The sequence below is a fragment of the Gouania willdenowi genome, chromosome 7 (genome assembly GCF_900634775.1).
Source record: "Gouania willdenowi chromosome 7, fGouWil2.1, whole genome shotgun sequence".
In the NCBI taxonomy this organism is placed as follows: domain Eukaryota; kingdom Metazoa; phylum Chordata; class Actinopteri; order Blenniiformes; family Gobiesocidae; genus Gouania; species Gouania willdenowi.
Window position 1 is genome coordinate 13,143,313 of NC_041050.1, and position 102,892 is coordinate 13,246,204.

The 102,892-nt window shown below is 39.6% G+C and overlaps 1 protein-coding gene across 3 annotated transcripts; it reads right to left on the reverse strand.

Moving 5' to 3' along the window:
* Positions 1–405: 405 nt before the first annotated feature.
* Positions 406–79,597, reverse strand: zbtb46 (zinc finger and BTB domain containing 46). 3 transcript variants are annotated; one of them, XM_028453507.1, is made up of 9 exons: positions 79,350–79,597; positions 47,235–47,455; positions 46,159–47,080; positions 14,539–14,820; positions 8,303–8,649; positions 6,099–6,141; positions 5,907–6,017; positions 2,698–2,873; positions 406–1,300 (listed from the first exon to the last, which is right to left on the reverse strand). In XM_028453507.1, exons 2-9 carry the CDS (start codon positions 47,418–47,420, stop codon positions 857–859), a joined length of 2,511 nt encoding a protein of 836 aa, XP_028309308.1. In that variant the 5' UTR covers positions 47,421–47,455; positions 79,350–79,597; the 3' UTR covers positions 406–856. The 3 variants fall into 3 exon arrangements, with proteins under 3 accessions (XP_028309308.1, XP_028309307.1, XP_028309306.1); XM_028453505.1 differs by lacking the exons at positions 406–1,300; positions 2,698–2,873 and having other exon boundaries at positions 3,608–6,017; XM_028453506.1 differs by lacking the exons at positions 5,907–6,017; positions 6,099–6,141; positions 8,303–8,649.
* Positions 79,598–102,892: the final 23,295 nt, after the last annotated feature.

Consider the following 102,892-nt stretch of genomic DNA (forward strand, 5'->3'; position numbering starts at 1 on the left):
AAGGAGAGAGACCAGGTGGACAACTTTAAGCCCTCCTGCCAAAAAAACTGAAAAAATAAAAAGTAAGGCTATAGAAACAGCAATCTGCACAAAAAGAATCAGTGATTTTACATTAACAGTCAAAGAGGACATGGAGCTCATCCTTAAAGGTAGGTGCGGTCACCGAGTTGTTTAGGTCAGTAAAGATCGGATCACAAATGTAAACCAGGCGCTCGGGGGCTTTGATAGGAGTTGGTTGTGATTAAAGTGCAAGTCTGTGGCAGTGGGGACTCAAACTCATCACCAGTGTGCACCAGTCGCTCCTCTGACACCTCAAGCTTTGCAATAGATTTTTGGCTCTCCTTTTCACTCACTAAGAGACCCCCCCCCACCCCTCATTCCCTTCCCCACCCCTGGCTTTTCCCCTACACTGTCAGAAATCCTTGGTTTCCATGGTGATTGTGATGGCAAACATACAAAGTTTCAGTCTAGCGTTAGCCGCGTCCTTGATAGCGTCCCCGTTGTTCTCTGTTGTGTGAGAGAGAAGTAGAAAAACGACTGGACTGAACCTTGAAGAATAAAGGATCACAGAAACACTGCATCAGAAGTAAAGGAGGTAAAGCAGAAAAAGCCTCATCAGTACTTTTTCCTCAATATGGCAGTCAAAGTTGGGACTAGCATGAGAGTGTGTGTGTGTGTGTGTGTGTGTGTGTGTAGGATCATTGTCGTGCATCGCCTCGCAGCATCTTCATCCAAAGGAAGGCCTGCCCTCAGGAGGACCAATGGTAGAAAAGAGCAGAGCAGAGGGATCTGCCTGAGAGATCACAGCAGATCTTCAGATTGCATGTGGGGCCACAAACGGGGGTCGTTGGAGGTTCTAGGAGATCCAAGCAAAGTCCTTCTCGCTCCCGTTCTGCTGCTCTCCCTCCTGTGCCGATGAGTCTCCGCTCTCCTCCTTCTCATTGTCCAGCGCTCTGTGGCCCTCGGCCGTCATCCCCGAGTCCTTCCACTTCCCCGCCTCCTCCTCCCCCTCCCCCAGCATCTCTCCGTCTGCTTCCACCATCATCTCCTCTTCTCCTTCGCCGTCGCCGTCACACTCCACCTGGTCATCGTGAAAACGGTCCCCGGGATACAGCTCCTCCTCTGGAGAGATGTCTCCCCCCGTCTCCCCGTTGTGGTCCAGCAGGGCAGCCATGCCTCGGCCCGAGCAGTCAGCGCAGACGCCGTGACGACGGGAGCCATGTTTGATCCCCACGCTGGCTGCTGACATGAAGACTCGGCTGCATACTTTACAAACATACTTCTTGTCTTTGCTGTGAACCTGAGGGATGGAGAGGGAGATCAGAGCAGGAACAAAGAGTGGTTTGATATCGGGCGCGTTTGCATGTTCTACAATAAACAGCAACTTTTTTGCAACAAATCACGTTTAAAACATTCATGTGAATTTTTTTATGTTACTTTTGACCAGATAAACAGCAATATTTGTGAAATTTCACTTTTCTTTTCTCATAAAAATATAGTGTCAATGTTAAATCTAAATGCTAAATGTAAATGTTTAATTGAAATCTAAACGTTAAATCAACATATAATGTTACGTCTAAATGTTAAATCAAAATTGAAATGTTAAATCTAAATGTTTAATCTAAATCTAAATGTTAAATATAATTATTAGTATGATATCTGGTGCTATATACATAACGCCAGTTATCTGAATCATACCAACCCATTGTTCCATGAGTTAAAATTACTCATATTTGCAGATGTAGTTGTTTTTCAAACTATTCAAGTTGTATTTAAGGCCAAAAATGAATTATTACCTGAAAACATTAAAAATCTCTTTATTGAGAGTGAAGGGACTCACAAACTGAGAAGTAAAATTAATTTTAGGTCTGAGTGTGCGGACAACAAGGAAAAGCTTTTGTGTTTCAGTATGTTGAATAAAGTTCTGGACCAGTTTGCCAATAGAAATTAAAGAGTGTACAAATATCAAGCAATTTAAAATAAAATATGTTGAAAATACATTTACGTTGTATGACAATTTTGAATTTTGTGTGTATTAAATCAAAATCATATTAAGATATGATAAAATTATTTATTAACAGCAGCAATAGCTGTTACTGTAATGTAGGAAAAGGAATGGGACATAAGTTTATACTTCCACACAATCCCTTTCCAACACAAAAAGTATATGTGTATGCAATGGTATATGTAGTTATTGTTTTGCTTTTAGTTTTTTCTGGAGGGAAACCATCTGCACCGAATCTGTGGTTTTTTGACATATTGTTTTTCGTTTTATTGCATTGGTCGAAATAAAACCGTGTATCAAAATATAGTTAAATCTAAATGTTAAATCTAAATGTTAAATCTTCAATCTAAATGTCACGGGTGAAACTAAATATTTAGCTAATGTGCAAATTGCCCGGAAGAACCAAAATAGAGGCTCATTGATGCAAACGAGTGCAAAGATTTACAAATACAACATTTATAATTAACATTTACATTTAGTATTCAAGATATAGATTTAGATTGAATATTTAGATTTAACATTAGCACAATATTTTTACGAGAAAAGTAAATATTCATAAATACTGCTGTTAATCTGGTCAAAATTAACATAAAAAATTCACATTCCTTTTTTAAGCTGGGTTTGTTGCTAAATGATTTTAGCATCGGCTCCCCATAGTTTGATGGCATGTGTGAGGGTAAACGTGCACTCACCAGCGTGTGCCTCTTCATGTGCTCCCTCCTGGTGAACTTCTTGCCACAGATCTCACAGGGGTAAGGCCTCTCCCCGGTGTGGGAGCGCATGTGCCTCTTTAGGATGCACTGGTGCATAGCAGAGAAGCTGCAGTAGGGGCACTTGAACTTTTTGCGAATCACTGTGAAGTCATTCACTGCAAGGACAGACAAAAGAGAGGGACAGGGGAGGACAAACATTAGCGCCGAGCAAAGACAGTTTGAATAAAGCGAGGCGTCACTTTTCAGTTATTACATTTAATTAGCAGCACGGCCGAGAGATGTACCATCAATTCCCATGGCCATCCCGATCCCTGTCAAAGCTACAGTTGCCCTGGCAACAGCTCTTCTTCTATACTAAAGCAATAAAAGCAAAGAGATACTATAAACACATGACACAACAGCCAGTCTGCCTCGACTGCTAAATCTAGAAGGTCTTTACTGCAGACGGCAAACACACAAAGACAGAGGCAAACACAAAAGGGGATAAAGTAAAACAACACAAATCTATAATATGATCACTAAAAAAGACCTAAAAATGAATGGGTACCAAACTAAAAAAGACCTTCTATGAAGTGTGTGTCAGTTTGTAGCCAATGGTATACTTCATAGGGATAGTACTGCATTTATCAGTCGATAAACGCCACTCGTGGCACACACAGGGTCACACACACAAGCAAAGTGAAGGGGTTTGAAGCTTCAAGTGTTCAAAATAATTACCTCCATCTGCACATCAACTTCCCTTCTGACTGAATGGTTGACAGCAACAAAATAGAGCAACAAAAAAAAACAAAAAACATGCAAGAACACGAGCAGTGCACAGAAAACGAATGCAAAACTGCAAAGAAGAGTATTATGAATGTGTGAATGTGCACATAACACAGACGCCTACGTTGAAAAAAAAAGGAAAGCCACAGCCAACTTTGCACATTTTTCCATCATCGTTTTTTAATTTCAGCAGGACATCTACAAGCTGAGTCTGGTTTGGTTAAACACGGACACAGGTTTGTACAGTACAAGAGATTCAAAGAACAAACGTGTGAGATAAAGTCAAACATATGCATCGTCAGGACAGAACTTTCATCACTAAATTGGCTGTTGCTGATTCCTCATTGGTTTCTGTTTCTCTGAGCCTGGCTGGGACAGAAGCTCTTCCTAAAAAAATAGATTTTACGGAAGAAAAGATTTGGCAATTGGGAGATCCCTGAAAACACACACTTATTCACTGACACACACACACGCACACATATTTCTTTGACTAATCACAGTGAAATGATTGTTCCGAGTAGAAGTGTGTGTTACAGGTAAATGCTGGGGGATGAGTTTCCTTTGTTTCTCTGATAGAGCTTATATATACAGGAAGCATCGTGTCCACATCTCACTGCAGGCCTGCTGGGAACTAAAAGGAGAACGTTTTGGCAGAAATTGGTGTGAATCTATGTTGGCGGTGATTTCCATGCCAATGAATCCAGTCAGCACTCTTCAAATGATGCCACTTGTCTCCTTGATCCCTTCATTTTCAATCCTCTGCTCACAACCACACATCATCATCCCCCCCATCACACGTGAAATCACTGAGCGCTTCTGGTTTAGAGGGCATCTGCCCTTCGGTCCGCACTTCCTCTTCAGCAGAGGGGTCAGGGGTTAAGAGGGGCTGGAGCCATGAAGGACCAATTACTGTCCGGCTCCAGCCACACTCAGCCACCACAAGACTCAGATCTGGGACAGAGGAGATGGACAAGAGAGAGGAAGGGAGAAAATGACACCACCCAACCCCCCTCTTGTTGTTTTTTGTTGGCTTTGTCTTATTCAATGTATCTCCTCCATCTGCACTGAAATAGAGCTCTGACTGAAGGTGGACATGCCAGACAGGAAAGGCTTCTGTGTGTTTAGGGTAACAATATATATATATATATATATACTTTTAAAAAAAGGCATTTCAAAAAAACTACTTCGGTAATTTTCTTCTTACTGATAAAACTATTTATCCATCTCCTCTGTCAAAGGCCCTATGATATTTGTGTGTTACCAACGTGCAATGCTGCAAACGTCCTGTAGGTGGTGTGGTTGTGTGGGCTGTAACACACACTGTATGTGTCAGTCTTTTGTCTTGGTTATCCAAGGCTGGACATGCAGATAAAAATCTCCCTGCCTAAAAAAGGAGAGACAAGTTTAGTCAGGCTGGTGAATGGCGACAGCGAGCCAGACAAGTGGTTGAGATCAGGAAGGTGGAAAGACCCTCAAGCCCCAAAACTACACCTTCTCTCCCGAACCAGGGAAAAGTAATGAACCTGCCCACCATGTTGAGAAGGGAGTCCACAAACCCTTAAAGATTTATAAATACGTTTTTACAAAATATTTTGCATAGCAGATGTTTGGTTGCGGCCTTTTAAAGATTGCAAACCACAAACGTAAAAAACTTTTAAACCAGTCCCTGACTGACTTTGATCAAATCTTCCCTAATTTACACAAACACAGACCGGCTCATTTTTTGGCATGAACACAAAACCTGAGAGCACACAGTGATGAAAGGGTTTGACTGTGCATGTGGCCTGTGGATCAGTTTTCCACGTTAATGCTGTGATTGTGATTGTCCACTTTCATCTGCTGACTGAATTGCCACAGAGAGTCTACAGGTCCGCCCTGGTAGAGCTGCATCCCTGAACCTCTGCCCAGTAAAGCCCCTGGAACCGAGCCCACTTGGCAGCACACCTTCACGTGCGTAGCTAGGTTTTTCTGGGTGCTAAAAGCTTTGGCACAGGTCGGGCAGGTGTGCTCTCTCTCCTTGGAGTGTACGGAGGACAGGTGCCTGTGTAGGTCTGTGCGGTCTCTGAAGTGTTTTAGACAGTACACACACTGCATCAACTTCTTCTTGAAGTGGATGGTCTTTTCATGTCGGTCCGCGTTGGATTTGAGGGTGAAGCTCGCCGGGCACTGAGAGCAGAGGTATCGTGCCGGTGCTGAGTCAGACCCTGTGGGGCGGTAGATGGACGGGTAGAAGTGGAGAGGCTGGGACGGCAGCTGGTGACGGGGAGCTTGTACGCTCGGCCAGTCCAGGGACAAGGCCATCAGGGACAGGGTGTGGTGGTACTCGTGATCCCTTAGATGCTCTAGGCTGCTGAACAGCCGTTTACACAGGGAGCAGGAGAACCCCTGGGGGGGACAGGCTCCGTCCTCTGATCCAGGCTCGCTCAGCACCGTAGGCCCTTTGGTCCCTCTGCCAGCCACGGACAGAGATGCTGGCTCACTCAAACTCTTCTCTCCCATCGGATCCCTCTGAGAAAAATGTTCACCTTCAGACGCTGAAAGAGAATCACGGAGAGTGAAAAGGCAGTGAATGAAAGAGACAGATGTGCTCAATTGTATTAAAGTCGTGTTCGTACCTTTTCTGCATTCATGCCTTGTTTCTTTGTTTTTATGGCTATCCTGTAAGCAGAAAACCACTTGTTACAACACACACACTCACAATATATATATACAGTATAGATTGTAAGGAATTCAGTCTTTATAAGCAAAGGACAGAAAGGTGGCAAAAGCTGTGAAATTAAGACGTTTGGTTTTTAATAGCCACAGAAAAACAAAAAGGTGACAACAGCAGAATTTGGAAAGCATTATATTTTGGTTCCAGTTTCCTCCCACAGCCCAAAAATGAACTCTCTGAGCTAGTGTATGTGTGTGCTATTATAAAGTCTGTCTGTCAATGGCCTGACAGCATGTAGAGGGTGTACCCTGTGCTGCACTTCAGGTAGACCCGCATTGGCTCCAGCTCCCCTGATCAGTATACGTGGGATGTTTCTCCTAAGCTATCTTTGTGCAAAGCAAACAGAAAACACAAAATAGGTGACAAAATCTGAATGCCTTAACCATTTCATGGGGAACAGAATTATATGGAGGGTTGATCTACTGCATTAATATAATCTGCCTGAAATCCAGAATGTAAAATATCTCCTAAGGCAGGGGTGTCAAACTCATTTTAGTTCAGGGGCCAAAATCGAGCATTTTAATCTTAAGTGGGTCGCATGATTTTAGGAAGGAGAACGAGTAAATTTGACATTATTGTGCCAGTTGGCACTTCCACGTATAAATTAGATTTATAGTTTGTAAGTGACTGATTTCAGTCCCTACAGGATCATCACTTTAAAACTCCTTGATTTTGCCCTCTGTTTTTTATTCTTCCTTTATTCTCCCTTTAATAACGTTTTTATTACCCTTCCTTAGAGAGGGCTGGTGATGGTCACAATAATGTAATAAAATAAATAATGTATTTAATTGCATTGACAAAACATGCATTGCTGTTGTGAAAAGATTGCACAACATGTAGTGTTGACCTTCAACAGCATGTGCAGACAAAAATAAATAAATACATAAAAATAAGTTTCCTTGATTTTGTGATACATTTTATTTTAAGTTGTGGCCATTTAGTGGAATAATTTGTGAAAACTTGATTAATTTTGGAAAGATTTGAGAAAAAAAAAAAAAAAAGACCTGTGATAATAAGCATGGGTAAATTGAGACCTCCAAATATTGCGGTGTATATCAGAGTCGATCAAAAATATGCAGGGGGTCTAGGACCCCAAACATGATGAGAACCACTTGTCTAAGGTTAGGGCGAGGTTACCAGAATATCTCCCTTTCTTCTTGCTGATGATCATTCCTTTACGTCCCCATTTCACTCAGCTCATTCCCTCCTGTCTCTTCATCTCTTGCTAAGAACAGAACACCATGCACTGGGCAAACAGATGGCTTGTGATAGGGAAGCTTGTTTGGAGGCAAGTCCACTGAAATCAAATGCTGCTCCTAAAACACTTGCACAGTGCGTGCACGGGCAGACTGGATCACAACTCCAATTTAAACATGCTCGTATTTCCATAGGCTCACAAACACACATAGTCTCTCTCTAACACACACACTGGGCAAGGCAAACAATATCCTAGGCTACGAGAGCAAACCTCTCATTGTCTACCGGTATTGATTCAACTCTGTCTCATCTCACTACCTTACCCGTTATCTGCCATCACTATGCACACGCTGCCACTGTGACCAGATGTGTGATCTCTAATGTAACTATCATTAACTATACACTGCATACTGTTGTTAATGCAGAGCAGACCAAGACTAGGGGTGTCGGGGTGAATTCAGTTCCAGCTATATTAAACGATTATCTGAGTGGGGAGACAGGAGAGAAGAATTGTCAATCTGAAAGCAAAAGAAGTAAACAAAACACGGTGAAAAGAAAGGCAAACATAAAACAGACAGTGTTTCTTTTTTCCGTGAGCAGGAAATATGCCAGATTCCACAAAGAGAATGAGACAAAGTGGTTGAGCAATGATGCACAGCCACATGTGAAAAGTATAAGCCCATTAACACTATCTTGTTCTAATAGAATGAAAAGCCCTTTAACCTCTGGTCACTTTCTGCAGCCCTCCACCCCCCCCTCGGTGCATACATACATACAGATGCAGGGTGAAGCTGCTCCCTGGGGGCTCGTCTCCTCCCTCTGTAACAAATATTTGTTTTTTTGGAGTGGAGGCGCCGTACCAAGAGAGCAGCCTCTGCCCTGGAGCTGAGCCAGGCTCTGTGTGCTTACCTCAGACAAGCTGGGGCTCTCTGGTTCCTCAGAGGTCTCTTCCACTTCCATCTCCAGTTCTTCTGAGTGCGGCATGGGCGCCCCAGCCCGCGGACCGGGGGCCTCCAGGGGCCGGGGCTCAGAAGGGTGCAGTGGCGTGGGTGGAGTGAGTGGGCAATATGCTGATGCTGATGTTGATGATGATGATGGCGGTATTGGTGATGGCGATGAGGATGGTGGTGGAAGATGAGGAAAGTGAGGAAGAAGAGGAGGAGGAAGAGGAGAGGAGGCAGCTCCCTGTTTGTTATGAATAGTGGCCCCCGTGGCCCCTGGCCGGAGCGTGCAGCAGTAGTTGTTGGAGCGGAGCCCTGAGGAGCACAGGAAATGAGTCTCACCCACCCACTCACGTACAACTGCAACTCTGCTAGCAGCTGGCCACCAGAACACAACGGGAGAGAGTGGGCAGGGGGGCACACAGAGGCTGCCAGTGCTACACTATCAAACACAGCAGAGAGGGGGAGGAAGAAAAAAACTCCAAAGTTTCACTTTCCACCAGCCGAGGGGAAAGGGTTAGGGCTTCTCTTCTCTCTTTTTTTTTTTTCCTTTCGCTCCTCTGCTCTCCTTCTCCTTCCACCCACATGCATGCACAGAGGATGGCAGCGTTTGTGTGTGTTTTCTGAGTGTACATGTGTTGTGTGAGCGAGTAAAATGCATATCAGGAGAGGGCTTGAGGACCCTCTTTAGTGGAGAGGGAGATAGTTTTGGAGAAAAGCCATCTCGCTGCTCAAGTAAAGACTTTTTGTACAGGCAGGGGAAAGGACGAATACATAGATCATGTAAAATGTTTATCTGCAACAAATAAAGTCACACTAGTTTACTACATTGAAAACTGTACAAGCTGGATATGAAAGGAGTGTTTAATTGACCCGTCATTCCTTCTTTAAGGTCTATTTAATTATTCTGCACGTTTGAGTTGTTTGCAAAAATAGGCAGAATTTTGGAGTTATCTCTGGAGTTACGCTCTGCGTTAGCCAATCATTGCCCTCCTCTGCAGATTCGACAGAATCACATAACCATGAGGCACGATCGTAGATGGATTTCTGGAATGTTGAAGTACCGCACCCGACGCTCCCTATTCCCACTCACTGAGAACACAAATGCTTTCACTCCTCTGGTCTTCTTCCCCACCCTAGATGTGATATAAGAACCATTAGGGGCGAGGATGAAGAAGTGGAGACAGTGAGTAAAGAGATGAGCTGCAGGTGAGAGGAGGCAGCTCGCTGACAGGCAGCTCTTTGGAAAAAAGCAGTTTTGCTGGAATAACTACGTCAGCCTGGTTCCACTGTACTGATTTGAGCACCTTTACAGAAATGCAATGTTGGAATGAACTATTACAAACTTGTCTCGCTGAATTTAATATTGCAGTCGTGTTGAGCAAGGTGTAAAGAGTGCAAAGAAAAACAGGATGACTCATTTTATTGAAACAAGAGTAGCACGGAAAAAAAAGTGCAATCATGCAGATTAATTTATTCGCGTCAAGATGAGATGACTTTAATGTATGAAAAAATAAAAAGTTTGTGTGTTTTATGCTTGCTGCTAATAGGCATATATATATATCGTTTTAGGGGAAAACATCACACTGGTTACTTGTGATTAATCCACTAAAACTTTGCAAAATAAAAGCCTTGATAAACGACTGAAACAAATGTGACTCTTGGGCATTTCCCCCACATCCCAAAACTCACACTCGCGCCCCTTGGTTGTAAACTCCCGCTGAAGGGTGCGAGGGCGTAGGGTGTCCCAATCTGCCCTAGCCCCGCCCACTATGCGCCCTTCATGCGCACCTGTGCGAAATGTGCAGGCAAACGGACTTTGAGGACAGAAATTACCCATAAGTCCTTTTGTCGTGGGAAGTTCCAATTTTTTTAAAAATTGATGGCGGACAAACTCACAATAAACCCCATTGACAGCAAAAATGGTAAAAATTTCATTTCTGTAATATGTATTATATCAAAATACATTTCCAGCACAGCTGCTATCAATGCCATTTTGCCGTCATGATGACGTTCTCACTCAGGTAACCGCAAACTTTCTCAACTCTACCCTTTCAGCACACTTGTTCCCTTACACACTCTACATCCGAAGTGCACTTAAACCAAGTGCGCCTTTTGTGGAAGTCTGTAGGGCTAAGTGTGGGTATTGGGACGCAGCCTAGCAGTCAGTTCCCCCGATTGAATACATCCATTGCCCTACATAAAGACTTTTCTTTTCTTCCTAAGTGCCAAAATTCATGAGAGTTTAAAAGATGATTTAAAAATATATTTAATGAATAAAAAAAATCGGCAACATAAAAATCCACTGCAGTTTGAATTTACGACAAAAACACAGCAACAGGTACCAAGAAGCTCAATAGTGTCAGCATGATCCTCACAACATCCACACTGTGAACTAGTGTCTTCCAACACCTAGAATGATATCATTTGGACCTTGGTAGGTGTTTAAGAAACGGGTAAAATCAACTGCCTGTTGCACTCTTCGTGTAAAAAAGGATGCAGTGTATAACTTGAAATTAGAGTGAGAGGAGTACAGCATTTGAATTGAATGTCTCATCAACAGAGTGATATTTCAGATCAGTTCAACTTAGTGGGAAATACAAGTTTTCATGGGCAGAACTGCAAAAATACTGATTTTCAGTTTGGAAGGATGTATGAATCTTTAGAAGGAGGATGTTGTATTAAACAATCACTTATACTGAAGAAAAGGAACTATAGACATGATAAAAGCAGAGGTGGGAGATAGAAGCCCAGTGTCAAGGCCTTCTGCTGATATTCAGTGGTCTCTGTTGAATTACACTGGGTGACCTTGCTTTACCTCCTCCCTGCAGGATCAATACTTTCCCAGGATTTTAAACCAACACACTTTGATGCTGCACAGCTAAAGTAAAAAGATGGGGAAAGAGACAGGAGAGAGACAAATAGGGAGGAACGGCAAGAGCTGGGCCAGAAAGGAGAGGGAGACGGTGAGGGATGAGTGTTAAGGAGGGGTGAAGGAGAAATGGATGGACGAAGGAGCAGGAGAGATGGCGTGAGGGGAGTAGAGGAGGGAAGAAAGGACAGGAAGGATGTAAAGCAGGGGTGAAGGAGAAGTAGGAAGGCAGAGAAGGGGAAAGGGGTGAATAGATGGAGGGAAGGAGGGAGGGTAGTGGGAGCAGTGATCTGTCAAACCAGGCAGTCTTATCCTCCGCCCAGTAATCTGAGGTACAGCGTTTGTTTATCTTTTGTCCTCATTTAGACACGCGGTGGGAGGGGAGGTGGTTGGCCATCTCGTCAGGCCCATTTCCCCAACCCCTATTGTGCACAGAGTAAAAAATAGGGTTTGGTTAACCAGGCAAACCTCTACAGGCTTCTCTGGTGGGGACTAAACTACACATAGAGGACTTATTCTACAAGTTTCTTAAAGCAAAAAAATTCTTAACATTCTCCAAATTGAAAAAAAAATATCCTATTCAGGAACAGGTCCAAGACTGTGTGAGTCTGTTAAGTCTCTTGTTTTCTAAGGCTCGTGGTACTGTCTATCTACACTGTGACGGCATCTGATTGTGTCTGATTGGAAAAGCCAACAGAAACATCTCAATCACATACGCACTTAACTCTGACACAAAAGACGTTATTTGATGTGACGTGTGTTGTGGGCGCGATACCCAGTGTGTATTTTGGTCTGTTCAATCTGGGCTCTTCTTTTATTTTGTAGGTAAGTGGGGCTCAACTCAAAGGACTCAGAGTTGTACCCCTACTTTGCTTTTCTTCTGCTCACAAAAAAACAGCCAGCGTTCAGCACAAAGGAACCAATTACTGGGCAGCAAAGGCAAGAGAAAAAACACACATGTTGAAATCACCAATGCACCCACACAGAAAAGGATACACACACACAAAAACTAATGAAATAAAGGGAAACTTTCTATTGAGCATAAATAAAGAAGGCATCAATTTTTACATTTATGAAAATCTTTGGAGAATCTTCTTAAAACAGTACTGCCACATAGCTATAGCTGAACCATTTCAATAGAACCACATGTCTCGAGTAAGGTTTTGTTTTGACTGAAAACTCTGCACACTCAAATGAAGGTTAAGTAGACACAAAATAACATAATTTAACTATGGGAATCTAAATGCATGCTTCATGTATTATTTGTGACTCTACTGGTATGTTTAGATACAAAAAAAGCAACTACAACTATTTTCCAAGGAGCTTTTTTTTACCAGCATGCAGATGTTTGTTTGGCAGTGAAGCACCATCATTTAATTAAATGTGAACAGTTTGTGCTGCTGTGAAACACAGTCGTGGTCCAACTGATACGCACAAAGAAACTGATGCACAAAAAACAAAAAATACTTTTTATCAAGGCTGCAAACTGTTCTCACACTGACTCATTGCTGACTAGTCTTCACTCACACAAACACACTCACACAAACACACACACTCACACACACACCAGGGTTGGGGTCAATTACATATTTGAGTTACAATTACGTCTTCAATTATCCTTCTTCAATCACAATTTAATTATGATTACAGTGACTTGCATTCTTTCCAATTACAATTGATTTACAATTATTTTTATCCTCAGAAAGTAATTTACAATTACACTCAATTACTAAAATTAAATTACAATTACTTACTGAGCCTGAAATAAATAACCTAATAAATGTTAACCTTCCTCTTGCGTTAGCTTTCTGTTAGCATCTCAATCAGCTGTAAAATGTACTATAAACAAATATCTATCATCTAATTTCTTTCCTTACTATTGATTACCTTTGTTAGGCTTCCTAATCAATGAAAATATAGGTTTTAATATATTTAATAATAGTTTTTTTTGTCAGTATACTCCTAGCGTTACATTTTTTTTTAATGGTAAAATGTGGGAAAGCTCGATGTGAAACACATTTTAATAATTGTTCACTACATACTGTATTTGTAGAACTATACATAGAACTGTAACATGGTTGTGTTAAATTGTAATTTACTTTTTTTTATAGAATTTTCATAGGAATTACAATTACAACGGAAAAAGATTCTTCAAATTACAATTACGCCATAATTGTAATTAACAGTGACATGCAGTCAGAGTAGGCAGTGCCTACCCAAAGGTGAATTGTTTTTTTTTTTATTTGTTTTAATTATAATATAGTTATAATTTATTTTTCAATTTCCAATAGCCTACAGTACCTATAAGTTTGAAAGTGTCAGCATTTTGTGCTTTTCATAGCCCAAATTACTAAATATCGCTACTTCCTGGTACGGCAGAGACACTGCACAGTCTCACTCCACTGTAAGGGAGGAGGAGGAGCCAGGAGGAGGCCACCCCCTTCCCGAAAACACATTGGTGTTCTGCCTCTGGCCTCATAGCCTGTGTTTATATGTGTTTGCATGCATACGCAGTCAGTTCACCAATATGAAAACCATTTACGAAAAAGGCAGCTCTCTATGTTGCCTTTGGACGTAGCTGTGCTATGCTAAATGCTACACGTAAGTTCACAGTGCATTAGTGAATTGATACAGCGTGGCCGCTGCTACGTTTTCTAGCTAGAAGCAGCCACACTACAGGCAGGATGACGGCGCTAGAGACGATAAAGAAACATTCTTTAAAAACGACAGCTTTTAAAAGATGGGAGACCAACACCTGAGCTACCAGACCTTCAGCAAAGGTAAGGTCAGAAAATTGTTGATATTTTCTACAGTGAATGGTACAAAAGGAGAGATTGGCTTTGAACCGGTTGCTCCGAGTTGTTGTTGTTGTTGTCATTTTCTCCGTGTTTCTGTGTTTCCAACACAAACAATGGATGTGCTTCCTGTGTCATGAGATATATCTTGTTGGGAGAGTATGGAGGCTATATTAAATAATTGTTTAAGTTTCTTTAATGGTGTTTTATGGTCTTGATTTTGTTAGATTAACACTTGCCAGCAGAAACATATAAAATTGTCATTGGTGTCGACATTGGTGGTCTCGATTTGCAACGCCCTGCCTACTCTACCCTCGTGCTCACGGCACGTCACTGGTAATTCATTATCATTTATAATTGACCCCAACCCTGACAGACACACACATTTTAATAGAAATTTTAATAAAGCAAGTGTAGAGTTAATGTAGTGTGGTGAGGCCCCTAAATGTGTCATATAGGAGCAGATATTGATACATGTGATGCTGCAGATGGTTGTATATGTGTATGCATAACAAACAGTGTCAGTAGGTGACTTACACGACAGGGAGTGTCCTCCTTTGGGAAGGTACTCGTACAGCAGGGGGTTATCGTCTCCCATCATCTCTGCCCGCAGCGAGAGGAGACTGTTCTTGCTCATCAGTGCCGCCTTCAGATTGGCTACTGAGGATATAGCTCCACCCCCTGCTCCCCCTCCGACCTCGTCCGATTCGTTGGCGCTCAAGAAGTTGGGCTCTGTGGTGAGAGGCTCTTCCTGCTTGAGGAAGAAGTCCAGGCGCTCGCCGCGGCTGTCGGAGCTGTTGAGTTCATTCACATCAGCCCCTGAACAGAAAAAAATAATTAAAAAACACAGATTAGATGAAGTGACAGGCTCGATAAATCCACATGTATGTTAAGATAGTTGCCTCAATGTTTTTAGTGGTTTGATTATTTTGAAATGAATCATTTATTATTTGAATTATTAATCTTCTTCCTGGAGGCACTCCTCTATGTATAGTTATGGGCACAACTTCCTGTATGATAGAAGAGGAACTAGTTAGTAAGTGTTGCATAGGAAATGAAGGCAATACTTGAAGTTCTATACATAAAGCTGACATTATGCTGTCATTATTATGACATGACACCTGTCATTAGCATGAATAAGGTGTCATGAAGGCTGTCATCAAGTGTTGTTTGTTATCCTAACCCTAACCCTTCGTTACCCGAACCACTAACCTTAACCCTACCTAATGCTAACCCTATTGTCTAACCCCTAACCCCACTAGACTCCTCCACCTAACCCAGAATTTTTAATGCACTCTTAGTACATAGTTTAAAAAAAAGTTAAATAAAAGAAAAGACCTTTTTCATGCTAATGACAGCGTAATGTCAGAGATCTAAGATTTAAAAGTGTGAATGTGTGTGTGTGTGTGTGTGAATTAGGGCATAAAGAGAGTATAGTTATGCGTTTATATTAAAACACCAATTTATTATCTGTCTTAACCTTTTAAGTACACAGGAAGTTGTGTCCATAACCAGGAAGTAATGGCTCCTGGAATATGGTGAATATGCTTCTTTATCACTATTTTTTTCACTTTATGGACAACAACAAAGGAATGGTTAAACATTTTTTTTAAAGAGGCGACAGGTTCAAATGTTGTCATGTTGTGATTGCAGCTTGAGGAGAAATTCAAGAGAAGCCTTGTATTAAAGCAATCCTTTCAAACCTCTCAGCCAAGTCATCGTTTACACCCTGTGTTTTCCGTAGTGGCTACCTACACATCAGTGCTCTGATTCACATCTCTCTCCTCGACTCTCTAACACACCTCATCATCAGCAGTCAACAAAAATACATAGAGATCATAAAAACCTCAGAAGAGAGGCAGGCAGACAGTGTATGTGTGCGTCTCTGTGAAAGCAGAAGCACGCGTGTGTGTGTGTGTGAGCATTTAGCCATCAGAGCTGCTGAAAGCAAAGAGTGGCTGTCAGCAGCAGACATGTCGCTGGAGGTTCCGCTGTAGATCTACAAGACTGTCAGACCACACGTCTGACGACAGAGCTCCGTGCAACGCTAACTCAGACATAGACGCAAAAAACACAGCAAACACTTTCATTGCCTAATTATTGACATTTAACAGTTGACAGGTTGATTCTACAAACAAAGACTTAGTCAAAAATACACAGTTGGCTCATCACAGGCTTAGAGACTTTAAAGTCGACACCTAAAACAAACAGTAATGCAGGCTAACATGCATTGCCTTGAGAAAGGGGATGTGTACACAATTAGTACAAGTCCACTGGAGCGAATCCTTCTTTCACTCTAATTAAGAAATGGGCAACTGGTGGCCCGGGGGCCACATGTGGCCCTCAGTCTAATTTTTAAGCAAATCCCCAAAAATTGTAATTCAAGATGTTGGAAGGAATACAAAGCTCAACATAATACACAAAATAATGTCCAAAACACACAAATCAACAGCTACAGTAAATGCACAAAGTACACAAAAAATCCAAAAACTGTTAAAAAATTTCGAAAACACACAAAATATTCTAAAAATACACAAAATGACCCATAAAACACAAAATGGCAACAAAGACAGACCACTTAAACAAACAAAATTACTACAAAACATCAACACATTACAGAAAAGCTCCAAAAACACACAAACTATCAACAAAATTACAACAAAAACATAAAAAAATAACAAAAACTACACACGAGTAAAAACTGACAAAACCACAAACAAAGTAAAAAAAGACAAAACCCAGATTATTAGTCTGAATGCTGACATGAATGTTGATAATGCAGCCCTCGGATCAGATACAATCACATTTTTGTGGCACATTTAGTTGCCCATCCCTGCCCTAATACATGGGTTTATCCTTCTGCAGAAGTTATCCAGTTAGAGCTAATTACACTTATAGAGGAAGCAAACAATTTGTATAGAAATGTTATATATAAACTACTTCATAAACAACTCTCTCACATTTAGAAACAGGGGTGATGTGAGGGAACGCACAGAAAGGCAGAACGAAATATTGGTCGAAAAATCTAAAATAAAAAACAACTAAATAGCTATAACTAAATCACCCTCTTGTCCTTTTTTAACTACAGTCATGCAGTGATAAGTCCTTCATGTGCTGCCCAGTGCTTGTCTGCTGCAGGGGAGAGTCAAGGTGACAGAGACAGTGGTTTGCGTCTGCGTCTGGAATACCGATGGGTATACAGCGTTATTCACAGCATACGAGGTCAACAGTGACCTTTCTCACTCTCTTTCACTATTTCTCCCTCTTCTACACTCGACACATGCAGGCTGTCCGTCAGTCATTTTTCATCTTGTCCACAGATGAATGATCACAGATCAAATAGATGGGTAGGATACACACTCGGCATGCAGAGTTACACATGGACCTGAAAGATGTAGCGATATGTCTAAGATATTGATAATGGGAGGCAAGAAAGATATCGACGTCTGAAGCAATCAGCAGTCATCAAACTAGTAGAAGGCATATAAGGTGAAATGAAAAAAAACTGGAAAATGTTGAAGAATAAAGAAGACGACGATGAAAAAAGGGTGAAAATGAAAAATATAACGGAGAAGAAAAAGGAATAGAAGTGTAAAAGCGGGGGTGTCGAGCTGTTGAAGAAGCATGCAGAAGAAGAAATCCTCATGCGTCCAAGCACACCCCCGTCCCATTCAGACACACACACACACACACACACACACACACACACACACACACACACACACACACACACACACACACACACACACACACACACACACACACACACACACACACACACACACACACACACACACACACACACACACACACACACACACACACACACACACACACAAAACACAGGCGCAAAAAGTTAATTAAGGAGGGGGCGTAGGGGTTGGCGCAAGGGGCATAAGGTGCAGGAATTCATTAGAGCTCTGCCCCCTCCTTCAGTGGGCAGCCCAGCAGCCACAGGAGTCAATCAATAACATAGATCTGCCTTTAACCAACAACAACACAAGCACACAAACTATTTCTCTCACACACACATACACGCACACATATGAAGAAAGGAGAAAAATGAAGGAAGAGCCAACAGAGGGTCATCGCTGACCTCCATCTCCCTCCACTCATCTATTCATTGGATGAGCAAATGACCTCTGACCACTTTTCCCAGCATCCTCTGGGCATGTGCATCTACAGTTGGAACATGTCCGCCCCCCTCACAGCCGTACAGTAACAATGTTTCAGTGACAGCTTTGATCCAGGAGCAAAGTTACAGAGAAGCGATGGATTACTTGTGGAAATAGGTCAAACTTCTCCCTCAACTCAGTATTCTAGTAATCGACTGTCCCACTCACAGCAGTGTACAGTAAAAGTGTGCTTTCTCATGATATACGCTAAGCGTGAGATATTAGTCTATAGGATTTGGCCGACCACTAACATGCTTTAGCACCAAATAATCAAAGTGTATAGGCTAATCCTCCCTCACTTATGTAAGATTTTTTTAGGCATGCATGGATAATCTAGAACTACAACCTCAACCTGTTCTGACAAATAAAATAATTTACCACACCACAAACAGTCATACCTAATCCAGTACACACGCACAGCTTATGGGTTTCATCATATAGCCTGGTTTGGGGTGAGGATTTGTCATCCCACATTTTGTGACGTCTTTCAAAGGCAATAGGATTATTGGACATTTTTGAGAATACCATTTGTTATGTCAGTTTGTGTGTGTGTGGATATGCTGAGTGTGACCAGTTGTAATCAGACAACAAATTAATTTGAAAGGTATTGGAATATGTTTTTGAACTGCACGATGAGATACCAAAAACAATGGCCTTTTTCTCATTCTTTCTTCTCCCTTAACAGCGCGGTCGTCCCCGTACAGTAAAGGATATTTTCATTTTCCCCTTCATAAAAGAGTCCGAATAATTTAGATTTGTGCTTTCTGAAGAGATCCTCCGTTTAATTTGGTTACCATGGTAGCCAGGCACCCTTGGCTTCAACATTTATGCTAAATAAAACCCCCTTTTAAAAGAAGAGACAAATATGTGGAAATGGTGGCTCTCTTTGTTCATGTGTGTTTTTCTCTACGTGTGTGTGTGTGTGTGTGTGTGTGTGTGTGTGTGTGTGTGTGTGTGTGTGTGTGTGTGTGTGTGTGTGTGTGTGTGTGTGTGTGTGTGTGTGTGTGTGTGTGTGTGTGAAAGATAGAAAGCCAGAAAGAGCGAGCGATGGTACACGTTATGTGGAGGCTTGAGTGGGAAAAAGAAAAAGGAAGGAGACTTGCCATGGAATAAAGAATGTAGGTGTTGAACTATACTTCAAATGCATTGAGAGGTATACTGCATTTATCAACCATTGAGACAGTTACGGCTAATGGATAGAAGATACAGTTTTATGTGCTGTGGTTGGAGGCTGCATTGTATATCTGAGCGATGCGAGTGTGTGTGTGAAAGGAGTCGTGTTATTAGAGAGCGCACTCCGAAGCAGTAAAGAGGAGGAGAGACAAGGCCTGAAAAGGGAGGGATAGGTCAGCTGACCCAGTTTGACCTCCAATTCTCCGTACTGAAAGGGTGATGGTGTGTGTGTTAGCTGTGTGTGTTTGTGTGCATTGTAGATCTTCTTAAAACGACTCCCTCCTCCCTGAATGAATACACTTTACACTACTTAGTAAGGGGGTTTCTATTTTCCTCAAAAAAAACAGCTTTTGATGAATAAGAAATTCAAAATAACACACACACACACAACCTATGACCTTGATTTACAAAAGCACAATCGTTTAACTCACCACACCTTCATATCAAAGACAGTGGCCAAACACAATGGAGAGAAAAGGTCCTGGGTGGTTAAACGAGTTGCTGAGGCTTGTCGACCACAAGAGAGCTGTCGGAGACGAAAGCAGGGCTTGTGTGCATGTTTGAGTACGGAAGTGTGCAAACAAAGGAGAAAGACGTTCTCGCTGTGTGTCTGTGTGTGCAGGTTTGTGTGCTTTTCTGTTAAAGGCACAGAAAGAAGCCTTGCCCCAAGTTGCACCCAGAGTTAAGGTTTCGGCTGGTCTGGGGTTAATAGTGACAAATATCTGGTGGTGACATTGGATTCTTTCACATCTTGTCTTTACGATACTTTGCAAATCGGGGCCTCTGGAAGATCACAGTCTTCCCTTTCATTGTAAAACAGCTCAACCCACTTATTAGTGCATGTTTGTCCACAAGTTAGACACAGAGGGGAGGTAAGGTGGAACTTGCTTTCTCAGCATGCCAGAGTTTGAGAGGGTAAAAAAGTCATTTCAACAGAGAAGGGGGAGTGAGGCACTAAAACAGCTCAAGAATTCAGAGGCAATTTAAAAAGCTGTGTGGGAGAGGGAATGAAAAAATGCAGGGTTTAAACAGAGGGAGGATGGAAAGTAAAAGAGGCTGGTATTCTCTCTCTTTGACTTGTTCCTGTTGTTTTTAGGGACTAGCCGGGCCACAACCTCCTGAAGAGATAGGGAAGGGTGGGTGGTGGTAGTGGTGCTGTGTGTGGACAGCGAGGGCAAGCATAAATCAAGCAGAGCCTGAAGGCTTTAGAAGAGGGAGAGACAGAGTGAAGAGAGTGGTAAAGGACAGAGAAGATAGACAAAGAGTGAGAGAGCTGTTGGTGCTGGTAGAGATGCTGGTACTGCTGGGGGCTCGGAGGGAAAGGGAGAGTGTGGGTGGAGGGGAGGAGAAAAGAGTAGAGGAGTACACCGATTGCAAGAGTAGTGGGGTGAGAGGTGGATGGTGGGGTGATGGAGTGTGGGTGGGTGGGTGAGTGAAGGGGAAGTGAGGAGAGGTGAGGGGGAGGTTACATAGGCTGTGGGAGGACGGGTTCTGTAGTGCCGTGGGGGCCAGTGAGCGAGTATGTGAGAGGAAGGCCACAGAAAAGCTCAATTAAAAAAAAAAAAAAAAACAACTTCCTTTTCTTAGCACTTTTAGTATATTCTATTTTTACACTGCAATGCTACAAATCAACAAAAGTTTGTAACAACTGGTAGAAGAAAAAGTATTGTTATCAAAGTGGAATGTTTGACATACCTCACAGTATCAGCAATTTGTAGTAGTTGTCTTCATTCAGGATGATTATATTAAAAAAAGACGTTATGCTACAGGTACAATCTGTGTCTTTTTTAGCTAGCAGTCACACCAGAAAGTGGTGTAAAAACACCCACTGGCACATTTGTAGGCATACTGTAAGTGTCACACATACTGCTAAAATGCCTGCAAGCCAAGGACATCACTCCTCATGTCCAATTACTTTCATTCCGTGTCTGTTTCTTCTGAGTCTATTACTGTTTAGTCTGAGGTACCCAATTCCTTTACTGTTTGTGCTTTGTTTGATTCTTCAATGAACTGTTAAACCCTTGTGATTAACTGTGTTGTGCTTGCAGTGGTGAACTTTATCAGGAGTTGGTTGAGTTGAAACTAGTTCGATTGAAAGTGGTTGTCGTGAATGTTAGGTGAATGGATAAAAGCGTGTGAATACACTCAAGGTCAGTCTTTATGTTGGTTTTCTAAAAAAGTCCATTTGCCATGGAAAAGTATGGATCTGTCTGTAAGACGGCATTTGCAATCTACTTGGAAGACTTAGAAATGTAATTTTAGCCTCTTACAACAGAACCTGTAAATAATTGTCGAGGAGAATATCCTAATAACTAAGCACTGGGGTGTCTACATTGAACAGTCATCATATTTGTGCAGTCATACGCTATTTAGCCTCAGAGTAAGAGGCACGGAGTTTGATTCCTGAGGTGAAGCTGGACATTGGTTAAATTTGAACAGGCGGTGATGCACTCATTTGCAGTGGCTTGGGATCATCCCTCCACTTTATCTAGGACCTTTGTTATCTTTGATTATGCATAATTTCATGCGGCGTCAATAATCTAAACCAGTAGTTCCCACACTGGGAAGCCTTTACTATCACATTGTATCCGACCTGTCGACTGGAGGTGATTTCCCTCCACTAAATAGAAAACGTAGATATCCAAGGATGTGGTTGGAAAAATATCTAGGAAATTTTGATTTAAAAAAAGAGCGCGATGAGTAACACTGACTTAAGCAGTACCATGTACATATACAATGGTCATTAAAGTGTTTGATATGAAATAAAATTAAAACTACAACATTGAACAAAGCGTAAACCTACTTTTTTCATGTAAGAAAAGGATGGAATGTAGAGAAATTTTAGGTAGGTAGAATTAGGTTTGGCCAAGCACTTCTGCATAATGTTTTATTTAGTCACATTCAAACACAGGCTGTCTCAAGGATGTTTGTTTCATTCATCTTTACAAATATGTTTTTATTATCAAACGTAGCTCTAATAAATAGTTCAGTAAAAAAGGATTCATTCACCATGAAAAGGTATCCACCTTGACTGATGTCTCAGTGCTACAAATTGTGGTCAACAAGCAGCTTTAAAGGATGATTCTCTGCTTACTTTTTCACAGATAAAGTTATTTGACAGGTGTAACAAACAAAAATATTACTGATTCCCACAGCTCAACAATTAATAACCCTTACTTGATCTATTTTGTCATGGTCTTAGTGTGACAGTAGTCAGTACAAAACTGATGCACGTTTCTGACGTGGCCTGAACAAGTAAGTGAATGAGTGAAAGAAGGAACAGGAAAAAGAGCGAGTAAGTGCGTGGGGGAGGATCGCAGGACTCAAGGTAATATTTAGAGTTAATGCAGCTTAGAGGGACTGAGAGGAGTGGGAGGGAGACAGAGAGAGAGAGGGAGAGATGGTACATAGGGAGTAAGAGAAGGAGAGCAAAAGAATATAAAAATAATAGGGTCAGCGGGGAGAAAAGGCAGAGAGGAATAAATGAAGATGTATCAGAAACAAAAAAACCAAAGCTGAGGGGTAGAAAGGGAGAGCGAGTGAGAAAGAGAGCGGGAGAGAGAGAGAGCAAGAGGGGAATGTAAAAGCTGGAGAAATGTGAGCATGGAGGGAAAGAGAATGAGAGGAGTAAGTGTCAGAGAGAAAGAGTGGGCTAATGAAAGGTAGGGTGAGGCTACATGAGTTGGCGGGTGGGAGGGAAGTCAACAGAGAGAGTGCTAAAGAAAGCGGGGGAGAGGTCTACATGGGGAAAGATTGCTGGGTGGGGAAAAAAGGCAAACATACACAGCTTTGCACAGAGAGGAAGATGGGGAGGACCTGGTGGGCAAGCCCTGCAGAACTTACTTCCAGTTCCATCCGGGGTTGGATTGGATGGGTAAGGAAGGAGGGAGAGTGGTGCAGAGGAGGGATAATGGAAAGTGGAGGAGGGAACAACACACTCTGGGTGAACATGAAGTTATGAGTGTAACACTACTGACCAAGTGAAGAAGTTGATGGCTAAAGAAAGTGGTGCTGTTAATTTTTACTGTTTCCTTGGGACAGACATTTTGATGGGTTTAACGATCAAGCGATAAAACCAGTATCAGCAGCAACATTCTGAGGATGATTATGAAATTATATAAAAGAGGTCGAATTTATGAAAATGCATTTAAAAAAAATTGCACGAGTAAAAAAACAACACATTTATTTGAATCAGTTTTGTTAACTTTAAAAAGAATTAGAATGAGAGTTAATTTGTTGTGGATAATTAAGAGAAATGGGTAAGGTACATCTCAGAATAGACGGATGGATTATGGATAGATCGATGGATGGATAGTCTTGTTTTTGATGACAGTGGCTTTTAATTAAAGCCAAATGCTTCCTTCTTTGATAACTTTACAATGTAAACAAGTACTGTGCTCACATGTAACAAAGCCATTTCCCAAACACTTGCCTGACAAAAGAACAAAAGCCTAAGAAGGTGTTCACCACAATCCTAAAGGCACAACAGGCAAACAGAAAGCATGCACCAGTACAAAAGGTCCCTCCATAAACATTACGTGTCACTTTGCTCCGTCCACCATGGACCCTTCACATAGTGGGAAGCCGAAAGAGGGGGTGTTATCTGCTTTCTGGAGAGCATTAGCGTGCTGTCAGGCTGCCCAGTGACCACAGCGGCTATAGCCCCTCTTTCCTCTCTCTGCTCATCTCTTCCATCTCATAACATTAAGACTGCGCCTCTCTGTGCTTGTATCCTTGGCAACCTGCCTCCAACAATGGAGAGAGCTCTGGCCTCAGCATGGGAGGAGTGCAGTGCCATGGAGAGGAAAAGCAAGGGCGAACAAGATAGTGGGAGTTGGAAAACTGGCAGAGAAAGAGAGAGTGAAGGAACGAGACATTGCGTTTGTCACGCACAGACGTGCAGGTCAGAACGAGGTGGCAGAGCTAAGGGTTAGCTGAGGCGAAGAAGCGAGACAGATGAGGCATAGAAGTGGATGCCAGACCTGTGCTAGCTGTTAGCTTTGCGCTCGTGGATCAGTGCAGAGCTGTGTCCCTCTTTAACTCATGTCTGCTGCTGGACAGATCTTCAAATGAAGCAGGACAGATATGGACCTTGATGATATGTCAGTGCAAAGTCACTAAAGATTCTATCAATTTAGAAGTCGGCCTTCTTTGCCGATGCTCTACTCCTTGATCAAGGGTGTGCTCCCTCAGCCAATCAGTGTCTGATTATGGGACCTCATCATATAAACAAAGGTTTTATTTTATACAGTTTTTATTTGACTTTTCCCATGTAATTTGAAACTTATTGAATCCATAAGTGAGGGAAATGTAACATAGTAATGGGACCAAAAAAAAACACACAGAAAAAAGAGATTTGCGTTGATAAAACTGTTGGTTTTCAGTGACTCTGGAAGAGTTTGTGAGGTTAAAACAGCAAAAAAGAAAAACAATGACAAAAACTAGAGAGCCTGGAATGGTTGTGTTGAAGACCACACATCCTTTCTTCCCTCACTGCAGCCGAGCCGAGCCATTGAGAGTAATTGCTTATGATCAAATCAGCAGAAGCTGTGCAAATTAAAGAGTGCCCCCCCGCTCCCCACATTAACTCACCTCTACCGTATCTCCCGCCCACCCTTCCCCAAGCCAGACAGAGTCGACTTTGCATGTGACGTGCCACAGCACATCTCCCCGTGCTCCGAAGAGGGACTTATAACCCTGATAGGCCTTGAACTGGAGCAAGGGGGTCAGTGAAACAGACCTAAGCTGAGCATGCACGCACATTCCCACACACAGAGAGAGACAGTGCCCTGAGCAGAACTGCTGATATATCCCGCTTCTCAAAAATCACTCTCTCTCTGCTTCTCTGAGTCTCTCATTAGAAAGCCATTAGTGAGAAGGGCAACGTGAGACCACACGACCCTAGCCTGACCCCTGTAACACACCCAGGAGAGTGGAGGGGGTGGGGGGAGTAAGGGGCATAATTTGTAAACAGGAAATCAGGTGGTGGTGAGTGGGGATCAATAGGAGTAGTAAAAACACAAAGGAAATCTTTAAGCCGGTATTACGACAGAAAAAATTCTATAGCGATGTATTATGATTTTATAATACCATGATTTTATCATGATTAAGCAAAGGACAGAATTTAAATATAACATGTATATATTGTTGCCTCCGCCAAACACAAAGCACAAAGTGGTGCAAAGCTGAGTTATAAGGTTATGTTTTACCCTCCGTTTATCTGTCTGCGTTCATCTGTCTGTTAGCAAAAAAACTTGAAAAGTTATTGACGGATTTGGATGAAATTTTCAGGAAAATTGATAAATGGGACAAGGAACAGGTGATAACATTTTGGTGATGTTCTGGCTACCAAAAGAAAATATATACACATCCCAGTCATTTTCCCATTCTCACTGTGAGATGAAGTTCCCAGTCGTACCCAATGATCACACTGATATATTAGAACATTAGAGCATGTTTGATGTCAACATTGTCTGTTCTAAATAAGCCTGTGGACGTTAACATGCCGAAAACCAATCGTACAAAGAGAGAACAAAAACGTCAGGCAATGCGCCGTGCACGTTATGCTGAGTCAGCTTTTGGTGATGTTCTGGATTACCAAAAATCAGAAAATCCCACTCTTTGAAATCACAGTATGGGTGGGTGTGAGCTGTGCCTGAGCTGGCTCCTTTTTGCGTGGTGGCTTATGGGTAATGTAGTACTGGTAGGGAAGAGCATTGTGTGTATGTCTCGCCCGGTACTCGTGCTGTACTCTAATTACGTGTTTGTGACAAATCTTAAAAGGAATAAATGTGGCACAATTTAAATAAAATAGTGCACTGTGGTTAAATAAATCACTTGGTGGATGTCTGCGCACTCTCCAAGTGCTTTTCTAGTTATATGATGTATTACAAGCTTTACAGCTATTTTTTGTACCATTAACCCAAAATGGTGCTTTCACACTTCACAAACAAAGCGAGCTGGGTCAAGGTGACCCAGGAGTCCTCAGAGTGGGGTCAAGGCAAGGATGGCATTCAGGCAATAATATACTAATAGCCTTCCCCTAGTCCTCTTCATCAAGTGTGTAAGTTGCAATGTCATAAATTAAGTAAATTATTCACAGAAACACAGAAAACCCAAATGAAATAACTGATTGTGACTCACTTCGCAAGTATATATTATGTGAGGTTTCTCTCTGCTGGTCAGGTTCGGAGCCATTCTTCTATTATCTTGGTGTAGGAACAAAAGTGTGCATGCAACTGTGGTATTAGAGGTGTGTATTTACTCACATCACGGACACAAGAGTTTTAAAAGCTGTTTTAACTTGGGCCGCTGTCACACTAGAGTAGAGCCCAACCAAAGTAGGATTTTTCATTTTTTTAGGATTTTTAGGACCGATGCTGATAACAAAATTGCTGGTTTTAAAAATCCAATATCTGATATACCGGGCCATATATGAAATAAAAACATTGATATACAAGGGATGTATACTGGACATGAAAACATAATCTTGTAAAATGTGGTTCAAGACAAAAAAGCAAAACAGTATATAAAAGCACACAATAAATAGCAATATAAAAAATTTGATTAATCAGTACACGCTAAAATCGCTCCGATAAATCGTTGCAGCCAGGCTCTACGCTAGAGCGAAGAGTTGTACCCACTATATTGACGTATTCTTGTTGCAGGGTTAAGTTCTTTCAACATTAACCCCCGACCAGCAGCAGGGTCAGAATACAGCAGGTAAGTAGGTTATGTGTAAAAGCAACATTAGGATTTTGCCTAAAATTTATAATATCTGCCATTTTGAAAACAGATGCTGGTGTTAAAAATGTGACAGAACATATTAGAGTTCTGAGTTCTCACTTTACCTTAGTATTTTCAGCATCAAAAGTCAACATTTTTAAATTGTGCCCAACGTAGGCTACAGGGACTATACAAACTCACAGTTCTTCAAATCCAACTCTAATACTTGACGACTTGATGAAAATGAAATCTTTGTTATTAAAATATAAGGCCAAAAATAACCAACTTTCTCTAAACATTCAACAAAAGTCTACTAATTGTGAGGGGAGATACAACCTTAATCACCTTAATCTGAAGGTACAGTATGCTCGTACTACACTAAAGAGTCAAGTCAATGTATCACATGAAAAGGTGTCAACCTATGGAATAGTTTAGATGAAAACATGAAAAGTGCTGCTAGTCTACAGAAATTTAAAATACATTATAAGAGAAGTTCTGAAGAATAATGCAAATAACATCAGACCATATTTCTTTTTTAACTGTAGGTAAACCTGTAATATTTGAAATAATATAAATGCTTTATCGTGAACACAAAATGTGTGTAGATTGTGATAATTCTGTATGATGTCAAAATATACTTAAAGACCTTTCTCTTCTTTTCTCTTGTTGATGTTGCTATTTGTATGTTTGTAATGATAACTGAATATGGGGCCTATAAGCTTTCTTGATCACTCCTATTGAGCTTTCATTACCATGTAATGATGCATCTTGTGTTTTGTAAAAATTATGAATGTAAATTGCTTGAATTAGTAAACTAAACATAATGCGACTGCCATTGTCATAATAAAGTGTTTTACAACACACTGCTATGTATATCACTGGACATGTGTGAGCAGTGTTCTTTGAGGATGAAAACAGGGAAGATAGGAGGAAGTCTGCATGAGTCAAAATGGCAGAGGGAAAGGTAGAGAGGCGTGTGATAAGCACGCAGTGACTTAAGGAGAAGGGGATAATTTGGGAGTGGAGGGGAAGACGGCTAGGCTGCTTCCTTAGTCGGACACAGGAATGTAGAGCGGGCGGATCCCAGTGTGTGTGTGCTGTTTGTGTATTTATTTCAATGTGTGTGTGTGTGTGCATTTGTGCCAGACAGGAATCCCTAACCCCCACAGAGTCCGGCTCCACTTATCAAGGCCTAAACAGAGGGGTATGGAGGGGTAGAGGGGCGGGGCAAAGGGAGTAGTGTTGATTCAAGGTTTTTTGTGCTATCAAATACACCCAACACAACTGTGCTTCCACTTTTATACAACCAAGGTACACACAGAAACACACTGCAAGTCTTGAACTTAGAAGTCTATGAGGACAGATGCTGGCATCAAAATGATATACATGCAAGCACACCATTTATATAAATATATATATCTACCTATTTCCTGTGAAAACAGGCAGGCATACACAGACACCAAATTTTTATTAACTTTTTTAAAGCCACCATTTTCTAAAAATAAAAGAACATGTACGCTGTGAATTCACATGCCATGTCTTAGGAGTGATCTATAAAAGTGCTGATACCCCTAATATAGAGGTCTCACCTGAAACAAGCCCCTGACTCACTTCAGATTCAGGGGAATGAAGGTGGGGGCTGAAATAAGATAAGGGAGAGCAGAGAGAAGATTAAATGGATAAGATTAAGCTTTTCTTTACATGCTGTTCCTCAAGCATGAGGGTAGCGGCAAGGAAAAGGTCGCAAAAAGACAGGTGGAGGAAGATTGAAACAATGAGGAAGGTGGGCAGGCAGGTGATGTGGGGCAAAGGGATTGTGTGTGTGTGTGTGAGGGGGTGAGGTAGACTGCGGGAACAAAGACAAGCTGGGCGTCCTTTTATAAAATAGTGCTTGCGTGACAAGAAGCAGAGGATATGGAAGGCTGATGTCCATTCCAGGCTTGTCCTAAGCTAATATGAGAAATATTTGTTCAAAAGTCACAGAAAACTCTCCCACATTGGACGTTTATTGAAAAACTGCCAGCACAGAAACATTCAACAAGAACACATTTTAAATATACTAGTTTTAAACTTTTTACCAAATCACAAGTGTGAATTAAGTGAATAGAAACAAGTAAAAAAAATAGTTGCATAATTAATTTTAAACCAAGCTGGTAATGTTTCAGAAAAGTACTTAGCAATAGATACAAATAAATATAATGTGTTAGGCCCAGGTCTTTCTAAGGTAAGCTTGCATGTTCTCACCAAGTTCAGACTATATGTGTATGTTCATTCTTTAATTAATATCCTAAAAGGATAGACACATGCTTAACAGAATACCAGCCTGTTGCAGGAAAACATAGACACACATTCACAGACTTAGTCACTTCTATAAACAACAAGAAGATTTCAATTGGCCTAAAATTCAAGTTTTTAGACTGTTCAAAGAAAATTAATTGGCACGAGAAAACAAAAAAGCACAGGAAGAAAACAAGAAAACTCCTTACAGAAAAGTCCCAGGTCTTTAGGGAATCGAGCACAGCCCCCGTGGCCTTCATGATGTGAAGCAAAGTAAATAACTAGTACATCACCGTCCATCTTCATAAAGTTTGTGTATAACGCATTAAAATTATAGACAGTGGAGTAGAGCAGAGAACAGTTTGGAAAAACAAGCAATGCTTGTAGAGTTTAGTGCTGTTTTGGTGTGCACTCACTCACTCAGTTATGAAGGTATGAATGAATGTGAATGACCATTGTATAGTAGTTGCTATGCTTCTGTTATAGATGCTATATATATATAGCTTACCTCCACCAGTATGCTACTGTGTATATGAATGATGATCTTTGTCCAAAGTGTAATCCCAGATCTCATAATTTTTCTTCTTATTGGCAACTGCAATTTGCAGTTTCTAGAAAAATGATGATGAGGAAGATTGTGTGACAAACTAATGTACTCTGTGTCAAATACCAAACACACATGCTGGCACACGGACAGAAAAGTGGCTGTAGCTGCAGTGGATGAGATGATTAAAAGCAGAAGTGACAGCGCATTGACAGGATGGTAAAGATGGTCCAAACAGACAGAGGAAAGGATGGCTAGAGGAGAGAGGAAGGGGACAAAGAGTTATGAAGGACAGACAGTGGCTTCCAATACTGTCTTAAAGGTCTATATGCAGGGACCAAATTTAAAAAGAAACAAGCATACAAACGCACAACCCAAGCCATAATTACCCCCTGTAGTGTTTTTGGCCTCTTCTGCCTTGTTTCTCATGCTGTTGGCCGAGCCTTCTGACTCTTTAACACTTTTGTTTGGAAGGAGGGGGCGTAGGGGGTTTTCACAAAGGAAGGAGTGAAGGATAAATGAATACGAAACGTCTAAAGGAAGAAGTTGTGGAGCCGGGTGTGACGGCGGAAAGGGGGAATGAGGGAGTAGAATGCCCTCCAGCATGAACACTCCCACGATTGTGTGTAAATATGAGCGTGTGTGTATGCATGTGTGTTTGTGAGCGCAATGTGTCACAGTCAAACTGACACACCCACAGGCTGTAGACCTCTATATCCTGTTCGGGTTGTCCGTTTGTCCAAACATCATGCAATCCCCCCCCCTTTCTTTTCCTTGTCGTTCCCTTTTTTTAACTGGTCTGACAGGAGTAGAGGCTGCTAAGGGAGTGGGTACTGTAAAACAAAGGCACCTTTCTGAAATATACAGAATAGGAAAGAGGAACTACAAGTTGACTGAAAATGAGAGTAAAGCAGACACTGATCCAACCATGAGCTCAACAAGAACAGCTTTAAATTCAAACTCTTCTCTAATGTCTCTGTTTCTACTTTGTCCTGTCACACTCTGTTTCTTCAACGCACATGAACACGTTATTGCTCTTGATATCTCGGCTGCTGTAACTCAGCTAATTCTCTGTGAATGCTAAGTTCATTGGGCAACATAAGGCATAGCAAGCACTGTTAATGGGCTTACATCAGATCACTGTATCAGTGCGAAGAAAGAATCCTCATCACACCACGTTTTATGACTTAAAAAAAAGAAACTTGTGAAAGAAGTTCGGATGAACTACGGCCGGACCCGAGGAACGTCTTCGCGCTGAATTGCACGTACCAAGTTCCCGAGAATTCAGTCAAATGACTTGGTTCCACGGAGTAAAAAAAGGTCTCCGAGAGGCTCTTGACATCCGCTCATAGAATATCCATGTGAAATTACAGCCCGATTCAACAGGCATTAACGGACTAATGGGCCCCATGTGTCAATAATTGGGTGCCACCAACTGTCACAATATTTAACTCACAAATAAGTGAGAAAACAACTTCTATGGAAGTTGCAGAAAAAGGGGAATTGTGCGAGGCATAATCGTAATCTACGTTGAATTACCTTTGAAACAATATATCACACGACTATGTTTTCATAAATTTGGAAATTATCGGAAATGGGGGTGGGCCCAGTATTCATAGCAAACTGCATTCCGATCTAACGGGAACTAACGGAGGAGTGATCATTTGAAAAATAGGGCCCCTGGGGGCCCTCTGGCGCCCCCGTGACAATGGGGCCCATTTACATATTGGTATGTACCAACAATTTGATACCACTAACCGTCATAATATTTCACCCGCAAATAAATGAGAAATCGACTTTCATTTTTCTTTTCTTTTGGGCCCCCCCCCCGGGCCCCAAATCAAAAATCGAGCTCATAACGTTGATGCGTACACATCCATAAATTCTATCTTCACGAATAACAGAGTAGTAGCAATTTTAACTAGTGTACACAACAAGAACAGAGTGAGTCCGCTAGCCTGGCCTAAAAAAATACTCCATAGCAGAAGGGTGGAGGAGGCATCATTCAAGTCCCAGACCTAACTTACAAAACAATAGAAAGACAAAAAGATATTAATCTTTTGAAATTCCCTCCTAAAATTTCCATTGTATATTTCCTCAGTTGAAGAAAAAAAATGTAATCCATTAAACCTGTTTAACAGTGAACAAATAAAAACAAATAATTTATAATTTATGTTTGTTAGAATCCCTCTTCTGAGGCCAAAACATTGCTTTTCACAAAATGTGGTCTCCTTGAAAGTTTATGGTTTTTATTCTAATATAAACACAATTACCTCAGTCTACAGAAATAGTTTAAAGCGTCAAAACAGGAGAAAGGTCCAGCTGATGTACCATTTACAAATATTTTCAAAAAATATTTTAAATTATAATTATTTTGTGTGTACATTACCAGTCATGATTCAAAGTTTTCATTGACCTGGAACTTTCAGTTGTGCTGTGTTCTTCTTAATTAGAAAAATAATTGCTTTAATCTTTAAAAGCATGCATTTAATTCAAGGTATTTACAAAAAAGGCTTAAAATGTAATCATAAATATTTGTACTTAAATATGACAAAGTAAGCACAAATGTTTTTACAAATTATTCTCATTTATTCAAGCATCATCTTCTTTTAAGCTAAACATTAGTTAATAGTTTGGAGTTAAGGGTTATTTCTCAGGTCTGTATGTTTTTGTGTTTGCATTGTTAGATGAAGCACCTCTGTAGTACAGCTAGGTATAGATATTAAAGCTACCAGCAGACTGAGAATCAAATGAGCTGATACGATGGCCAGAGCAGTGGGGGGAAACTACTGTGAAAGTTCAACCACAAAAACCTTGCGGCCAACCCGCCCCTGAGTTGTGCCAACAGGACATCCTCCCGTGATGCATTGTTGGTACTGTAATTCTTCACCATGATGCCAAGAAATGTGTTTTGTGCATGTGTATGAGCCTGGAAAATATAAGGTTTATGCTGTACATACATTTTACACTGGAAGATGTCAATAAGTATGTTTGAGTGGGTATGAGTTAGTGAGGCCAGGAGGTGTGTGGGCCGTGGTGCGCTAAAGCACACACATTGGCCCAACCCAGGTGCACTCAAGGTGGGATGGCTAATCTTTAACTCCCCACTCTAAACACACATACACACACACACACACACACACACACACTCCTCCTACTATTCCTCTTCCCCACCCAGCAATCCTTCACCGGCCTGTTCCAAGGGCAGGCGGTAGGGAGGTGGGGGTGCTGACGTTTTGGAAAAAAGCCACGGTCAGAAGTGGGAAGGGGGTTATTTCCTGTCCAAAATGGTTCTTTTAAAGCCAGAAAATTATAAATAGAGCAGGTGTCAGTACAGAGAGAGGGGAAAGGGCTGAGAGAGAAAAGAAAGACAGTAAGTGTGAAAATTTGTGGGAAAATTTGCTGTGTTTGGGATGTGAACGGTACCATGGAAGAAGTTGCTTTAAGCTGATATTACCCACAACGTCCAAGAGAATATAAGGTCATAAGACAAGGATGGCTAGTGGGTGGTGGGAACTAACTCATTACCAAATATATATATATATATATATAAAATGAACTCATCTTATTTTAGTGTAAGGAACAAACAGGATGTTCAAAATACTGAGAGAAAACACAGTGAAGAAAAGACTATGCAATTATCTACTATGAACAAAAGAAGTGGTTTATAGAAGTAGATAAATAATGGAAGAGGAAAGTAGAGGGAACACAGGGTGGTAGGACAAGTGGGCCACAAAATGTCAAATGAGTGACTGGAAAGGACAAAGAACCAGAGTAAATGGAGGGGCCGGGGGGTTGAGGGTGGTCTAGTGTGAGACAGATGTGATCCCAGAGGGACTGTGGTTAAAAAAGAAGACCACAGGTCACAAAGTGGAACACAATCTAGCTACCAGTCCCTCATATTTAAATAATGGAAGCAAACATACCTCCCAATATGTTACACCCTAATATCTAGCATTCTGTTTGTGAAATGATGTTTCAAAAACACATTTGCTGGGGTCACCCCAATTCAGTGCAGACAGAATGGGAATTGAAGGACAAGGTAGGGCCTCCAATTTGAGGGTCTACAGCAGTGTCGCTCTTGCAATGTAATCTCGCTTGATTTTAGTGAAGCATCCAGATTTAGCAAAAAAAATGAAAGCCATGTACCCCCTACTCCTGCACGCAAAATTAATTATACATACTGTATATATATATATATATATATATATATATATATATATTGTAAAAATATTAATCTGTAAGCACACAAGAAAACATCTTATTCAGAATTATCACTCGGTTTATTTAATTAATTAGTCTACCGGCATTTTCAGTGAGACACAATCTCTTTCTTGGTAAAAGAAATCTACCAAATGTTTGTTGAATGAATATATAGCAATAATACAACATACTGCATTAATCACCCTGAAACTGTGAAATACATCTCGCTACAACTCTGATGAGAAGGGTGAGGTTGAGAGAATAAACAGAACTCTGCAATGTTTGGCTGAATTTGACAGAGTCTGAGTCTTAAATTGTTCTCCATACAAAGTCTTGTTCTTTTGTTTTCCTGTTTGTCAAAGCTGAATATTCACTTTCACACAAGTACGTGGTGCAAAGGGCATCAAGCATGTTTGGCAAGCGCAATTTAGCTCTTGCCATATTTGAGCTTTTTTGACGAGATTTTCTAGTCATCACTAAACGATAGTCTTAAAGAGGCCAATGTGTAATTTGTGGCAATGCATGGAGGCTCCTGACTGCTGCTCTATTTATATTATAGTTTCCAATTTTGTCATTTTGTTTTTTAACAATTTTTTCATGTACCCCCAATGAAAACCCAAAAAGAGTTAAAATATCAATGCAATTGTATATAACTATATATTAACTGAAATTCTTCCTGAACCCAGGATGCAGGGCCTCTCCTGTGGTGAGACACTTACTGCCTCATTGACATAACAAAAGCAGCTGAGGACAGGCGTTAGCTCAAATCCTTTGGGTCGAATGACCCCTCTCTGGGTTCTATAGGTAAAAAGTTAATTTGACCCCTCTGTGGGACTTCTAGTGTCAATCTTGATAAAAATGCTATTTGGGCTTCGTACACATGCCCAAAGTTTTTTTTCATTGATTCCCTCAATCGTTAGTAAGAGGGTGATTTGCTCCCTTCTTACTGCAGGGTGAGCTTAAACACCTCGTTCCAATTTGATGACATGTTCCCACTTTGATGACGAATTTGACCCAGCACTGAGCTGGAGAAGCATGTGTCTGTTTACATGCCGGGATTGATATGTAAACAGACACGCCCACAAAGGTGAGCATTTCAGCGTCTTTCGTGCAGTGCTATGTATGTATTTTCTACAGTCTATGTATGTACCAATGAACGCCCCGCCCCCACCCTCTGTCTCGTGTTTATAAAGCAGGATGAGCTCAGCTACGGAGTGGGTGGGAGGAGGGCGGGCCGTCCTCTGGCCCTACGTCACTGTGCGGGGAGGAGGAAGTCAGTGTCTCGTCTATAGACACGCCCACTCATGAATATGCGTAAGTAGGCCACAAATCAGCCTGTTTGTGTAAAGTTGCTCAGAAAGTGACTTTTCAGAGGCTAAAACTCTGGAAAACAGGCGAGTTTGGGCAAATAAACCTAAAATACTATGTTTTTGGGGTTCTTAGAACAAATGGAGATGGTGAAAAATGGCATGACATGGGACCTTTAACCACCTTCAGCATGTTTGTTGTGATTTTGAGAAGTTTAATAGCTAGTTAAGTCATCTGAATAGGAAAAGATGATGAAACGGAAATGCGACGTAAAACTGTAAAGTGATGTGGAAATGGGTAAACCCTGAAATGGAACTTAGGACATTTTGAAACGGAAAACCCGAGGCCCTACAGAGGATGCAGGTGAGTAGCGGAGAGCTGTGGCATTCCTTCCTCTGACCCGTTATGCTACTAAAACCATCTCCTCCCTCGTTCCAGTCTCTGGTTTATTTGTCCACAGTTACTCTATAGCCGTAATAAAACCAACTGATGTTTAATCAGCTGTATCTTCTGAGTTCTCCGATTGTGCACTATGATCTTTTATGTGTTTAAAATAGTATCATGAGTGAATGTATAAATATGTGTGAGAGAACTGGTAGATAATTATAACAGGTTAGACAACACAAGGTTTTTTTCTATTTATTTATTGCAGAGACTTTATTTAAGGCCCTGTGGCTAAGGTACGTCTTATTGCTTCCCCAGAGTCACATTGGGCTTTTCTCTACAAACCAAATCTTGAAAAGCTATTCTCAGAGTTCTAAAACACTTTTATATCCACACCGACACAGGTCAGCCGGCATGGTTGATTAATTGACAATGTGTGAGAATGTTATAAAAACTGACAGTGAATTAACAAATGCTACTTGCATCAGGGTTATTTCTCCCTTCCTGCTCCTTTGCCACTGTCAAAACACCGCCGTTTGTCTTATGAAAAGCGGCTAAAAACTATGTCCACACAGGGTGAAATTTTAGTTATCAAAGTGGAAAGAATTAATAAGGAAAAATGAGAGTAGATTAAAAAACGGTGAGATGAGCAGCCGGAAGAACAGTGTTAGGATGTGCGATGGGCGAGGGGGGTATAAATCTGTTCTTAGTGTTTTAAATATTAAAGCTATTTCGAGTTTAATGAAGTTCAAATACTATGGGGAGAGTCTTAACTGGAATACAGAAAGGAAGGGGGCGATAGGGGGATCAGATTCATTATTTCAAGTGTTCACCTTTAGACTGCTGAGACTTGGGAAAAGAAACATAGGGAGCAGAGAAGAAAAAAAAATATTTTTTGAAGTGAAGACTAGATGCTGGGTTGCAAGCACCTGTATATGAGCTTGCTAGGTAGATCCAGGACATGCCAGAGAAATAGCTAATCTGAATGTATGAGAGGATTTGATTTCTTTAGAAAAGTTCCAGTGAAAGAAAAGATGAGAGTTTTGTGAGGTATGAATGTAGAGAAATACGTTGGATTATTATTAAAAAAAATAAAAAAAAGAAAGTCCAGCTGTAACCAATGTGCAGCAATGCCTGGAGAGAAAAGGAAAGAACAGTACCATAGTGATTAACTGATTGCTTACACAGAATCAGATATTGTGCAATGCGTGTTTGAGTGCTTTGTGTTTGTTTGTTTGTGTGTGGGCAGACAGTAAAGAGGTATTAGACTATTGCCCAAAACTCCATAACTGCTGCTAAAAGGTCACTCTGTGTGCATTCGAAAGTGCCTGTATTAGAAAAAAGCAATATAAAAAAGTTTTTCCTCTGCTGTCATTATGTGGAATAAACATCATGGTGTTGTGTTGGTGTTGCCCTACTTGTCAATCAGAACCACATCCGACAACAAAAATGTAATACCTGCTTTACGACAACACATTTTTGAGTTTTTGATGTTAGAAATATGATGACACAACCACAGACAAAAATAATAATAATAATAATTGAACAATGAACATTTTACTAAGGCTTTATTGGATAACAAAAGTAAATAACACCAATTATTTTGATATCATTTATGAAAATCAATTTCATTTTTTATTTTAATTAAAAAAATAATTTGTTTACTTATTTATACTTTTTTCCCTTCTTTTTTGAAAGAACACATTTTCTAGTGTTTTTTTTATATATATATAGTTGAATGAATAGAATCTATGAATAAATAAAATAAATGAATTAATGAATAGATGTAGAATAAATGACTGTCAGCTTGAAGAGATGCATACAAATATAAACAATTTGAACGTTTAATTTTTGTTGGTAAAATTATTTGTGGGATAGAATTAGGGCTGAACTATTTTGGAAAATAATCTAATTGAGATTTTTTTCCCCTCAATATTGCGAGTGCGATTTAATATGCGATTATTTTTTCAAGGGCCTCTTGTCATGTATTTTTCAATGAACACAAGCAATAAATCAATCTGTTTCATAATAAACAATTTCAGATTTATTTAAACTTTAAATAAATATAAAATATAAATCTTAAAGCACAGATTACAAGAATAAAGCAAACAAATCTATGGCTTTACTTCTTCAACATATCTAACTAACTTCACGTTTCATGAAACATGTAAACGTGTGGACTGCACTTCTTAAACACTCTCTGGACTTAACAGAACAAGACAAGAAAAATGCAGCCTTTGCGATTACAAAATCGTGTTTTATGATATCGCGATAATATCACAAATGCAATTAATTGTTCAGCCTTAGATAGAATACTGTTATTCTCCATAGTTCAGATAAGGGCTGAGCAACATGGACCAAAAATCAGATCTAAATATTTTTTCGTAAAGTTTCACTATAAATATGATTGTGGGTCAAAGTCACTGATGCAAAATGCCACACAGGCACTTTTATGAACAACTGTAGCTGCACCATAACAACATTTTCAACCACTTCTGGCTTTTTCTCTCATAAGGGACAGCACATGTGAGTGACTTCTGCAGTGTGGCCATTCCACAGCAGAAATTCCCTCCTCTCTGTTCCTCACTGACCTGCATCTAATGGTTAAAATACAAACCGTCTCCAAATAACTGAGCCATTACGATTTTTCTGTCAAAGCAGTTCCCAGGGTGGGGCGTTTGTGCACAGAGAGGCGATTCAGAGCGGAGTTTGTGTGAGAGACAGAGGTAGCAAAAGCAGCATTATTATTTAAATGTTAAAAAAAAAGCTTTAAAATAAAAATCTAAACACAATGTCTATTTTTTATTGTGTAAAATAGAAATCTAGAAATATCTTAAACTTTTATAGATCGCTCATGCCTAGGTCAGATATTGTGTGTTAGATTTTGACTAATTTGACTCTGAGACAAACAAGAACATAAATACATAAATAAATTATCAAGTTATTGAGTTATCATAAGATGAACTGGAAAAGTCTAGCATGAGTATTTTTTAAATAAAGAAATCATTTCAATGATCAAACTATTCCGGCTTTGATTTAAAAGTGCTGTTTTATCCATGTCTGGGAGACATAGCCTGGCCAGTCTAAAAATAAATTTGGTAATTATTTAAAGGGGCAGGACATAAGCAGGAGGGAAAAGTAAAGACTATTTTAAACTTCCTTTGTCAATAGCTGTCACCTCAAATATAGTGCTCCGCAGAAAATATACGCATGATCCATCCAATGAAATGCAAGTCGTTCTTGTGTCTCTTCGTTACTTCACACGTAAGATTTCAAACGCTCGTGTCAGCAGACAAGGTGAGTCTAAGTTAGAGATGAAGCGTTAGAGAAAGAGAAAAGGATATCATGTGCTTAGTGGCCTCAATACTGACTTCAAATGAATGCAGATGTTTGCACGGGAAGGGGATCTAAAGAAAAATAAATCCTAATTCCTGCAGCTGTTTATGTCAACATGGACACATGGCATTTTTAGACACATGCTTTGAACTAGGCGTGCAGAAATACACTGAGCCTTTACAAAGCTGTATATTATCCTTATATTACAGAATAATCCTGTGAAATCCTTGGTCAAGCAGCCTCTGTGTTGTATGTTGTATGAGGCTTCATTTTTTTAATACAGCAAAGCATGGATACAAATTACAGATGAATGGGAGAGAGAGAGGGAGGGAGAGTGGGCACTTCTCATCAATAAAGAATGAAGCAATTAAGCTAATCTCAGACTGAAGGTGCCCTTTCTTTTTAATACCTATCATATTATCCTTCTAACAACTGAACTTCATAAAACAACAGCCTCACAACAAACTAACGGGTGCTGAAGTTAATGCCACAAAATACGCTGGCCCGCCTAAAAACAAATGATCAGTTAATCAATTACTAAATGGTTTCACAGTAGACGTCTTCACATGGCACACTGCAGGAGAAGCAAAGATGTGATGATTAGCACCAAAAAAACATCTATTTGAATGTGTGTGTATACTATATTGAGGCCAAGTAACACTAAATTATAGGTGGCTTTTTTATTTCACAATGAAATAATATATTATTTATCCTTCTATTTGTTTAATTGTATTTTCATCTGTAAAATGTAAAATTAGGTATTATTATAATTACAGACTTTATAGCTGATAGCAGTGTTTCTGAAATTGATGGCACAACAGCAGGTCCTTGAGAGAGTGGGAAATTAACAAATGAAAGCATTAGAAATATAAGGTTTTATGTTTAATTTTAGTAAAAATAATAATAATAATTATGATGGAAATTATCTTCATTTGAACATGAACCGAAAATTCAAGAGTCAGACACCAGGTGGAAGATGACTGGAAATAATAATAAAAAAAACCTATAGAAACAAATCTATTCAGGAAACACTAGATACTGTTTCTTTCCACTAATTCACAAAATGAGTTGTTTTAAAAAAAATGTGTAATATCACTCATCATTATGCACTATAGTTGTTTTTTTCATGATATTCTGAGCAAAAAATGTTTGTATTTGGACAAAGGGGGTCGTTGGATACAGAAATAAGACAAAGGGGTACTTCAGTCAAAAAAGGTTGAGAACCACTGGCCTATAGAATAAGTTATGAAGAAATATACAGTCACATACACAGTCCAAACTTTCCAATTTAAAGGGGACATATCATGCTAAATCCACTTTTTTAGCCCTTAAATGCATTTTTTTGTATATTTAGAGTGCTTAGAAGTACAGAAAAGTTCAAATTAGTCTCTTCAGGTGCTCCGTTGATATCTTTATATTCTGTTTTGGTAATATTTTTCAATCTGTTTCGATTTTTCTATTCTCTATTAAGTTTTTTGAACAATAACGTCACAGTATTTGCAGCGGAACTGCCAAATTAGGACATCGACTCCAGGCCCAACACTTTGAGCAATCCGCCATTTTTATTTCTCGCTTTTATTTTGTAGTCCAAGCTCAAGGATGCTGAAGTTACGAGAGGATAAGTCAAAATGTTCGGTTGTTGGATGTAGTAACCCACACGCTTCATTACACCGTCTCCCAGCATTAGAACCTTTTCGAAGTGCCTGGTTGAGTTTTATTTTTTACGGAAATATACTCACATCTGTGGGCAAGGTAATTTTTGTGTGCACGAAGCACTTCGAGGATGACTGCTTCATCAACCTCCGCCAGTATAAAGAAGGATTTGTCTGATTGAGGGGTCAATTCCTGGTATCTTTGGAGACGACAAACAGAGCACTTCGGTAAGCTGTAAATAACGCTAAAAAGTGTGATGATAAGACGTCCCTGTCATTCTTTTGTTAGCATTAGCAGTTGCACCGTCTTCACATGTTAGCGCTGTGTGCTCGTTTTAGATCCTTGATGATATGGCCTACGTGATTTAATTTAAGTCTAAAGTTTTCATTAGTCATTTCTTTTTGCCGCTTTTGTCTCCGAAAAGACTGTATTAAAATGCATTTCGTGACGTTAGCTTGGTGCTAGCGTTAGCTCGGTGCTTGTGTTAGCTCACTTGTTAGGGTTCTGCAGGTTCTTCATCTTCATTTTCATCTCGCTCCGCCGGGTCCGACGCGAACATGTAAGGCTAGATGGACAAGTCTTCCGTTGTTGACATTTTGTAAATAACGTGTGAATAAACATTTTCTGCGCCGCTACATAATCGTATCTCTTCTATCAAACTACAAAAATGGCCGAACAGGGTGGAGTTGAACCGAGTGTCACCTCTGCAACCTGGAGAGGGGGCGGAGTTTGAAGTGTCTCATTTGCATTTAAAGAGACCACACCAAAACGAGTTGCTCTGAGAAGCACATCAGAAAAGTGGTAGAAAAGGGGCCTGTGGAGCTATAATAATGAGGAATTCAGACCCAAGCATTGCAGTTCTGCTTTACATAGACCACAACTGTATGATTTATATGTAAAAAGGAAGGATTTAAAAGCATGATATGTCCCCTTTAACTATAACAATAAAATAAGTCACACTTCAATATGTTTAAATGACTATGAGTATCATAAACTAAAGCATGCTTCTAGTCTACAACCCTTTCTGTGTTGTCGGTCCAGCCATACGCTTCAACATCTAATTAAACTCTTTGACTACAGGTGATAAAATCCTGGATTTAAAGAGATTTAGGACTTAGTCCACTAACCCCACAGAGCCTTTGGACATCGAGTGTATTTGGCTGCAGTAAAAGGAGGTTTGGTCACTATATGAGAGGCGTAAAAGGCCAGTCCTGTGTCAGAAATACCACTATACTCCCTGTACCAGTTCTCAGAGAAGTAATGACCTCACTAAACCTGTTCAACAATGCCCCAAACCTTCACTTTACGAACCTGATCCCTCCCCCTGCAAATGCACTCAACAAAAGGAAGTAAAACACATCTTTTGAACTGAAACTCTTCTAACTCTGTTAAGGAAAGCCAATTTCATGTTCTTTGAAATCAGGTATTAAACCCTGATAATAAAAAAAAGCTTTGATGTTTCCACTTTTTCGAGCACCAGATGAAAGTATACAACTTAAGACTTCCTTTAACTTTAAAAAACCCTACAATTAGCGAAATGCTAGCCATAGGTGTTTTTGTTAATATATGTGTAAGTTCCTGAAAATCAAGCTCAAGGGACTGCATTAATGTTTGACTGTAGGTCATTAAATCTGGGGCTCAGGACTCTTAGTTAATCAGGCAAACCCTCATAAACCCAAACGGATGTTCAGTCCAATCCGCATATGCTTCAATCTGCAACACTCTCTTCCCTTTTCCTCCTCTCGCCCTTTCCACAAGGTCCTTCCCTAAACCCCAGAGAGAGGGGGAGGAGCCTCGGATGGTGAGGACGAGCTGGTAATCCGTGCGGTGACCCAGGTCAATTCAATTATCCTGTTTTCTTTCGCTGTGCGACGCGTGTGCCCATTTCACAGCCAACTCCCTTAATGCGCCCAGGATTAGCTTCTCTTACTTTTAATGATCTACCTATCGACGCCTTGGGCCCCACAACAGACACACTGACACAAACACACACAGATACACACAGGTTGAGTTTTTTTCATATAGTTAAAGTGCAAAGTAACTCACTAAACAGTTTTGCAAGGCTGCGGATCAAGAGAGGCGTTCAAGGAATAAATATGCATGCATAAGAGTGTTTGTGAATGCATTTGATTGTTTATGTGGGAGTATGGCTTACATAAACTGCAGTAAGTAGAGGATTGTATTATCATCTGCATTTACCCAGGCTTCACCTCACACCTTCAAGATTTGAGATAATCATCTTAGTCCAACACGTTAGTATGTAAGCTCACTAATCTCAACCCCAGAGGAGGAAAAGAGGTCATTTTATACTCAATGTCTGTGTGGATAGCTGACATACACCCAACAAACCATGCAGATTCCTGAGTAATTAACATTGCTATACTGTATTGTAAGTTGTTACAGGCAGTCTTTTAAATTAGTGCACAAAAGCAAAAGAAAAACACATTAATTGCATTCATAAGAAAACAGCTTGGTGAAAGTCAGATTTTTCGTGCTTAAGTGGCGAGATGACATCCGTAAGCTCAAAAGTTCATGTTGTTTTACAAGTCACTCACAAATTACATAACTGAGTAACAAACTGTAAAAGGTTAACATTAGATCACTGTGACAACTTGGGGAAGCTGAAAACTCTTCCATCCAAAATGCCACTTTTAGGGTACAGTAGTCCCTCGCTATACCGCGGTTCACCTTTCGCGGAATCAGTGTTTTCGCAGATTGTTTTTACAGTGCAATTTTGCATGCATTTTTTTTACCGCGTATGAACGAGCATTGTGTTTTGCGTCCTGATTGCCTAATGCTGCATTCGCCCACCAGCGAGACATCCAACTCGGTGAGTTTCACTGCCTGCTGAAGCGCGGAGCTGTGCTCCTTTTTCTCCTCTCATAAACATAAACCACCAGTGAAAATAGACGGTGTGATTAGCGGCTAATGCTATCCTAGCTCAGTGCTACAGAGATAACTTTTACCTGCTACTACCACCTCCTCGCTGATTCTCCTTCACGCCGAGTTTGGTCCCGGTTATAAAGGTCGTGTCTAGAGATGTAACGATTAATCTTAAGGCAGTTAAAAATCGATTCATAGGTATCACGGTTGATATCGATTTTCTGAAAATTGAATCGCAGTACTTTTTTTAACCAGCAGAGGGCTCCACAAGTGTAGGCGGCGGGCGGAGTCTGCTAATACTTTCTTTCTGGCTGCCTTCAACTCTTAAATAGGTTAATAAATGACTCCTTACCCCTTTAGCGCCAAAAGAATATCTGTAATATTACTTGAATATCTGTAAAAGTCACGTTTTTCTATTAGCTCTGTCTGCTAGCATAGCTTCTCTTCTTCACTGCAAGATATCTGCATGCCAACCGACCACTGTGTTACCAGCTGGTCCAAACAAATATGACATAAATCAGTGCAATAACGTTTTTTTTTTTTTTTTTTTTTTTAAAGTCCAATTGTTAAGGCACAAAATACATTTTCAGTTGCACTTTTAAAAGAAAAAGAACTATTATGCGGTTTTGCATTGTTTATTATAGAACCAGAATTTAAATTAATAGGCTTCATTTTCATTTGTATTATTCCTTTATTTATTTCATTCAAGATTTATTTTTAGTTAAATTCCATTTTTTTGAATAGTTTATCAAGGAATTCTTTTGACAATGAAAAATAAAAGGAAAATAGTACAGTATTTTCTAGTTTTTTTCCCAAAAAAAAAATTTGTTTACAGTCCCATTTTGTAATCGAGAGAATCGTATCGTGAACCCAGTATCGTGAATCGAATCGTATCGGGAGTTGAGTAAATCGTTACATCCCTAGTCGTGTCATACAGCTCCAGGTGGTCACACACAGCTTCTACTACATGGTTAAATGGGTGAACAGACCAGTGTCCATGTTGACAGCCTGACGTCATCGTCAACAAAGACTGATTGTGTTCGGCATCGATGTCTGATTGCTAGCAGTGTGACTCTGACGTGCTGTATGTTTGAAAACGGGTTTATGTTTTAAAATCTACGAAGATTTGAACTTTGAGAATGTTTAAGAAATGTTAATGCCTGTCTGAGAAAAGTTTATAAAGTGTGTGGTGAGGGGTTTTACAGCCTTAAAAGATGTATAATAATAGTAAAAAATAAAGCTGACAACTTTGCAGATTTCGCCTATTGCGGGTTATTTTTAGAAAGTAATTCCCGCGATAAACGAGGGACTACTGTATTCCAATGGCAGACCGTGCATTTGGTAAACACTGCTTCATTATGATGACAGCAATAAAAATCATCAACACAATGCAGTATGAAGAGTTGCAGTGTCACAGGAAGGAAACTGATGTAGTCACAAGAAACAACAATAAGGCAGCAAATTAATCAAACATGGCTGCCAAACTCCTCTGAAAAACGTACTATATCGACTATTTACTAAACTATACTAAAGTAGTTGTTTTAGTTTAAAGTTCTAGGATTTTACATGTCACCAGAGCTAAACCTGCACCTGAGAAGTCCACAAATCAGAAATATGTCATTTTGTCATAGCATGAATGGTAACTTTATTAGGGATGTCCTGATTCAACTTTTTACTTCTAATGTGATAACAATATTGCAGCCTTGAGCATTGGCTGATAATAATATCAATCTGATCAGCAGGAATCATACATACTTTTATTGCTTATTTTGTAGTGTGGATTTTTAACAGTAGGCATGAGAAACAATGGAAGACCGTGACTCAGTGGTAGAGAGGGTCCAATAGTCGAAGGTTGGGGGTTCCAAGCCTGCTCTAAGTATTTGTCGTTGTATCCTTGGAGAAGGCACTTTACCCACATTGCCTCGTATGGATGTAGTGTGTGAGTGAGTGTTGGTGATGGTCGGAGGGACCGATGGCACACTATGGCAACCTTGATTCTGTCAGTCAGCCCCAGGGCAGCTGTGGCTACAATAGTAGCTTACCACCACTGTGTGTGGAGTGAAAAAATAATGCACATCAATGTAAAGCATTTTGACTGTCGATGAAAAGCGCTACATAAATTCCAATACTTTATCACAAATCAAAACCAATAAAAGTATATTACATTTTTAAAGACAAAAAAAACAATTCAAGTTGATTTCTGTTTCTTTTTTACTGTTGGTATTTAGTTGTGTCAGCTGCCAGATAGAGGAGCCAGTGTCTGAGTGCATAAATCGGACATTTTAGAAGTAGGCTGATATGATCTATTCAGAAGATTTTGCTGATAACGGACCGATTTCCGTTATCACTATTGCATTGGGACACCACTAGACATTAGCAGTGAAAGGTTAGCAGAGAAAAGTTTACTAGGTTTAGTGAGAGAAGACCCAATTTCAAAGAAGAAACTCCAATCAAAAGCATTTTATAAAAACATGATGACGAAGACTGATGACTTACCTGTGATTTCTTGCCCATTGTAGTTCCATCCAGCTACAGCCAGTATGGAAGGCAGTGGAGATCTACTGTCCCGGTACTTCTCTCTGTCCCGCTCTCGCTCCCAGTTTCTCTCAGACTGCTGGGTAATATGTCTGACTGTGTCCTTGTTCTTTCTATTCTTCCGCCGTCCTGTACCAGACAGAGGCTGCCATGCTCCTTCTGTGCTTCCTCCACCAGTACCCCCAGCACCCTGTTCACCCTGGCCTTGGGTTGAATCTCTGGGTGTGTCCCGTGGATGAGAGGCAGGAGAAACTTGTTCCTCTTTGACAGTCACAGGTCTGTAGTCATGTGGCCAGGCGGGCTGGGAATCATGGCAGGTTTCTTCTTGGCTCTCGTGACTCTTGGGGGGCTCTTGGTCCTCCTTCCCATAGGTGCTGCCCCCCTCGTGGCAGCTGGCGATGGCCGAGTCCCCAGAAGAGTTGGCCGGGCTAGTGCGACGTGTCAGCCAAGGGGATGTGCTGCGACCAGACATGATTGAAGCCAGGGCTTCAGAGGCTAAGCCCACTATCCCTCCTCCTGCTCCTCCTAAACCAGCTCCAACAACACCCCCTACTCCTGTTATACCCACCCCTCCTCCACCCACTCCTCCACCTACACCCAGACCTACTGCAGCAACAGCTCCCATTTCAAAGTCGGCCAGCTCGTCGGCCATCTCGGAGCGGATGCTGATGTCCAGAGCTGCTTTGATGAAGCTGTGGCAGGCCTGTACAATGTCTGTCATCTGTAGGTAACTGGCAGCTGACATGACCTCGATCACATTCTTACTGGTGAGGGCCAGGTGCGCTGAGTACATGAAGTCCAGTATGGCTTTAAAGCCGGTTGCAGTGACAATGTCCAGGTGAGTGACAGTCGTATGATGGTGAGACTCTGCTCCTTTTTTAACCTGATAGGTAAAGAGGAATAATCTTTCTTAAATAACAACATAATAACTGCTAAATTAGAATTTGTTACTTGTGTCATTGCTCTGTTAATCACACATCACAGGGAAATGAAACAAACAACAGCAACTCATGATCTGACCTTACCAGGTCCCCTACCTGGCAGTATAGAGTCTTGAAGTAGCGCGAGGAGCCCAGGAGGACATTTTTATGGGCCTTGAAGATCTTTCCGTCGACAATGACGCAGGCATCACAGAGGATGCCATGCTGTCTTTGCTCATTGAGCTCTCTCAGGAGCTGACGGTAGTGGGACGAGATCTCCATGTCCTCCTTCCTGTTGTTCATCTGTGTAGCTGAACAAAAGCCTCTCCTCCAAACATCTGCAGAGACAGAGAGAACATGCAAGCGGTCAGTATGGGATGGTTACATGGTACAGATGCCTTCTGGATGAATACATCTACAGATGATGCACCAAAAATGACGTAAAAGTGCATTTTTGGTTTTCTAACTTTTCTCACCGAAACAACTTAGCCGAACCAGGATGTTGTGATAATGCAAGTAAACACGGCGGTCAGCGCACTTGTGTTCGCGGAGCGGCCATATTTCAATACACCCGAGCGCCCAATAGTCTTCTAAGAAGAAGTTGAGACGGAGCACGGCGTGAAAACAATGAAACATCTCAAGTTTGATTTATGTTTCTGTGTCAAGTCGATGCTGCAGCTACGTGTAGCACTCTGCGCTGACATGGACTCTTACACCGCAGCCTGATGCGCGCCAAATTATGTATTAGTCTGTTAGCCTACATTTCACCGCCTCTGCACTTTATTGTGACTGTACTTGGTCCGCGTTATAAAGATCATTAGTTGGATGTGGGATGAAAGCAATATTGCGCGAACCAGGAATGATGCACGCTGCAATGAATGAGGAGAATATGCATGGAGACAAAGAAGCGTGAGGAGCGTAGGAGATAGAGAGCAGAGCTGACTGCGAGAGACTGTCAGGAACAGACTTCACTATAATAAAGCAGAGAAGCTGCTTTTCATCAAGAACTTAAATGCGCTTTGTGTTTTTATGAGAGAACATATTTAATTTGGCCATCTTTCAGAAGCCCAGTCAGTTAAAGGCCTGTACATCATTATTTAACATATACATGAGTGGGTTCATATTACACATTTTATTTAGCATTTTATTATATATTGTGCATTGTTGGAGTGTCAGTACTAAATTAATATTAATATACAGTATTTTTGATTGATTTATTATTTGAAGCATTAATATTAATTTATGCAATTGCAATGTGAGGTTAATGTGAGGTTGAGGTTAGTACACATTCATAGCCATAAATGCAACGGTACTAATAAATGGCATAATTGTTTCTTTTGGTGTTTCGGTTTTCGGCCTTGGTTTTCTCATTTTGGTACATACCTAACATCTATCTACAATAAAGAAATAAAAAGCATATTTTTTTTAATTATGTTTTGATAAACACACTTTTCAAATCCCATACACACTCAGGGGGAAACAGATGAGCAAATACATGGGTTTAAAAACAACCTTTCAGCTAAGAGACAGGGTCATGAACTGCTGTTCAATGGAATGGTCCGTTTTACATCCTGGTATGCAGAAAACCATGGATGGATAATCCACGGTTCAAGCTCAAAGGTTGCTTGCATATCTTCAGTTCAACTAGAAGTAGCAAGAGATGCTTCACTAGGATGACAAACCTTGCTCAGATATGTCCCGTCTGGGATTTCTTATTGTGCAAAAATGTCACCAAAGTGAAGTCAAGCTGTAGACATTTTATTGTTTATATTCTGTTCTTTCACTCAGAAGAAAATGTTAATGAATCAAAAACACTGTTGAAAATAGATTTTTTATTCTTTGTCTAGTAGCATTAAATCTATTATTGTTAGATATTTCTGAACACAGATGAGGCATTTACTGAGTAATTGTTTTCCAGAGATCTTTAAGTTATTTTTATCTGACATATTTTAAGACGCTGTTATTATTACAATTATTATTATATCAATATTATTGTTATTGTTAAATGTACTGTATATATCATTATATGATAAAAACAAAATTACCCTAATTCAAGCCAGAAACATGAAGGCAAAGGTAAATAAAAGAATAAAAATCTTATGAAGTAGCAGTTTCACTAAATCTTCATGGTATTTACTTGTAAACACCCAAACATGATTTACCAGCATTAAGGTTCCCTCAGTGCCCAGTGCATCCACATCAAAGTGTTTAAAAGTATAATTCCTGCCTGGGGACTAACAAAATATTACACGGAGGAGGAAGCATCTGACTTTTTACCTTACTAACAAACAGATTTGTAAACAGCCTTTAAAAACGACTTGTGTGTGTGTGTGTGTGTTTGTGTGTGAGTGTGTGTGTGTGCGTGTGTGTGCGTGTGTGTGTGTGTGTGTTGTGTCTGCAGTGCAGACATTTATTTTTTTATGTTTTTTTATTGGATATGCTGTCAAAGAAGTAAAACAAGCGAGAGCAGTATAGAATTTTTTTCTCCAAGTTTCGAGTGAGTACTCCTGTTTAAATTAGTGTATATAGAGTTAGCAGAGATAGCGTGAATTTAACTAAACCACATCTGTGAAGATGAGCCAGGGTGAGGATATGCCAGAAATGACTGCAGCATTAAAAACAATTACATCAATAGAAACCACATCTCAACTGCAGCAGTTTGATGTCTAAAAACAGCCAGGTAACAAATAGTCAGAAATCAGTGTTCAAACCTTATCTGACAGTGTGTGTGTGTGTGTGTGTGTGTGTGTGTGTGTGTGTGTGCGTGCGTGTGCGTCAATGTCAGCTAAAAACTGTACCTCTTTATAGAACGGCAAACAGAATTACACACATCATTTTCCACTAACCACTTTACAAATGAATGAATCAATAAACACACGTGCACTCCTTTGAGCTCATCTAGTTTTAAGTGTGACTATTCAGTCAGCTGTCTAGTTAAGACAAACACTCACTGCTGAACCTTCACCCCAGTGTTTTAGATCTTGCAGAGTAAGGCCTGGGTTATAAATACAAAGTTTTATTCTGAGAGTTGCAGAGAGAAGAACAATACACTGTGGAGAAGCTCAGCTGTCTGCAAAAGAAAGATTAAACTTGAAGTTTTCATTATCTTGATTGAAAAAAACAACAACTACTTTCATTTAATTACCTGCTTTATATTACTCCGTAAATATAAGGTTATGCTTCCAACTTTTGAGAGAGCAAAAACTGTTTCCAGATGTCAGTTAGTTAAGACATCATTACCCATGTGTGTGGGTGTGTATACATTAGTTGGCCTAAGCAGTGTTTCCATTGAAGATTTTTGCAAAATAAAAGCGATATTTCTAAAAGTCGACAAAGTATAATTGCGCTTTGAATGCGTTTCCATTGAAGGTTGTTTTGGGCAGGAGCCCTCGTAACTCCTGTAAAATCTCACCCCGCGAGACTTCGCTACAGGAAGATGGACGCTTTGTATTCCTTTGTTGTTTTACATCTAATGTGGCAGTAATAATCTTAAAGTATAATGTTTAGAAATGTCTGGGACTCCTCTTCTGTCTACACGTACAACGTCATGTTTTCTCAGAAAGAAGTGGTCATGTGACCAGGTACATCACATTCTGTGACGTGTATTTGCGAAAAAAGTGTTTCTATAGTGCTTTTGTGACACATTTCCATTTAGAAACGTCTGAACAACCTCCTCGTGAAAGCGTAAAAACATTTTAGTGATATTTTAGTGTTTTTTTCAAAAATCAGCGTTTCCATTACCAATTTTTATTGCACTATTGCGCATTTCGAAGGGTAATGGAAACCCAGCTATTCAAAACGATGCTAAAGACCAACAGCCAGAGAAAGACGAGAACGTTAACAGAATTTGCAAAAAAACTAAGGGGCAGATTCACTAAGATCTGAAATAAAGGGTGGTAAACCAGTAAACCTAAATCCTTTGGTGACGCAGTTTCTTCACCTGCTGCGAGGAATTCACTAACATTGCAGCAATGATTAGTGCACATGCAGAAGTGGTGCAGACCACCCTATTTAAATGAGCGTTTTGTTCGTTCAATGTGGAGAGGTGAGGCGCACAGAAGCAAACAATGACAAGTGAGGAAGTTAAATTGGAGGCAGATGGACTTCTTTGTCTGCTGTACAAACATTTAATAATGTAGAAAACTAAATGAACAAATAAAGATGTAAAAAAAAAAAACACAACTTTAAAACCTAATGGTGTTTTTCCCCCTAATTTGATGTGGCTGCTTTTTCTCTCCCTCACACACAGCTTATTCACATTTAATTTTCTCATTCAGTGGCTGTTAATATTGACAATTGTCTTATTAGAATTATTTTCTTATACTAGAAAGGTTAACTTAGGCCTTTTTCTTCATCTCCGCTGTGTTTTGTGTCAACATTTACTGCAGCTATCTCTGTGTGTGTGTGTTTGCACCTGCTTTCCCTGGAGATTGTACTCCTTATTAGTGCGTGGAGTGACATTTGCACACATTTTAATACCACTAAACCTTTAGTCAATCCGCCCCTAAGAGTAACCACATTAGCGCGAGAAAACACAAATACACACTTGCAAAGGACTTGGGAAGATGAACGCACGTACACTCGGTCAGTAGATTAGCCGCGGCATTAGCAGCCGTCGCTCTTGCTCTTGTCTTGATGAGGACTAAATCGTGCGGACGCGGAGTGTTATCAAACGCAGCAGTGATTTGTTTTGGGAACGCCACAGATGTCAGCTCTCATGGACCATTCTGAGAGATGACAGCTGGGGTTGGCCAAGGTGACAGCAGCATTTGCTTGGGGGCCGGCACACTTCAGGTCATGTTTAGCAAAGCTCTGCTCAACCTGATGGCTTGTAAGATCAGATAAATCCAGCGAGTCTTTCGCGTCCACTCGGTCAAACACACCTCCCATGAACAGCGATGGACAGGCCCATGGAGAGACAGGGACACATGTCGAAGCCTCAATTGTCAAAGAAAAAAAAGAAGAAAAAAGACTGATCGATGCATACCTTTCTTAAAAACTTTTCAAAAAGTTAAACAAAGTGGAGCACAGATATAAATGCTGAATGACTATGTCCCTCAGAGCTTCAAAAGAGAAGTTTGGACACACATGTTTTCATTCTGTAGCTCACACATTTTCGAAAAATCTATTGGCGGCTTAACCTTGAGATATTCTTTGCTCTCTGCATTGCTCTGGGAGAAGTATTGAAAGCCTTCACCTTTCACCTTTGGAGACAAACCGAGCGGCTTTTAAGACACAGAAGATTCACTCCTCCTCGCCTCTTTTTTCTTTCAGGGCCAATGGCACATTCAATTGTAAAGCTCGGCCTATATGATAAGCCTCACAAGAAACACAAAAAGACTCATTTATTCACTGAGACATTTTTCTTCCTTTCCCTTTCCTCTTTTTTAGGTATTGTAAATGATGAAAAAGGGTCACTTTACAGCACAGTGGTCTGCAGCTCCTATTGTAAAACAAGAAACTCTTGGTTACAAAGAGGAAGCAGAAAAAGTGATCACTGCTCAGGTGTCATATTTAGAGCTGTGTTTTCATCACTGACTCCAAGTTGAATGAAGAGCTTATGAAACACTAAACTAGACTAGAGAGGCCTTGATTATTATTATTTTTAACTTTTTGAACTGTATATTTTAACCTGGGATCCAGCACAGAACAAAAACTGTACAATTATGAAGTGAGGTGTATAGAAACAATACACCACGGCTTCAGTAAACATTTCTTTTAGTAATCAATATTTTAATTGAGAAAATGATTAGGTTAAATCTCACCCAGATTTTTATATTGCAAAAAAACAAATACACACATATATATATATATACAAGAATCTAATTAAAGTAATTTCACAAATAGGCATTAATTTGATTAAAAAAGGCCTAATGAGCACAATCACAGTCTAACTAAACAGTGCCTTTTGATGCCAAAGTGAGGTAAAACAACATTCACCCCATCCCAATAATAATAATAATAAACAATTACATTTTAACATTAACCTAAAAATTAAAACACAACAACTTAAATTTCTAATTTATTAGACATGGTAATGTGCAATGTTATGTTTTTATGCTAATATCTGTGTCTCGACCACAAAACAATTCAAGAACAAATACTTATTTTAAAGATTTAGTAAAATAATACTTTTTAGTGTGTTTATTGCAATCTATTTGTGCTTTATCAAAATTTGCAATTAAGTTTTGTTTTAACCTTTTATACACTTTACATAATAATGCTTTGAATATCATTAGCCACATGACAAAAGAGACAACGAGTGCCTTGCTTAAAATGGTTTTGTTCATGCATGCACGATCAAACAGGCAAATCAGGTGAGCCTTCTACATGTAAATTGACTAAAGAGGGCTACCGTGTGGGTTGAATTACTGTCTAACAGCAAGAAAGAAGTAGTTTAAAGCTCTGCAAATGTATGATTGTGTCTAGCCCCATGGGTGGGCAAAATTGTCCAGGATGGATGAATAGATGACGATCATACTAAATCACTAAAATACGGGTTAATTGAGATAAACCACTAAACCTAAAAATGACAGAAATTAGGAGATCGGTGCATAATTTTGCACTGGACAAAACATCTTGTTTTGACAAAAGCTATAGAGATGTGGTTTTGAGTACAACTTGGCTTTAGGAGACTAAAGAGTCTTAGATCACATGTGACTAAAGATAATATACAGCATTATATGATTAGGTTTCCTATTGAGCAACACAATCAGGCTTTGTGTTAATGTGGAGTAAGTAAGAAAGGATTGCCCCCAAAGACATGTTTAATGGTGCCTGAGATTTAACAAAAACAACAATCAGTGGAGGGTAAAACAACAGCAGGGAATAGGACAGAACAGAAGAATGGGGGAGCGTCTAATCAGATGTATTGCTAACAGACACGAGGACATACTGAGTTAGCAGTTAGGTACAGGAGAGGAACTTTTATGGAGTGCGCTTTGACCTCTAAGCTCTTCGCTTTGCCTAATTGGCTTGTTTAATTTCAGCATGTCCAATTCCCTCCAGTCAAAGATCTCTTTTACGGTAGACCAATCCTCTGCTTCTCCTCGTTGATACAAAAACTACCCACCAATCAGAAAAAGAACTATCTGAAGTTTGCCTTTGCCTTTCTTGTCTTTACAAGACCATCAGCAGGACCGAAAAATTCTCCCTCTGCCACGAAAGCGCAGCCTTGATTTAAAGCACTTTTTCTAGTATACACTTAAGATGGGAAAATAAGGTAAATGAACTTGTCAAACAATCAGCTTTAGAGACTTTTGTGTACTCCTCCAAAGCATTAGCAGCGCTACCAAGGCTACAGAAATTACAGTCTGCTTTCACGATGTAACACAGCAGAACAAAAAAAAAAGCTTTTCATTCCACTCTGAAATTTTACTGAGAGGAAAAAAAAGGGAGAGAAAGATATAAGGCAACAGCGGGCTGACGTTGTTTGAGCGCGTATTTGTGGTCAGAGGTGATTGTCCAAGTAGAATATGCCACCAGGGCTCCTTTAGTCCAGTGGTTTGCAAACTATTTCTGAGTCCAAGTAGACCTTTTGTCCAACTACAATATTTTGCTTAGAAAACTAATTAAAAACAACTATAGAGCATACTGATGGTATTGAAAGCCTGATAACACACATTTTAAAGAATGTATATTGTATGTGCAGTGGTTCCCAACCTTTTTTGGATCGTGACCCCAAAGATATTTTTTTCTAAAATTAGTTTTTGATCATGTTTGAGCTCAGATATTTTTATTGCATTTTAGTTGAACTAGATTTATATTTCACAAAGTCAAAAGTAAAAAAAAAATCCACTGTTGTTTAAGATTGTGTTGTTTTAAATAAAAAAATTAAAATAAATTAAAACAATCTAAAAATCTATTCTAAGAAATTTCAGGCTACCCTATTTAAACTCCAGGCATCCCCACATGGGGTCCCGACCCCAAGGTTGAAAAGCACTTAGTGGGTCCTGAATAGATTTATTTCTATAGTGTTTATCATTTCCACTCACCTCACGCCTGGGGTGGGACCAAGACTGACCCTTTATTTGTTTATTTTCCACTCTCTCTCTCTTTCTCTCAAGTATCCCCTGTAGTGCCATCGTGTACCCCCATTTGAAAAGCACCGCTATAGTCCCCGTCCACATACTGAGGACAAATTAAAAGTGACTCCTCTTTCACCCCTCCTTTCTTTACACACAATCAACAGCCTTGTTTCCCTAAAAAACACACACACATGCAACCAGCCGTCATAAATACACACAGGACTAAAAACACACCCACCACTGCTTTTTGTCACGTGCTTATCAAAGCCGTCATGCCATCACACCCGTTTTGTCCTGGTCACATCACTGCAAAGTCACTTTGGGCCAAGGCGGACAGCTAAGGAGATGAGACGTGTGATGGAGTGAGAGAGAGAATGGGGCTTTCTCCTTATTATTGTGCCCTGTCCCTCAGAGCTGCTGCTCTTCCTCCTTGACCACACATAACTGAGGAGAAAAATAGTTCTAGGTCCTAAACAAAAGTAGAGCAGATCTTAGTTTGAACAGGAGTTTAACGTGTTTTTACACATCACACTAGAACAGTGGTTCTCAATCTTTTTTGGAGGAAGTGCCCCCTTTCTCTTATTTCTGAATCCAAGTACCCCCTTAGTCTGACATCATTTTACTCAGAATACTATGAAAAAACAAGTATAGAGCATAATGATGGAATGAATAAGTGATAACGCACATTTTAAAGAACCTAAGTTTGTAAAAAAAAAAAAAAGTGGAATGAAACATTATTTATTGCCTCCTGAATAGATTCATTTCTATAGTTTTTTTTTATCATTTCCGATCATCACATTTTTAACTAAAACTCCATATTTTTAATGGTTTCATTTGTTAATTTTCTACTTTCCTTTACTCAAGTGCCCCTTTTAGTGTCATTGCGTAACATTAGGGGTACACGTACCCCCATTTGAGAAACATTGCACCAGAATATGAGTCTGAAAATTATTTGAAAACAAATTCACCACACCTGCCAGAACATTTATACACCTTTCCTTTGGTGTCCTCAGAGTCACTCTTTAATTTCTTGTCAACGGGTAGATGTTTAAACTGGCTGCAGGTTCGTGTGTGTGCGTGAGTGCGCGTCATATCAATTCTGGTTTTCAATTGTGGTTACATTTATTTTGAAATAAGAGGTTTCAACATTAAGTGGACAGTGTGCAGACTGCAAAACTACTACCCACAGCTAATCAATCCTCATTCACATTGTGGCACTCAGCTCCTCAAATATAGCAATATTTGATCAAATTAACTGGGAATGTTAAACAGAGTGAGCACACATAGTTAACACAACCACTTAACACAGTGCTCAAACAAATGAATTAGCACAAATAGGAAACAAACCCAGAAAAATAAACACATAAGTAAAACTGAGCTGAAATTTGTCAAACGTGTCCTCATCACACACCTCATCCATCCTATTATTTACCTATTTATCTTAATCAAAGGCATGAGGCACTGAAACTAATCCAGTTAACCAGGACACAAGGATGGAGAGTCCTTGGAAAGGTCACCCACCCATTGCAGACTTAGCGATCATTATCGTTTTTGGATGGTAGGTAGAAAAATGACGCGCGCACACGTACAAACACACTAGAAAGTTTGTCTCTTAGATGTCATCAAAACCCACTTTTGTCAACAAAAGGTAAGAAATTGTGCTTCCAATCATTAACTTCTGTGGTTTATTTCACTCAGACATGAAGGCATTTATATTGATGTTTGTCAGATTTTTAAGCGCTGACTGAATGGCAGCGAATGGTTCATGGCTGATGGATTTTTTTTTCCTCTAAGAAATGAAAGTAAAGTGTTTGAAGGGTTTGCTATGTTTGTGTAATGTATTTTTGGTCTGAATACAGAATGCCCAGTGTTGAGCTGTTTGATACAACGCACATGGAATGAGAGATGAATTACCGGTACCTGAGGAAAAAAGGGGGCTGGTAGCAACTGCACTTTGTGCTGTCAGACATCGAATCCTCTGATCCAGATAAGCTGCCCATTTGGTAATGGTCAGTTGGGCAGATTCACAAATGCCCTACCCACCATACACCAGCTTGTTGTGTCCATGGAAAATGCATTAAATAAATTATTTATCAAGCAAAGCTTTTAAAACAAAGTAAGATAATATTAATCTAGATAAAAGTAGCTGGATGAATGTTACCATAGATGGAATTCAAATGAATGTTCTGCAAGACAATTACCTCAAACTGTAACAGCAATCACGTCTTTTAAAAGTCCAATCTTCAGCTCACTTCTCTAAAACAAATCACAAGGTCTTTTGTGGTTGGCGAATGTGTAGTTACAATGGATTCACACCGAACAAGGTTATATCTCACACACTTTTGAAAGCAATGTAGAAGGATCAGGGTGAAAAGTTAAGGAGCCGTAAGGAGAGAGTAGACCTGAATGAGAGCGAAGGAGAACAGAGAAAAACAAAGAGGAAAGATCGAGTGCAGTCACAGACAGAGCAAGGACAGAACGATAGCGATGGAAGATTTAAAAAAAGAAAAAGAAAAAAAGAGGGGTAGACAGGAAGAGAGTGGAGAGTGACTCAGTCAGCCAATATTTTTTAAACAGCTTTGCTTCCACTCAACTGGGCATCAAGGCCATTATCCCGGGGTTAATCCCCAATCCGACGGAGCTGGCAGCCCTCCGGGACAAGCCTGCATGGCACTCCATCAACAAGGCAAATATAGACGAAAATAACACACACACACCTACACCCAAGCACACATACTCGAACCCCTACACAGGCAACACAAAGTTGCAAATAGAAAAACCAAACCAAACAGGAGTTTAATCGAAATGAGAAACCTTAGCTACATTAAACCAAAGCTCTTGTTCAGATTTGTCACTTTTTTCATCTCTGACGTTATCTCACTGTATCTTATCGCTCATGTTCAAACATCACACACTATGTGCATCTTCGTTCCCTCCACCTCTCTATTCTTGCCACATTTTCTACCTCACTTTTCCTTTCTTTGTCTGCTCTGTGTTCCCGTGGACCGCAGCCAAGGTGGAGGAAGAGATTGACTGAAAGAGGGATAGCCATGTCATGTGGAGAGAGACCAAAGAGGATCCAGGAGTCTTAACAGGTCTTAACACTATTCCCTTCATCCTTTGCTCTTCCCTCCTCTATCCCACCCTGTTTGCACCGTTGCACAAACAATAACTGGACCTACTTCATCTATACCAGAAGACTTCATTCTTGATGAACATTTGATGTTCCCACCCAAAGACCAGCTTTCCTAAACCACTTGGCCATTTGTGTCTCCTATTTGTTGACTTCTAGAGCTCAAGCCTCTTTTCCGCCACCATGTCCAATCACCTTCAGCCGCACAGGTGTTAAGCCTAGAGTGATCTTATGTAAATCCAGTCATAGTAGAGGATCATCTCAGAGTGAGATGTGCCTGAAAGACGCTGCTGTTCCTGTCATTTAGTCTTAATGCTATTGGCAGAGTATCAACTTCCCCTTAAGTTCCTCCAGTGACCTAAAAACACCAATGGACACGTTAACCCCAACCAACTCTCTGACCAACCCAGTTTAGCGTCTCTCTTGTGTGAGGATGTGAATGTCGACTTTCTGGGCTATCTTCTCTCCAGCCCCCCCCCAGCCTGCAGTGTCTCCCATGGTAACTCCCTGACTGACGACCCGGGGCTTAGCCTAAATTCTCTCTCTAATAAAAGCTGTGAAATGCAAATAATGAAACATCTCATTACCACTGTCGGAGAACCCAAAATGAAAAGAGGGGGAGAAGCGGTGGGAGGCTGCGGTGAAATGAGGGGAGGAGAGAATAGAAATGAGGAGGGAGGATGTGGAGGGGGAGTTAGGTTGGAAGCAGATAGCGGGATAAAGAGTCTTTTGTTTGGTGCATGTTTCTATTTATGTAGCCAGGACTGACCACCTATGCTAAGATCAAAATGTTAGCGTGTTATTATCATTATTATTGATTATTATTGTTTTAGATAAGAGTTATATAACTTTCTCATACCACAAAGTAAGAACTGCACTGCACAAATTGTAATGTAGTGAGTATTTTCTTTGTCATGCAGACAAATCAGTGAGTTTTCTCCATTTGTCTACGCACCAATATATTTAATTATGTTCGAACTGTTAAAAAAGATACGTGAACCACAACCTTTATATTCTGATCAGAAAATAATCTTAAGGTTGAAACAATGATGCTTGTTTTAAAACACCATCAACAAAAGTCTATCCAACGTAAACCTGAGGCACCCACTTCCTGATTATAGGCTCAATTTCCTGTGCGATAAACAGATAAAAACAGAAAGAATAAACTTTGGGGCTTTGTTGTGTTAACCAGTTGGCTAAATTATCTTCGCAAAGCAGTGTCCTACACACACAGCCCACAAACGCCCATTTTTGTCCCTGACAACAAGAGCTAATAATATTGTGAAAACTGCCTCTTCTGCTGCCATACAGGAAGTTGTATCCATATTCATATTTGCCCCAGCAACCTGAATAAAAGTGGTATTTGGGATTTGGTTCATTGAAGAAAGATGGGCGTTATATTGGAGATATATTTATACAACATGTACATCATCTTGAGTGGCTGTATTATGCAGATTCTTCTCAGTTCAACAGTTTAGAGACTTTACATCAATGACACCATGACAGGACTTACACGAGAGAGATTAATAATAGTGTAATGTTTGGTTAGTTTGTGACTTAGAGAAAATATTTCACATCATTGTTCTTTTTTGGTCACAAATGGATCAACTTTGTTATCAAACTGATGTCATTTGTGATCATGAAATGCTATTACAATTATAATTTCATTTATTAGACGCTTTTATCCAAAGCGACATACAACACGAGCAGTTAGGGTTAAGGAACTGGATCAACATCCCACAGTGATGGCTCAGGCTGGATTTGAACTGGTGACCCTCCAATTATAAGCCTGCTTCTTTAACCGTTACACCACCATCGCACCACTAAATGTTGAATAATTATTTATAGGTGTCGTGATCTGGCATTAACAGCAGGTGAAGTTTAAAGAGATAATGACAAGAGTGAGGGCGCAAACATTAAAATGCTGCAAAAACTTGGCTACCGTCTATTCTGGAAAGCCTTTGCACAGGACGATGGAAGGAGGTCAGTCACAACAACATTAAGCGAGGTTATTCACTGATGTCAGATGATGACATGACTAGAAGACAGCATTTATGTTTATCCCAAAGATGTCTGACCACACGGAATTTGGGGCTTTTTGCAGGAGGTGAGATTTATCCAAACATGTCATAACATACACTACCGGTCAAAAGTTTTAGAACACCACACCAGTTTTTTACTGAAAATTATTCAGTTTCTTGTCTCATTGCACTCTGAAACGAAAGCATAGAACAAATAAGCAATGTGAGTCGGAAAAAGAAATCATGGAATCCATGAACAATACTGTTCACCTGATGCTCATGAGGGTCCGGCACCACAGTGTGTTCCAACACTGCTTTTATGCAGACAGAGAGGGTTGGAAGTAACCAAGAAAAGTTGGAACACCTGTAGGAATTAGTAGCACCAGCTTTCAAGGTTGATTCAATCTGCATTACTGCAGAACACCTTTAAATTGTTAACCCACTTCGTGTTCCCTGAAAAAGGCCTATTCATATAATTCTAAAAATGTTTGGGTAACCAAACCTTTTTTTTTTTTTTAAATCTCTGACTGTTCAGTACTTACCTCTGTACCATTTCAAGCTATTCATTGGACTTGCATGACTTGAATTGCAATAAATAACTGGAAAAATTAGGGTGTTCTAAAACTTTTGACCGGTAGTGTATATTGTTGCATAGCTTAATAAATATTTCTTAAACAAAATAAAGGTGCTGTCACAGAACGGTTGTAATTTAACATCAAACATTTTTTGTCAACATTTATTATTTTCAGATGAAAAATAGCCATTAGACTAACTCAGGTACATTTACTGTAATGTTGATGAATGTACATTGTCCCTGTCAAAAAAACCAAAAAAAAAAAAGGTAAATATGACAAAGACAAAGAACTGGCATTGTGACGCTTATCTACTATAGAATTTACTTTATTTACTCTTACTAGTGCAGTGCCCGTAGGAAGTATGTATTGCTATAGAAAAGTGGGAGGTTAAGTAGCTTTTTCATGAATGGCCCAATGAGTTTGTGTTTGAAGGTGGGACATCAGTGACATTTAAATTTGTTGTGAAATGTGTAGAGTGATAACTATTGTGTTTGCATATATTTAAATAAATAATTCCAGAAAAAGCAACACATCAGCATGAAGTTATGCCGGGAGAAACACTATAAGATACTCACTTTTACATGGGAGCTTTATTTCAGAATAAAAGTTAAATCCTCTATAAACTGACCTTGTAAACACTTGTAATACAAATTTAATTCTAAAACACACACACACACACTCACACACACCAGAGCTTTACTACTGATGCGCGGATGATCATAAAGTTCATGTTTTCACTCAACGTCCTGTATAGTGGAGATAGAACAGCTGTTGAAATAACCGCTGGCTTTGATTGACCAAAGTACGAACTTCTATCTCCTTTCTTCACTGCTCTCTGTCTTCTGCTCCGTGGAGGCGAAGCAAAGCAAACATGTTATTGTCGAGCTTCTGCAGTTGGTGGGGCATGGGGGTGGGCTCTCCAGTGATTGGCTCTGGTGCGCGCACTTTATAGAAAGATGGCAACACAGTGACTAAAGACTTGCTTAGGACTCGCATTAAACTGAGAGTTGTTAACCATATCTTTGTCTGTGTGTGTGTGCGTGCATGCGCTAGTCGTCCAGCCACTCTTGTCCGTCTTACCACAAAAACTGTCACAGCAAAAAAACAACCTGTCACGACTCAACTAGACACGACTCTACATGACTGTACCGCTAAAAAAAAAAAAAAAAAAGTGTATTGTTTTGGAGCTGTTAGCTGTCAATGCAGCCACAAAGCTCATTGAGAAAAATAGGTACAATGAAAGGGGTGTAAACAGGGTCACTCTTAAAGCGATTATACAGTATGATAACCACCCTACATGTCCAAAATGTATGATGACTGACAGCCAGCTAATTGTTGTTTGTGAGAGTGTGTGGTGAATGACTGAATGATGGTGATTCACTGCTGGTGCTTGGACGCTATCTGGTGCCGAGGCGGGTGTCCGGAGTGTGTGTGTGTGTGTGTGTGTGTGTGTGTGTGTGCGAGGGTAACTTGGTGTAACTGTCTCTGTCAGACGGCAAACAGAGGCATCTTTTCTCAAATCCACACTGAGCCGCAGCTTACAATGAGCTCATGCAAAGAGAGGAGCCTCGGCTTAAGTGAGGACTCACAAGTTCAACAGGCACACCCAGCATCCCCCCCTGAGCAAATATCAAGAGAGACTTCACTCCCAGCTAATCTAACTCACAAACACTAAGTAGAAGACACCAAACAAGAAGTAAATGTTATTTTACAATATTAACTTAGCCTTTAACTGCAACACTGACTAACATTTCCACAACCTTGTGTACAACCACTGAGCAGCACCGTGATTTACATATAGATAGGGGAGCGTTTATAAAAACATATTTGTACATAATAGCCAGAGGCTGTGTTGTCACTCATCAGGCTGATCAAAAAGCAACTACTATACAACATTGATGAATCTTGGAGCGCTTTTGCGAATCTGTCCTTCAACGCAGGGGAAAAAAAAGGAGGTGAGATAAAGGGAGAGAAATGAAGGGTAGAGGAGCTGAGCATCTAAATATAGAGAGACTTGCATTTTGGAGTCAGAGAAGAGACAGTGAAGGGTACAAAAAAGGGACTTGGGAGATGAAGAGGGATGAAGAACAAATAAGAAAGCAGTAGTTGGATGTGTAAAGTAGCCTCACAGGAAGAAGACAATGCAAAACAAAGTGTCAGTGCAGTGCTAGATTGATGATTACACATCCTCAGTGGGCTTTTCTTTCATTTGTATCCTTGCTCGGTAGAGATCTACACATTAAGAACTCTCAATTTGAATCGGGCTTAAAAGTTCAATGCAACGAAGCAAAAATCACTGCAGGTGTGTTAATATACAACAGTTTCAACCAACAGCCAAATTTTAATGATAATCTGTAGAAATGTAAATCTTGCTTTAAGGCTTTGTCCTTCGTTTCTTATTGTTCGGTTAATCCCCAATTATTGAGATTTAAATCAACTATACGTTTGCAAAATATTCATTTATAATATATTCTAAAAAGTTGATTATATAAATAAAATTGGCAAAACTTCTGACATACAGTCTTTGTTCCTTTTTTATTTGCAATAGTTTTGTGTTCTTTAATGTTAATCTGCCCATCTTTAATATCTGCTGCTTATCCTGATGAGGATTGTGTATCTGGAGCCTGTCCAAGGTTGCTCAGGGCATAAGGTCCTGCACAGATCTGACAGATCTGTCCATCACAAATAAAACATGTTCCGTTTCAGTATGGTGACTTCAGCAGAGCAGACGGAAGATTTCATTTAATTGCTGAAATCTGGCAGTTGAAATCCCACCCTATTTGAGTCATCGCTGTTGCCTGTTCAAATTAATAATGAATGTTTTCAGTTGGTCAAAGCCTTTAGACTACCCCAGAACAGATGTAGCTTACCTCCACCAGCATGACTTATAATTTCAAATAATAATGGTTTCTGTAAAACAGTTTGGGTGTCTAGAAGTCCATGTTATTGGGCTGATAAATTATGTAGTTAAGGAGATCAAGTAGCCTCTGCCAAGAAATGCGTGGGCTGGTATTGAATCAAACCAATTAAATCAAAACTTTTTCTTTATTTTGTGGAAAAGCAGTTATTTTATTAAATGATCATTTAAATGTTTATATTCGGCATTAAACTAAAGGGTTAAAGCCACATTCCTTTAGCCAAACATGTTCGAGTTTGAAACTTTACATTTGCATCGGGAGCAATTGTAGCTTAAGGCACTAGTGTCCACTTTGATTGACAATAAACAAGGCTTGGTTGGGCAAATGTCTCGCCTAAACCTTCAGTTGTGTCCTTAAACCTCCACTTCTGTAATCCTCCTCCTCCTTATCAGTCTGCCTCTTCACTCAGAAATTGTTTACTTGGATGTGCTTTGACGTCTGACTGTCACCTGTTGACTAACATAAACGGCTTCCATAGCTCGGAGGCTTTTTGGACAGAGTTGTTGGTTTTTTTTTTTCCTTTCCCCTTGACAGCCAGGGAAAAAACTGCAAATTTAGGCAAACAAATGTCCAAACCAGATGTATGAGACACAGAATGAGAAGGAGAGACAAAAGGACCACTGTGTACACTCGCCTCATGCTGCTAACCATGGCTGAGCACAACTCCCACCTCGGGATACCTAATTTTGAAGAAGTCACACATTCCCACATTGTGAGGCAGTGCCAGTATCAGGTGTCCGTCCAACCCACCAACGGCCAATCAACTGCCACCCTCATTGGTGACACACCAGTGCACACACCAAAACAACCACGGAGGGGGAGGTGAGATAGAAGACAGGACTGAGGGAGGAGGGTTGTGGGGGATGAAAAAAAAAGTGAGAGAGAGAGAGAAAAGTGAGAGGATGGGAAAGAGGCAGTGAGGAGACAAAAGGCAAAGGATGGCAATGGGTGGGAAGTGAGGGAGAAAAAAAAAGAAGACAGGACAAGGGGGGGACATGTGTCCATGGACAGGTTACAGAGCACCAACAATGGCACTGTTGCCATGTGTGTTGGGGAAAAAGTTTTCCCTTCCCACTGAAAAAGGGATGTGAACCTTCCCACTTCTGTTTGCTGGTGGACTGGCCTCACCCCCCTGAGTTCCAAAAGAGAACTAAACTGATTTTTTTTTTTTTTTTAAAGCAACAACAAAAAACCCAACTCATAAAACGTCCAAGAACTTTACATTAGTTTAATGATACACAGCTGGAAAAGGTTATATAAATTTCACATCAAATAAATAGGCAACTTGTTGGACAGCTCAGTAAGACAGACTCAGACTTCATCAGGCCAAAAAATGTTTGTATTTTTGGAAAAAGGCTTGACCCGTCATCTGTTGTTAGCTGACGCTTTAACAGAATGTATAAATATGAGTCGGGGTCAGGGGGACGGATGAAAATGAGAAAGGGAGTCGAAGAAGGGTAAAAATGAGAAATGGAGTAGGGGAGGCCACAGGAGGCACCTGGCCCACTTACAGCAGAGGAAGGGGTGGTGGTTGTGGAGGAGGGTGGAAGATTAAGAAGAGGGAGGGAAAAAGAAAAGGTGGAGAGGGACGAGAAGAAAGAAGAGGGTGGAGGAGGAAGAGGAGGTCCAAAGACGCAGCGAGGATGGAGCCGAGGGCGCGGAGTAGGACGAGGACTGAGGGTGGGGGGTGGAGTGAAGGAACGTGGAAAAGGTGATGAGAAAATAAAAGGATGTTAAATGAGAAGGCAGGGAAAAACCGATGAAATAATGGGAAGGGGGAGAAGGGCACAGAGGAGGTGAGAGAAAAAGAAAAGAGAGGTGGGGGCTGGAGAAGAAAAGGTGGCCTTGTGATACTGAGAAAGGAGGCAGTGTATGCGTGAGTGGTACGACTGTGTGTCTGTGTCTTTGTAAATGTGGGTGTCTAAATTTATGACACCTAGCACAGAGAATGAATAACCGACCACAACAGGCCAACGTAGGTTCAATCTCCTCTCCCAACACACTGGAGCAGGCTGCCTTTACCACTAATACCACCCACAGCCCGCGCTCCACCTCACATCAATGAATATTTCATGTCCTGATGGCACTTTTAAAGCAAAAACTAATTAGCAAATCCAAGTTGATCTGGCATTAGTCATATCAGGCCAATTAAAAGCCCAGTCCTACTCTACATGTTAATGGCAGCGAAGTGGAATAATTGTATGTTGAGCAGGGGAGAGAATGTTAAACAGGCCTTGTTAGCAGCACTTTAGCACTCTAGCCTGAGTCCACGGCTGGATTACAAAACTCCACAAAGCGCTGTAATGTTCATTAGAAACACACACAAATTGTTAAAAGCATTAACCAAAAGCCCATCCACTGATTTGAGTGCCATCACCACATCCAAGGGGTCAGGTCTGCAGCTTGGAGCTAAAGAAGAAAAAAGTTGCTCCTGGAAAAAAAAAAAGATTGTTTTTTTTTTGCTTCAGTAGCAACATTAAACAAGGATCCAAATATTGGCAGAGGCTCACAAGTCAGGCGTTATGGTGCATCAGTGGGAGAGAAGCATTCTCCGTTCCACACACACAGTATTCCTGCGGTCAGCACCCGTCAACAGAAGGTCGAACAAACAGTATTTGTGTGGTGCTTCGGCAAGAAGCGAGGTTCAGGTTTGTATCAGAGTTTTTCCAGCTGTCCTGCAGTGAGAGTTTTTTCTCTCTTCTTCTCTACACTGGAGTTTAGATTGAGACAGACAGAAGTGACACACCTAGACTAAACTGTACTACACAAAAAAAAGCCGCAGAATAACAAGAGCTCTTTTGGAGTGGATGTCTGTTTCATCAACCTCCCCATTCCCTCTCCCTATTCCCTATTTTCCTTCCCATGTCTCCTTCTCTCACCTGAGCTTTGATATGGAAATCTCTCACCAGCCACAGCCTGAGGCTAGTTGACTGTTTCTAAAGATGTATTTGCTTAAAGCTGCCCAAATTCTCATCAAATGCTCACACTGTGTGCATTTAAGACAAACTCTTGTAAAAAGGAAAATAACAACTAAAAAACTTGAGTACTTGAATCAGGCTTTCAGCAATCAGCAAACCCAAGGTTTGAACAAAAAGGTCTTTGGGACTCAAAACGTTTAAGTTTCTAGCAGCTTATATACATTTAACTGAAAGGACTTTGACCTTTCTGTAAAGTGGAGAGCCGGGTATCTCGACTACTCAGTTCACGTGTGGCATCTTATCACAACCAAAGACACGGTAACAATTCTGAAAAACCCTCATTGCTGATAAAAATGTCAAAGCCCAGAAAATTCTAATAAATCTCATATACTGTAAGTGAGTGAATGAGTATATGATATTCAAGACGGGGCTATAGTGAGAATCCTCAAATAGGGCTCAGATTTTCTGTGATTGTGAAAAACAAACAGAAAAACAGAATTCTCGTTTTGAAACTCCATCTGACCCTTTTTTTCCTCTCTCACTTTATTTAAAATCGGGCCTAACCTGACACGGAAATGCCTCACATGAATGTATCAGGGCAATATCATTCATTTAAACGCAAATTATCACCGGAAAATGTGCGATGAAATGTCTTGAAAGTGTTATAAATTGACTGGATATCATGTTGTTCTGTGACTGAAAACACATGCTGAGCTTCATCTGAAGTGTCATTTTTATTGTGTTGTGATAATCCAACGGTTCAGATTATTATGACTGCATTTAAATTTGAAAAGGCACTGGTACAAAGATGTTTAGCTGTTGATGCATTAGTTCTTTTTACCTGGTGACACGTAATGGTAGATGCATTACACCTCACACAGCTATGCAGGTAACGTGCAAAACATGAGGGTCATTTTACTGTTGGCGGTAGTTAAAGTAAATTATGTTTTTTCTCTGGCTGTCAAGGGCCCATATCACACATGTACATGGTATTTTTCCCATAAAAGGCAGAATGAGGGTCTAGCATTGAGGTTACCGTCTCGCAATGTAATCTCACGTGATTTCAGCATAACTCTCATTTTCAAGAATAATCTGAAGCATGAAAAAATTTAAATTAATAACAGTAGTTGATTGTTTACCCTATTAACCATGTTTGGTATGATTTTGAGATGATAAATAGCCACTAAAGTCTTCTAAATATGGAAAGACATTGAAACAGAAACAAAAAGGAACAACGTAAAATTACGTGGAAACGGGTAAACCCTGAAACAAATTAGAGCACCTACTCACACATTTATCTTTGATAAACACAATTTTGGTGGTGCTGGTGTTGTTGAGGTGGGGGTCATGTTGGCAGTTAAATTCATGGTTACCACAACACTGAGGCAGACTTGGTAACAATTACAGTTTTGGATGGACCCTCCATACATTTTTTTCTTAACTGTAGGAGAAAACTGAAAAACCCAGTGTAAAAACAAACTGCATTAAAGGGATCCTCCACTGTTTTTACAAATGTGGCCTAAAACCTTTGAAATGTCCTTATTAGAAGATCTATGCCTAACAAAATGCATTATTTTGCACCATATTTGTTTCATTAGCTTTTGAAAATGAGACTGTGCGCTGCAATGTTGAAATGATGTCACTGATGACGCCAGTCGGCCCTTTGAGCCCATTGAGTTCTATAGGAGGTGAGGCATTCAGGGTCATTTAGCAGCGTTTTCAGTCAAAATGACAACTTGTGCTGCTTTGGGTTGCTGTAAAAATCAGTAAAAGTAAAAAAAAATTTAAAAAAAAAGGTCGATGTAAACCTCGTTTACCAAAAATTTGATCCCTTTAAGAGAAAGGGTGAAATAATTTTCCTTTGTTTCTTTCTTTCTAATTTACAGGCATCACCCGACATGTAAAACAATCATTATTTCACTCACTGTAGTTTTGGACAGAAAGTACTGACCATTCTGCATGAAGATAGAATTTTAAGACATTCTTAGGAGTGGGCTGACATGGCTCTTGGAAATTATGTAGTTTTGAACTGAAATGTACTTGTACTGCTTAAAAGTATTGAGTGATGGGAATGGAAAAAAAAAAGGCTTTTTGCATGGTATTTCTGAGTAATAGAAAAACCCAATTGAATAAATGCAAAAAAGAAAAAAACACTCATTTTCAGGGTGACTTAAAACGAATTACTTTAAAAATTGTTTTATTTTAAGAAAAGAAACAGATTTTAAACAGCAGAGACAAAGCTGCGAACTCCCTTCTAATGCTGAATTAGTAATTAAAGGCAAAAGAGATGTGTGGGTGTGCGACACTCAGAAAATCATGAAATATTAACACCATGTAAAGAAAAGACAAGTTGCTCCGTGGAGTGTATTAGAATATATGTGGGGTGTTGGTGGCCTAAACTCACCTGTCTTCCTTGCTGGGGGGTTAGATGGGTATGTTCGATAGGGGGATAGGGAAGCCAGCTGTTACACACTAACACACACATCCCCCACAGCATCCATGTAACCCCATGGGGATTAGCTACACCTGTATTCAGCAGTGCACAATGAGCTATAGGAGCAGTTAAGCTAAAAGGCCTAGGGAGCTATTAGGAGATGGGGGATGGAGCTGATGTAGATCAGAGGGGTTAATGTGTGCCAAGCTGTCTCGAAACGAAAGAGATGTGAGAATGATAATGTTCAAGATGTAACAGGTAGAGAAAAACTCCAGAGATGCCCTGTCGTGCGAGTTATGTACCGTACATACAAGTGTGAATGGTTTATTTGGCGGAGTGTTTGCCAAACAGGTGATCTCATTAACAAGTGAGCTCAAAGGAGCGAAAGGAAACTGGCAGAGACGCAGACCAGTTGATGAACGGAAAACACGGTTGGAAACAAGAAACAAATGTGTCCTCATTAAATATTTGCTCTTCTAGTGTTTCTGAAAGGTGCAAATCAAATGGTGGCACAGGGCCCCATATGGATCCATGAGGAGCTTAGCTCATGATCTACCAAGAAAGCTGAGAAAAACATTCCATTTCATGCACGTTCATAATATCTGACGGGCATTAAAGCTTCATGGAGTGGTAGTTGCATACATGATGCTGCTCGTTGGAAAAGTGTGTGAAAACACATCTTTATCAGCTCTGCAGTGTTTCCCTGACAATGCTATTAAGAAGGGGGTGGGGCTAAGTTCAGACCACAACAGAAACTATTTAAAGCTGATATCCGTAGTTTCTGAGTAATCTTTTTTTATGTATGATTCTTTTGCAATGCGAAAACATACCTAACCAGTCTTTTACTATGGTCTACTGCCGGTGGTCATTCATATACGTCAATGTATACTGTATAAGTGCCGCCTTTGTCATATAGACCCCTATACAAATAGAAACGAGCGCCGTGATCACCCAGTCAATAGGCTTCGACTTCCTGTTTTTGAGACTGTCAATCAAAGTGAATGCGGAACTGTACACGGAAACAAGGCCGCACATCACAACAGCAAACAGGTAAATATGATTTTGGCTCTTACCTGACCCATAGATCTATATCAATGCGACCTGATACAACCTTGTTATGTCTGTGATGCGCGTGCAGAAAAGTAGAGGCGTGGCTTCTGGTAGATTGGCAGAGGCAGGGGGAGGAAGTTCAGCTGCTTAGGGCGGGATATCGAGACGTTTCTCAGAAATTATAAATATCAGCTTTAAGATTAAATTTAATACTGAATACCTGCAGCCATTACGTTTATAAGGAATTGTTTCAATTTTAACTTCAGCTGTTGAAAGAGAATTTTGGTTTTCTGGTGGTTTTGGAGGGTAAATGTTGGGGTGGGTTGGAGTAGAGTGGCTTTCTTTGGGGGACTTGACTGGTGTTCCTGGATCTCGGTGGAGTGGTTTCCGGCTCCTTGGGTCTCCTCGGTGGCCAGTCTGGAGCATTAGGATAGTTTACGTAGTGACATAACTTATAAATGTTTGCTTCCAACAAATAGCTCTGTAACACTTGTTAATACACACTCACTCCATCTCTTCACTAATATCTTCATTGTTTCTGAGCACTGTGACGTTTTTGCCTCTAATATTCTCTCTATATGTCACTACACTGGCTAAGCAGATTTCACGCCTCTACACCAGGGGTTCTCAACCTTGGGGTCAGGAGTATTTTCAATACAATTTCAGCCAATTTTGGCTTATTTTTTCTCCTTTTAATGTATTGCTACATTACTCCCATTTCTGCCACTTCTCCATCAAATATAAATGCCTTTTCTACACATTGTTTTCCACTTTCAAGACATTTCCTGCACTTATAAACCCTTTCCACCACTTTTCCCACCTAATGTCACATACGTTGACCAATTATTGTCACTTTTCACCTTTTTTCAACACATTTCATGCTTATTTTTGCTAATTTAACCATATTCACCATTAGTCATGCCCATTATTTGCCAGTTAAACGAATAATTCCAATATTGACACTTTGAACCCTTTTTACCACTTTTTCTCTCTGTTTTCGGCCACTCTAATTTGCAACTTCAAAACAATTTCTGTGGTTTTTAAAATCCCATTTCACCACTTTTCCACCATTTTTGGTCACATTTAACCCATTTTACTTCTGATTAAAACAATGATTTACATCATTAAAATGACTATATACTACGCCTCAAATAATACTAAACTTCCTGGATAACAGTGGATATTACTCAGATAAATAAATAAATAAATGATTCATAGAACAATGGACCATCATTTTTCTGACTTCATGGATGGGCCCGAAAAATCACTCCCCTTTATTCCCCTTAGATGGCCCTGTCTACACATGACTGATCTTCAATGTTCATGTCCGTGTTCAACCACCTTCAGGTACAGTGGGGGTCTCCGGTCTCTGGGACCTTTATTTTGGGGGTCGTGGGTTGAAATGGTTGAGTACCCCTGCTCTACACAATAGTAACATCACTTTATACCAATGCACGCTCCTTCTTTGCCTGTCCTCCCCAACCGCACTCAGGAACACTGCCACTGCCCTCTCTGTTTATATCTTTCCTCCTTACCCTTCAATACGGAGGGCTGGGGATTGTCAAAGATTTGCTAAATGTTTTGCGAATTTTTTTTTTTTTTGTAAGAATAAAACAAGCACAGTTGTCACAAAAAGATTGCACTACATGACACTTGTAGACATGGAAATAAATAAAAGAGCATTTTCTAAAGCGTTCAGGCCAATTTGTCCCCAAGGTTGCAAACCTATGGGAAACACTAGCTCTGAGATATATAAAAAAAATGTTGGATTAACCTGAGTGGATATTTTTTGTTTGTTTAAACAGCTGGGGACTTTGTTTTCATCTTAAGAAGGTAATATTGCCTCGGCTGTGTACTTTGAGATACAATTTTATATGCAATTAAAAACACGTGAGATGTGCCTGCAGAGATGAGCAAAATTAACTTGTATAATTTTAATGTTTTTTAAGTTGGAATAGATTTAACGTGTGAGAGTGCGTTTATCTTTTAATGTATCTTTATTGTGCCAGTGTATAATGTAACCAACAAATTCACTTCATCTCAGAGGGGAAATAACTCTTTCCACGACTGCTTAGCCTTAGCACTTTTAGTTGCATTGCACTTTAAGAATTGAATCATATCAAATTTTCTCTTCATCATAAAGTATCCATAAAGCTAAAATATGCTTGTTTTGCATTACATTTTTTTCTTTGTTTTGAATTGAGCTCCATAGTACAGTTGTTCTCAAACTTTTCTTGCTCATGTCTGACTACAACATTTTGCTCAGGATACTATGAAAAAACAACTACAGTATACAGCACAATGATGGAATGACTGAGTGATAACACACTAAAGAATCTCATTTTGTAACTAATTAAGTTCCTCCTGAGGTTTACTTCTTGTAGTTTTTATCATTTACGGTAATCTCCCACCTGATGTGGGACAAAGACTGACACTTGTATTTTTACTTCATGTTCTAATCAAGATAATTTCTATCATCATTTTGTGTGTTTTTTGTGTCAGTTTGTTGTTGTTTGTCTGTTCTTTATATTATTCAGTATATTTTTCACTTATTTTGTGTGTTGTTGGTATTATTTAAATTATTCTCTCATAGTGTGTGTTTTTGGTGTCGTTTTGTTGTTTCTTATGTTGTTTCTCTGTTATTTTGTCGTGATCTTGTGTGAATTTTTCTCTCATTTACTGTGTCTTTGTTGTAATTTTGTGCGATGCTGGTAATAGTATTTTTCTCACTTAATGTGTGTGTTTTTGGTGTCATTTTGTTGTTGTTTGTCTGTTCTTTTTATTATTCAGTATATTTTTCTCTTATTTTGTGTGTTTTTGTTGTCGTTTTATGAGTTGCTGGTAATATTTAGTATTATAATTTTTAATTAAAAGTAAACATTTTAAAACCCCATATATCTAATGCTTTCAATTGTTAATTTTCCCCTCTTTCTCTAGTATCCCCTGTAGTGCCATCACCCATCCCCCATTTGACAAACACTGCTATAGCAGAAGGAAAAGAAACAGCTTAAGTGGTTAGGTTTAAAATGAACTGAAACTTTTCTTAAATAACCACGCTTTACAGTGAGTGTGATTTCCACAACGCACACACATTGTTGTGAGGGTGCAGTGTGGTACGTTCCCAGGGTTTATGTAGCTGGAGCCGACTCACCTGCTACTACAGAGTCCAGCCCACATCCTGAATGGAGCACTGGGCACCACCTAGACAGGAGCAGGTTTACACTAACACGTGCACACACACACACACACGCACACGCACACGCACACGCACACACACACACACACAACTAAAGATACCCAACTGCCACCCAAACCAAGCCCCATGTGAGTCTTCCTACTACCACACAGTATAACAAATATCATCAAAATTACTTAAAGAAAAAACAAAGTATTTGGGGTCGCAAGCATTTGTGATATCAAAATGGGGTCATGATCACTCAACTCCCAATATGGTTTGATTCACGACACTGGGTTCATGATACCATTCTCTCATTATTTATTTTACAAAATGAGATTGTAGACAAATGATGACTGAAAAATATATATTTTTTAAATTCTTCAAAAATAAAATAAAAATACTGTCCTATTTTCTTTTAACTTTCCTTGTCAAAAGACTCCCTTTATAAACTATGCAAAACATTGAAATTTAATTAAAAAAAAAAAAATCCTGAATGAAATAAATAAATAAATGATTAAGATGCCTATTCATTTAAATTCTGGCTCGACGGTAAACTATGCAAAACTGCATAATTGTTCCTTTTCTTTTTAAAAGAAAATGTATTTTGTGTCTTAACAATTGGACTTAAAAACAAATCCTGTTTCAAAGAAATAATATAAATAAACAAACTATGCTTTTCATTCTCACTCTCTTGTGTCTCCCTTTCCTCTCTGAGCCCTTATTACCTTGGATTTCACATGTTCTTTATTTCTCACTTATTTCATTTTGTCTTGGGGAAGCCAAAATGCTTCCACGCTTCTGATTTAAAACACAGTGGTGCATCCTGAATTTCGAATTTTAAATAGATAGTGCCCTTTGCTGTAAAAAATAAATAAATAAACTATATATATATATATATATATATATATATATATATATATTTATTTATTTATTTATGTTTTAAGTAGTGTGATTCAATTTCAGAGTATGTGAACCGTGACACCTTTGAATCAATTTTTAACTGCCTCAAGATTAATCGTTACATCCCTACTACCATCCAATCAAATGTAGGGCTTCCCTTTTTTTGTGATCCTGTAAAACAGTTATTTTGCACTCTAAAAACGGGAAGAAGCTGTTTTTTAAAATTCTCTATTTAAAATCAGGTCCCGACATGACAAGGAAATGCCTCACATGCATGTTTTGGGACAGTATATAAAATTAATAACAGTAGTTGACTATTAACCCGATTGGAAAGTTGAATTGCCACTAAAGTCATCTAAAGAGGGAAAGATGATGAAACAAAAATCGAAAAGTGTAAAGTGACCGCAGACGTGACGCAGAAATGGATGGACCCTGAAAGGGAATTAGGAAAATACGCACATTTTGATTTGACTAAAAAAAAGTCGACTGAAATAACTTATTTTGTTAAATCTGCTTCCAAAACTAATTCAAGTGCAAACGGAGCATACTCTCAACACTCCTCAACCCGTGTTTGCCAATCCCACCAGCACAGACAGCTAAGGGGTTTTTTTTCCCATCTTTTGGACGACGGTGCCTACACACCTCCTCCACTCATCCTTGTAGCTGTTTTATATTTTCCCCAAAGAAAGACACAGATGGAGGCGCAGTCGTGCACACGTTTACACTGATGTCCACTGTTCTTGAAATGATAATACTACATAACTCTACCTCAGTGAAGAAAGCTCAGTGAGACAGCAGGGGATGAACCTGCCAACACAAAGCGTTGTGGAAATGTTTTCTCCTCCAGGAGCTGTGGGTGGCATCGCTGCCTCACAGCTAAACTGTCACTGGTTTGAGTCCTGGTAGTCGTGACCTGTCCGCTTTTTTGCACGGTTTGCATTTTCACCCTTAGCCCTACAATCCTCACACTTGTAAATTAGAAATTGACAGTAACATTACAGTAACTGATTATTTTGGATGGATGGATGGATTAGAGCTGTGCAATATATATCAAGATTCAAGATATATCAAGTTTTCTATTTTGGGGATATAAAATATTACAATATTGCCTTTTTTTATAGCTAATTTTCTTTTAAAATACTAGTTTTAGGAGTCGCTGCTTTCACTTCTTCTCAGAACAGCATGAAAAGCACAGTTAGATAGATTTCTGAGTGCATCCAAACCCAGACCTTCCCGTAAACAAGCCACACTACAGAACTCACTCACACATGCTGTCCCTTAGACGAAAAAAAGCAAAAAGTGGCACATATTGTGCAGCTGTTTGTTAGTAAATGTGTCATCAACAAATTTAAACCATAATTGTCTTTCTGGTCAGACTTCATTTGAGGTAAAAAAATGAGGTATAAGTTTTGGTCCATATCGCCAGCCCGAGGATGGATGGATGGATGGATGGATGGATGGATGGATGGATGTCTACATTGTGATGACTGAAAGTGTGCCAAATTAGTTACGGATTAGGGGCAATTTACTTAATCTTTCTCAAGATCAAAGATCAGATGCGCACAGGTGAACACACGCACGCGCGAGCGCGCACGCACACACACATAATCTGCTGTAATTGAATTACGAAATAAAATACTTTAGAGGGATTAGCATAAAAGAGCCAACTCTTAACTCCATAGTAGGAAAGACAAAACAACCAGACAAATCCGGAGAGGACTAAAACAATTTGGAAAAATGGCTTTATGGCCTCCTAATCCCAGAGATCCAGTTAGTCAATCTCACGCACACGCACACACACACACACACATGCACACACACACGCGCACACACTCTTACAATAGTTTCTAAGACATCAGGTGTTGGATGCTTCAATGCCGCATTGCATGAAAAACCTTCCTAGCTTTCCCAAGCTGAGTTTGTTGATTTCCTTGCCCAAAACTTGTCTGTGGTGAGAGGGTGAGTTGAAATGTCCTGAGTGGTCAATGCTCACAGTGTACCTTGTCTTTTACAAGGCATAAGTAACATGTTTGTGTGATGTGATGGTCTGAGCACTCGCCCCTAATACCCTCAGTGACTTTTTCTTGCCTTTTTGTTTCATGTCACCAACACCATGAGGTCACAGGGCTTTGAATATTTTATATTCCCTAAACAACATTGAAATACATTTCATATTTTAAGAACAAAAAGGACATAAACAGATGTTCACTGTTCCATTTGTGTCATTATAACACTGGGCCCCTAAAGCTCCAGTTGTCTCTGCACAGCCCTGCATCTCACCCAGTGTTGGTGGTTGAAATCCATCATCAATGATCAGAGTATGAACACGAGAACTCAGAGAGTGAGAACCTCCACCAAGCTGCAAATATCCTCTTTGCCAGATATTGGCAGTTATCTGGATCAATGATCCTGATCATGATATCATGATCATTCACACTTTAAAGGCCTGGAAGAACTTTCCATCCCTATCAATATCAACACAGTAGGTCCAAATGTATGGGCACCCCCATTTTTCCAGAAAATCATGATGAAATGCACAATATGGATCCAAACCGGATTAATTTTGTTGAGGTAATTGAGGAAACAATTCGACATAACAGAGTCAAATTTCATAAAGATCTGTCAAATTACAAACCGAGATTTGAATTTTTGAAATTTTGCCAATAATGAGAGAGAGATTTTTCACTTTTTGAAACTCATCCAGAATCAGTATATTGATCAGAATCTTCCATGGCGTAAGATCTATCTTGGGTTAAAATTTTGTCAAAATCTGTTCAGAACCTGCTAACAGACGAGCAAAAAAAAACGCTGATGACAATTTTACCTCTTTGGCAGTGGTAATAACCAGAGATGCGCGATATTAGGCATAAAATGTAATATTGGTCTACATTGGTACTGTTTTTTTTCCACCAAAATTTAAAAACAAATGTGTCACTTTTCAAGACATCAGATTCAAAATTTAATAGGGAACTTTTTCCCATTACTTAAAATGAATACGTTTTCTTATTTCGCTCAGATGCAGTTTATTTATATGTGGAATACATACTGTTATTTCAATCCATTTCCAGCTAGTGCCCATCTCCAGCTTTCTTATACGTTAGACAGGGGTACACCCTGGACAGGGCGCCAGTCCATCACACTCGCAGGGCAACACAGACAGACAAACAACCACTCACACTCATATTCACTCCTACCGAAAATTTAGAGACTCCAATCAGCCGAACAGTCGTTTTAATTGTGGGAGGAAGCCGGAGTACATGGAAAAAACCCACGCAGCACGGGGAAAACATGCAAACTCCACACAGAAAGGACCCAAGAGGCATAAGATCTAATCCTGCTAATAGACAAACAAACAAAGGCTGATAATATTACCTCCTCCTTGGCGGTGGTAATAAACAGGGATGGGCAATATTAGGTCAACATTGGTACCAATATGTAGCAACATATTAAAAATCAATATGGCAAATTTTCCTCTAACTGGAAATAAATATATAATAAACAATAAAGGTGAATAAGTTTTCTTAATTTGCACAGATGTTTGTTTATATGTGGAATACATTGAATGGGACATCACATTAGCTTTAACCTGTAATTTCCATATATATATATATATATATATATATATATATATATATATATATATATAATATTGGAGAAAACCTGGAGGGTGAAGGCATCAGTGGTGCCCGTGGTCATTGGGGCACTCGGGGCAGTGACCCCCAAACTGGAGGAGTGGCTCCAGCAGATCCCAGGAAATACATCAGACATCTCGGTCCAGAAAAGTGCAGTTCTAGGAACAGCAAAGATACTGCACAGAACCCTCAAGCTCCCAGGCCTCTGGTAGAGGACCCGAGCTTGGAGGAAAAAAGAGACCGCCCGCGGAGAGTGAGGAAGAGTTTATATATATATATATATATATATGCTTATATCAGAATTTTGTGTTGGACTGTATAAATATCAGCAAAAAACTAATACTGTTAGTAATAAACAGTGACTCCAAATTTAGGTTGATGGCTTTGACAATGCATATGACAATGAATTTGTAATTCAAAATGACTTGAATTGATGACTCGCCTTTATAAGTCTGCAATATAGATGCAAAAGGCTGCAGAAGAAATGCACATTAAATACCAATAATCTACAAGTCTGAATCTGCCTGAGACAGACTGAAAAAGTTTGGAAATCCCAGTGAAACAGTCCAGAGACAGAGTGACAGACACAGGTAATACAGTACATGTCTAAAGGGTTTATTCCCCCTCTCACACTCTGAAAGCGTCAGTAGAAAATGGAGGAAGGAGGAACTGACCTGTTAAAGAGGACAGACACGGACACAGCAGACAGACAGACATCTAAAAGACTACAAACCCCACCAGGGACCACCATTTGTAAACAAACCCGCTTCCCTGTCTTGTCTGCGGGGCTGGGTGTTGACGCAGCAGGAATAAGTAGTTGTAGAAATCCCCCTTTAGGAGGAGGTTAACCCAGGGGACACAGCGCTATCCTCTTCCTCACTCCTTCATCCCTCATGGTCAGTCTGACTCTAAAAAGCTGTCATGTTAGTTTCCAAACTTTAAAAAAAACAAAAAAAAAAAACGTCAAACATAGCTGAACTGCACACAATCACACACAGGTGTGTGTGTATCATGTCCAATTACCGCGGGTCATTTTTTTTTTTAAAGCGCTTTGTACTGACGACAATGAATGAATTAAACGTGTTTTTGTTTGTTACTTTGTTTGTTTGAGCTTCTTAAAAACCAATAAACATGAATAACCAGTGTCCGTCTCCTGTCACAGCAGACAGCTGGCTGTCATGTCTGAGAACAGGTAGGCGTACTTTCACACTATAGGGTCCAACATGTCGCTATGATGAAACATGATGTCCGTGGACCGCGTTAAAGGTAAACGATAAAGGACAGACAGGCCTGTAATGAACACTGGCTGGGTTATTGTTTTTAAATTGCCGGTGGTCAACTCAACTGGTGCCACTGTGTCATGTCTCCAACTATGAGCCGAGCACGTCTGAGAGGAAACTAATTGTTGACAGGAGAATGTGAGACAGGGAAGGAAGTCAGACATACCTGTTACCCCATGGGGTCTGAGCTGGACTCGGTGTCGCGTCCTCGGAGTCCCGGGCTGTGGTGACAGGCTGTGGACAGAGAAAGGAGGAGATGTCCGAGGCGTCAGGTGCCGTCCTTCCTCCTCTCTGCGTGTTATTCCCCGTTTACTCACAGCTCCTCTTCCTCTCCCTCCTCTGCTTTTCCGTGTCTTGGTGGTAGCCTCCTCCTCCTCCTCCTCCTCCTCCTCCTCAGAGCATGTCTATATCTCTCTGTCTCCTTCTCCCCTTCATGTCTCTCTCTCTCTCTCTCTCTCTCTCTATCTGAGAGTCAGGAAATGAGACCTAAACCATTTGTCCGTTCAAACAACTTAACTAATAGTAGTAAAAATTATTATTTATTTAATATGATTATTAATGGGGATTATAATGCTGGTATTCCTGGGGTTGTCATGAGAAGAGTTTCTGTTGCCATAGGGGCTCAGCAGTGGAATGACCAAGGGATAACTTACTGTAACTTACCCCCTCTTGTGGTAATAACCGGAAGTCACCCGTCACAGTTGGATTTTTTTTTTTTTTGTGTGTGTGTGTGTGTGTGTGAAGAGGATGAGGTGTATCATCAGTGTAAAACTTTGCGCTTTACATAAGTTACAGAAGATGGCGTACGATCCAGTAAAAGACACCGTAAGGGTTTATCCATTAAACATAATGTGTATTGTGAAGTAAGGAGGACCCAAAACAGACCCTTGGGGCACACCGCAGGAGGAGATATTAGCATTTATTTATTTTTTAATAAGACTTATCTGACACAAAAGAGATTAATCAGTCTAGTGTCACCCTGCTCATGTGTAACAACGACCCGAAATGTAATGAGACCCGAATTGTTATTAAAAAATACAAAAATAAAATCAGAAATGTGATAACTGGTCAATAATCTAACAAGGTGCTAAACCCAAAACGTAAAAACTTTATGACTTATATATATATATATATATATATTAATGGTGTGATGAAATATTGATACTATAATATATTACAATATTTCATCTTGCTGTACGTTATCAATGCACTGGAGCCAAATTTTTTTTTGTATTTGAAAAAAGAAAAAACATTTACATATTGCAACATACAAGACATGATGAAAACAATATATATATATATATACACATGATACACAGAGATAATGCAATACATAAATGTACACTGTTGTGCGTGTGTGTGAGGAAGAGCCACTGTGTGGTATACACTTTGTTTTATTTGGCTGTCATTCATGTGTAATTGATTGACAATGTTTTGTAATTCCTGTGAAATGGATTCAGTGCAGTCAGTAAATTGTGAATTTCTTCAGTGACACAGATGTAACGTGGATGAATTTTCTTTCAATATGTTGATTATCACAGAATCGTGATATTATTGTTACCATGGACAAAATATCGTGATAGTATCGTATTGCGAGGTACCTGGTGATACCCAGCTCTAATATATATATATATATATATATATATATATATATATATGTGTGTGTGTGTGTGTGTGTGTGTTTTTTTTTTTTTAGTGTAAGATACTACTCTTTACAATGACGCACTAAGCCCTTTAATCCATAAATTATTGACTCACTCTATGATGTAATAAAATTATTACACTGTCAGAGAAAACACTTTTACTTTTTGGGCCAAATGTTTTTACGTTTTGTGAACAGCATCTTCTTACATTATGGACCAGTTATTATATTTTGGGTTTGATTGCATTTTGGGCTCTGACATTTTGAAGATATATATGTGTTTAATGATTTGCTAAGTATTGTCTGATTATTTCATTAGTTGATTAATTTAATAATCATTGGATCGTGGTTCACAAAGAAAGCCTTCCTCAAGAACAAATGCGGCATCAAAATTGGCAAATCAAGAAATGAGCGTACAATTACAAACAGCTGTCTACAAATAAAAATATTGAATTCCTTCAGGCTTATGAAACTCAATCTACATTTCAATTATTTCAAAATCAATCTGCAAATATAACAAGTCAGGTGTATCAAACATAAGCCCACCTGGAGTGTAAACCTGCAAAGAGCCCAATTTAAGTTTAAAAATTATTTATTACATATTTGTTATTCAAGTTTTTTGTTATGCAAATTATAAAGTATTTGTAATACTTCTATTTCGGCATAAATTGAACAAAGCATGTCAGCTGGACTGTATGAAGCCAATCACTGTAATCTTATTTTTAACTTGCAGATCATGCTTGATTACTTTTTAAATAGATACATCCAACTTCAAGTGTTCTCAACGATGGGTAAGAATCGTTGGTTGCAGAGCCCTTTTCAGTGAGTTTCAACATATGTCATATGTCATAAAATGCCTATAATAATAATAATAAAAAAAGAAAAGATATTCATGAGGATAAGTTTATACAGTGAGGTGCAATCTATACTTAGTTCTTCATAAGTTGGGTGACACTGCAACCTTTACAAACCAGCTTTGGTTGAAGCTAATATAGATTAAGGATACGTGGATGGATGGCTCCTTGCAGATGTGTAGCAGATATTTTGTTTATTGTGGAAGATGTGGAGAAGAAACGGCATAAACTCACACTGATTCCTCTATCACAACCTTCTCTGGAGGAGGTGTCATGTGGTTTTATCTCCTCAGTCTGACAATTTTATCTACAACAACTCACAAATCATTGATGTAGTTTTCTTGAATGTCCATGGTGTGGTTTAGTTGCTATTCAGAAGGAAAAAAAGACACAAGTGCAAGTAGAGATGTCTAATGTTCTTCTATAACTGCTTATCTCTTGTGGTTTGAAACACCCTACCAGTAGATTACACTAGCAATAAAAAACGAAATATTACCTGAAATGCTTTTGCAACTTCTCTTGCTTTAGTTTAAATCCCAATATCTGCCTGCATGAGAATACACACCAGTGTCAGGAATTTTTTTTTTTTTTTTTTTTTAAGTTTTCAAGCTCTAAATTAAAAATGTGATTGTCAGATCCGAGGGATACGTTACTAATATTCATGTCAGCATTTAGAATAGCAACAATCTTAGTAATACCACAGGAAAGAACACAGGGTTTGTGTCATTTTGTGTGTTTTTGTTGTCAGTTTGTGTTTTTGGAGTCATTTTTCTGCAATTACCTCTGCCAAGGAGGTAATATTTTCACCGGAATTTTCTTGTTTGTCTGTTAGCAGAATTATGTAATAAATTCTTAACAAATTTTGACAAAACCATAATCAAATATATACCTTAAGCTATGGAAGATCCCATTCAAGGGTTCAAGCCCTGGGGTGGACACTTGAGTCCTTTCTCTGTGGAGTATGCATGTTCTCCCCCCGGTGCTTGTGTGGGTTTACTCTGCGTACTCCAGCTCCATCCCACAATCCAACAACATGGCTGTTAAGTTGAATAGAGTCTCTAAACTGCCTGTAGGAGTGAATGGTAGTGTGAGTTGTTGTCTGTCTGGGTGTATGTTGGCATGCAATCGACTGGTGCCCAGTCCAGGATGCACCCCCACCTAGCACACGATGACATCTAGTAGGCACCAGCAGACTCCCGAGACCCTGAAAAGGAGCAAGCCGGTTGGAAAACGGATAGATGGATGTCTCTGGTCATAACTGACCACTCTTTATGAAATTTGACTCAGTTATGTTGGGTTGTTTCCTCAATTACCCCATTGAGTTTCATCCTGATCAGATCCGGATTTTGCATTTCATCACAATTTTTCAAAACATGGGGCTGCCCATACATTTGCACCTATATTGTATCGTTATTAATGGGGATGGAATTTTCCTCCAGGCCTTTAAAGTGTGAATGATCATGATACTATGATCAAGATTACTGATCCAAAGAGGATATTTGGGGCTTGACGGAGGTTTGAGTTCTCTGAGTGCTTTTGTTTTGTATGTTTTTGAAGTAATTTTGTGTATTTTTGTTGTTGTTGTTGTTGTTGTTGTTGTTGTTGTTGTTGTTGTTTGGCCCAAAGTTTCTTTCCTAGATTTGGTGAAATGCAGAGAAAGAAATTTACTCCAGTTATTTGCTGCACTGCATTTGAAAATATATGCACCGTATATGTGACAATATTGCAATGTTCTTAGGAAGGAGGAACTGTGGAGGGGGTTGTTTCTTAGGAAATGAGAATATATGAGTTGTTGCCAAGAATCGCTATAGCTTTGAGGAAGTGGGAAATAACTTATGGGGAAGAAAGCACAACAGAAATTGTAGTGTGTGTGTGAGTGTGTGAGCGTACCATGACACAGCAGGGAAGGGGGAACATGGCTCTATCAGTCTGGATAGTTGGCTTCCGAGGGCTGGATAACGGAGGATGTCAGGCCATGTGGATTAAGGCTGTAGGTCTGTAATGCCCAGGCACAAATCTCTCTCACACACACTCTCCCTCTCTCACAGTGCAGTCTGCAAACACAATCCCTGTCTGAATCAAGCTGCTTTACTCAAAGCTGTGTTCTCTCATGCCAACTTGGCCCTAATATTCGCTTGACACGGCGTGCACGACCCTGAAGGCCTCTTTAGCCCCTCTGCTCCCCATACTTCCCTACTCTGAAAGGGTTTAGGCATCATTAGGCCACTTAACCATGTATCCACTCCCAGGAACACTCATCATGGAAACCCACTCGTTGGAGAGAGATGGGCTGAGGGCAAGACAGTATTTTTTTGTCTTACAGAGGTTTTTGGCCGCTGTGTGTCTGTTCTCTGAACTGCAGCTTATTGAAAGTTACAGTCCCTCCTGTGGTGTGCTCTGCTTTTTTCCAGCCGAGTTCAGTTGTACTTTTTTAAATTGAAAGTGACTGTGCTGTTTTTACTGTTTGCCATCGTGGGCAGAGCAAATGTGAGAGCCTACACACGTTTCTTTGAAGTCATCAGTATGACCAGGTTTCTTTATTTCAACTTGAACTGCAACAGAAATTGCGAAACCGTACGAAAAAAACACACTTTTGGGATCTTTTTGAAGCCAGACATTGGTTTTCTCTCTCCCAGCCCCCTGCTGGGGACACTCATCGGTATAATTGGTCACATTGAATTAAGCTACGAAAAAAAAAAAAACAAATGTCATAAAAATAGCAAAAGGCTCTTTCAAAGCACCATCCACTTCCTTCACTATCAATTTACCAAGGGGAACAGCTGTGTGCTGCCTGTGCCATCCCAGACCTGCGTGTAAAGGCGGCAGAGCCTGCGGCTGAAAGAACCCTATCTCTACCAGGTGCAGGCAGGGGATGGGGGAAGGCTGTACAAAGGAATATTTGGCACAAGGTGTGAGACGACAATATGTGTGAAGGTGCAGCGTAGCGATACTCAAATCAGCATTGGGACATGACAAGGCTTTTATAAGGAGTCCAACCTCTGGAAAAAATGGGCAAATTAAGAGTACAAGATCCTGGTCCAACATTGTAGGACAGAAAAAAAATGGTCGAGCTTGAGGGGGAAAAAAGAAGAAAAGTTATCATTAATGACCAAAAAAACTCAAATAAAGTGTAAATGAACAAATCACAATGAAGAATGACACTTGGAGGTTATGTGTTTTAAAGTAAATGTACAATTATCTGGAGAATACAGAGAATGTGTTTGTGCAATCTGCCCACACATTTTGTTCCTGTGTGAAGGAGTGTGGAGCTGCTCACACCATCGCCTTGTTCTCGTGTCACCCATAGGACTTCCTGTCCTCCTCACAGCCACAGGCCTTTGCATCTATTGTATGTAGATGATGAAAATACGTCTCTGGACAAGGTAGCAGATAAGTCCCTTTACGTCTCAAGGCATGGCTTCCTATGATAATAATTACTCACGGCTGTCGGCACTGTGTCGACTGGTATGTTTGGACAAAATATAATCGTATTTTAACTTGTTCAGGGAAGGAACACAACTCCTGCCAAGTGGAAAAGTATCTCTAGCGCTCAAAGCTCATTTCTCTATCAAAAAATCCATTTTAACCACTTTTCTGTATCGAGATCTAGTCTTCCCTGTTTATCATATCCTTGGCTAAGCATGCCCTCTCTCCTTCTACATCTTGCATTGTTCGTTTTACTCTGTCTGCATATCTACCCTGTTGATCCTTCCTCAACTATTCTACCCCCTCAAAATCTCATTTACTCCATTGGAAGTAGTCGGAAAAGGAAGAAAAAAAGCCAGAGAAGAGTACAAAACGACCTTCTCTTCCCCGAAGCAAGAACATCTTCTTATTGTGGAGGTCACCGTCTCAGTTCAGCCCCATGCTCTGAACACTACTCTGCTTGTTTTAATGATGCACACAGCGGAGGGCGAGGGAGGGAAAGAGTGATCGCGATAGGGAAACTAACAGAAAGAGAGAGAGAGAGAGGAAGGGAGAAGGGGAGAGTAGATGGAGATGGGAGGATTGGGCTATTTTTTCTTCTGACTCTACTTATCCCCCCCACCTCCCCTCCTCATGCCTTCCCTCCCCCTCTTCTGTGCGCAGAGTGCACCTCTCTTTCCACATCCATCTTGAAAGGTTCTTCTAAGCTGTCTAACCTCTCAGCAATATAATATATTATTGCTTGCCTCAACCCACACTGAAACCTGGGTTGCTATGCTACAATAATATGACCTCTCATCTCTTTTCCTCCACTACATTTCCTTTCTTATTTCTTTCTCTTGTTTCAACAGAAACAGTGGATGGGGTTAACAGCATCTCGTTCACCGTCGCCCCATTAGGACTCTTCGTCTCCTTAATGACCATATTGAGCTGAATGCTGCTGTTTGATTTGACCCGCTGACCATGAAGGGTCACAACTTCATTCCACACCCCAACAAATTAACTTTGACCCTTATGGGAGAGTTCAGAACCTATTGGTGTATGAAATCTATCTATCTATCTATCTATCTATCTATCTATCTATCTGTTTATCTATCTATCTATCTATCTATCTATCTATCTATCTATCTATCTATCTATCTATCTATCTATCTATCTATCTATCTATCTGTTTATCTGTCCATCTATCCATCTATCCATCTATCCATCTATCTATCTATGTACAGCACATATCTATCTATCTAGTAATTTACACATTTCTTACACTACAAGTGGTCCAGAGAGATGTGTGTAAAGATTGATATGAACATATCCTGGAATTCTGATCCTCAATTCTAACCCAAAGCCAAAATTGTCTTTTACATCATCCATCTCCAATCCTATCCTCCTCCTCGTTCTTTCCCTCTGCCATCCTCTTTTCTGTCTTATCTCTGCTGGCCGTGTCTCCTGGGGGTCGTTTGTTTTTGTCATAATCACCTTGGAGATTGGGGACCGGTGCCCATGGCAGAGCTGAGTGGAGGAGAGGAGGAAAAATGATGACAGAGAAGGAGAGAAAGAAGTGGGTGAGGTGGCGTTAAGAAGAGGAGTGGAGGCCGATGTTGCGGGGGGGGATGACGGCTTGTCTGGCTCAGCCCCGGCTAATGTGAGGGGACAGCCTTAGCTTTGCCTTAACCATACTTGCACCGTCGATGCCAGGCAGAGCGGGAAGCAGAGAATAGACGGATGAAACGCTTTCCTTTTCAGTGCTTCTTTCTCCCGCCCGCACTGACTGCATTTGGAGGCGCGTGGGGCCCCAATGTCACACCCTGTAGGTGTTTAAGCTGCTTACTTACACCAACAAGGAAAGGATGAGGCAATAGGAGACAGAAAGGCAGAACGGGAGAACACTGTGCAGAAAGGAAGGGAGCAGGAAAATGGGGAAGAGTTAGATCCTGCTGGGGGCGGAGGTCACGCTTGTAGGAGGTTGCAATGTGCAAATATTTCACTTTAACAGTTTACTGAAAGGGCTGAAATGTGAGGGAGACTTTACCTACAGACTGAGTTTTCATCTCTGAAAGGGTGACTATAGGATAGTTTGTTTAGAAATACGAAGAGATGAAAACATCAGACAGTAACATGACAAGTTTTTTCGTTTTCAGCCTGATGACCTTTCAAACACTTCAATGAGCAAAGGTTGACTTGAAATGTGTAGGATGCATTTGAAAGAATTATAAAGCACACAGATATAGATTTTTGACAAAGCATTCTTGTTGATCAAAAGTTTTTCAGCCACACTATCAGTTCTGGAAATTTCTACATCCACGCTTTAGGCTAAAGTCTACCAACATACTGTAGTAGGCACTCCACTCCATGCTTGTATGTGGCGCTGTAACATTATACCGAATGCTGAAAAGAGAACAAAGACTTACTGCTGTTTGTAGATAAAGAGTAACAACATCCCCAAAATGTGTGTCTGAAGTAGTGTTGTTGATTGATTCTTTTAGTCAAAGTAATTCTCAGTTTGGTATATTCTGTTGTAAAAATGTTAGTGACTGCCCTCTATGGGTTGAAACTCTGCTATTGCAATTGAGTTTTGCTATTGGCTGAGAGTGGTGGTTTGTGACGTTATGGTGGCTTCTTACATCATGAACCACCACTTTTGGCTCCGCCCCTTCTATTAAAACTGGCACCTCTGGTCTCAGCAATCTGTGGTGAATAGGTTGGATTGAGAGACTTGTGAATAGAGAGTTATAGTGTGTATTGTGTAGGTAGGTAGCATAGCAGAGATTATTCTTCAGAGATTTTATAGTAATGACTGGGCGTGTCTTAACTGCTCCAGGAGCTCCGCCCGTCATTGCGATTTTTTTTTTTTTAAATTTCAGCCTAAACACTTGTCAGACAAAATCTGGGAGTTTTATTCACGTTACGTAGTTACATCTGTTCAAGTTTTTGGAAGGTACAAAATGAGTAGACAAATATATGAAATGGAAGATTGAATAAGTGCAGACTGATAATATTAGATCTGCTAATAAAGTGAAACAATGCATTTTTCTTCCTGTCACAATATTTCCTTCACAAAGTTTAAATCGGACAGTGTAAATAGTCTCTGTCAGCTGGGAAATGTCATCTCCTTGTGTGTCACTGAAGTGTGAGAGGTGTTAGCTACAAGTTCAGTAGTTCCCATTGAAGTAGGGTTACAAAAAGTCTTTTGTTGGTGAGATGTAGCACTAGGACTTTATAAAGACACAGGGAGGAAGGTCAAAGGACAACCGAGGGACAGCGAAAGGCACAAAAAAAAGAAACATGCATTTCTGTCTCCTCAGCAGCCTTCTTGTTGATGCATGCTGGCTGGCCTCCTCAGGTCGCGGCACCTCCCCTCACCTCCAGCTCCTCCTGCCCCTCTTCGCCTGACCAATTCCTCTAATTTGGTTTCTGGAGCTTATCTTCATCTCCCTTCTCTCCACATGTGGGGGTAAAACAGCACTCCCTCTCTGCTGTGTTTGTATGGGTGTTTGACTGCGTGGCTATGTGTAGTGTGTGTTCAAACGCTCATGCATGTCCGTGTGTGTACACACTTGATCGTATGTAAATCCCCTAAGGCACTGAATGATTTTAGCTGTGCAATTTAAAAAATATGTTGTGTTTTTTTTTTTTTTTTTTTTTAATGCGTCTTTTGGGAAAACCAGACCTACATCAGACTCAGTTAACAGGCTATAACACAGATAACTGTGCAGGGAAATGAACAAAAGATATGTGCACCAAACACAACTTATATTATAGACTTTTATTTTTATATTAAAAAAAAAAATCTTTCCTCTTGTCTGTAAAGTATGCTGTGTATCTACGAGTTATACGGAGTGATACAGAGAATTTGAGCCCAACAGCATGGCTTACAGTAAATGGAAACATTTAGGAAGTAGTAGATAGACAGACACAAACACGGGGATCAAAGAGAATCGAGCATTACTGTACACTGGGGAACCAAAGGAATAGAGAGAGAAAAGGATGTGAGTGAAGGTGAATACAAACCCCAATCAATATGCCATCTGAGAGCAGCTCACCAAAGAAGCAGGGAAACTGGAAGTGGATGAAAGATGGAATTGGGGAATTTTGAGGCTGGATGGGGAACATAGGCGTGATAATGAGAGAACAAGAGTGGGGTCACACTGACAGGAAAAGACATGAATGAGAGAGTTACAAGATCCTGACCTGAGCCGACCCCTTCAGCCCGCAGGAGCTGGAAGCAGAAGAGGGCCTCGAGGTCTAATGGGAGGTTTGGGTAAGGAGGAGGTGATATCGATGTAGCCAAAAGATGGGGGAAGGGAGATGATTTGTGGTTGAGGACGAGGAGGTAGAGGAATGACGGTCAGTTGGCCATCTACTGACTGTAAGAACACCCTTTTATTTTCTCCTCACAGCCAAACATAAAAACATAGCATTTCAGCACCTGTTTGTAATAATAATAATATTGATAATACATCAATTTTTTATAGTCCTTTTATGGACACTCAAAGTCGCTTTACAGAATCAAGGGATTATTCTTTCACTCCACACTTAGCGGTGGTAAGCTGCTATTGTAGCCACAGCTGCCCTGGGACAGACTGACGGAAAAGAGGCTGCCATAGTGCACCATCGGCCTCACCACCACCACCACTCACTCACACACTACATTCATACTAGGCAATGTGGGTGAAGTGCCTTGCCCAAGGACACACTGACAGATACCATGTTTGTGTTGAGTCTCAGCTGGGATAACAGAACAGCATATCTAGGCAGAACACGTCAAACCATGTTCCATTTAAATCCATCAATCCATTTGATTGAGTTGAAGCTTAGTTAAGATGTGATTCTTTATGATTTAGTCATTTAAATTATTAGTTTCAAACATGGGTTTCAATGTGGAAGTCAAGAGAATATTTGGCCACTAGATGGTGTGGAGGTACGCAGCACAGCATCACAAAAAAAATGTGATACATTTTTGCGTAATGTTAGCAGGATTGCGTCAAAAGTACTTTACAGATTTTGCCAACATTTCAACCAAAGATAGATCTTATACACCATGGAAGATTCCATAAACTTTTGAAGGGAATCCAGATTAATATACTGACTGTAAATCATTTTCAAAAATTGAAAAGTCCCAATCTCTCATCATTGGCGCAATTTCAAAAATTCATATCTCAGTTCACAATGACTGATCTCTATGAAATTTGACTCAGGTATGTTGGGTTGGTTCCCTAATTAATTCACCAAATTACATTCGGATCAGATCCATATAACTTGAGTGAGTGTGAGTGATCATGGTACCATGATCAGGATCATTTAATCCAGAAACCGGTCAATATCTGCAAAGAGAATTTTTGGTGTTGCTGGAGGTTTGCATTTGCTTAATGTGCTTGTTTTACGTCACATTGTGTGTTCAAATTGAGGTTGTAAATAATCAGAAAGTCTATCTCTTTAGTGTTTCAATGTTCCCAGTCTGAATGAGTGTTCCCATGGTAGCCTGTGCCCGTATTCACAAAGCATTCTAAAGTAGCTCTTAGTGATGTCACTCTTAGAAAAATCTTAGAATTTCTCGAATTTAAAGATTTTTCTTAGAGTTTTTCCTTGTTCAGAGTTAAATGTATGTGTTATAAATGTAACAATAAACAGGGCAGGAAATCCTAACGAAGGAGTACAAGAATGTTGGACTCTCTGGATTTGTCATAGCCACATTTTTTTAGCAACAGCCAACAGAGAAGAGATAAAACTGCACCAGTAAAACATGAACATAATCAAAGTTGCTGCAGTTACAGTATGAGAGGAAACAATACAGTGAATGTGATTTTGTTTTTACACATTAAGACGTTTTGGTGATGTAGTTACTTGAAATATAATCTGAAGTGTTTTATTTTGAAAAGTAACCCAATATTTTATTGCGGAATATGTGCTTAATTTCCTGTTTAGCTTCATTTGCTCTGCGCTGATTGATGCGTCGTGCTCCGGTGTCCACCAGAAATAGAAGCCCTGCGTACATCTGGCAGAGGGCACCGGACTGCCACATCTGGGAAGGAGCAGACACGCAGCGCAGCGGACCGTGTGGAAATTAACACGTAGACTAAAGTGGAAACCTATCAGCTGTGGTGGCGCGGCGGTGACGTAATGCAGCGAAACCACATCCAGTGCAAATTGGGGGTGAGAGAGCTCCTAGGTGAAAAACTGTTAGGGGCAATAAAATCATTCTAATTCTGACTTTTCTCATATAGCGTAATGTAATAGCTGCCTTCTATTGCTGCGCGATTTGTTTGCTCTCATGTTTGCGTGCAGTACTCTCCGTCCTCGCTTTGATTGCCGCTCGTACCAGCGCTTCTCACACTCGTATCTTGTGCGCACACAGGAGAGGGAACGACACACTAGATTTTCAGGGCAATGAGCTCTGCCTTGTGATGTGATCACAGGATCCAGTTTCCCACTTGATAATCTTGTATTTCACTTTTTTAAAAGAGCTCCAGCAATCACAGTTATCACTGACAGCTGTGTCTGCTCCACCGTTAATATCAAATACATAAAGCGGTAAAATTACCAACTTGAACAGTTAACAACAATAAATAAATCAATATAATAATCAGCATGTGAATGAGGTTCAATCATTTTTAAGCCGTGTACAAATTAATTACATTTTGCTGAAATAAATTAACGAGTACAGTGCCCGTCGGAAGTATGTATTCATATAGTGGGAGCTTAAGTAGAGTTGTCAATTATGGCCAAATGAGTATGTGTTTGCAGGTTGGATGTACAAAGAGGTGTACATACTCTGTAGTGTTTTAAAGGGGTATTTGTGTGGATGCAAAGTAAAATAGTGTGGGATTTCCCTGGTTTAATTCTATGGAATATGCGCCTGATACATTTTTTTTACTCATTTTTATACTTTTTCCGTTTGGTGTATTTTTCTGTAATGTATGTTTTTTGGAGTCCTTATGTGTGTTTTTGTATCTTTCTGTTGTGTTTTTGTGCATTTTTTTTATAATTATTGTTTTTTTTTTTTGCTGTCGTAGTGTGATTCTGGAGTCATTTTGTGTATTTGTGTATATTTTTTGGTGTAGTTTTGTGTGTTTTGAGTCATTTTCATATTTTTGTTGTTGTTTGGTGTATTTTTCTCTAATGTATGTTTTTGGAGTCATTTTGTGTGTTTTTGGAGCCTTTTTACATATTTTTGTGCATCTCTGTCATCTTGTGTACTTTTTGTATAAATATTGTCTCGTTTTTTATTTTATTTTACTCATTTAATATATTTTCATTATGACCTCATAATGACTCCAAAAGTACACAATATCATGACAAACTGACTAAACAACAAAACCCCAGACAAACACAAAAAAAAGACATTTGTGGCCCCTGCTGTGATTTAAACCCCTGAATGTAATGGGTATTGGTTCTTAATGAGTATGAGTTTATTAGTGCAGTATTGGCCCAATACCCAATACTAGTATCAGTGTGTCCCTAATGGAAACCAAATTAAAAAAAACTTCATTTCAAAGTGTCATACTGGTACTTTCATCCATTTTACTGTCATGCTGTACCTAATGTCTGTATAGCAGCTCTGCTACAGTTGTTTCAAGGGTAAAGAGAGAAACGACTGAGTCAATAGAAGCTTTGAAACGCACAGGGTCATACTGGAGCCCACGCTCACGTCTACATTCACACACTAACTGTGCTCCAGTTGGGTGAAATCGATAGATACAGCAGGATGCTCAATGTTACTCCAGGAATATTTGGCGTGATGACCATGAGCAACATTCCTCCTTCTGTGTCTCCCTGTGCACCTCCATCCTGTCTCCCTCCTTCACTCCACTCATTCCCTGCTCCCTCCTTCTTGCTTTCACACACACACACACACACACACACACACACTACATACACACTCACACACTCTCCCTTTCTTCAGCCTCATCACAGTCCAGATGGCCTAGCTGCCCCCACACTCACTCCCCCACATACACTCACTCTACACGTTCCACCCCACTCCTCACACACACACACACACACACACACACACACACACACACACCCCCACCAAAAAGACATCCCTACAATCACGCACACACCCTCTTCAACACTTCTCCACTGTCCCTCCGCAGACCACAGGCTTATGTACGCCCACTCTCTCTTACACACACACACACACACACACACACACTGACACAAAATCTTCAGTTTTCGTCACAATAACTGGTGGCAGTTTCATAGCAATGCTGTGATATCAAGGATACATTGACATCATATCCTACTTGTTTAAGTATTGAATCCTTTTTTTGATTTGACACATTAATAAATAAATCTGTTTGTGCGTTTTTTACTTTATTAATGATGCTCGTGGACTAGCATCAGCACCCCGACACCTTCCACTGGTGGCTGTTGCTAAGCACTGATCAGGTCGTTGTATTGTCTTTTTATGTTTATGTATGTTACACACACACACACACACACACCAACGTCCAGTAGTGCAAACGTATCTAAAAAGGGTCAGAAACCAACAGGGAGAGACAAAGAACGTTGGCATGTCAGGTTGGAAGGAGATTTCAGGCGGTGTGAGGTGAGAAGGAAGAGGACTATTGTTGGAAAATGTGTGTGTGGTCATTGGCCAGGGCGAGTGGAGAGGTATAGTGTGTGTGTGTGTGTGTGTGTGTGAGCAGAGTGTGTTCTCAGGCTTGGTGTGGTGGGGAAAGGGAGTGTAGACCAGGGGAGGTGGAGGGTGGAAGGTGTGGTTAACGGTTACAGGAAGTCGTGAGGCGGGAAAGGGGAAGTGAACCACCCCCACACTGTTCCAAGGCCGCCGCCGCAGCGCTGTGCTCGAGGTTGGAACAAATTGACCTCAGTTCAAAACTCCTACCACACCTACACACACACACACACACACACACACACACACGCACACACACGCGCCTACATGCACACTCTTTACTGCAATGGCTGTTGGGGGTGTGTATCCACTCATATGCTGATGACCATTTCATAAATTCCACTGTGAGTTTGTTGTCCAAATGTATTCCCATAAACGCAAAAAAAAAAACAAAACCCGACATGAAAAACCGTAACGCAAAAAAAAATTCACACACACAATGAAAAAAATGTCAGCTATTCAAGACACGTTTTTGTCGTACTGCAACTTTTTTGTGTGAAGGTGGACGTCATTGAAAAGAGAGAGAGCAACATTCCCTCCTGCAAAAGTAAAAACTATAAACCAAAACAGGATTATCGAGAAGTAGATCAATTCAAATCTGTTCAGCAAAACCATGTTTGAGTCTTTTAATGAAGTACTCTGAGCGTGCTGTAGCTCCTGTAGAGCCCCCGTTCATGGCTGGCCAAAGTTTTAAGGGTGGATTTGAAACAAGAGCACTCAGAGAGCACAAACCTCCACAAAGTGACAAATATCCTCTTTGTCAGATATTCATTCATTAAGGAACCAACTGGACATAAGTGAGTCAAATTCAAAAAGATTGGTCAATTACAACCTGATTTTTTACAATTTCATCAATAATGAGAGATAGGGATATTTGGATTTATGAAACTGATCCAGAAACAATATATTGATCCGTTTCCCCTCCAAAATGTATTTCGTTGGAATAAACAAACAAACAAACACAAACGCTGGTGATTTATTATTTTCTTGGTGGATGAATGAAGTTTTTAAGAAAGTATTTGAAATATGTTAACGACAATATGTTTTTTAAAACAGCTGATTTAAAAAAAAAAAACTAAATCTATATATCAGTTTTAGCTGATATGAAACTCGAAAATCGATGGGGTTTATGAAAAATAAAAAAAAAGGTTAAAAAAAAAAGCGAGTGATGACCAGTTTGGGTTTCTCAATGTGACACACACACACACACACACACACACACACACACACACACACACACACACACACACACACACACACACACACACACACACACACACACACACACTCTCAGATGGTAAAAGACACAAGTTTCTGTGAAAATGTTCATTTTATTTTTCAGTCAAATCAATCACACAGAAACAACGAGCATGTGATCAGCTTTTCTTTCCACTCCTGCTTAAAAAGCCACAGGCGACATGACTCCAGCCGTCAGTCTCAGAGGTCTGACTCACTAATACAGCAATGCGTGGACATAATGATGACAACATAGATACACTCTAGCCCACACGTGTAATGTGTCACAATCACAACAGTTTCATTTAATCTGATGTGTAAAAAAAACCGATGGATCAGGAACAATAACCTGAGCAGAATAAAGTGTGATATCATAGAGTGTCAGAGTTCACCGCTGTGACCCCTCTCGCCCTGATTGGACGGAACGTTTCCTTGGTGACCGGGTTTAATATCTCCACCGAGATCTGACCTCTGACCCCCCAGTGAAAGAAAGGTCAACGGGGGTCACACTGTCCTCTGTTCTGTTTCAGGCGTGTCCACTCTTGACCTTTGAAATCACTTTAGTCACAACGTTGGTGTGAATACATCTGCTTTTAATCCCATTGTTCAGAAACAATTACTGTAAAGTGGAACAGAAGCAACAAAGAGCTCCAGTGTCTTTTTATTATTGGCAGGAATCAGATTTGAGCCACAGAAGTGATTAGAGACGATGTTTGTTCATTTAGACGTGATATGACGTCAGAGCTGCATCAGGGGCGCTAGGATTATCTCATATTAAACAAATGCGACATTGTTTATTTCTTAACCCTGGAACACTATCGCCAGGTGATTTTCACCAGAGCAAACATATAATAATAACTTTAATTTGTAAAGCACTTCACATTTAGTCATCTCAAGGTTCTACAGAGACAAGAGCAGAAAAAAATAAAAGTTCAACAAATAAAAGCAATAATAAAAAAACCAACCGTGAATAAAATCAATATGATTCATCAATATGCCTTGTTTAAAAACATTCATATTTATATGATTTTTATGAAGTTGTGTTTATCAGAGTGTCTTGGGTTCCAGGGTAGCTTCAGCATCTTCTCTGATGTTTTTAGAACAACGATTATCAACTGGTGGGTCGGGACCCAAAAGTGGACTGGTTGGGTCGTGGACACCTGGTCAAAAATAAATAAATAAATACCTATTGTTTCTCATGTTGGACTTGTCTTTTATCTTGAAAGAAAATGTTCTTTTGACAGGCATCCTGTGAAATGCATGTTGCACAGGTAAAAATATATAGATTTATGTTTTTAAATGTGTGTTTTTAACAGCTATTTTTGAAAAACAAAATGGTTTGGATGATTTTCTTTTCTTTTTTTAAGTGGGTCGCGATTTAATGACTGTGGAAAAATGTGTGTCCTTGGGCGAGACCAGTTAAGAACCCCTGTTTTTAGAAGGTGTCAGTGTTCATACTCCAACGTCCAGGTGATTTTCACCCGACAATAGTGTTAAATGTCCCATTATTACTACGTACTGACTGCATCTAAAAAAATAAATAAAGTAAAAGCGGCTCTGAAATTTCCACGCTGTTATTATTTAGTAGCTGTGAATAAATATCGCTAAGTGGTGATTTACAAGGAAATTCATATGGCAATGATCATTTTTATCCAATAGGAAAATGACATTTTTTGTTCCTTTCTCAATGGTTAATGTGTGGCCTCAAATGCCCCAGAAAGTTTCCATTTTCATTTTTTCTAAGAATTTTTTGTTCTTACATTTCTAGTTTTCTTAATTCCTGATTTTGGCTTATATTTTTAGAGTTGTTGTTTTTTCTTCATTATGTTAGGCATGGCATAGTTGAAAATAAAAGAACGCAACTCTAATTTGTCAGTCATAATTTGACATATTTTCTATCATAATTCATTTGTATTGGGCATATTATATTGAGTAAAAATCACCTGGCGATAGTGATGGTGTTACTCATTTTAGTGAAAGTGAACAATCTGTGCTCATTGTCGTGCACTTGCATCCATGAAAAACAAAAAGAAAAAGGAAAAGATTCACAGCTGTGGAAACAAACTGTAGGTTTTGATTTCTGAAATGAATTCAACAGATCAGAAAAAAACCAAGATACTCAACATGAGCGTTGAGTATCTGTGATCTGACCCATCGACAGCAGCTCTTCTACTATTTCATTTACACAGAATAACACAGCAGTGCATGATGCTTTCAGCACAATCCCAAGACTACACGATACTTGTATCTCTGGCTACATTACTGCACGTCAAGTATCAACCCATTGCATGTTTGTTTCATGTGCAGCCAATTCTTCTAAACCGGCTCACGAAAGCAAACATGCCAGTCGTTGATTTATTGCACTGTTTTTATGCTTCCTAAAGTGAACATTTAAATGAAAAAAAATTGTTATATCATAAAAAAAAGTACATATTTTATATATGTTTGGATTTATATATTGGATTTATATATATATATATATATCTAAGTACATCTAAGTACAGCTATTAATGTCACAAAAAACTTTCAATTTAGTTTAATTTAATTTAATTTAGAAATAGATACATTTGTATCATTTCTTTACAGACTTTTTTTAAATTTAATTTCCTCGCATAGAAGATTGCGTTCTTTCTCAGTCGTACATACAGTAAGTGAGCTTTTTTCCCCTCAGATCAGACACTTTTTTTTTTCAAATGTTGGTTTTAAAAACTGAATTTCTAAATCAGTTGGCTACATGTGCCAAACATGAGTCAGATACAGTCCATCAGAAAGTCTATAATGTTGACACATTTAGTGTAAGTGTGAAATAATAATTAATAACTAATATTCCCACTCTTAAAGGGCATACATTTACTTTTTTTTTTTTCTTCTTAGAATTTTGAAACAATTCAACAAAACTGAGGAAAACTAAAATATTATGCGGAAACTTTACCAATGTTTTACCAAAGTCGCATTGTGATCTTCCACTGACCCAGAAGATTCTGGAGATTCTGAAATATGAGCTTCTGATAATAAAAATGTCATCAGATTGTGTGTAATGTGTCCACAGCACCATCTACTGGTGATAAGCAGGACTAGGGCTGTCCATCAATGGAGCAGAAAAATAGGACATTTGACATAATTTTTCCCCAATATGTTAAGATTCCATTTATTCAGACAACGTTTTGCAGGAAATGTACTTTTAAATTTACTTTAATCTCCAGATCGCTTTGATGTGTCCTTATGAAAGGACTCATAAGGGCTCAGTCAGGAGATTAAAGTACATTTCTGAGTACATTTCCTGAGAAAAGTTGTCTGAATAAATGAAACCTTAATATATGATTTCAAAAAAGAAGACAAAATGAAGTTGCTGGAAACATTAATTTTCCCTAGTTGACACTTCCATGTACATTTGATACATACAGTATATAAGGCACCGATTATATCCAAGACATAAATGACAGATATTATCAGTTAGGGATGCACCCAATATTTGGTGGTCGAATATATTCGGCCGAATATTGCAAAAAAAGGCCACGTTGGGCCTTCGGTGGAGTGAGTTAAAAGCAAGGCCGAATAGTAGCGTGTGACGCAATGACGCAATCAAACAACCTGCAGTCGGAAAAGTATACATGTACATATATGGTAATAAAGTATAATATATATTCTATATTAAACCGAAGTGTTTGTTTTAGCTGTAAGGTAGTTGGAGAGGGAGGAGCTCACATTCTAGGAGGCGTGTTAGGTGACGTCACCTGCCAACGTGGGCAAAATCCAAGTCGCCCGTTTGGAGCTGACTTTTTACACAATGGAGGGAGGAAACTGACATTTTTCAACTTTGTCCCTCTGAACGAGGCTAAAGGAATGTTTATCACTCTAGCAAAACCATTAGAAAGTCATTTATTTTTTTCATCATACCTCCCCTTTAATGCACTTTAGTTTTTTTTTTTTTTATTAATGCATGTTTTGTTTTATTTGAAGGGCTAATATTAATTAAAAACTTTGTTGTGCTTTATTTGAAAAGCAAAGGCTACTGGAATATTAAAAAAACATTGACTTTCTTAAAAAAAAAAAAAAAAAAAACGTCTAAAAATTTATTGTAGGCTATTTATGCACTATTAAAAAAAATAGTTATAAATAAACACGCGTTTATATTTTATTTGGCTTTGGCCACAATTTTTCATTTTGGTGCATCCCTTAAAAGTTACATAATGATTCTTTTTTTTTCCTGTCGTTTTTTTAATTTCTCCTGCAGACCAAATTGGATGCTGCAAAGGGCCGGATTTGGCCCCTGGGCCTTGATTTTGAACCCTATAACAAAGATCTTCTTATATCACGTCACTGTATTTAATCTGAGAGTTACAGTAAATGTTATCATACAGTTGTGGCCCTTTTTGCTCCAGATGTGATGGAATCCAGATTCCCATCAGGTGTGATGTGCTGAGGCTCCTGTAGCTCTGCTCTGCTGAGGTGAGTCAGCGTTCCATGGGCTGACGAACCTGAGACTGAGCCTCAAACCACCATTCTCAGGTTGGACAGTCCAAGGAAGAACCACTCAGTGGTGGTGGTGGGGGGGGGGGGGGGGGGGGGGGGGGGGGGGGGGGGGGGGGGGGGGGGAATGACAAACATTCAGTAGCACTTTGTTTAAAAGAACTCTAACTGTTGTCCTTGAGAATCCTAAAAAAAATCTACAGAAATGTTGTTTGGATTATGATAAGATAAGTTCAACTAAAATCTGACATGTTAATTGTAGAAAAATGTTACGTATTTTTACGATTACAATGACGTCTTCAATCATCCGCGTTCAATTGCGACTCATTTAGGATTACGTTGACCAGCGTTTTCTCCAATTACAACAAAAATTACAATTACGTTCTCAATTACTAAAGCTCAATTACAATGAATCACAATTACTGAGCTTTTAATAAATAAATAAAAAGTCCATAAAACCTTATAAAACCTAAAACCTTCATGTTAGCTTTCTGTTAGCATCTGTTATGATAACGGGTTGCTTTTGTTCCATGTCCTAAATCAGCTTTAAAATACAAAAAAAAAAAAAATATTATCTATCATCTAATTTGTTTCTCATTTTTTGGTTACCTTGTAATGTTTCCTAATCAATGGAAATACTGGTATTAATATTTTTGGTGCTGAGACACTTTTTCAGTATACTCTTAGATTTAATTTTTTTTTTTTTCAAATGGTAAAATGATCTTCAAGAGATTTAAAGGCTAAATTTGATATGAAACATGTTTTAATAATGGTTTTACTACATAGGCCTATGTTTAAACCATAAAACAGATCCCCAGTTAATTGCATGTTAAGTAAATTATCTGAATTCAATTACGATTAAAACAGCAACATACTTTTTCAATTACGATTTTATTTATAAATATGTTATAATAATGAATTACCAATTACACGATTACGATTATATTTGACTCCAACTCTGGTGTCACATGCTGAAACTGAAATATTTCCAACTTTTTTAAGTTAACGCATGTCATCCTTCATTATAATTCAGTCCATCTAAAGTTCAGAAGTGTATATACAGCTGGTAGCCACTCATATTTATTCAGTATTCAGTAGGTCTGGTCCACAAAGGTTGACGACCCCTGTATTTAATAATACTTCAATAGTGTAAACTTCCCCAGCACTGTAACACAAACTTGCCATTATTTCTGTGGTGGCCTGCAGAGATTAAAATCAATAGATTTTGACACCAGTTCCATTCATACACACTGTTAACAACACTTTTTTTGACCGTCTATATGTACACAGGGGCCTCACGCAACCCTCGGTCTAGTTTTGTGTGGCACCCAAAACTCAGGAAGTTAACAACTACTTAAACACACAATACACGCAAAACAACACATGTACAATACAACTGAAAGGACACACAAAGTGCCACCAAATAAGAGCGAAATACACAAAGCAGCAACAGAAATGCATAAATTAACCCCAGAAATTCTCACATTTACAACAAAAATTCATAAAATGACAGAAAAATACACAAAATGACTCCAAGAACACACAAAACGCCACCAAATAAGAGAGAAATACACAAAACGACAACAAAAATACATAAATTGAGTCCAAAATGTACGCATCCACAACAAAAATACACAAAATGACCACAAGAACACACAAAAAAATAACAAAAACAATAATAACTACAAACTCACAAAATAACACACAAAGACAAAACCCTTTGTTTATTCCTGTATTAATGCTCAGATTGGTCATTATTATGGACGCTGATGTTGATCATGTGGCCCTCGGATCAAACAATCACATTTTTGTGGCCCTCGCTTTGATAAAAGTTGCCCGTATCTGGTGTAAATCATAAATAAATATCATTGCTATGTCAGATCGTTGGTGAGTGAGAATATACACCAGTGTTTTTCAACCTTGGGGTCGCCTGGAATGTCTAGTTATTGATTACAGTACAAGTTAATGATTTTTTAAAATTATTATTATTTTCGAAGAATTTTATATTTTCACTTTCTTAAATATAAATCTGAAATATAATATTACTGTTTATCAAAAAAATATGAAATATATAAAAAAATAATACATATAATTAATAAATGATACATAATATAAATGTTTTTTTTTTTTTTTGTATTACAAAAATGATCAAAAAACCAATTCTGAAAAGAAGAAAAAGTCTTTGGGGTCAGCAGAAATTTGTGATATTAAAATGGGGTCAGGTTGGGAACCACTGCTGTACTATACACAGTGGCTCACATTGACACGTGCTCTCTGATGGAGGTCCACCTGCAGGAAAGCCACTTAACAGACAAACATCTAAATCACACTGACTTTATGCTCCACTCATACTGTATATCTATCCCTTAGGATAAACTATAGCAGATAGAGTGTGCACGTGCACACACACACACACACAACTATGGAAAGACTCATCTAAACCCTCTTACAGCAGGAATCAAATACTTATAATCTGAATTATTCATCTTCTAATGTCTGCATTAAGCTGATGCTCGATGCCAAACTGCATGTTTTCAAGGTTATTCACCACTTTTTTTTCTTTTCTTTTAAAGCAATCATTATGATACTCAATGCATTGCAGAAAATAAGCTGTACTTTACCCATTTTAATGATTTCCAGTGAAAAGCAAAGTTAGGAGCAGAGCAGAGCATCACTGGAGCAGATCCACCTGAGGTTGAAGGAGAAATGCTGCAGGTCTAAGGTGTAAAACGCACTCCTTCACCAAGCTGTGAACCAATGGGGATGAAACTCCCACGCACGCACACACACACACACACCACACACCACTTTCCTGTTTGTTTTGCACTGATGCTAAACTTTCCATGACAGCTCCCTTCAAAGATTACAAATAAGACGTGAAAGCATTTTTAGGTCAATACGGGTATAATCATGCAATAGCAATTGTAATATTGATGAATATATACATTTTAAAAAATCTGTTAAAAGAAAATTTGAAAGTGTGACTCAGAACGAATGCTTAATCGTCTAAGTTAATATATATATATATATATATATATATATATATATCTATGCATACATACTTACATACATAGTTTTGTTTTTCTTTTCTCTCTCAGTGCAATAATAATATACATAAACACATATATTAATGCTAACCATGTGCAATAATAATAGTATTTTAACAACCAACCAGGCCAGGGGTGGTGTGCAGGGGTCAATTACATTTTTGAGTTTCAATTACCAATGTTTGATTACAATTCCATAATGATTACAGTGACCGGCATTTTTTTCCCAAATACAATTATTTTTTAAACTCAGAAAGTCAATTAAAATCACGTTCTCAATTACTAAAGTCCACTTACAATTAATCTCAATTACTAAGCCTTAAATTATTAACCTAATAAAAGTTAGGTTAACTTTTGTGTTAGCATCTCTTATGATAATAAAAACAAATATATATCATC

Excerpts from the sequence above, each read along its gene's own strand:
- zbtb46 (XM_028453505.1), bottom strand. The coding sequence starts at position 47,420 with ATGAACAACAGGAAGGAGGACATGGAGATCTCGTCCCACTACCGTCAG. Across the intron at positions 47,081-47,234 it reads TCAAGACTCTATACTGCCAG|GTTAAAAAAGGAGCAGAGTC; the intron begins GTAGGGGACCTG and ends TTTACCTATCAG. Across the intron at positions 14,821-46,158 it reads CAATGGGCAAGAAATCACAG|GGGCTGATGTGAATGAACTC; the intron begins GTAAGTCATCAG and ends TTTTCTGTTCAG.